Consider the following 141,603-nt stretch of genomic DNA (forward strand, 5'->3'; position numbering starts at 1 on the left):
CAGAATTCACAGAATCACTGGGTTGGAAAAGACCTTTGAGACCATCGAGTCCAGCCCAGCCCCAGCACCTCAGCTGAACCCTGGCCCCCAGTGCCACATCCAGGCTTTGTTAAACACACCCAGGGATGGGGACTCCACCACCTCCCCGGGCAGCCATTCCAGAACTTTATCACCCTTTCTGTAAAAACCTTCTTCCTAATATCCAGCCCATATTTCCCTTGGCACAGCTGGAGGCTGTGTGCTCTGGTTGTGTCAGTGCTGCTGCAGAAAGAGCCCAGCCCCAGCTGAGCACAGGCACCTTTCAGGAGCTGTGCAGAGTGAGGAGGGCACCCCTGAGTCTCCTTTTCTCCAGACTGAGCACCCCCAGCTCCAGTGAGTAGCTGCAGCTATCACTGGGTAGATGCAGTATAGAACTGCATATAGAACAAGTTGGTTAATTAATCATTAATTTAATCATTCATCTTAGGTTTTGTATACTTTGCTGAGTATTAATACCCCGCAGATACATTAGCAGATGTTTCCAACCTCCAAGACGTGTAGCCAAACGTGTTGTTCCTATTGTTTGATTTCTTCTCTGACCGAGTTCCCTCCGTGCCCAGGGCTACAACAAGAGCATTTCAGCAGCAGAGGTGATCATCCGCTTCGCCTTCCAGGCCTCCATCACGGTGCTGTGCATCGCCTGTCCCTGCTCCCTGGGCCTGGCCACCCCCACCGCCGTCATGGTGGGCACCGGCGTGGGCGCCCAGAACGGCATCCTCATCAAGGGCGGGGAGCCCCTGGAGATGGCACACAAGGTGAGCACTGGGCTGCCCGAGGCTGCCCAGCCTGGGGGTGATGGTGTGTTCTCTTTGGAGAAGATGATGGAATGTCCTGGTGGGACCTGTCCAGCCCGGGGTGTTCCGTGTTGGGTCGTGGCTCCGTGTTTGGAGTTAGTGGGTGCTTTTCCAAGGAATCTGCACCTCCATGCTCAGTTCATTGAGTGAAATCTTTCTGCTTTCCTGCAGGTGAAGGTGGTGGTGTTTGACAAAACAGGGACCATCACCCACGGCACTCCAGAGGTGATGCAGGTGAAGTTCCTGGTGGAGGGGAACCTCCTCCCTCGTCACAAAATGCTGGCGATCGTGGGGACAGCGGAGAGCAGCAGCGAGCACCCCCTGGGAGCAGCCATCACAAAGTACTGCAAGAAGGTGAGGGGCTCCCACACACAGCCTGCTCTCCCTGTGCAAGAACCTCTGGCAGGACATCCTCCATGCCACAAGATTGTTCATGCAAATTGAGTAGTTGCTGTGTTTAATTGAGGAGCCACATAACCATATTAGAGGCACCATTCAGATCTAGATTTTGATGATTATTGCACCCCTCCTCTTTGTTCAACTGCACTTCAATTTTGTGGGCTTTATAATTGCATTGTGCTTTTATATATTTTAAAATTTCATCAGTTTCCATCCTCTTTTTCTAGGAGCTGAACTCAGAAACTCTTGGGACATGTACAGATTTTCAGGTAGTTCCTGGCTGTGGCATTAGTTGCAAAGTCACCAATATTGAAGCATTGCTCTACAGGAAAAACAGAATGGTTGAAGAAAACAATGTTAAAAATGTGACACTTGTGAAAATTGAGGAGAATGCAGACGAATCAGTGCAGCCTGCTTTGATCATTGATGCTGAACTGCCAAGTAAGTTAATTCTGGGCTTGAGAATAAAATGGACAATTTTTGCTTCTGTGTCTTTAGGATCCTTAGGAATGAGGTCACTTAATTCCACCTTGGAGATGGAAGTGTATTTAATGTGTATTTAATGTGTGCCCACACATTAAATAGTTGCTCATTAGTTTATTTCATGCTCACACATCGCTCAGAACATTTAAGTTAAATACAATTTCAAGTTGCATGTTAAATATGGGACTGGAAAATCAGACAGGAGTTGTCTGTCAGCTCTCTCTGACTTTACTGTGCTTCATGCCAAGTTACTATTTGCTAGCCAAAATTATGTGTATTTGCATAACTGGTTAGTTTTCACTCAAGAGCAGCTCGCTGTTAGGTCTTTCAAGTGCATTGGGCCGTTCGTAGAAATCAGAAGCACTGAAAAGGTGTCTTGGTCCTTTACTGTCCTTTGACTTGTGGTTTTTGGTCCTCTGACATGGGGTGACTCCCCAGGACTGAAGAAATGTTGGTGTCTCTCTTGTGAAGGTCACATGAAGAGATGGCAGGGCAGAAAGTGTTGAGGAATTCTTTATTTCTGCAGTGCTGTTCCAGTGCATACTGGAGAGCCTGGCTGGGATGAGCTGCAGGGAGGCTCCCTGGTTATCCACATTGTGTTTTCTTCCTTCAGCTACTGTGACCTCTCAGAAATACTCAGTTCTCATCGGGAACAGGGAATGGATGACAAGGAATGGCCTGGTGGTGAGAAATGAGGTGGACAAAGCCATGATGGAACATGAGCGGAGAGGCCGCACGGCTGTCCTGGCAGCTGTGGATGGTGAGCTCAGGGCTGCTGCTGTATTCAGTTTGATTGCCACTAAATATCACATGAAACGTCACATAAATAGAGATGAATAAGTAGTGATGTCATAGCAGCTACAGCTGAAGCAGAGTAATGGGATGAAAAGAGATAATTAATCAGTTTTACAGCACTTTCTTGTGGGAAAGGCTCTTCCTGCACTTCTCAGCTGACAGGACAGTTGGGCATAATAATACAGTGCAAGGACTTCAAAGAAAGCAAAAGGGGAAAAAGGAGAGAAAAAAGGAATTTTTATTTTATTGTGGTTGGACTGTCCATGTTCTGTCTTGCTGCCTTAATACCTCTTATCATCCCACCTTTTACTGTCAGTATGAACTGGTTCTGGAACCGAACTTACTGGGGGAAGTTAGTTTTTCTAAATTGAAAAAGATCTTCATTACAAACACTTTCTTTCTGTTTCCAGGAGTGCTCTGTGGCTTGATAGCTATTGCAGATACTGTGAAGCCAGAGGCTGAGCTGGCAGTGTACACTTTGAAGAGCATGGGGTTAGAAGTTGTCCTCATGACTGGTGACAACAGCAAAACAGCCCGGTCCATCGCCTCCCAGGTGGGCTGGTGGCCTGGGGCTGGGGCTGGTTTCAGCAGGAAGGGTGGTGTGGCATGTTCGTATTGCTGGTGGCTACTCTGCTGTGAAAGATGGTAGTTTTAAAAAAATTGGAATAAAGAATCAAGAAGTTGTTGAATGTTTTGAAGTAACATCAGCTTCAAATTCAGAGCTGTTTTCATATCGCCGGCTGGGTTTGCTCTTTAGCTCATGAGTGTTAAAATGGGTTTCACTCTTCCTGGCCACATCATTCCAGGCAGGAGCTTTGACAGCTGCTGGAAAAGCTGTGTCCTCTCTCTCTCTGTTCAGGTTGGCATCACCAAAGTGTTTGCAGAGGTCCTCCCCTCGCACAAAGTGGCCAAAGTGAAGCAGCTCCAGGACGAGGGGAAGCGTGTGGCCATGGTTGGAGATGGGATCAATGATTCCCCAGCCCTGGCCATGGCCAGCGTGGGGATTGCCATTGGCACGGGCACGGATGTGGCCATCGAGGCAGCTGATGTGGTTCTCATCAGGGTAAGAAATCAGATTTAAAGGGAGCTGGTAGGAGGGGTCAGAAGGCCCAGGATGGTTTGGGTGATGCAGGGGTGCCCAGTCTCCATCAGCTGGAGAGCTGGAGCAGAGATTGTCTTCACTGTGTTCAGGCAGTGATTATCCCATGAAGGAAACTTCCACGTTTTCTGGGTAATGCACATTTTGGGGTAATTAAAGTTTGAGAGTGGCAAAGGAAGCAAAGTGACCTGTCCTTTGGCAAACATCAGTTACATTTGGGTAACTTCCCATGTCACCTCCAGGGTGCACAGGCACTTCTTCCTACACATCAGCTACTCCCTGGCAGACTGTGGTCAGTGTTTGGAGCTGTCCTGGGAGGGGCTGTGGACATTACTTGGATTGTGATGGATTGGCCTGAGCAGAGCAGCCTCCAGAGGGCTCACTGTGATTAGCCTGTTACATCCAGTGCTCTGTAGTGAGCTGTAACACAGGACTGTGAAGACACCACCTGTGTGCCTTCTGTCTCTCTGAGTGCTCCAATAAACATTTTCACTTGCAGGATGACCTGATGGATGTGGTAGCAAGCATAGATTTGTCCAGAAAAACTGTGAAGAGGATCCGGATCAACTTTGTCTTTGCTCTAATTTATAATCTCATTGGAGTTCCCATAGCTGCAGGTGTGTGAGTGCTGCCTGCACTAATTGGATTGGGCTCAGTGAGTAGAAGATTGCAGTGATTTACTGTTGAGTGGGAGAATTTCCATTGTCTTTATTTCTGGCTGTCAGTAAGGGCAGAGTTCTCTGCCTGGGGACGTTGCAGTGGAATATCTGTGATGATGCCTTAAGTATTAGCTTTTATATTTTTCAGATTCTGTGCTGTTTTAGTGTGGAGTTCTGAGCTTCATGTTAAGTGTTGGTAAGCTCTCTTCACAGAGCAGGGAGACAAAACAATTCCTTCTCTAGCTGGGGACCAAGGACAACCAGTCCCCAGCTAACAAATTTCCAGCTAACAAATTAACCGTGGTGAATTGAAGAGAGAAAAACAAGCAGGATGAGACTTCATAACCTAAAGCTATAATTGGACAATTAATTCCAATATGCAAATGGAGCAGAACTTATAAAAGTGAGAGACCCTCTGACCAGTCATGCATTTTGTGCCCATGTTGGTTCATCTTGGGTGCAGCCCTGGCTGGGCTCTTGTGCTGCCCAACGTGGATCCATTGAGGCCTTTGAATAAATCCCTGCTTTATTCTTTAGCTCTGTTCTAGGCCAGCCTGCACAAGGCATCAGTGAGCTGCACTATGGCCACTATGGATGTGCTCAGCACATCAGAACAGCTTCAAGATAAAAGGTTTATTGAAAGAGGCTGATCCTGCGAGCAAGCAGTTTTATTGCAGGGTGGGCAGGACATGCCACCTCTGAGTTTCAGACTGAGGTTCTAGTTGAGATAAACCACAAATCCTTATGTATTAAATATTGGTCATTTAAACTAAATCCCATTTACTAACAAATTAAAAAACAATTGTAACTGGACAGTCTGTGTGAAATTGTATTTATTAATATATGCATAATGCATATATTAATAGTGTTCCTGCAGTGTTCCTGCTCTGAACTTACTGCTGATGTCATTTTCTAGGTGTCTTCCTGCCCATTGGTTTGGTTCTGCAGCCCTGGATGGGATCTGCAGCCATGGCTGCCTCCTCAGTCTCTGTTGTGCTTTCTTCTTTGCTCTTAAAGATGTGAGTAGGAACAGTCTTGTGGTTTGTAATGTGGATTTGAAGCTCAGGTCTTCTACTTTGAGTGGCAGAAAATAAATGTGGGACTGTGAGGGCTTTTGAATAACAGTTCACAAGTCTGTGTTAAGCAGACCAGCAGTGTTTAGAAATGTAATTTCTAATGGGAAGAGATGTACAAACCAGAAGTGTTCAGAATGGGAATTTCCTTAATGGCCTTTGTGTGTTTGTGAGAAATCTTGTTGGCCAAATTATAAATGCCTCTGACTTGTGCATAATCCGTTCATATTTCAGTGTATTTCAGCTTCAGAGGTATTGATAGATTTTGGTTTTTCCTTCCTTAGGTACCAGAAGCCGAGTTCTGAGAAGCTGGAGTTCCGTGCCCGTGGCCAGCTGAGGCACAAGAGCCCGTCGGAGATCAGTGTCCACGTGGGGCTGGATGAGAGCGGGGCTGGCTCCCCCAAGCTGAGCCTGATGGATCGAATCATCACCTACAGCAGAGCCTCCATCAACTCCCTGCTCTCAGACAAGCGCTCCGTGAACAGCATCGTGCTCAGTGAGCCAGACAAGCACTCACTGCTGGTGGGGGGCTTTGGGGAAGATGATGACACAGCCTTATGAAAGACTTACTTCTCCCACCCCACTAAGGCAAAACAAAAATATCCTGAAGCAAAAAAGGCAACCAAAACAGCTGTCGTGAGGTCTGTGCATGTCCTGATCCTTGTGGAGGTCTTCTGGATGCATTTCTTCTTCAGTGTAGAGGTAGTTTTTGCAGTGACTTTCCAGGGTCTCTTGTGGTTTTTAATCTAGACTTACCAAAAATATCTGGTGCAGGGCTGTTGATGCTCACAAACAGGGCTGTGTTCCCATTCCATGGAGCTTGCAGTATAGCATTTATTTTGGCAAATTGTCAAAATACAATTAAGGAAACTAAGGAAGCAGAAACTGATTTCCCAGCCTTATACCAGGCTCTTATAGTGGAGTTTGGTACTGTGTTAAAAAATTGTGGCTTTGCATCTGCAAAATCCTGAAGGTTCTGTTTGCAGAGAGATGTGCCTTACTTCAGGACCCTCTCACTCCCACAGCCTGCCTTCTGCCAGAAATGGGTCCTCTCAAATGCCTTTTCTTGTTGTCAACATCTGGTTCCAGCTTTTCACACTCCAGGCTTCAGATCATCTCCACGGGATCCAGATTCCTGCGTGGCAGCAGACAGGGAGGTTTGGGGCCATACCCACACTGAGCTCTGCACATCCTGCCCGGAGACTGTCTGCCTTCATGGAGGTTGTCTGGGTTGGGAGGTTTGCTCATTCCCAACCTCTCCTAAGCCAAAAACTCCTGCAACACCTGAATGCAATATCAGTGTGAGGTGGTTTTAGCCAAAGTGTCCAGCTTTAGGAAGGAGCAGTGCTCACCACCAGGATCTGCTTGCACTACTCCAATGAACCAGGGGAGTTTGTCACAGACTGCCTGTGAAGTCTTTACAGTTCAGGCTTTGCTTGTGAAGTGTCTGTATTCTAGGAATGGCCCAGCATTGGTTGATTCAAACCCCCTCTGCTTGTTGTGTGCAGATCCAGGCATCATGAATTCAGACAGTTGTCATTTGTTGTTGAACTGCAATGTCAAAATGCAGCTCTTGATCATGACATCATTAATATCAAAAATATCCTCAGTGAGAAAGAGATGCTCATCAGCAATAGCTGGTTACCTGTTTGTTACTCACTGAGCCTTGCTCTCCCCATCCCCTGCTGAGGCAGTTGTTGGTAGGAATTGTTGGGTTCAATAATGTTGAATTTCATTATAAAGTGCAGTCCACGATGTAAACGTGTACCAGTTGTGCTTGTAGAGGAGAAATACTCAGTTTGGTGAAGACAAAGAGATTCTCTTCAATGTTCTGCTTTTTAACTCAAAGCCTGATGTCAGGGCATAGATTGTGTATGTAAAAAGTCCTGAGTAAACAGCTCTTGCATTTTATCTGAGAACCACCAGAAAAATCCCGTTGTGTGAGAGCAGAAGAGCTGTGCTGGGGGATGTGTTGTTAGGAAATCAGGGTGCCTGTATTGCAGTGAGGGGAGCAGTATCATGTGCTGCTGCTTCAGGAAACAAAATAGTTCTGGAGCAGGATTTGGCTTCTTAATATCTCTACATGAATATAGAGTATTTTTATAAACTAGATTACACCTGTGTGTGATATGTGGTGTTGTTACATGCTGAGATCTCTCACTGCACAGCCATTCCATGAGGTTTTGTTCTCAGTTTGCAGCAGCAGAGCTGTTCTTACAAAGCAGATTGTTACCCAGAGCTGTTTGATCTGAGGATGGATTTTAGTGCTTCACAATCATGCAAAGGTTTCAGCTGTCTTGTTTATCCACCCTCCTTCTCTGTGTTCCTGGCATGGTTGTGCAGGTGTAAGGGAGGTATTTACATATTTCTGTCAGTGCTGTGGGTGGTCTCAGCCACTCCTTCAGGTGGGAGTTTCAGTGCTGGCTGGGGAGTGGATGGCTTGGAAATGCCACATCACCCTCCCACTGCAGGAGACAGGGAGGTAATTCAGGGTTGAATTCCTGGTTAGTAAATAAAGCAGCATTAAGAACTTGTTCAACAATTTCCAGATATATTTTTAGAGCACTTTGTCTTCAACCTTTTGTTGTCCAAATGCTGTGTAGGTTGAATGTTTACAGCTTTACCTCCAACTTTTTCCCAACGCAGGTGTTTTTTCTAGGCTTTATAATTTTCTGTGAAACTCTGTGTTTGATCCAGGTACAGCAAAATAAGGCTCTTTCTCCAAACCAGGATACTTAAAGAGGTGCAGGATGATTATCAGGGAGTAAGGAACAGCAGCTGCTGGCTGGGAGGGATGTGGGAGCAGCTTGTAGGGACAGCCAGAGGATCAGACTCTGGGGAGAGGAAATAACTGAGCCCAAGGCGGGGTGGGGGCAAGGTGGTTGTGATAAACTCAGATTTTTTGAAAGCAGGTTCTGTGTCCAGCACTCCCCAAGGGTGAGGTGATGACTTCTGGGATGTTTATCTTGTGATTAAAATATTACAAAAGGTGCTTTGCTTTGAAGAACCAAAATCCCTTTCCGTTTGAATGTACAGCGCAAGTGGAATCGTGTGGGAGCTCAGTGTTTTCCCAAATGTAAACGTTTTAATATGTAAATAGGTTGCTTCTGTTGGAGACAGTTTGGATTCAGAAATTTGAACTATCACTTGGAAACACTCAGTTACAAACAATATTGTATTAGTCCTTTGTCTATTTTATTGTTTTCTGTGTCTAGCTATTTATACACCTGTGCTCTATTTAATAAAAAAGTACATATGCTCCAGGCTTTAAAAGTTACTCTTTGAATCTTACCAAACTTACTTTTAAAAGAGTTTAAAACACTTGAAATTTTATACAAAAGAAAAAAGTGAAGTTGCCAGAACACAATGGAAGCAAGAAAATACTTTTATTTATTAAAAACTATGCTTATTTTTTGCTTAGAACTTCCAACAAAATGTTTTAAACTGGAGAACTATTGTTATTCAGTTTTAGGGATGAAGAATGGAGAAGTGAATGCTGGTTGGAATGTAGGGCTGTTACAGTTCTTTGCATCTCAGAACATGTTGTCTCACGTTTCCTATTCTTTTAAGACTGTGCCTCCATCATTCTAATGGCAATTATAAGCTCTGTAATAAAAAAGTAGCGTCCAAAGGCTGTTTTAAAGCATGTTCTTTCATCTCCTTTAAGTATTTGTAGCTGTCTCAGCAAAAGGCTAAGGATTGGGGTTTAGGTGTAGTTCCAGCTCTGCTAAACACAACCTTGAGCAAACACTGAACCTGTAGAGCTTGGGGGCAAGTGGGGCTGGTGAAAGTTGGGAAATTGTGGAATAATCTCCTGTAGGAGCATCCCTGTGTTAGCAAATGGGAGAAGAGCAGAGGCTGCTGGAGCTCACACGCTCAGAACCTGTCCCAGCAGAGCCCAGCACTGAGGTTTGTAACATCTCCACACCCTTTGGGCAGGTGTTTCCAGGGGTCACTCACCCTTACAGTAAAAAAGGGGTTTCTTGTGTTAGGATTAAATTTCCCCTGTTTTGTTTTGTGCCAATTAACCCTTGTTCTGTCACTGCTTTTAGTGAGCAAGTCCGGTTCAAGTTGTATCCATGTGTTTCCAGGATGAAGAATTTTGCTTTTCCTTAAGATCTAATCCTGTAATTTCATCCTCTAAGACTGTATCAGCATAGTATGCCCCATCAGGTGTGGAAACCCACAATTTTAGCAGTGGTTTGGAAAATGCAGGTTTGTTGCACAAAAATAGTGACCAAAAATATTTGGAACTATGTAATTTAGGCCTTGAGTTATTTCAAGTTAAGGCAGTGTGTGAACCTTCTTGTTTCAAATGGAACTGTTTTGTTTTAGCCCTCATCAAATTAAAAATAAATAAATTTTTAAAAACCTCATTAAGTAGCCAGGAGGCCCCACATCCTATGGACTAAGCTGTTACACAAAAATCTTTGCCTTTGTCTGGCCAACACCCTTCATTGTGTTCAAAAAACACCAACTTTAATAGAGAATTAAAAACTAAGATTCTCCTGGAATTTAAAATGTCTCTCCATTCCTGAAACCTGACAAGTTAATGATGTTTCCTAAGTGAAACCATGAGCTGTCCCAGAGTAAATGCTGTTCCAAGCCTCTGATTTCAGTTTAGTAGGGCCTCACCTCCTTGGTGGCAGAGCTCTCACATTCCATAGCACTGCTTTGTTAGGGGAAAAATGGGTAAATTATGTCATCAAATTGAGGTTCATTCTACATTGTAAAAATCAGTGGAACAAATAACACCTGTAAGGGCTCTGACAGAAAATGATACTGTAGATAATGGTAGGATTCATGGTAATTTAAAACTGTCTTGGGCACTAAGAGACAGAGCAATGCTGTGCTCCTGCAGCTGCCACAGCCAGGGCTAACACTGGAGCCTCTGCAGCTGCTGCCTCAGACATCACCTTTGCAGGCTTGATGGAATCCATTTTACCACTTCCTGCATGGATTTTTGAACCACTCCCTAGATGCTTTCAGTTCAGGGTGGCTACAGCATCTTTTAAGATGCTCTTTCTTTTTTTTTTTTTTTTTTTTCCCCTTCCCTTTTTGAGTAATGTTTTTAGACCATATCTCTGCAGAGCAGTATGACAAGCCCTTCAGGTCAGACTCTGATTCCAAATTCAGCATCTGCCTTGACAGCAGAGCTGTGCTATGGGCAATGTGAGGGTTTTTTTTTTCCTTCCAGTTGACTGGACAATTTAAGTAGTAGCTGTGAATTTGTACCATGTCTGCTTGGTCATGAAGGAAAACTGCTGACCAGGTAAGATTTGCTTGTCTGTATCCCATTAAACACATCTGTAAAATAATTTTTTTAAGGAGAGCTGTACACACACACACGAACTTAGGTGCAGAAAAAAAAGACACAGAGAATTCTTCAGCATTTTTAAATTAACCCCTCATTCAATTTCATGCATGGACAGCCTGAAGCCCTTTGTCCCTGCAGGTGTTGGGAATGGTATTTGCAGGCAGTGGCCAAGTGAGGGAGCAGCCGGGAGATGTTTGCCTTTATTCTCTGGGCACTGTGCCCGTTTTTCAGGCAGCTTTTCCCACAGTTCCAGATTGGGTGCTCTTTATCTTTCCTACACGATGCCTGTGCTTGGATATTGACCATCTCCCACTGCAAGGAGAACGGAGCACTCAGACCCTGTGCTGAGCCTGTTTTTAAGGGGAGGTTTAAACTGCAGCGGGTGGTTGTAAAAGCAGGAAGTTTCTGCAGCCTGGGTCACGCGACACGGATGGAGATGCAGATTATTGGTCTCACAAACACACCCCAGTGCCCCAAAGCCTTTGGTCTGCCTAAACTTGCACAGTCCTGTTCCTGTTGGATAAATGAAGCAGGATCACGCAGGAGAGGGATGTGCAAGTCTAAAGTACAGCTGCTGCTTCATATTCCTAGGAATGACTCCCTAGGATGGTCACAGGTCTAACCCCAGCTCCTTGGGTTTGTCATTACCAGCCCTTTGCCCTCCTGGCTTTGCTGAACTGGTTAATTTAAAAGTGCAGGGGTTGAACTGTTTGCATGGGCTTTTTTTTCTTTAAATATTTGCAGTATATTCTAAATATTTCACAATAGGAGGGAAGGACAGAGAGGTGACTCAAGCGTGGAAGTGAGCTTTGAATGTGTGTCTGTATGTTTTCCCCATTATATGTAACTCCTTTTATCAGATACAAATTCTCATGCCTGGGCCATTTCCCATCTGTAACTGTGTTCTGCCATCTCAAGTTCTCATGTGACATCCTCCCTATTCCTCTATCTCACGTTCTTCACACAAAACAAAACAAAACAAAAAAAATAGCAAACAAGGATAAAACCAGACAACACTGAGTGAGCTGCACTTCTGCCAGAACAATGATCTTTATAAATGCACCAAGATTGCTCCAGACTTCTTATCCAATACTCTCCTAATCTATGGGATATAGTGGAATTGGTCCTATTCAGTAGAAGCCTCTTGGTCATTTTTATTTATGGCTTGCTTGGTCCTTTCTTGCTCAATGTCCTGTCTCTGCCTGGGGATCCACCAGTGTCCTGCTGTCCCTTTTCCCTCAGCTGGCACACAGCTGTCCCAAATCACAGTGAGTGCCCAAGATACTGTGTTCATGTCACCACACGATGTGACATTCCTGCTTCACACTTTTTTACCCCTAGGAGGTGACAGGAGAGCTTTTGAAATGAAAGCCTTGTCCTAATGAATGAACCCATTTCCCAGGGAAGGCAGGGTTGTGGGCTGCAGCTGGGAAGAGCTTTCCTTTCTGAGTCAGCACCGAGGAATTTAACCTTTGCCTTCAGAGAAAGCAGCACAGCATGAAGTAGTACAGGAAGAAGAAAAGGGATTAATTTCAGAACAGTTAAATAGTTACAGCTCCTGTGGATCCAGAGAAGCCCTCCCTTATCTCCTCACTGGAGTCCCTCTGAGGTTTGCTCACCTGCTCTCACTTGTGCTTCTGGCTTGGCTTAGAACGGCTCTGGCCAGCTGTGCTGCGAGCACGGACCCCAGCTGCTGAGGGCGGGCTGGATTCAGCACCACTTCAGGATTTGACTCTCAGCCCTTGGTGAAGGCTGGATTCACACTGACACTTCCAGATGTCCCTGCCCACAGGGGACACTGTGAGCACTGTCCAGGGCTCTGGGTTACAAGGACCCACGTGGCCACTGCAAGGTTGGGTCTGATTTGCTACGTCACAGGAGGGACCCCTGGGTACCCCCCAGGTTTACTCTGCAGTCAACATTGACACCATTACTGCACCTAATTTAATTTGAACCTTGATTGTAGATTTACAGCAATATGAGATCAACTACAGTGGCACACACTGACAAACTAAAGGGATGTTCCTGGTCTCCTCCATCCTGACTGGTGACCACCTCACAGGAGATTTCAAGTCACGTGTCAGTTTGTTCCCACTTGTGTATTTCATGGTTTATTGTTGTTGGGACCGACACCTTTAACATGTCTTGGAGACCCATCCAGGCTTTCCTGAGCTTTCTGACAAGTCTTGCAGCCAGAGACTCCCACCCTTCTGCCTCAGGCTGGGTGTTTTCACCCACGTGTGAGCAGTGCATTAGTCTGGCTCTCTAGGTACCTTTGTGTTTCATTTCTTGTCAGTGCATGCTCATTTGAATCAGAGAGTCTTTTAGGTTGGAAAAGACCTCTGACACCACTGGATCTGATCTTTGACCAATCACCACCTTATCAATGAGGCCAGAGCACTGAGTGCCACATCCAGTCCTTCCTCGAACACCTCCAGGGATGGTGACTCTACACCTCCTTGGGCAGCCCATTGCAGTGTTTAACAACCTTTTCCATGAGAAATTCTTCCTGATGTCCAACCTGACCCTCCCATGGTACAACTGGAGGCCGTTCCCTCTCCTCCTGTCCCTGTTCCCTGGGAGCAGAGCCAGACACCCTATCTGTCCCCTCCTGTCAGGAGCTGTGCAGAGCCACAAGGTCCCCTCTGACCCCCCTGTTCTCCAGGCTGAGCCCCTTCCCAGCTCCCTCAGCTGCTCCTCATAGGACTGACTCTGCAGACCCTTCCCCAGCTCTGCTGCCCTTCTCTTGACTCTCTCCAGCACCATTCTGTCAGCAGAGAACTGATTTTGTCACCACGACTTTCTCAGCGGTATCTGTACATTTTTGTGAGCGTGGCAAAAAAAATAACCCTGTCAGCAACAGAAAGGCCTATCCTATGGGCAAAAGACAAAAGACCATGAGCTCCTTTTTCACCCAGTACAGTGCCACATTGCACTGTGCTATTGTCACCCAATGCACAGCCCAGCGCACTGCGTTAGAGGCTGCACGTATGTTGGGACAGGGGATTTTTGGCTGCACCCAGCAACTTGCTACAAAGACATGGAGTGACACAACAGGGAATGGCTGTGACCTGACAGAGGGCAGGGTTAGGAGTGCCTCCAGCTCTGGGGTCCCCTGCACAGGAAGGACAGGGAGCAAGTCCAGAGGAGGCACCAAGATGATCAGAGGGATGGAATACTGCTCCTATGAGGAAGTGTTGAGAGAACCGGGATTGTTCAGCCTGGAAAAAAGGTTTTGTGGCCTTCCAGTACCTGAAGGGAACCTACTAGAAAGAGGAGAAAGACGATTTACAAGGGCCTGGAGTGACAGGACAAGGGGGAATGGATTAAAACTGAAAGAGAGTAGGTTGAGATTAGATATTAGGAAGAAAATCTTCCCTGTGAGGGTGGTGAAGCCCTGGCACAGGGTGCCCAAGAAGCTGTGGCTGTCCCTGGATCCCTGGCAGTGCCCAAGGCCAGGTTGGACACCGGGGCTGGAGCAGCCTGGGATGGCGGAAGGTGTCCCTGCCCACGGCAGGGGGTGGAACGAAATTGTATTTAAGGTCCCTCCCAACCCAAGCCACTCCATGATTCTACTAAACCATGCTGCTGCAAGGTGCATCCCTTCAAACAGTTGTTTTGTCCCCACTTGTCTTGAGAAGTATTTATGTAGGTCACTTAAAAATATCCGGGGTTTTGTCTCATCCTTTAGAGAGCACGCGTGGCCTGCCCCAGGCCTATGGCTCAGCCGTGAAGTGCCTGCCCTTCATCTGAAGGATTCCCACCAGCCGACACACGTTTAGACACCATTTATGGGTGATTTTCCCCCAGACAAGGTGCGGAACCGCTAATTTGGCGCTCAGGGACAGGACCCCGCGCTCTCCCAGCGCCCTCAGGGAGCGGCGGCTGCGTGTGGGACGTGACCGGGGCCGGCGCTGCAGCCCCGCCCCTGAGAGGCGGGATGTCAGCTGACGGACAGGAGGCTTGACCAATAGAAATGCAGAAAGGACAGCAAGGACCAATCGCTGACGGAAGGGGCGGGGCCAGGCGATCTGGGTGGCGGCGGCGCGGGCGGCGCTGCGGCAGAACGCGGAGGCGGCGAAGCGGGACGGGTTGAGCTGAGCGGTGTGATTGCGAGCGGCAGCAAACATGTCTCTCTCCAACAAACTCACCCTGGACAAGGTGGACGTGAAGGGAAAGCGCGTCGTCATGAGGTGAGGCCTTACGGGGGGAACGTGCGTCGCCTGAGGGCCGCCCTGCTCCAATGCTAGGGCCGGGCCGGTGCCCCCCGGTAGCAGCCCCTTGCCCGAGCCTGGCGCGTGTCGATTTGTGCGGTTTTAGTTCCATTTTTTTCGCTCACTGGGTGTTGGAGAGGCTCGTGTATCATCATCGAGCCGGCCCGGCTCCGCTGCGGGGGACGAGGCGGCCGGGCAGGGTGTAAATCCCGGCCCGGCTCCGCCGCCCTGGATCACCCCGCTCGCACGTGTGTCGGCCACAGGAGGCTGGGGGCGAAATCCAGCCAGCCTGCCGTGCTTTTATTCCAGAGAGCTACCCCAAAAAATGCTTATTTCCCAGTGGTTTTTTTTCCTTAATGCAAATTCAAAAAGCATTGTAATAAAAAAAGTGAAGTTACGGCTCTGCTCAGCTGTCCAATTACCAATAATAATTAATTTCTTAGCAGGAATTGAATCATAGAATCACGAATGGCCTGGATTGGGAGGGACCTTAAAGCCCATCTCTTTCCATCCCCATGCCAAGGGCACGAACGCCTCTTGCTAGACCGGGTTGCTCCAAACCTCTTCTAGCCCGGCCTTGGACACTTCCAGGGGTGGGGCGTCACCGCAGGTTTTCAGCACATCCCGGTCTGAAACCCTAAAATAGGCATTCATTGCTTCTTTATGAAGCATCAGTGCCTGAAAGCCTCACGTTAAAATTGTTGCCAAATCCTGGGAGATAAGGGCACGAAGGTACATCGTGATATGTCCTGCTCGAAATGCTTTAATTATGGGGTAGTTTGTTCAAGGTCACTATAACGTGGTTACCGTGTGTGTGTTATCTGCTCTGTGAGTAGGCAGGGATAGCAAAAGTATAGCTCCTCTTATTCGCAGTCTGACAGACAACTTGCTTTTTTTACCCCTTGTCTCCTCAGCCTTGTTTTGAACTAGTTCCCTAATTTGATTAGCAGAAACCAGCCCATGTAGCAAGTACTGAAGAAGTTTGCTCAGGATTTCCGTGCACTTTCTAAGTCTGGTACAACAAAAGATCTCTCTGTAGAAGTCTGTACCTGACTTTTTTTTTTGGCCATCTGACTTGTTTTTTTCCATTTCTGAGTCATGTTACAGAGAGCAGCCGTGCATTGGCAGGAGATGGGCTGGGTTTGCCCGCTCAAAATCTCCGTTAATTAATGCTAATGAATTAATTTTGCTGTTCTGTGAGGGGCTATCCAAGCAGAGCAGGTGAGCTGCCGAGCTCCGTGTCTCCTGCCTGCATCTCACCCCTCTGAAACGAGTCACCACGTGCTCTCAGTAGTACTAAAATCGATACCTCTTCTTTTTCTCCTCATGTTCATCTAATTTTGGCGTACTCACATCCTGCTTAGCTCCGGATCCTAGTGCCGAAGCTTCAGGAAAAGTTGAGAGTGGGGAGGAGAGAGGGCTCAGGGGAGCTCAGGTTTCAATGGTCTGCAGGGGGGACGAAGGCTGAGCTGGACCTTTCTTTTGTAGTTCTGATGGCTCTGTAAAGCAAACTGTCCTTTTATTCTCTCCTTTCAGGATAATGGTGCTTTTCTTTGCCCCTTCCAGAACTCCGACCACTGTGCTGTGGGGCTGCCAGTTCAATTTCTGTCTGCTCAGCTACTCCTGTTTTGCTGGCAGCTTTTGTCTTTTTTCTTCTTTTGTCTTTTCTTCCCATTTGTTTCACGTGCTGAGTGGGCTGCAGGGGGATTCATTCACGCAGCTTGCTGAACTCGGATGTTTTTAATGTATAGAAGGATGAAGGATGCACACTCTGCTCTCTGCCGTTCGCTGCTCCAGCCATGGGTGTTCCCTCCGAAGCTCAGTGAGCAATTTCTGCCTCCGCGGTTATGCAACGCAGCTTCCTGCACATGGGCACAAGGGATGCCAGGAGAACGGGCTGGTGAAACTCCTCCCTGCCAGCCCTCCAGCTGGCACGGGTCAGGAAGTTACCTCAAGATCCAAGTCAGGTCTTCCAGGGAGAATGTGATAAGCCACAGCAGGAAGATTAGAGCTGCAGAGGACAGAAATTAAAGCTTCCTTGAACTGCCTGCTGGCCTGCAGTCCAGCCAAGTATTTCTGAAACCTCATTTGAGGACACAAGGTCACTAGTCGTTGTTCATTTCCTTTCCTTTGGATGTTCCTCATTGGGGATCCAGAACAATATTGTTTAAACATGAAAAGTTCCGTCTGGGTTTATTTCCTGCTCAGCATTACTGCTGCTCTGGTCCTGAGCATTAGGATGTGTTGGTGGCCCAGTGCTATCACAAACAGAAATGGCTGATGATACATTGATTTTAGACCAGAACTTGTCAACAGGGCAGAGGTGAACATCTAACTCTAGTTGTAACACTGCTTTTCTAGCCAGCACCTTTACTGGCAGGTTCTCTCACTCATTTGTTGAATATTTAAAATTAATAAGTAATAAAATAAATTTGTTGAATATTTAATTTTGCTTCTGATTTTTTTTAGGGTTGACTTCAATGTTCCAATGAAGGATCACAAAATAACCAACAATCAGAGGTGAGCTGTAATTTCCATCCCAAATGGAGGCCCCAAAGTCTGCTGTGTCTCTGACTTCACCTCAGGACCTGGAACGTTACCCGTGATTAAACTGTCACTGCTCATACCAGAATATTAAAGGTCTCAGAGAAAGTCCAACAATTTTTAATTAAACCTTCTGCAGTTGCTAGCAAACTACACTTAACTACAAGGCTGATACTGTGGCTGCTGTGGAAAGCATATGGAAAAAAATTGTGTTATTTTAGAGATCCTAAACTTCCTAAGCTGGCCATGACCATTTCACAGCCACATCCCTTAGGCTGTGTGTGAACGTTGTCTCTCTTACTACGCAGAAGTCTCTGTGCCTCCTGCTTACCCTGGGTCTGGGGTACCTTCTTGTCTTTGTTAGAATAATTGTTGCAGTGCAGCACACAAAACCCTGGAGTTTAGAAACAGTGATGCCAGATGTCTTGCCCTGCTGGTCTGCCACTTGCAGGAGATGCCAGCTTTGCTCACCACAGTGTTCTTCTCACTGCTCATCATTTCTCTACTGGTGCAGGATCCCAGAGTAACCCAGGCAGTGTTCAGGTGTGTCCTGGCATTTCTTAGCTGGGCAATCAGAATTTAGATTACAAAATGCATTTTAATTCCATGTCTTACATGGCTGGGAAGATAACAATGAAATGTATGAAAACAGGCTGGGATGGAGAATTGTTCTGTCCCGCTCTTGTGCTCTGTTTCTTTTGTCATTTTTGAGGGACAGCTCCCAGGGCTCATGTGTAAGTGGTACTAATCTGCTTGCCTGGTAAACTCTAATTGAGTCCTTATTAATTAGTTCTTCTGTGCTGTTACAGAATCAAGGCAGCTGTTCCTACCATCAAGCACTGCTTGGACCATGGGGCCAAGTCCGTGGTTCTCATGAGTCACCTGGGTCGCCCCGACGGTGTCCCCATGCCTGACAAGTTCTCCCTGGCCCCAGTAGCTGTGGAGCTGAAGGCACTCCTGGGCAGGTAAAGTGGAAAAGCAGCCTGCTGTGCACCAGACCCTCCCTGCCAGGGGACCTGGGTGTTTTTCTTTCCACCAGGAAGCCACTGGTGAGGTTACAGTGTGTGTCTTGTGTTTGCAGGGAGGTCTTGTTCCTGAAGGATTGTGTTGGTCCTGAGGTGGAGAACGCCTGTGCCAATCCTGCTGCTGGCTCAGTCATCCTGCTGGAGAACCTCCGATTCCACGTTGAAGAGGAAGGCAAAGGCAAGGATGCGTCAGGGAACAAGGTGAAACTTCAAGTCTGGCTTTCATGTGTGCCTGCTGTGGTCTTCTCTGCTCTTTGCTGCAGACTGACAAGGAGCCAGCAGCCTCTCTAACACACTGATTGTGAATCTGCCCTTAACAGGATGTCACAGATCTTTAGTTCAGTATGTCCCACTGTTGTGCAAAAGCTTTGAGTGGAATGTAGTGAATTTCCAAGATGAAACAGCTCAAGTGAAAGGCTATAGATGACTGTCAAAAAAGGAGAAAGAAACAAAATAGAGCTGTGCAAGAAACTGCTGCTTGTTAGGCTTCAGTATTGGATGTCTAAAATGAAAACCATTTTGGAGACAGTTTGTTGCCACCAGGCCCATAAGAATGATGCTGCTTTTCTGGGTTGTATGGCTAATATTTCTGCAGCACAGGGATTATCAAACCCTCCTCTAAGCCTGAGCAGTTCTCTAGAACCAGGCTGCCTTGCACCTCTGACATTTTGCTGAAGGTCAGCAGAGTGCTTGCTCCAGACAGCTGCTTTTCTTAGCGATGGTGACCCCGCTGGCTTACAGAGGCATTGGCTCTGTTCACATCCAGTGCTTGGAGGGAATGCTGACATGGAGTGCTGCCCTTTATGGGCTGACACAGGACTCCTGCAGCTTAGGAGAACAGCACAGAGTTGGTGAGCCTGTGCAGATGCCAGGGGGAAATTGAGCAAATCTGGAATTAATCACTGCTAGAACTCTGTGCCACTGCAGGTATACTGGCAGGGAGAAGAGTGGGGCAATAATTTAATTTTCTCTGGGAGACAATCCCTTGGTTTTGTGTGTTTCTGCAATTCCCAGGTGATTTGGCTGGGTGTGTGCATATGGAAGCCACTGCACTGAGCACAACAGGGCAGGTGCCAGTGTCAGAGCTGCCTCTTGTAAAAGCGGTGAAAGTCAGTGCTATGGAAACAATGATGGATTGCAACAGGATTGCAGCTTGCTGACTGGTACTTTAACTGTGCTTTTCCAAAGTAGATGCAGTGGTAGTGGTTCCTTCTGTCAGAGCCTCTTGTGTTCTGCTCACAGATGGTACTGGTTCTAACTGGAGCACTTAGTCTCTGTGCAGCCAGGCAGTTTGCTGAGTGAAGGAGCAGTTGGCAGTGTTGCTGTAGAATCTCTGTGATCCCTTGCACTTGTCTCCTGCTCAGGCTCTGCTAAAAAGGGCCCCCAAAGCTCTGCTGCCATCTCTTGGAGTGCCTTCCTGCCATTGTCCCTGTGGTGTCACATCTGGGTGCTGGCAGAGGCCTCCCGTGGGGTGCTGAGCTGACTGAGCAGGAGAGCCCTTGGAGAGGGGCTGGCCTGACTGCAGTCTGGGCTGTTCCCTACAGCAAGTGGCTGCCAGCCACCTCTGAGCAGGCACCTGCTGCCCTAGTGCGCTCTGCTGTCACTGCATGCTTTGAAGGAGAACTGAACTGCATAAACCATCCTGTGAGGATGTAGTAGGATGCTTGGAGGAGTCTTTTAACAGAAATACACTTGTTCTTACCCTCTACTTACTGCTCTTACCTGCATTTCCAGCACTGGCTGCTTTCACTGTGGCCTGTTGTAGTGTGCAGGCCTTTTATCAGACTGTTCATTGGTTAATCCTCAATGCAGTTGCTAAATCAGTCCTTCAGGAGCTCAACCTTTAACTTGTGTCTCTTGGAGATTGTGCTTGCTTGGTTCAGTGAGTGAGCATGAATTTGTTTAGCCTGATCTCAGCATTGCCTTGTCTCTCCACACCTTCGTGTGCTTCCTGTGTTCTCCACACAACACTGGAAGTCTGTTGGAGAGAGACTGAAAGGTTTGTGGTGCTGCAGTTCAGAAGTGTGAACAGTCTTCAGCAATAGCAGTCATGGGGAGTTTAAAGTGGAATTTAAACCATTTAAGCTTTTTTGTTGCTCCTGCTGGACTGGGAAGAAGCAAATGAAGACCATTACCCACTGGATGAACTGATGAGTTCTTCAAACTTACCTTTGCTTTGGGTTTGAGTCAAATAGCTGACTTCGAGCTCAGATTCAGAGTCAAAGTCTCAGAGTACAAACTTGTCCTTCTTTCTCTTTTTAGATCAAGGCTGAGCCTGCAAAAGTGGAGGCATTCAGAGCCTCTCTTTCCAAACTGGGAGATGTCTATGTCAATGATGCTTTCGGCACTGCGCACCGAGCTCACAGGTGGGTACCTGTTTCCCTTCCACAGGCAGAACTGCAGAACAGTATCTGCTATGGAAACACATCAAATACTGCCCCCAAGGAGTTTTAACTTCCTTTTGGGCTTATCCCAATTTCATTGTGCTGTGTTTGTTTCTCAGTAGTGGATTTACTAGAGGTAGTTGTCATCAGTGTATGCTCTTTCAGGTTTGTCTCTTGAAACAAGATCTTAAGACTTGCATTGACTTTTAGATTTTTTTTGAAGATGTAACAATTACTTGCTTAGGGCTTGTATAAATTGTCCTGCAATCACAACAGCCCTCTTTTCCAAAAGATTAATCGCTCCAGAGTTGTTATTTTCACGGAGTGTGTTTGGATATGTGTACTTGCAGACTGCAGTGGTCATCTTGGAAGAAGAAATCCCTGCTCTTGGCTATTCTTACTTGTCCTCTGGTGTCTTGGATCACTAGTTGAGATGATAAATGTACTGCAAATCAATATTTCTTTGCCAAACCAATGTCAGAAATGAAGCATGTACAGCTGTCTTATCAAACTAAGAAAACAAAGCCCCTGTGTGTGTCTTCATGCAGGTGGTAGCTGTTCTCATTGCTGCAGCTGACTAAAGGGTTGGCTTTGTAATGCTGTGAGACATGGGCATGTTTCTACACTCCCGTGTCTCACAGGAAAAGGAAATTTTCCCTTTCCTCACTTTTTACTATAATTCTGCAGCTCCATGGTAGGTGTCAATCTGCCTCAGAAGGCTGCTGGCTTCCTGATGAAGAAAGAACTGGATTATTTTGCCAAGGCCCTAGAGAGTCCAGAGAGACCCTTCTTGGCAATTCTTGGAGGGTAAGACTCGAGAACATTGTGACTGTATTTCTTTAACTGCCCTAACAAATGAACTGTTGTTTAAGCAAGTGCTTTCAAGTGTACCTGCAGTTCAGATTTGTAGCTGACTCCTGAGATGTGAGATGTGCATTAGAGAGGAGCTAACTGATATATCTGCTCCTGTGATGATGCAATGTGGCTGCTCATTGTCATTCCCCAAATTGAGACAGTCCCCAGCAATTTTTTGCCCAGATGAGCCAGGACAGCAGTTGGAGCCATGTGATGGCCCAGACATTGTCAGTGACCTTTTTCCCCCAGTTCAGGGTACAGGAGTGCTCAGGCTCAGCACTCTGTAAATTGACATGACCTCATTATGCAACAGGCCCTACTGGGGCTGCATGGGCTCTGCTGGGCAGTCAGGGGAAATCAGGCTCTAAAAGGCCAAATGAAGTTTATATTTAAATAGAAAAGAAGAAATGAAGGACTGAATAATGCTCTAGTAAGTTGAATTTTAATGCTGGCGTGCTAACTTGCAAAATTCTCTTTTTGCCCATTCCCAGCAATTTTTTTGTTGGATCATTCTCTAGAACAGCCTTGACATACCATGGTCACAATATTCATTATTCATTGTTTTTCCTTTTCTCTTTTACCAGAGCCAAAGTTCAGGATAAGATCCAGCTGATCAATAACATGCTGGATAAGGTCAATGAGATGATCATTGGTGGTGGAATGGCATTCACCTTCCTCAAAGTGCTCAACAACATGGAGGTACAAGGAGAACAATTCTGTGTCTGCTCCTAATGGTGAATGTGGTCTGAATGCCCCTTACATGTTCTGGGATTGAGCACTGGCTCTCTGCAAGAGTAGCAAGCACTGAGAAATTACTTGACAGTCCCTTTGCAAAACTCAGACTGCTGCTATGTCTCTCCATGTGCTTTAAGAAAACAATCTTTCCAGAATTGCTGTCTGAGCAGTTTTGGTGCTGATGTTCTCTTCTGTCATGACCAGGAGCTAAACAAATGCCTCTCTTATTTTCCCAAATGTTTCCTTTAGATTGGCAACTCTCTGTTTGATGAAGAGGGATCAAAAATTGTCAAGGACCTGATGGCCAAGGCAGAGAAGAATGGTGTGAAGATCACTCTGCCTGTTGACTTCATCACTGCTGACAAATTTGATGAGAATGCACAGACTGGGGAGGCCACAGTGGCTTCAGGCATTCCTGCTGGCTGGATGGTAGGTTTGAATGGGAAAGGGACTGACAGGAGGAGAGGAATAGGGTGGGTAGGACGCCTCTTAAAGGAGTAGAAAGAGTTATTGTGAGCCTTGGCAAATGTTTCTGAAGGCAGTCAAGCTGTGTAGAGTTTGTTGGTTTAATGAAGTTGAAGCCCTGTTGTTTGTTCTGAATTTCTAAGTGTAAAGTAGCTTCTGTGAGATTTGGATTAAAACAGCAAAATTCCTCTCCCAACATGCAGATCTGAATGCAGTAGAAATCCCATTTATTTGACTAGATTTTAAGTAGGGTTGGCTAATTCTTTCTAATTTAGAAAGGCAAAGCCTTTCTAAGTAAGGCTTCAAGAATCTGACATTGATTTAAAACTGACTTACTGGAAGATTAAGAAGTGTTAGGAAGATAAATACCCCCCCAGACTCCACCCTCCTGCAGCAGCAAATCTGCAAATCTGTTTGTGAATAGAGAGAAATTTTTGTTTTATGTCTGGGGTGAGGGGGAAGCTTCTGGCTGGGCATGGGTGATTTGAGCTGGGGATCAGCAGTGAGTGACTTCTCTCACTTCCCTTAGGGCCTGGACTGTGGCCCTGAGAGTGTGAAGAAGTTTGTTGAAGTTGTGGGAAGGGCCAAGCAAATCGTGTGGAACGGTCCAGTTGGGGTCTTTGAGTGGGACAAGTTTGCCAAAGGAACCAAAGCCCTGATGGACAAAGTGGTAGAAGTAACTGGAAAAGGCTGCATCACCATTATTGGTAAGTGGTTGTGTTCTTCTATTTCTAAATGCATGGAGGAAACTTGTGATGGCCAGCACTGTGATAAAAATATTGGTCAAATTATTTTCCTCAGATTCTCCTCTGTCCTTCAGCTTGGGCCTTCAGTTGGACAAAATCTGAATTTCTTGTGTCTCATGGATTCTGTTTGTGCTACAGGTGGTGGAGATACAGCTACTTGCTGTGCTAAGTGGAACACTGAGGATAAAGTCAGCCATGTCAGCACAGGAGGTGGTGCCAGTCTGGAGCTGCTAGAGGGTAAATCCTCTTTTATCTTCTTTTGTTTGAGTAAAAGTGGAGTTCTGAGTGCTTTACCATTATCATTTATCAATAAAGCACAACAACAGAGGAATGTCTTTTCTGTGCCACCATGTGGAGTTAGTCACATTTAACTTTAGAGCTACAAGCTCCTCTTGTTCTGTAGCCTTCACAGAGGAATAGGGGAAGGAAAATGGAATATTCCTGCAAACAGCACAGCGTGCTTCTCCCAGAAAGCAAAAATACTGGGATAGAAAACAAGAGTGGGCTGGATTTTGTCACGGATCCCTCACGACATGCCACCCAACCTGTTGAAAATGCTCGGTTTCTGATAGGGAAGCCTCATCAGAACAGTCTGGAATTCTTTCCAGAAGTCTCCTCTTCCTGTTTGGAATTCCCTTGGTTTTGGGGGGCCCTCTAGTGCTCACCGACAAACCTGCACGAGGGTACTTGGAATTCAGAATGGTGAGGATTGAAGGGATTCTTGTAACCAGTTCCATTGTTCTCTAAACGACTTTTCATTTCCTCTGGTAATTTGCCATTTCCCAGTGTGTGTAAATTATCCAATGTTGTCAACTCCTCTGGAGAGGAGAAACTTCAATAAACTGCCTTGCAGCTGCTGTTTGCAGGAGTAAGATGGGAGACAGAGCTTTTGTTTCTGTTGCCTAGGGAGTGATGGGGAAGGGAAAGAATGCAGATGGCTCGAAGGAAACGCTGTGTATTCAAAAGCACAAACTTGTCTAAGTTTTGGCCCAAAATATGGGTTTGTGTGTGTGATCTTTTAAATGTAACGGAAGTCTGGCTAATTAGAAAAGCTTCTGAAGATGAAGAAAGGGGGAAAAATCCCTGAAAACTCAGCAAACTAGTGAGTTGTGAACAGAGTTACAGTTCAGTCCTGCTGCACAGCTTGAGCATTAGAAGGTTGTTTTCCTAAGGAAAGGCAAAACCATAGTGGTGTCTGTTCATTATTAAAGTAGGACAAAAAGCTAAAAATGCTTTAGAAAATGTTGCACTGTATTAATCTAGGCCCTTGTACTCAAAGATGAGAATATTCTTTGATTCCGTCAGTTGCAAAGAGATATGTAAATGTCTCAACCTGAGTGTTTTAGTTATTTAAAGAGCTGGGACTCATAGGAGGCCTTTTCTCTTAATTAATTCTTAAAATTTCCACCACACTTCCCAGAATTCTATTTATGTGCTACTAAGGATTTAAGAAAGTATGCAGCAACTCCCTAAATCAATCAAAAGTCTGTTTGCCATCAAACTTAATGGAAAAGGGTGTTTGGATCTGGCCCTAGCAGAGACTCGGAGAGAAATGTGCCATTACTGCTAATTGAGGGTTGATGGCTGGGCTGTGTTAGGAATCTCTCTGCTGACATCTGAGTGCAGCTGTGCTCTGGGTGCATTCACTGTGTGGAGCAGGTCCATGGAACCACCATGGTCAGCCTGGAGCCAGACTCTTCCGTTTTCAACCTATAATTCCTGATTCACTTTTTAAAATTACCTCTCTTTGAATGTTGCAAAGTTGTTTGAGCACAGAGAGGTCTTAACCGTGCTGCTGTGTTTTATCTGCCCCCAGGTAAGGTTCTCCCTGGTGTGGATGCCTTGAGCAACGTGTAGAGAGCAGAGCCCCACGCCCTGGTCCCGTGCACAGCCCCTGAGATCCAGCACTTCAGCGCTTCCGTATTCCAGCTCTGCCAGAGGCAGATCCCAGAGTGTAAACCGGAACGGGACCTTGGAGCAGGAGAGAGCAGAGATTTTCCTGACTGCAGTTTACATGATGTGGGTTTGTCCACTGTTACCCCACTTGAATTAACGTAGTGAGTTGAAGCTGTTGTTGTGAATTTAGAGTGTATATATTTATATTTTGCCTTTTCAAAGAGATTAATCCCTGTTAGATGTATATCTCAGAAAGGAGTGCACTGTCCAGCTTAAAGGCATTTTCATCACTTGATGTCCTAAAGGCATTTTCATCACTTGACACGGTTCAGAAAACAAAGGGGACTCCAGTTTTTTGGAGGTTTTGGAGATTGTAATAGCTGCTGAATAAACATATTTCAAGTGCTCCCAGTTGTATGTTGTCCTTATTTCAGATTTTTAGAATGGTCTGCATTAAAATACCTTCTAGCATCTGGAATCTGAGCTATTTTTCCTGTTTGCTGTAATGATAATATTTCTAAATCTCCTTTTGTGTTTGTTCAGTGGTTCTATAAGCACCCAGTCATCATCAAAGTGAACTTGGTTGGAAAGGAAGTAAATTGCCACAGATGTGCTGTAATGTTAAAACTTCAATGCCCCTCATAATAAAGTAAGATGAAATTTTGAATGTGCAAGTCAAGTAAGAAAAATGCAAGTTCAGCTCCTTGTCATCTAGAGAACTTGCCTCATAATGGGGAACTAATTTATTTAATGTCAATAGAGGGAGAATATTGAAGACTGAGACAGGTAAAATGAAGTCCCTGGCAAACAGAATTGCCATGTGTCTCTGTTCCAGTTTTGGTCTTAAAAGCACTGAAAGTAGCACGGTAAAACTGCACAGTTGGACACTGAGGTTTGTGTGTGGCTTCAGTGCGTGGCAGAATGGCAGGTACTGTCAGTGAAGGCCCAGCAAGGGGGTTCCAGTTCCTGGAGCTGGATTTCCACATGCCCTGCCCTGTGCTGGCTCCTGTGCTCACTGCAGGGCCCAAATGTGGGCACAAAACCCAACCTGGGACTTCTGCAGCCTCAGCCTGGCCTCGGCTTTGGTTTATGGTAGCAGGCACAGCTCTGCTCTGAGGAGAGGCACTGCTCCAGCTGAACTGCTGCTGGATCTTCCTGCTGGATCCAGGAAAAGTGAGTGGTGTGGGGCAGCCAGAGCCTGGCCTGATTCCCAGTGAAATCCCAGCAGTGGTGCTCCCCGGAGGTCCTGCACAGCACAAAGCATTAAGGATGAACCATGGAGGGAACCCCTGAGGTAAGCAACAGGTCACAACACAGATTCTGCTTTTCAGTTAATTTCTATATATGAAATACTACAAAACAAAATGAAAGTATGTGTTAGAACAGAGACACTCTGCCACATTTTACCTGGTCGTGAGGGGGTGTGAATTAAAACCCAATAATGCTGAAGTGTAGTAAGGCTGCTATGAAATAGATAGCTGCTACAGTTTAAAGCTAAAAGTGACTACTGCAAAGAAAGCAGAAATACTGAAAAATTACTGCAGCACTGTGGTCTCCTTCTCATCTTCCTCCCCTCCTTTGTAACTCTCCCAAGCATTGTCTGATGGCCCATGAATGATGCACATTTTTGCTGTGCTGTGCTCATGTTTTCCAGGCAGGGGTGCAGACCTCCGACAGCTGCAGGAACGAGGCAAAGAAAGGAGGGGGCTTGTCAGCCACAAAAAGACCGTGGATTTTGGAAATCCAGTACTACAAAAACAAACATTCCACCGTGTCTTGTAACAGATCCTCGTTGTCTGGCTCTGGCAAACAAGGCCTCGTGACAGCACAGCCCATTTTTGTGTCACTCTCGTGCCCCTGTGCTGCTGGACTCCCATGGAGCAATAACAGCCTTTCCCCCAGCCCTCCTTTCTGGGTGTTTACAGTGGAAGGCTGGTGTGTGGCCACTACCACTGTTGGCTTTTTCCTCTCTCCATCAAAAGCAACAAAACAAAGCTATTTGTAATTAAATACAGCAAGCAGTAATAATGCTCTGTACACACAGATGTCTCTGCTTAAAACCATTTTTTCACCTGATTTTGGATGCTTCCTACTCACATCTCTCAAATATCCTTTTGTTTCCACATGGCTTGTTTTGTGTACTGTTCTGTGTTTAACACAGGAACCATGGCACAGCAGGGCCAGAGAGATACTCAGCTTTAAATAAAAATAAATTGTAAATAAAAATGAAGCACATAAACATGAGACCATATGAGCTGAACACTTGATGGCCAGCAGCTGAGTTTCCAGGGCCTTTCTTTAAGTTTTGCCTGCTAATACTTTGACAGCTTGGCTTTTACATTTTATTGTTTTTGTTTAGAGTTTCTGGGGCAAGGACTTGTCCCTGTCGGAAACATTGTGGAAGAAAGATTAGAAACAAAGCTGTTGCAGAAAGCTCGTGATGTGATGGAGGTAACAGATACAGCAGGTTTAGGGGGCTGATACTAAGAGCCAGGTGAAATAAAAAGAACTTAAATCCTTCAGCTACACCTACCCTGTGGAAAATTCCAGGCTAGGGCAGAGGGGCTGGAAAGTGCCTGGTGGGAAAGGCCCTGGGGTGCTGGTCAGCAGCAGCTCAACAGGAGCCAGGAGTGCCCAGGTGGGCAAGAGGCCACTGGCACCTGGCCTGTCCCAGCCATGGGGTGGCCAGCAGGACCAGGACAGTGACTGGCCCCTGATGGGCACTGCTGAGGCCACTCCTCAAGTGGTGTGTTCAGCTCTGGGCCTTTCACTTCAGAAAGGACATGGAGGGGCTGGAGCGTGTCCAGAGCAGGGAATGGAGGTGGGAAGGGGCTGGAGACCCAGGAGCAGCTGAGGGAGCTGGGAAGGGGCTCAGCCTGGAGAAAAGGAGGCTCAGGGGGGACCTTGTGGCTCTGCACAACTCCTGACAGGAGGGGACAGCTGAGGTCTGCTCCCAGGCAACTAGTGATAGCACAGGGAGGTTCAGGTTGGGTATTAGGAAGAATTTTGTCACGGAAAAGGTTGTTAAACATTGGAAGGCGCTGCCCAGGGAGGTGGTGGACTCCCATCCCTGGAGGTGTCCAGGGAACGAGTGGAGGCCACGTCCCACAGCCAGCGCTCTGGGCTGGCTGACAAGGTGGGGATCACTCACAGGCTGGGCTCGCCGCTCTCAGAAGTCTTTTCCAGCCCCGCTGGTGCCGAGATTCCCCTCGGCCGAGGCGCGCTGCCCGCAGGCGCCCGGCGGCTCCCCCGCCCGTGCGGAACTACAGCTCCCGGCCGGCACCGCTCGCCGGCCCGCCGGGGGATGCCGGGCGCCGTAGTTACAGCCGCCTGCTGAAAGTTCCCCACGGCATCGGCGGGGGGCCCTTGCCGGAGCTCCCCGGCGTGGCCCAGCGCCGTGCCGGCCGGCGCGGGGTGAGGGCGCGGCCGCGGGGCGAGGCCGGCGGCCGGCGCGGGGAAAGGCCGGCGCTGTCCCCTCAAGCACCGCCCGGGACGGGCCCCCCGAGGCGGGGCAGGGCAGCCGGGTGTTCGCGCTGCCCTCACGGCCATCTCCTCCTCCTTCACCGGGCGGTGTGGGGCGGTCCTGGGGCTCAGCCCGCGCGGTTCGTGGCTCTGGGGAAGGCTGGGCGTGGGGAGGCGGCGAGGCTCGGGGGCTGCTGGGGGGTGTGGGAGCCGTCCCTGCTCCTCTGTCCGGCCCCTCCCCGGCTCCATTGTCAGGTCCAGGTGCTGCCGGGGATGTTTTGTTACCCGCAGCCTCTGCCCCAGCCGCCAGGGATGGTCCCTGCTCTGCCCTTCTCCTCCCGCCGGAGCTCACCCGCACCTGCCCCAGCTCTGAATTTTACAAAAACATCTCCAAATCCTCCTGCTTTGATCTCTGAGAGAGCAAATTTGGAGGGTGATCATTCCCAAAGGGTTAAAAGCTTTGCATCCGTGCCTTGGTTCGGCCGTCCCCGGTGCGGTCATTGTGGATTTCATTCACAGACTGAGTCAGGCAAGGCCATAAATATTCACCGTGACTTCTACCACATGGTGTAAGCAGCTCAAACCCCACCTGCCTCAATTCCCGGACACTTTTTGGGGAAGGTGAGGGCTGGAAAGCCAAATCTTCAGTGTGGAGGAGCTGTGGTGGACACAGGGGTGGTGTTGAACACTCACTGCTTTTCTTGGTGCTGGCACCAGCCAAGGGCTGGCTGCACAAGGTGGGATAGCCCAGCACTTCCATATTTCAGGCTCCTGGGGTTCTCACAACATCCACGCCCTGACTCTGGCATCCTCACCTGCACTCTCCCATCATAGCATGAATAAAGAAGATCTCCACTCAATTTTCAGGTTAAAATTTTCAGCATCGCCCCTGATAAATGATTTTTAACTTAACCCCAATGCAGTATAAAATAGAAAATTCTGTTTTAGTTCATTTTTCATTTTTATTCCACTTTCTAATGATATTTTTTCATTAAGCATCTAATCACATCCTAGCATTTCTCATCAGTAAGGCTCAAGGTGCTTTACAAAAGAGGGAAAAATATAATTATTCAAATTATCCTTATTAAGGCTTAGGTTTTGGGCAGCTTCTGCAGATAATACAGGTCATAAATAATTAAAAGTACAATCTAATTAGGAGAAATCCCCAGTTGTAAACTAAAGTGCCACACTGAAGAAGGCAGTGTGTTACAAAGCATGGCCTTGTAACCTAATCTCCCTGATCAGAACAGTATCCCATTAACCCACAAATCTCCCCTCTCCTGACCTGCGTGCCCCTAGGACAGGTAATTCCATGTGCAGGATCCAAGGGAGGGAATCTCAGTGACCAAAAGCAGCGTGGAGAGTGTTCTATTGAATTCCTTGGCGTTTGAATAAATGTCTTGTGTTTACCAAAATATCCAGCCTGAGCTGAGCAGGGTTGGGGATAGAACTGATGGAGTATTTTAGCAGAAATTTGGTTCAGAAATAAGAAGCATTGCTCAAACTGTAGTCCAGAAGATATGAAAAAAAGGTTGTGGCCTGGATCCAGTTCATCCACGTCCTGAATAAAATTCTGACCTGAAATTTGCTCTGAGCTCTTTGTCAAATTTCAAAAGTTGGACATGGGCTTTCCTGTTTGGGAATTTAGTTTGTTTGTGCTAAAGTGGGTCTGTGTATCCCGACACCTGCGTGTCCTGCTGGGGGCTGGCTCCATCAGGATCACTGTTTATCCACATAACTCAGCAGCAGGACTACATGGATGAAATCCTTGTTCTCATTCCAAGTACCTGCTGTCACATCTGAGTTATTCTGTGGGAATGTTTTTGCTCTGATCTGTGCTTACCCAGCGCTCAGCAATGACCTAATTGCAACCTTCTTGTTAGGCAGAGAAATTTCTGAGTTTGGCTTTGCAGTTCACCTTCTCAGCAAATAAATCTCTGCTCTATAACACCACCTACCATCACTTGAGCCCAGTGTTCATGAGGGATCGTGAGGCTGATGGGGGCAGTGAGTGTCTCTGCAACAGCTTCTCCCACTGTAGCATTGCCATGTCTAACCCGGAGCAGGTGTAGGCTGTGTTGTCAATGAAAATTCCTGAGTCTGGTGATCTCTAGCAGCTTTCTTACCACTAAAGGAACTGCACCTGTGTTAGTCTGGTGTTGTGTAATTGCTTTGTAAGGTGGTGATATAAGAGCAGCTACAAATAAAGCTGAAAAAGTCCAGACTGCCTTTCTGCCTAAGCCTGATGTGGCTTAATCTTGGCCAAGTTGGTGTAATTTTCAAATATAACTCAAAGGGATGCTGATTGCAAGTCACATTGAAATGAGTCCCAAAGTTCCTCAGGGTCTTGGACAGACCTGTATCTTGATATGTCTGTGCTGTAATTTCTTCATTTGTGTTGTGTTGTCATTCTCATTGCTGGAAGCTCTGGGTGGTGAGGCACGGCTGGAGCTCCCAGTAATGCTGGTGGTACTGGGATGTGCTGCAGGGGAGGATCTGCAGAAATGAGGAAGCTGCAAGTGCAGACATTTTGAGCAGCAGAATGAGGGAGGGTGAGAGGGAAAAACAGAAAAGTCAGTAATAAAAACTAAGCCATGACCAGGGTTGTAGGTGATGATGGGTTCCCTGAGAACATTCTCATGTGCTGCTTAGGAGAGGGAGAAGAGAAGAGCTTTCCTGGAGAAGTGCATTTCCACACAATGAAGCCTTTGGTTTCTTCCCTTGCACATTTCTGGAGCAGTCACATCTTTCTTTCCCTAACCCCAGGAGGCATTCCCATTTCCTTTCATTTACCAGTGTTTGGAAGGAGATGAGGCACTGTTGGGCTCCCTTATTAACTTAACCTGTGGAAAGCTCCACGTAAATCCTTGGATTTCCCAGTCCTGACACCCAGGAGGTGTTTGTGGAGTTGAACACAAGGTGGAGGTTCCTGCACAGGGAGGGTTTGATGCTGTCCCAGTCCTGAGCCTGTGACTCTTAATCCTGCCTTGCTTTGAAGTCTGAAGCTCAGGAGTCTGCATTAATGATCAAGGGGCAGAGCTGAATACAGAATTCCTATGGTACAAAGGTAAAGGTGTGGGTAGGAATGTGGGAAGAAAATATTTAAGAGCAGCCTGGCATGTATAGTTAATAATATTAAAAAAGTAATCATGTTAATGTCCTATAGGTGCTCAAGTTCTCAAGGCTCTGAGCATCTCATCCCTGTAGATCACTGGTCTCTGCCTGGATCCTGTCATGTGCACAATATTAAATTCCTCAAAGAACAGAAAACTTCAGGTTTGAAAACTCTTGTCCTTCTCTGCAGTGGGAACTTGCTGTGCCCTCTTAGGCAGGAATGTCTGTTCCTCATGCAGTGTTTCAGAGCTGTGCTTGGCATTTGGCTGTCACTCTGTCCCACTCTGCCAAGTGTCAGTGATCCCTGAATGCTTAAAAGTTCCTTGGGACTCTTAGCAAATGTGAAGCTCTTCTAAATTTGAGATCTGTCAGGAGCAGAATGCATTAGAACAATTATTCCTGACTTCAACTTACGACTATGTTAAAACTCACTTATTTTTACCACAGAGCGTGTTCTTTTTAGGGCTCTGAGCTGTTTCTCTAATTCAGGAGCTGTTCTTCCCAATTTTTACTTCATAAAGGAAGATAGTCAAAAGGGCTGTGTATCTCACTACACATAATATACAGATATATACAGCATTATGAAGTCCCATGTATTTTTTTTTTTGTTAACACAGGATTTCTTTATGTATTTAATACCATAGTGTAAATGAATATTTATAGAGGTGTCTGAGCTTTTTGGGTCAGCTGTGTCCGGTAAAAATTTGACCCAAATCTGAGGAGAAAAACCCCACCTCTGACATTGCATTCCCTTCTTGTCCCCAGGGAATTAAAAAGACAAAATATTTTAAGCCATTGAACGTGCACTGAGCTTTAGTTCGTTAGCTAAGAAGGAGTAGGATGTCTTTCCACAGCTACATTCAAAACTGAAGAACAAAAAGCTACCTTGAAAAATGGCCTTTGGGAAGCAGATGGCAGAAGCCAAGAAACTCGAGCCCTTTGCTAATGAATACTCTGTCCTTAACATTGTCTCTTTTGTTTCCCACACTTCCATGAGCTGCACATGGATTCAATTTGCCAGTTTTTAACCCTTCTTCCTGGTGCCTGATCCGAGCACAGTTTGGGAGCTGGGACAGCTGGCACTGAGGTGCTTGGCTTGGGGTTTCTTTTTGCTGCCTCTTTGTCCCTGTGCAAGCTCTGGCTCAGGTGTGTAAGACAACCCAGGAGACACGGCTTGGGTGCATCCTGGGGAGAGGGAATCAAAGCTTTTCCAGCTTCCTGGCGAGGGTGGAACAGAGACAGGGCTGGGAGCAGGTTTGCTTTGATGAAAACAGCAGCATTCCCACTGTGGCTCCCGTTGGGGAAGGTGCTGGAGCCGGGCTAGGACTTTTTTAAGGAGAGCTGTTTTTCTTGACACAGCCCAAAAATTGATGGAAAGTCAGGGTGGAGCCGAGGGATTTGGCATCATGGGAATTTCTCACACCAGCTTGTCTTTGTGTGGCAGCACCACAGAAGTGCTTTCTGCTGAGAGAAGCATTTACATCAGATGTTTATTTGAGACAGTGAAATTTATTCCAGTGAGTGATGATTGCCCAGAGTAAATGCAGTTCTTAGTAATGACTGCGTTGTTTCCAAAAGCATAGCTAGCTCCTAGAGCTGCTGTTTTCTAAATTGTTAGGGACCTAATTAATCATAAATTTATAACTGAAATGGCATTTCATATCAAGATGAATATAATGCACTTTCATCCCTCATTTTTCTCTTGATAACTGTTGAACAAAGATCACCAGCAGAGAGTGCTGGTGCTCTTCCAGAATGTGGCAGCAGCTTTTGAAAATGATTGTAAAATCTAATCAGACTTTTTTCCATAATTCTATTTTTAGTTTTTAATTTACATGAAAATGAAATGTTAATCAATTACCTGTAACTTGATATCTTGCTCTCTCTAATTATCAGTCTTTTGGTAGCTTACTACAGGGAAAAGACTGCTTTTAGGAGCACATCTATGAATTCATAAAAATTCTAATTGGCACTTTTTGAAGAAGTTATTTAAGAGAAATTAATCTATTTTGTTTCAATATGTTTTTTGTACCTAACATTTTTTCCCTTGTCATTTCTCTTCTTTAATTTCATGTTCAGAACAAGCTGGTTACAGTACAGCTTCCCTGTAGCAAGGGAAGATGGTTCTGCTTCTGCAATTCGCAGAGCTCTGGCATGCACATGGCACTCAGTGTTTCACTGAGACCGTGCCTTTACCCTTCCCAGGCAGTGCAAGGTTGCTCCCAGCCAGAGATTGCTGTTGGTTGGGCCTCTTTCATTTCTCACTTTTGAGTCTGCTTCTGACATTAGCATTAAAAATGAGTTGCAAGAGCTTTAAATCAAAGAGCACCCCCTGTCTCCCGTCCCTGTAGTATTTATCAGTACAGCTGCACCATTTTAAGGCCTGGAGACTTTGAAGAGGTTGAGTTTTTTGATATCAAACCAGCCCTGGTTGTCCCCTCTTAGGCTTTGGGGTCATTGAAATATCAGGATTAGCAAGTCTGGTTTTTGCTGCAGATCCTGCTGTACATCTTGTTCACTTGTAATTTCACACAATCTTTAGTCCTTGACAGCAAACAAATACTGTGCTGAGGTTTAGTGCCTCCATGCCTTACTCTTACTGTTCACTCTGGTCCAAATCCCTTGGAAGCTGAGGGAATCTTTCAATTAATTCCAGCAGATTTTAAAGACATATCTCTTTTTAAGGAGACTTGAGAGGTGAGAGTGCAGAGAAGCAAGGGACTGGTCAACTTTCCTACATTAAAGTTGTTAACATATAATAGGCATCAGCTAAAGGCTTACAGGTCCATCTCTGGGAGAAGAACAGTGTTTTGTAAGTAAATCACTTTGTCCAGACTAACCTTATTTTGCCCAAACTCCATTTAACTGCAGGGCACTGAAGTGTGAATGTGTTTGGGGCAAAGCTGAAACATTTGTTTTTCCATAGTTGGCAGTTGTTTACCACTCTCCTGGATACACAGCTCTCTTCTGCAGTTCTGCACAGAGAGGGGCCAAGGTTCAGCAGTTAGAATCATTCTCCTTACAGGTGGTACCTGATCAATCACCTCACGGGTGACATGTCACTGCTGACCTCTATATTGCATTTCACCGTGGTAAGCTGTTCCTTTTCTCCCCCTTCCTTGCAGGCCTTTTCTTCACCCCAGGAGCTACGCTGCACTTGAGTTACAATCCATTAGAGGCACCTCCCAGACTGACAGACTTTTAAAACTCTTCACACGCAGCAGCATGAAAAATCTTAGAGGAGTTGGGGCAGTGTAAATCACAGTAGAGACAGGACGTGAAGTTGGCTTTGCAGAGGTTTCTGTATCAGTTACTTCGCTCACAGCAGTTATGTGGTCATCAAAGTTTTATTGTGTAGAATTGGTAAAATAATACACTTGTATAGAAAGACACAGCAGTTACTTAGTGAAGGCCAGAGGAATAAGTAGTGTGAACTGTTCCTGCTCGTGTGTTTTGAGAATAGAATTTTTCTAGCAATTCCACGCATGTCAAGTTTGATGGTGGTAATTTCTGGTGCTCTTGATCTGTGAATAGCTGTTCTTGCTATCTTGGTGAATAATAACTCATGTAGTTCATGCCTCAATCTCTCATTTGTCTGATTCCCTTTCCCTTCAGAAACTGTAGTTGCTCTCCAGCCGTACACAACACAGGACCCAAGGGCGCCTTCCAGGCCTTGTTACAGCTCAGGACTGGATGTGGCAGCAACACCAAATCCTCTGCATTTGATTTAAAGATGGCCATGGCCAGCCTGAAGGTGCTGGGTGCTAAAACCAGGTGGTGAAACAGCAGCAAAAGCTGCAGTACTGCATGTCTGAGCTCACTGTACATGTGGGCAGCAAGGCAGGGGCCTCTGCAAGTGCAGACTGAATTCCCAGCCTGACTTTGGACCAACCACTCAACCTTCTGGTACCTTGGTGCTTTCTCCACACATTTCTTGTGACTTTTACAAGGCTTTAAAATCTTTTAGTCTTGTTTTGTTCTGTATTCCCAAACATGTGATGTTGGTTCGCTTACTTCCTTTTATTCAATGAGTATTTGTCAAACTCACCTGGAAGTGTCCAAGGCCAGCTTGGATGGAGCTTGGAGCAACCTGGGATGGTGGAAGGTGTCCCTGCCCAAGGCAGGGGGTGGAATGAGATGAGCTTTAAGTCCCTTCCAACCCAAACCATTCTGGGATTCTGACTTTGTCTTCTATGACAAGAAATACACTCTCCCTTTTCAGAAATTCCTGTTCCTTGCTCCTGCTCACATTCCTGGCAAACATCCTCAGTTCCTCTTCTTAGTTTTTTTTTCCCCTGTTTCTTTGTATTACTGTCTGTTTACTGTAGGGTCATTATTTTGCCCAATAATGTATTTTATAGACAAAGAACCCCTCACTTTGGTGGGGACGTTCTGTCTGGCCTCAAGAGCTAAACGCCACTTCTGAGCCCTGCTAACACTTTATTTTTATGTGCAAGAAGAAAAGCTCTGTTAAACTGGCCCGAGATCAGAGATGCACGGAAATGAATTCAGGGCCCTGTGCAGTGTGCTGAGTGGATGCTGAGCTGAGCTGTGCTGTGTCTGTACAGGAGGGATAATATCAGCAGCTTCCTGAGCTCCAGCTGCTGCGGACAAAGGGCGCCAGAGTTACAGCCATTCCTGGAGGGAGGAACTTTAAGATGGAGGAATTTTAAAGAATGTGAAGGACAGCCTCTTAAAAAATTGTAGGTGGAGCAACACCAGGTTTTCCTAAGCCCGAGATTTATTCTTCTACTTTGAATTAGTTGCCGTTGTAGCGCTTATCTTTTGTGCTTTTTAGCACAACCACCGTGACCTTTGTGTGATTGCATAAATTGGCCCGAGCACGCTGGAACAGTTATTAGGAACCCCTTTCTTGTGTTGTTTCCTGAATTCCCACATTGTGGCGTGATGTGTGTATGGAAACTGCTCGCTTCCTCCGCTGGCAGCCGTTCAGATGTGTGCTGGAGCTCCTGAGCACCGGCCTGGGCGGGGAGCTGGGTGAAGGGAGGATACAGGGGGAGAGTGTTTTAAGGAAGAGAGTTTGGATTTCATGCAGCTTTGTTCTTTTGCAGTCCCGATAAGGCTGGTATCTCCAGTTGTGTGGGTTGAACACGAGCAGTGCTCCTGGAATAGGCAGCAGAGGAGTCGAGGTTAACACGCCTCGGGCAAGGCTCGCTGCTCCCCAGTGCCTGCATGAAGCAACGCTTGTGCTTTCCTGATGACTCTGCCTCCTCTCTTTACTCCCATATTTTCTTTGAGCATGTGGGAGGGAGACAGGATGTGTGACTGAAGCACAGTTTATAACTCTTTCCCTTGCTCTAGCTGTGCTAATTTCCCTTACAACGCTGCCCCACAGCATCCAGCAAATGTTGCCTTCAGTAGCTGCTTCTCTGCTGCCTGTTCTTTTTCCTTTGGCGTTTCAAACTGTAAGGTTATGGGATGTTAATGAGCTGTTTACATGTGTTTCTGCATTTCTGCCATTAAAACATTCCAGTGAGTGAATGTTGGTTATGAGGGGGGAAAAAATAGATATTTATAGAATGCTGCATTTGGGACTTCTGTAATTTGACTTCCTGAATTTTTGGCCAAGTCTTTCTTTCAATGCTAACATTTGGGGATGTTGGAAAGGATTTATTTGCTCAGAGTGATTAAAAGGTAAATGGCTGAATCATGCCATCTCTCCTCACATGAAGGCCAAATTTCACAGTGTAAGGATTTGACATGTGGCCAGTTTTTGCACTTTCAGGGGTTTTTTGGAAACTGGTGGCATCTTAGCTTCAAACCTTACCAAATTAGTACTGCTTAGTGGGCTTCATATTTGCATGATCAGGCCTTTATGTATTAAATCAGCTGTGGACACACCGTGACAGCTGCATTCAGTTTTTTGTTTCTCTCTTTTTTTTTGAAATTACAAGGTAATGACCAGGAGCCAAGTGGAAGCTGTCACTGGGAGGTTGTCCTCCTCTGGAGTTCAGGACAGGAATGGTCTCACTGGGGGAGGATTCCAGTGCTCCCTATGCAAAAGCTGAAGGAGGAGGTGGATTGTGAGAAAGGCAGGGTAGATTGTTTGTACACAAATAAGTCCCTACTGAAGGACCAGTTTGTTATCTGTCAGCCTTGTTTAGACTGGGGATTTGCCCTGATTACAGGGACTGGGTGAGGAGAAGTTGGTGTTGCTTAGCCCATTTCAGAACAAGAGCTTTGCCTCTCTGGTGCAAAGACTGGTTCCACTGCAGAGCTGTGTTACTGCCATTACTAATCCTCTATTAGATCTTCCAAAACAAGACTGCCTGAAGTATTTCTTTTTAGCAGCATTTTTGGATCCTTTTATAGGCTTTTGAATGGGGTCACGTGCACAAAGGTGGTGTGTCCATGCTTTGCTGTAAAGGTTGTGGAATGTTTAAAGATAAACTGTTTTAGGAGTTGAAATTCCACACTCTGATTCCAGGCACTAAAGCCTTCAGCAAAAGCCACCTCTGAATGTGGCCACCATCTTTTATCCTGTGATAAAATGCTGAAAATCAGAGTTGTATTTGAGAAGTGTCTTCAGTCTCATCTTTTCACACTGACCATTATTTCCAGCTGTGGCAGAGTAGTAGAGGTCTGTGGATATTTCCTGTTAGGATAGCCTAAGCTTTGGAAGACCGTGCAGTGTACATTTTGGTTTTAAGTAGAACATGATATACAGGGATCTCCTTTAATACCCTGCCTATATGCAGTTAGTCATGACCAGTTCTTGCCTTGCTTTCATTTATTTTCAGCATTTGGCCAGCAAAAAGGGGGGTGAGTCCTGGGCTGGTGTACTTTGCTATAAACCCATTTCAGTCCAGTGTCTTGGCAGGCTGGTTTTGGTGGGGCTGACTCCTGTTGGTGTTTCCACAGCCGCCCAGGTAGCTCCTCCTGCAGAGGGACCAGGGCTGTCCTGGGGGGCACTGGGCACAGCATCACCAGCCAGGCCAGGGATGGGATTGTCCTCCTGTGCTGTGCTCTGCAGTGAGGTGTTCTCACCTCAAATGTTTTGAGCCATTTTGGGCGCCACAATATAAAAAAGATATTAAGCTTTTAGCAGAGTGTACAAAGGAGGCCACGAGGATGGGGAAAGGTCTAGATGGAAACTCTCATGAGTGGCTGAGGTCACTTGGTGTGTTCAGCCTGGAGGACCACAAGCCTCGTTGTGGTCTTCAGCATCCTCCCAGGGGCCGTGGAGGGGCAGCTCCGATCTCTCTCTCTGTGGGCACGGACAGGAGCCAAGGGAACGGCTGGAGCTGTGTCAGGGGAGGCTTAGGTTGGGTATTCGGAAAGGTTCTCGCTCCGGTGGGCGCTGGGGCACTGCCCAGGCTCCCCAGAGAAAGGGCACAGCCCCAAGAGCTCCAGGAGCGTTTGGACGCCGCTCCGGGCACAGGGTGGGGTTGTCGGGGTGCGTGTGCTGGGCCAGGATCCGCAGCGCTGCGCCCCGCGGCTCGGGCCGCCCCGTGTGCCCGTGTGTCCGTGTGTCCGCACACAATAGCGGCGGCGGGCGGAGCGGAGCGGAGCGGAGCGGGGGCGGTGCCGCGGGCGGGGCGGGCCCGGGGGCGGCGGCGCTTCCTGCCCGCCCCGGCCCGGCGCGTCCCGCGGGCCGCCCGCGCCCACAGCAGCGGAAGGAGGCGGAGGAGGGAGCCCAGCCGCCCGTGCCGCCCGCTCCGCTGCGCTCCGTGCCGCCAGCCTGCCCGGTGCCGCTCCGCCGCCGCGCACAGGTAACCGCGGAGAAGCAGCGAGCGCAGCCGAGCCCGCCCGGGCGCGATGCCGCGGGCCGCCCTTCGCTGCCGGGGCCGCGGGCGCTGCGACTGCCCCGGGCGGCGCTGCCACTGACAGCCGAGCTGCCACCGCCGGGACGCGGACTTTCCCCTCTTTGTGTTTATTCTGCCGCTCTCGAGGTACCGCTATCCTCCTCCCAGCGACCGCGGGCAGGTCCTGGCTGACTCTGGGATTTTTTTCTACCCCCCCCCTTCCAGCTCGATTGCCTGTTCTGAAAGTATATTTATTAAATAAAAGAAAAAGCCGAGCCACAAATCCAGTTCGTATCACATTCCCCGTATTGTGGAGTCCGGTTTATTTGTGCGTTGAAAAAAGTTTACTCCCCCTCCTCCAGTTTTATTGACACTGAGGATGAAGAAGGATTTGCAAATGAAAGCGCCTTGAAATACAGCATCTTTTGGAGAGAGCTCTGCAGTTCTCCAGCCCGTTAAATCTCGAATTCCACCCTTTGCCCCTGCTGAATCCACTGTTGTGCCCTTTACTCTCTGGGGTAAAAAACCAAACAACAACAACAAAAACCCGAGGGGAAAAAGAATACCTTTGGCAGCAGGGAAGCTTTGTGTGACTGACCCAACGAGCTACAAGTGTCCAGTTTCTGAAAAGAAGAAAACCCTTTTGTCTTCAGCGGATCGGTAGGTAAGAGATGTGCTCATGCTGGAAGGGACTCTGCATTCTTTCTCCAGCCTTAACCTGGGAGCTAGACTGGCTCTCTTCTCTGTCAGCTTTTGTCCATCACTTCTCTCTCTTGTAAAGTTTGCTTTTCATCTTGCAAAAGAAAAAAAGAACAAAATACGCTCATCCACCTCTTTCACCAGTGGTAGTAAATTGCCAAAAGGAATAGTGATGTACTTGTGTGTAATTGCATTGAGTAAAACTCGGTGGAAGTCGCTGAAGTGGGTTTGTGTCAGGCCGTGTTTGAAAGCAGCCGTTTCTTGTGGTGCTCTTTTCTTTTGAGAAAATAATTGCAGTCATTGTGCTTGTAATCCACGTGTTGAGATTGTCTTTGCTGGTCATGCTGCACAGAGGAGCATCTATGTGCATTTCTGTATCACACGTGCAAACAGGGCTGCCACCATCGGCTGATTTCTTGTTTCACACTGGAATTTGTTTTACATTAAGTGCTTTACTGCTGTGTCACAAGGTGTAAAAGTGTTGCACCCATAATTAGCACGCCTTAACAGATTATTGAACATGGTCAGGAGCACGCTTGGCACTGTGCACAGTGAATATGAGGGGATGTTTTCTTTGTTTTTAGATTTTTTTTTTTCCCAAAGTAAGACTGAAAACGCAGCAGGGACATGTGCACATAATAACTGGATGGAGGCCCAGTCTCTGTGCAGGGAAACATATTTTGCAGAATACCCCTTTCTGTAGGGGCCAAGTGCTGAGTGTGTCCTGCTTTGCAAGTGATAATACCACAGTGAATGTCTCATTTTCCTTCTCCCCCAGCTCTGTACCCACATTCCTCCTTCCTTCTTTGCTACCAGGCATTTCTGCAAGGGAAGGACCTGTGGAATTTTGTGTGGCTGCTAGTGGGACTCTTTGTGTCAGGGAAGATTGTATTGTTCCCTGTGGAATCACACAGCATCCCCCAGCAGGAGGAACTGCCTGTTCATGTGGTGAAACCAGCCTTGACATTGAGCTCTTCCCCGCTGCGTGGGTTTTTCCTGTGGATGATACAGGAAATGCTACATATTGGTCTGTCCTGCTCCCTGTTCCTCTTTCTTTTTTAAGGTTTTTTTTTTTTTTTTTTTCCCCTTCCTCTTCCCTGGAAGGATTTGTATGGGAAAAGAAAGTGGAATAGGTGGGGCGGCAAGTCAGTGTGCTGAGCTGCTGGGCCCTCAGAGACCTGGGGGTGCCTCAGTCTCTGCTGAGGTGCAGCAGCCAGTGGGGCACCTTGCAAGGGGACTGGGGCAAGTGACTGACCAGGATCCATCCTGGGGCAGAGGACAGGGTCTTGGTTTTGGCTCCTGTCTCACATTTTTCTGCTTGACTATTCCAGGGCACTGAGCCTTGTCTGCCACGTCAGGGTGGGAACACAAGAGCTGTGTTCTCGAGCTTTCCCTACGCCCTCGTGCTGCTCCCGTGTGAGCGATGGGCAGCATCACTCAGGTTTTTCAGGGCTGCTGTGAAAACATGAACCCTACCATCAGGCCCATGACCCTGTTAAATCTCTGGGTCACTTTCACCGGGGTTACCTCAGTTATTGCTCCTCGAGGGAGCAGGGTCACGAGCTGACCCTGGAAAAATTTGTGCTGTAGTTGAAGTTGCAGGTTCATCTGGGACACCTGGTCTCCCTCTCTTTTACTGCCAGGACACTTATTTGCAACATAACCCCATCCCTCAAAGATTCCTGGGAACCAGAAAGACAACGTAGAATGATTTATTTTTCTTGAGGAAAGGGTGGGCTTTCCAGGTGGAGGGAACGGGGTCCCTGCTCATGCCACAAGTGCTTTGCCTTTTGGATTCTGGAGGTTTTTTGCAGCAGCACTGGCTGCCCTGGGGATGGGGGCTGGAGGCAGAAGGGAGCTGGACAGAGTGGCCGTGTGGTGGGACGTGGGCTTGGAGTTTGGCATGACACTTGGATTTAAATAGTGCTGACTGGTTAATGTGCTGATAGCGTGGTTCATCATCCTGCCTGCTCCTGGTGACACAAGACATCAGATTGTGCCATAAACGTGGGACAGGCAAAGCATTCCCCTTGCCCGGAGTACACTTTGGAGTAATGCTTTGTAGCAGAGAACGCCACAGCTGGGCCACAAGGTTTTCGTATGCCTGTGATACAAATGTATAAAAATTCTCTGTGGCCTCTAATACAGCTCAAAGGGCAGCTGATTTAGACGTGCCTGAGTGTTGAGGTCAGGAGATCACATTCCATAGGTTACTAGATGAAAGTGCTTCAAGAGGGTATAGCATAAATATTTGATTCATGTAGAAGGGATTGGTGCAAATCCTTTTGTTCCTTCCCCAAAGATGTTCTGGAGGAAAAGCGCTGTTAGGAGGGAAAAAACCAAACCCACCGAACAACAGAAAACTTGTAACTTCTTTGTGCTAGAGGAAGTTGGATGGTAACATAGTGTATTATTGCTGAATTCCACTAAAATTCTTCTCGTGGGATACACGGTCTTGGAGAACTCTGAAGGGAACTAATGTTTTTAAGTGTAAAATGACTCATAATGCATGGGCTCTTGAGGTTGGGTTTAACATTGTATGCAAACATTGCCAGCTGGTGGGGATCTTTTGGGATAAATAAGAACTGTATTTGCACAAGAAGGCTTGAATGATGCATTTCAGATGCATCCTGATTAGCATAAGCCATTCACTTTGCAAAAGAATAGCCAGAATCCCAGAAGTGGAGATAATTTAATAGTTCTCTTGTTCTCTTTAGTCTGTCTTGCATCAGCAGACTGATCAATCTTTTTGTTTATTTAGAAATAAGGTTGCATTGCTTTGCTGCCACATTTTCCTAACCATGACAGTGAAATTGAGAATTTGCATCCCCCAGGTTCTCAGAGCATAAATGCTTCTCCCACTTCTAGCCCTTCCTTTTGTTTCCAGTTGAGTGTAATGTGATTTATATATCTTTTTTTTTTTTTTTTGGTGGTTATTTTGATAGAACAACTTGCACCGTTTAATTCTTCCTAGGGCTCAGCACAATGATGCCTTACTCCATGGCTGGGGCTCAGTCACTGCAATGAGCAAACAGCTCAAGGAAAATTTGAGCTCATTAAAGCTTAATTTTCTTAATGTGGAGTAAAATATGAGCTTGGTTTAGATTGTTGTATTAATGTATACACAGGAATAGGTCTTCAATTTTAGAATTGTCAACAGTCCAAGAGTGTGTTAATGTATAAATTCTTCTGGCAGTGAAAGAATTTGTCTGTTTATACCCCCCTTGTGGGGCAGAACTCCTTGTGCACTTTTTGTTTCATTCTTACTATTGGCTTTTAAAGAGCTGCAGAGCTCTGGCCTGCAGGGAAGACAAAACCCAGTATAATAAAGTTCTTACAAGTTCAGAGTATGCATTAAACTAAAACCTGGTTCCAAACACTTGTAAATGATGAGATTCTCTGTTTGGTGCAGAACATGTTGTGTGCTGGGTTCTGTTGTGAATTAAAAAGAAAATGATGACCTTGTTCTTGGCAAAAGGTTCTTGGATTAATGGATGTTCCTACTTTGGGCTGAAGTGTAAATGCTTTCAGAATAAAGTAAGATGCCTGTTTTTCCCTATCTGGCTGTTGTTGCACATTCCCACATTTCAAGGTATTTTCAGACACTCACTTTTGAAGAAGTCCTCTCAAAGGGTTCCTAATCAAAGTAGCCTTATGGATTTTTCCCCCCTCCTTGCTATTTTGGACGATATAGTGGGAGTGGAATGTCCTTGGTTGCCAATGTTTGCTGCTAGGTATCCCCCTTCCATGGAGACCAAGTGTTTATAAAAGTGTGAGAACAGCCATTCTTGGGGATTGGCAATAAGGTCCAGGCTCTCTTTCTCCTCTTCTATCCACTGAAATACAAGAGAGGACTTGGTTCCTCATAGAAGTGTTCCAAACTGCCTGTTGCTGGGGTTATACACTTGCAGGAAGCACTAGAGGATTTGTCAAAGTGATTTAGTCCATTGTGTTGAATCTGGGCCACAACCCATTTCTCTAAGCTCATTCCTTTCAGGAATTCTCTGCTTTTCTTACTTTCTGATGAGTAGGTACTTTCTAGGTTAGGCTTCCACATACCCTGGTGCCTGATCTTCTCTCTGCATGTGCTCTATATGTGGCAGCAGCATCATAATGTAGAGTTAAATAATTGTCTTTTATGAAAGAGCAGGCACCTACCTGCCCTGTGAGTCCAGTTTGGCTGCAGGAGTTGTTAAACCCTCTTATACAGGAGTGTGTATTCCCAAGCACCTCTGGAATGCAGTGCTGGCCACAGGAAGAACTTCATGCTGCAGCCTCCATGGCCATACCTTCAGCCTTTCCAAAAGCATTTGATCCATGCTTTGGACAGACCTGATACTGGAACTGTGTCCATGTGAAAGTAATGGGCTGTATGGTGAACTCTAAAGTCAGCAAATATCCAAATCCTGCATATTACCTGGTCTCCAGAGTAGCCTTGAAATGTTGTCTTCAGGACAGGAAAAAGATCCAACAACTTTGGGGAAAAATAGTGTGAAGTTGTTCCTAGGAGCAATGAATTTTTAAACATACAATATAATCTTTCTTACTTGCCTACTATGCTGTAAGTGAAAGGAGTTTTTTGTGGTTGATGGACACTTGTGTTTACACGGACACTTGGATGTAGTTTTTAAAATAAGAATAGATTTAAAACTTACTTGTGTATAAATGGCCATTCAGGGCAAACCAGACATTTGATGTCAGCAGTAGCTCAGTGCATGAGGGGTGAATAGGAATAGAAAATGAAATGTTAATTAAAAAAGAAACCCTGAGAACAGAATTCAAAGGCCTGTGGAAACAAACGCCTCAAAGCTTTAAAATCCTGCCTTAGCAGAGTGGAGAGGTTTGTGTGAGGAGCTCAGTTTAGGTGCAGGAGGAGCCTGTGTTGGAGTCTCGCTGGGATGGAGCTGAGGCCGTCCCTGGTGGTGGTGGTTGGATGTGTCATCCCTTGTCCTGGGCAGTCCCACAGGGCTTGGCTGGCCCTGGAGAAGTGGGGGCTCCCTCCTGTTCCCCACAGCAGAGTGTCTCCTGGTCCTGGCAGGCACTCTGCATTCTTGGTCCTGCAGAAGGGCTTCAGAGATAAATGCTGCCATTCAGACTTGCTGCTTTTTTACTTTCTCGTCCTCTCTGAGAATGACTCTTGTCTAGTTTGGTTGTGTTTCAGCTTAAAATAACCTTTTTTTTTTTTTTAATACTAAATATTTTAAATTCCTTGGGAGTTTAGAGAGGTCTTTGGTCATTTTCCTTGGTAACCACTGTTGGGCTAAAGCTCATCAGTATTGGTCACAGTACAGAACCAGACTTTGTGTAAATAACAAAAAAGTTCGCTGATCCAATAAAATTGGTTTTTAAAGGCTTATTTGTATTAGCAAAGCACTTACAGTGTCCAATTGTAGACCAAAATGTTGTTGAACAGTTCTCTTATATGAATGTTTATGAATTAAGCCAGTTTAGGATTTTGCTTAATGAATTAATTAGCATTTGTAAGACCTTGTCTAAGAGTTGTGTCGCGGTAATATTTTCTTCAAAATGTTTTGTGTCTCTACACAACTTGTTTTTTGAAAGAATTACTTAATATATTAGGATTATTTACTGTAACCCTCAAGGAAAGTAATTCCACATTTCAGTGACTTTGTTCCCATCAGGGTTTGGTGGACTTTTCCTGCTGTTCTAATTTGGGTGGTTCTGTGTTCAGCTGAAACAAATTTGATTGCTTCAGACTGGGGCTAGCCTGTCTTGTTGTGGGGCTTGGGAAAATATATCTTCCTTATTTTCCCATTGTCTTTTTGAAAAGCAACAAAGCTGAAACCTCCTCTGTATTTTTGGAGAGCCAGAACTTAAAACCAGTGTGAGATGGCATCCCTGCCTGTGCTGAGGGGTTGGAACGAGATGGGTTTTAATGTTCCTTCCAACCCAAACCAGTCTGGGATCCTGGGATAGCCTGTGGAAGTGCACAAGGAGGTGGTAATCTGGAATTTTCTGGAGTCATCACAGCTGAGTGCTGATATTTCTGTTGGGTAAAAACAAATTTGGAACACTTTTTACTGTAAATGATGAAGGTTGAAGAGACCAAGAGCCATTATGTAGCCTGTTCCACCCTTCCTTTGGGTAAGATCAGGGATCTGTGGAGAGCAGGCAGGAAAGAGCACTCCAAAGTTACATGAGAAAGAGCAGCTTTTGCTCTCATCGAGTTGGGATTGGGTGTGGAGCACTTGGATCTTCTTTAAAAAAGAAAAAGTTATTAAAAAAACTTAGCACCGCTGGGGGGAAGAGTGGATTTAGCATGTGCTGAAAGCCCAGTGGATTTCTGATTTGGGGGAGCAGGGATGGTAATAGGAACTGTGTGTGGGACACTGCTGGCCCATCCCCTGCTGCTCGGGGGGTTTGGAGAGAGCTTCCATGGAGCAGTCTCAAAAGGCTGGGATGGAGCTGGGGGAGGCAAACTGCAGGGTGTGTTCCCTTGGGAGACCCAGGACAGCTTTTCCTGCCTGGAGAGGCTCTGGCACTGCATTCCTCAGGCAGGGGAGAGCTGAGTGCATTTCCTGCACAAGCCCTGCTGGCATTGACTGAGCTCTCGGGGGAGCAGGGAAGGTTAATCACCTTGGATTTGTGCTCCAGGAGCCGTGTGTTACCTCTGGTTTCTGTGCACTCAGTGAAGTTCATTTTGTTCATTAGGGCTCTAAGTCTTTAAACTGTTTTTCTGCAGCTGCTGAGGATCCTTTGCAGAAATATCTTCTCCAGCTGTAGAAAACCCTCAGAGGGTTCCTCTGCCTTCTGCTTGCACGAGTCTTGGGGTGCCAACATCCCCAATCCATTTAGGCAGGATCTGTGCTCGCTACAGAAAATCTTCCTAGCAGTGATGAAGTTTCTATTAGCAAGGCAGAAGTCGTGCTGGTGTGGTTTATATGAGGTTTCCTAAGCCATACACCTAAACCCAATTATTTCCTACTGTAACTGCATCTGTTTTAGAGTGGTTGCTGGAATACTCACATTGAAAGAAATCAATTCCCTGAGTGACATAGTTGTGGCAACAAAAAACATCAGTATAGGCCAAGACTTAGCCAGTCACCACTTTGCTAAAAGGAATGGAGTAATATCTTCCTCCCAGTGTGGTGGTGAGGCTCAATTAATCATCTTATAGGTAATTAAAGGTTTTTTACAAGGTGCACATGAAAAGCCCAGGTGGTTGTGATAAAAGAACAACACCAAAACCACTTTTATAACATCCTTGCTGTCTAAAAATGCAGTGGGCTGGATCTTCTGTAGGGTTTTAGTTTTAATTCATATTTTTAACCCATGGTACCCACTGAGATCTCTCAGTGGTGTTGGGCTGTCCCAGTACTGCACTGGGTTTGTGCCCTTCCTTGGGTCACAGCATCTCTGGCTCATAACTGGCAATTTACCTGTGTTTTAGCTGTTTCTTTTTCTACAGGAAACAAAAACCAGATCTGAGACCAAGGGAGGGGGCATTCCTGCCTGCTTTCTGGATTCTGTGGTTAGTCCCTTTAAATTCTGTGAAACAGCTTTCTGAAATAAGAAGAGCTCCTCCATATGGGGGCTTAAAATAGTTTAAATTGTGGTATTGCTAGAAAAAGCCAGAAAATTCCATGCTAAAGTTAGGCCATAGTGGTTGTTTTCTTCTCTGCGTCCTCCTCCACCTACGTTTTTTTATTTGTGTCAACTTATGATATAAATTTTCAGGATGTCACAACTGACATATGAGGAAAAACTACTTTAAGGTGGCACAAAATGGATATTATCTCTTTGAGGATCATATTTCCATTGTTTTCAGGACTGGTTAAGCTTTTCGCTTTGAATTTTGACTTTATTTTTAACGTAGATGGTGATTCCAATCTTTTTTTTTTTTAATCTCAGCAGCAATTAAAAGAGTCTGATGCTATCTGTAGGGACAAATGATGCACTGTCAACATTTTGCTCCCTTCTGATAATGCACATGAAACTGGTTTGCGTGTTTGAAGATTACATTTTACTCTCACATGGTTTTCATTATCTGAGAGCCCCGAGGAGAGGCCTGGACTAAATCAGGGAAGGAATGGAGAAACCACACAATGCAATGAAACTGGTGCTGAGGCATAGTTGGGATAGTTGTGGGACAGGGGCTGCTGACGACAGAAGCAGGGCGCTGCCTGAGTGCCAGCAGCAGCCAGAAGTGGAGCATTCTCAAAACACAAAACAAAGCTTGATGCTGAATTAAAACTGCAGCTTGGGCTTGCAGCAATTCCCCAGTTCTGCAGGGATAATGACTGGAAATCGCTGAAGTTTGAGGCAGATGAATCTTGCTTGCTCTGTGCTGGGAGGCAGCCCTCTGGAATGAGACCTGGTGTGGTTGAAGCTGCGTGAGCTTGAGCTGATTCTAGCAAGGAGACATCTAAAAGGTGAGATCTTGCCTTTCTGGAGTTGGTAGCAGAGCTTCCATTGCCTGTGCTGGAATTTGTGTTTCATTAATTATGCAGAAATGGCAGTACCTGCCCCTAAAGGGTTGTGGCTATGCAGATGTGTGAGCAGTGTTAGGTAGTGCTGCATAACAGTTTAAGTAATTGAGTGGTGTGATGTCTTCATGTAGAAATATTCTCAATACAAACAGCTGGTTTTCCTATTAGACTGGTATATTTGGAATAAATTGTCCTGCTCCTGTCACTTTTAAAATTTTAGGGGAGGAATTTGAAATCCCAAAGCATTCTTTTCAAAGTGCTTAAAAGACACTACACATTCCTATTTATACTGGGCTTTGTAAGTGTTTATTCTTTTTTTCCTTTGTAATATAAAGCCTAAATTATGTTGGTGAAGATTATAGGAACTTCCCTGTGAAGAAATTGATACTTTTTAGTGAGGGGAGCAGTAATTCAAAGGTCAAGTAAGGTCTTGTCAGTTTTTTTCCTTTGAGATGTAATTTAGAGGAGATCTTCCCATGCTGATGTCTTGACTTACTTATCTCCAGCCAGGCCAAGCACCTTGCTGCCTTTTCTTCAGGCCTGCCAGGCTTCCCTGTGCCTGGTGCCAGTGGCACAAGTGTTTGAGGGGCAGGATTAGGGACAGTCTAATCCTTGCTCAGGTGGACTCAGTTTGGCAGGGAGAGTTGTTAAAACCGGGACCAGTCTTTGGTTGTTCTCCTGGCCTTTCATTGCTGTAGCACGATGATCTAATACAATGGGTATGCATCTTATTTGCCCCCCTGCGGGTGACATTGTTCTTGTTTTTCGTTAAAAGAAGGAAGTTTTTCTTGTTTGCCCGGTGACTCTGCCCTTCTGGAATGAAGATGAGTAATGCTGGCAGCACTCCATGCACCTGCTCGGTGCCACCCTCCGGGATCACCTGAGCCACGGGCAGCAGATGGAGGCAGGCAGGGCCGGGAGGGTTGCGTTGGAGCTGGGGAGGTGTTTATGGTTGGAGTCTGGAACCTCCTCCTGGTTAGGAGCAGGTGCTAAAGCGCTCTCACAACGCTGGGGCTTGTTGAGTGCTGCCTTGCAGGTCTGGGTGTTGGCGCCAGACGTTGGGAACCTTTATTCTCCAGGACTAGCCTGGTGTGTATTCTCTCCCTTCTCCTCCTCCTCGGCAAGGACTGGAAGGAAGCAAAGAGCATTCAGTGATAACCTCCACTATTCATTAAATAATTTGGGACCTTGCATCTGAGCCTCTGATGCTCCCAGCCACTCCAAAGTGAGCCTTGGTGCAGAACAGCCATGGTTCCAATGACACAGGTTGAGTGAATTCTGCAGGATCAGGGATCAGCCTGCTGGGGTTTGCGTGGGCCATGGAGCAGCAGAGTGTTTCCATTACCCAGGGGTGACTCAGCATGGGAGTATTGCCCAGGGACCTCACAGCTGGTCCTTTCCACACTGTTTCCTGTCCCCTCCTCTATTACAGAGTGCAGGTCTGTCTGAAGAAAGCCCAGCACCTAAAAACCAGCTGAAAACTTAATCTACCTGGTAGCATCCCATCCCCTGCTGCCAGCCAGGATGGGCAGTATCACGAGCACATCCTTTAATAAACCACAGAATGGCTTTACAGAATTTGCTGCTGGAGTTGGAAGTCTGACACTGGGTTGTTTCAGGTGTGAGTGACACAAAACTTAGGGGTAAAACTGAAAGTGCTTAACTGTAGTGCAGCCCTGATGAGATGGTGAACCTGTTCCCATCCCACCTGATGTGTAAGCTAATTATCTCCTTGGCTAAGCAGTAATTCTGGACAAGTATGCACAGGCTGTCCTCACAGGGACTCTTGCATTCCTCTTTGTTTCACAAGCTAAAGAAAGATGCTTCTCTTTGCTTGTGAGGTTATTATTGCTCCATGCAGGTTAATTGAGCTATAGCATTAGAGCCACTCATCAAACAGTGGTGAGTTGCTCACTTGTCTAAGCTTGTTTATTTTTATAATGCTGGAAAATATTTGCATGCTGTACAGAAATGTGCTGCTTTGGTTCCCTACAGCCTGGCAGTATTATCATTTTAAATTCTTCATTAATCTTCCTTCCTCACGAGGGACTGGCAAGGTTCCTGTGCATAATTACATGATGTTTAAGTCAGAAGCCTCAGCTACTGAGGTTTTTACACAATGCCCTGCAAACATGAGGCTTTTCTTCCTTAAATAGTACCTACACTACCCCCATTTTGTGCCCATTCTTGATCTCAGCATGGTGAAGCATTATTTGCAATTCCTGTGTTCTACCAGTTCTAGGTTCTGATGTTTCCTCCAGAGCTTTTCCCTCAAATTACCAGCAGTAATTTCAGAGCAGAGTTTAGAATGAGGTGTAAGATGATAGAGCTGCAATGCTTGGGAGCAAATTGCAAAATTGATTCAGCCTGGGAAATCTCACTGTGGTTGCTTGGATGAGACTTGATCTAAACCTGAATTTTCCACTGGAAAAGGTGTTTCTAGGCTTTGTGGCTATGGAGAGTGCACCGTTCAATCTGTACAATTTGGCAGAGTTGTTGGCAGTCTGATTTGAACCCTATCAGTCCTAACAGATGTAGGCTAAACCCCTAAATATGTCTGTTTAAAGTATCTAAAGAACCTTCCTAATTTCCTTCCAGCTCTATCATGACAACTTTTCCAGTGCATTTCACTAATTTCCATCTTTGGCACAGTGAAAACCGAAATTGCTGGAAGAGCCTGACAAAAAATAGAGTTTGGTGTCCAAATAAATAACACATGGGCTTCAGCACCGATTGTACTGTTCATTTTTGTGTTTTGTTAATAGAAAAGTTAACTCACTGGTTCTGCCAGGAGTTTTCAGCCTGCTCAGAAAGCAGATTCCAGGAATGCTGCCACCCAAGTTAGTTGCACAAGATTTTCTTTGTTAATTAAAAATAATGGGATAAAACTGGAAAAAATAGGCTACCAGTTGGTATTTAAAGAAAGCAGATTTGTTGGCCAGAATATCTTCATATTGTATCTCAGCCCACCTTTTGCTTTGGGTTTCCAGGTTGATTTCTAGTTTACACCCACACTAAAATTAGTAGTATTCAGTTCCAGCAAATGTTTTCAATGTGAACTGTGCCCTCCCTCCATCAGCTCAGCAGAATGAGCTGGTAGTGCTGAGGAGTGAAACTCTGTGTGTGAAATGGTTCCTGGAGCATTTGAAGGAGTTAAACATGCACAGATTGGATTTGTCTGTTGAAAAAAAATCTTTAAGGCAGAGAGGCAGTATCTCAAGCTGGATTGTATCTTTGTATTAAAAAAATAAACAATCCCCCCCCACCTCCTTAGATTTTTCCAGTTGAGACAAAAGAAATCTTCGGGTGGAAAGGCAGCATCACATTGCATAATAAAAGCCTTTTTATACTCTAATAAAAAGGGTTGCTCAGGGCAGCTTGGTTTAAAAAAATTATAAAAAGAAGAGTCAGTGATGATTCTGGTGAGGGGGATGAGGAATCCTTAACTTCTGTTGTGCAACACTGAGAAAAGAGGTTAGAAATTGCTCTGGTTATCTGCTATCTTTAATGGCTGGTTTAAAGGTTCTTTACTGCATATTTGCTGGCAGCTGTTTTCAATATATCCCTCTCGAGCTAAGTCACCAGTTAAGAATTTGACATTAGCTGCTTTTTTCAACCACCATCTTGAAGTACCACACCACACAACACTGCCTTGTTCTCTCCTTAGATATTGTTCATGTGCCTTGAAATTGCTGTTGACACCTCAAGTATTTAACTTGCAGATCTGAGATAGTTTTTGTTGGGTGTGGATTTGTGCCGTAATAAGTCAGAGACAGAAGTATCCATGTCTGCATTCCTTCACTACATCTGTTCACTTTATTTTTTGCAACATTCCAGGAAATTAAGTTAAATTATACGTATCAATGAATATTTTTAGTTTTGCTAGTTCTGTTTTCATTGCCTTTCCTTAAAGTATGAACACACTGAGTGCACAAATATGTTCCACATCTTTTGCATTGCTTGCCTTTTTCTTTAGGACACTTTCAGTAACTGCTTCTTGTAACATGCTTCTTGTAACATTCTTCTAAATACACATTGTTCTGTATTCTCCTGCTTCTCCTCTCAATGGTTAAAGTTTCTTTACTGCTTCATATTCTGAAGGAAAAAAGTAACGTAATTAAAGAGTGTTTTGGGAATTAGAGCTGTGCTCTGCAATGTATTTCTGGCATAAGCTTTTGTCAGTGTCCTTTTCTTCCCTGACTTTCCCAGTCTGTAAAATAAAGCTAATATTCACAAACTGATCATTCTCACAGTCATTTCTGAGGCACAGTGTGTTGAAGTTTATCAAGCATTTCACTGTGTCACCATCCAGCAGAGGATTTCTGCTGACACAGTTTGAAATACTCAGCACCACTGGCAAAGGAGCCATAAGCACAGGGCATCCTCATCTGTGCTGCAGCTTTCATTCTGAGCAAAAAATAAAACAATGGAGTTAAAGAATTAGCGGGTTTTAATCACTGTTTCACTTGGAGGCACAGATGGGACAAAGCATTACTTGGCAACATTTAATCTTGGAGCAGAAATAGTCATGATTACAGCAGCAGCTGGAGTAGATTGCTGGGGACACGGGGGTTCATTCATCCTAAAGGGATCAAAATTGTTGGGCTCTGGGAGAAAACAAGAAGTTACAAAAGGAAAATCTGAAGTATGGGCCAAGGTTTATTATTTTGAGGGTCTCTTCTGCTGATTAAATGATGTTTTCAATGCTTTCCTCAGAGTTATTTTGGGAGCGAGGAGAGTATCAAGTGATCTGGCCTGCTGAAGAGGAGCTGAAGCCATCTCTGAGCGGAGATCTTGGGTTTGCAGGAGGAAGGCTGAGCGTGTCCCCCCATGTGGCAGAACTGCTCCTCCTTACCAGGGAACTCCAAGTGAAGGACAAAGGTATGTGCCACTTCAAACAGCATTTCAAAGGAGGCACATTCCAGGTCAGCTAACAGGGCCTGAATTCCTGCCCTGGTGGGCAGCCTGGAATGAGGTGGATTTTAACTTTCTCTTCATTAAGATTTGCAGAAGGCTTTTGTGTGCCCAGTGGGAGTCCTTGTGTTGCAGGGTTGGCTGGTCTGAGGGAGCAAACGGGGAGGTTGTGGAGATGCAGCACAAAGCAGACCCTTCAGGCCTCCTGGTTCTGCTACAGAACAAACTGTTTGGGAGCACGTTACCTTCTTCTAAGGGACAGCGTAATACAGCAAAAAGGTGACAAAAGAAAATGCTAGAACACCACGTGTTCTGCTGTCAGGCAGAGCCGCAGCTTGGCCAGCGAGTGAGGCTCACTCTATATTCTGGGCTGTTCTAGCTCAAAAGTAGCTCTGCTTTCAGTTACATGTCTCAAAGGTATCATTAATTTTTGATATTTCAACTCAGGCAAGGCCAATGGGCCTGAGTTTCCATGACACACTCCTGACTCCACTGGGAGACTGAGCAAAATGTAATTGCTGTTGGTCACTGGCTTAATCTGTACTTAGGATGTGCCTGACATTGGCTCTTTGTGTTTCTCTCATTGGGACGCAGTGTTTTTTCCTGCCACTCAGAGGTCTTTTTCTGTTCCTTAGATCAGAAAACTCTTTTTCCTCCCCTTGCATTTGCATGCATTCCGCTGAGGATATTTAGATGTGTGAGGATTTGGTTGCCTTTGTGTAGCAGGAAGTTCCTGAGTCCTCACTTGCACCGTGCCTGGGGTTTTCTGCAGCAGGGAGAAGAGGTGCTGATCTCACTCTGGGCATTTCATAACTCTGAAAACCTGCTGGCTAACTAGGTATTCATGAATTGCTTTATCCGAGCCGAGAGATTTCTTTACTTCTTTTGAACCATATGCTATCTCAACGGGCCTCTTTTTTGTTTTTTGCTTTCCCTTAAAACTGACAAGTTGCTGATTTCACACTTCCATCCTTGTCTGCCTACAAATATGGGAAGTGTATTTCACTGTTGGTAACTCCAACTATAAAGCAAACAGGTTTCAGGCATTTTTACCATCATCCTGTGAATTCCACGTCTCCTTTTTGCCCGAGATGCTGTCTGAGGTATTTGGCACGCATCCCTACGGCTTGCAGTGGATTGATTTGCCTATAAACTTTCAAGTCACCTTTCATCACCTTTCTGAGGCTTTGCCCCCCGGGCATGCACGTCCTTCTTAGGTCTCCATGGGCCTTGATGACCCCCATTGTTATGGGAACCTTTGGTAATCTAACCTGCTTTTTTTCCATATTTCAAGCCCTTGCTCCTGAATATCTCTCCCTCAATCCACTCAGGCGCTAATAACCGTGTCTCCTTTCCTCAGGTCAAGGGCAGCTTTTACATTCCACCCAAAAGGCACCACAGTTTGAGATGAGGAATTCAGAAGAGCAAGCAGCTACGACAGTTTTACAGCGCCTGCTGCAGGAGCAGCTCCGATACGGGAACCCAAATGACAACCGCAACCTTCTCGCCTTACACCAGCAAGCCACAGGGAATGCCCCCCCTTTCAGCAGCACCGGCAGCCCGGCCTCTCAGAACGAAGGGCTGAGCTCCCAGGACCACCAGCTCGTGACTCATGCTGCCCGCCAGGAGCCCCAGGGCCAGGAGATACAGGTGGACAACAGCATCATGGAGAAGCAGCTCTCGCCGCGGCTCCAGAACAGCGAGGACCTCCCGACCTACGAGGAGGCCAAGGTGCAGTCGCAGTATTTCCGGGGCCAGCCGCACGCCAGCGTCGGGGCCGCCTTCTACGTCACGGGCGTCACCAACCAGAAGATGAGGACTGAGGGGCGGCCCACGGTGCAGCGGGTGAGCCCGGGGAAGGTGCACCAGGACGAAGGACTGAAGGACCTCAAGCAAGGCCACGTGCGCTCCCTGAGCGAGAGGCTGATGCAGCTGTCCCTGGCCACCAGCGGGGTCAAGGCCCACGCGCCCGTCACGAGCGCGCCGCTCTCCCCGCTGTCCCCGCTCTCTCCCCAGCAGTCCAGCGACCCTTACAAAAATTCTGGCTCCAATGAGTTCTACAAGAACTCGGTGCAGCCCCCTTCCCAGCCCAGCATGAAAGGAATGGAGCAGCGGGGGCCTCCCCCAGAGTACCCTTACAAAAACGTGTCCACCCCGTCTATGAACTGCAAACCTCAGGACTCGGGGCATTTCTATAGTGACCATCGCATGAGCCAGCAGGGAAGATCTGATGGGCCTATGATGAGGTATCAGCATCCCCCTGAGTATGGCTCAGTCAGGTAAGAGAGACCTTAAAACAAGCCCTGTGACAGCCATGTAGGGAATGACAATATAAAACAGTCCATCACCTTCACTCATGAGGCAGGTTTTCCTTCAGCAAAGACCCCATCCTCATTGTGCGAGATGACATGTTGTGTTCAGCTGCAGACTGTCTGGAAGGTCTGTTACCTGCTTCAGTAGCTGACTAGAGAGGCCTGATGCTTTTTTACAAAGAAAAAAAAGAAAGAGATCCAAGACAAGCCAACTTGATTTTATGGTATGGGGAAGTTCAATGCTGAGGCTCCAAAGCCTCACAAAAGCTTTGCTACAAAAGCCAAAGTTATGGTGTGATTCATTGTAGAAACTTGCAGTTACTTATTGCAAGACTTAAATTGTTCTTTAATTACATCTGCCAGACAAAAGATTTTTCTTAAAACTGCATCAAATAGGAAAGGAGAAAGTGAATGAAAGCGATAATGGTGCAGGTAGCAAAAATCACCTCTGAGCTTCCTGTAGAGTTTTTAGAATTTTATTTTCAGTGGACTGAAGTGTAGGAGACGAAAATGGAATATGCTTTGTGCCTCATCCCAGGCTTGCTTGTTCAGCTTTTGCTCATTTTTCTTGCATCATTTGAAATTTCAGCCTGTTCTGGTTCCCTCTAGATAAGGAGCTGGATTTGGCTTGAGCCAAACACTGATGTTCATGTGGGAGGATGAAGTTTTGTTAAGGTGGGCTAAAACCCCAGCTTCACTTTACCTGTTCCCATGCCATCTCACCTCTGCCTGACACCAGGTCGGATCTTGTGTAATGATTTTGCCCTCATTTTGAAGCTAAAAGGGTAATTCAGAGGAGCAATGGGAGGATGTAAATGGAGAGGTCTCTGTGAATTTGTGTTTGCACATTTTGAGGGGAGCATGGAGAAACCAGTCAGTATTTGGGAGCAGAGTCTGAGCTTTAGGGAGCTTGAATCTGCTCAGAACCTTCCTAACCCTATGAGGAGCTATTTTCAGAGTTTGTCCACCATTGTTTGTGATCTGAAATGACTTCAGCAGCATACAAGCCTGATGAAAAGGCCCTTTGATCTGGCTAAATAAATAATAAAGAGGCCAGGAAAAGGGGAAGTAAAGGGTTTAGGGGGGGTAATGATTGTAGAAGCTCGTTGCAAATGTTTTTGCAAATTCAAACGCCTCAAACCTCTGTGCACACGGGACAGGGAAACAGCTCCTCGCTGGTTCTGCTGCATCAGAAATACTCCTTATATTATATGCAGTGAGATGTAGCCTGCTTGCTGTTCAAGGGAGAGGTATTTGAAAACACGCCAACAGTCAGCTCCTCTAGACAGGGTGATTTTTGTCTGTATTGGATGGATCCTGGCTGCTTTGAAAGAACATGGTGGGGGGAAGGAGGGGGAGGAGAAAGGTTCAGCTGGCAAGGTTTCCAGTAGGGGAAGCAACTGAAATTTGTCTTCAAAGCATTGGGAATCTAATGAGGTTACTTTTTAACCTAAATAGCTGCATAGAGGAGAGGTTTCCTTTGCAGGCAAATGCTGGAGCAGTAGAACAATTGCAAGACTAATCCATAAATTACAGAGCAGCGTAGCAAAGGAAGGGAGCGAGTCCTCTATTCCCCTCCCTCTCCCACATGCTGTAAGAGAAACTGTCATTTAGACAAGAAACCTTCTGTGTTGCTAAAGGTGCAGCTGGGTGATGGTGTGGGGATTTTAAAGGCAAACAGCTCCAGGGAGAGCTTTTGCCTCGCATCGGGAGCGTCCTTGCAGTCTCCAGCTTTCCTGCACGTCGGCTCGGCCTTTATCGGGATTCATTTGGATTGGTAAATTGTGTGCATTTTTTGAATTGTGCGTCAAGGAAACAAAGCCCCTTCTCTCTGCTCCCGAAGCCACACCCTTTTCTGCGGGTTTTTCCCCTCATTGTTCGGGGGAATTTGAGGGTGACCTAATGATGCGGTTAAATAAAACTCGTTGAGCAAGATAAACATTGGGGAATTCACAGCATTCTCATGCTTCACCCTCCCCAGTCTGGGAAAGGAATGGGCTGTGTGGTAAGTTTAAACCAGTCTGCAAACAGTTTGCCTCACCTGCTCCTGGGCGGTGTAAGTTTGGGAACAGTGTATGTTGGTAATGATGTTGGTTTAATGTAAATACCGGGCATGCCGGAGGCATCTCTGCTGTTATTTGGAAATTATAAAGAAAGTTTAGAAGAGCGCTGGTCACATGTGAAGCTCCAGAGTTGGGTTCTCTCCCTGATACTTCAACTGCACTTTAGCATTGGTTGTGAAAACAACTCTCCAGTCTAAGAGCAGAGCACGGGTGCTCTGTGTCCTGGGGCTGCAAGGGCTCCTGTGGCAGCACAGCGAGGGCTGGGGCAGGTTTGGATGCAGAGGAGGCTCCTGCCTGATGCATTTTTAGATGCAGAGGAAACCCCTGTCTGATGCATTTTTGGGTGCAGAGGAAGCTCCTGCCTGATGCAGGTTTGGGTGCAGAGGAGGCTCCTGCCTGATGCAGGTTTGGATGCAGATGAAACCCCTGTCTGTTGCATTTTTAGGTGCAGGGGAAGCTCCTGTCTGTTGCATTTTTAGGTGCAGAGGAAGCTCCTGTCTGTTGCATTTTTGGGTGCAGAGGAAGCTCCTTGTCTCTCTGATTCAAGCGCCATCCTCTGTGTGAAGCCCAAGTGACTGAGCTCCTGCTGTGGTGATTAATCCCATCGACTTCACAGAAAGTTTTTGAGAGGGAGGTCTGCAGAATTTGTCCCATAATTAGTAAATCACTCTGTGCACTGCGTTCCCCTCAGCAGCATCAAAGTGGGGGCTAATCAGGTGTGACTGGGCAGCAGAACAAAAATTCCTGGGTTTGATTTCGGCTGTGTAATGGAGTGGAGCCTGCTCCCTCCCGCGGGCAGCATTTCCTGGTTTGTGCGGGAGCGGAACTGGAGCTTCTTGAACATGAAACAGGCAGGAGAAGCTGGGAAGGCATTAGAAAAAACCTTAACGAGCCAGAGACCTTTCCTGGTCCCTTTCCTGGTCCCTTTCCTGGTCCCTTTCCTGGTCCCTTTCCTGGTCCCTTTCCTGGTCCCTGCTGCCGTCCCCACTGTGCTGCTCTGGCACAAGCCTTGTGTGTGACCTCTGTCCTGGCAGCTGAGCGCCCATGGCTGCAGAGCTGCCCTCGCTCCCTGCCTCTGCCTTCCTGCCCCAAAAGCTGAGCTGACCCTGGTGCTTGCAGAGCCATAAATCCACGTTTGTACTTGGCCTGTGTGGAGTATTCCTCTGGTCCATGCCACACAGCAAAAATTCCTGCATGCTGCACAGAGAAGTGGCCCTTAAAGTTAGCTTTCAAACCCAAACACTTGTGGGGGTAATTGCTCTGAATTTTGTTTTCCTCCTGCATTTGGTTTATTCAGGTCTCTGTGACACTGAGGCAAATGGAAGGAGATTGTGTAATTTTGTTGTATATGTGTTTTGAGAGTCTGCATTTTTTCTGAAGTGGTTGGTTCAGATAAAATTGTGATTACTATTGCAGGGTTACCTGAGGACTCATTCTCTCATGGAGGGAATTTTCTGCTACCATTTTATCAGCAATACTGTTAAGTGACACAAATAGTCATTTTTACCTTTACATTTTGCAGTATAGCATAAAAATCTTGAAAAATCCAAATTGTGTTCATTTACCTTTCCGACTCTCAACCCAAAATTGCTTTACCAGAGAAATAAATTCTTCTTTTCTCTTGCTAATATAAAGAAATCCTAGAGCCAGGTATTTTTTACCCACAAAATGTATGTAAGTATTTTAGAAGACAAAATTGTAGGTAGTGGGAATGCCAAAAAGTTATTTGAATGTGTATGCAAAAGTTTGTATGCAAGATCTTAAAAAGTCTGGTGTGACTGTGAGGTTCCTAGGATTTTTAAATATAGTTTTTTAAAAGATGATATTTTTAAAATATCATTTTTAGGATGTATTAACCCAGCTGTGCTGTCTCGTTCTGCTGGGAATATAAATGCATTTGTGACATTTTGGAAGCCCTAATGGTGTTGGTAATGCCACAGAACTAGAGGCTCCAAGCTCTCATGTTCTAGCTTGAGCCCACAAGATTGGTATAATTTCAAGATTGAGAGGCTTTGGATGTGAGTGCCAAGATACTGGAATTCTTGGAAATGTATCCTGTTTAGAAATACTCAGCCATGATTTCCTAGAGTTGTTCTTTACAATAGGTTTAAAAAAAAAAAGGATCATTACAAGGCATGTCACTTCCACTGGCCCTTCAGAATTAAAGTGCTGCTGTTGTGTTTCTTTGGCCATCATTTTGTTCATCTCATTGGTGCTTAGGATGGCAGGGTTCTGCCACTGGGTCTCTGTTGATAGAATAACAAGATGGTTTTAGTCAAATAGCTCACATTGTTAACATTGGCATCTAAATTATCCTCATGAGGCTTTTAAGATTAAACTCGCTGACACCAGTCTCCCTGAGTAACTGCTCCAGGTTGTTTTCAGGCTGGAAAAGAGTGTTTTGTAGCTTGAAAATTGGTTTTTTGCACCCATGAGGCAGACTGGCAATGCATTTCTTTTTGATCTAACTCTGTAGGTCATCACAGATGAAATGTCACAGCAAGGTTATTCCCTAATTGATTACAACATCAAAGCAGAGCTGTGGTGATAGGTAAAGAATAAACTCAAGGAGATGAGTGTTTTGTGAGGATGCAAAGTTTTAACTCTGCACACAACTGTGTGAGCTAAGAAAGCAGCTGGAAACCACCTGAGAAACCAGGTGACCTTGAGCATGGCCTGTGATGGTTTTGCCTCATTCTTCATTATGAGAACTGGCAAATTAAGTTAATGAAATCAGTGCAACAATAAGTAGAGCTGCCCCCCTGGGAGGAGAAGAACCACGTTGCTGCTACTAAACGGAACATTCCTGAGGAAATTAATTGCACATCACTCTTCTGCATGACCCCTGAAATCCTCGTGCTGCAAATGATAATTTCTGGGGAAATACAGCTCCTGAAATGATGCTGTTGGCAGGAACCACAGTCACCTGAATGTGAGAAGGAGAGAAGCAGTAGCTAGAGCAATGATTCTTTGTTTTTTCTTAGTTAACAAAGGCTAGATTTGTTTCCCCATTAAGGAATTTGAGCGGGAGCTTGGAGGTTTCTCTGCAGGGAAGCAGAGCAATGAGACATGAAGGGCATGATGCTGAAATAGTGAACTCTGTGCTGGGCTGAGAGCTGAACTCCCCTGCGCTGCTGCCAGATGTGAGTAATGCCCAGATGTGAGTGGTGGGTACCAGGAGTGATTCCTTCTTTCTTGGAGAGCAGGAAGGATGGTGCTGAGTGTTTGCACTTGGGCTCAGAGGCATTTTATGTAACCCTTTAACTCCCAGCTCAGCTTCCTTCTCACTGCTGTGAGTTCCTCCAAGGCTCCTTGTGCTGTGGGAATGCTGTGAGCTGCCTTGTCCATCCTCTGCAGGGCAGGAGTCCCTCCTGGGAGCACAGGCAGCCAGGGGGGTGTTCTGTAGCAGCTCTGGCCAGGTGGAACAAGTGTGTGCTTTTCCAGCTGCAGGCTGAAGTGCATCCCAGAGGGTGGGAATTTTGTCAGAGCAGCAGGAGTGTTTCAGAGCACGAGGAGCTGCCAGGCTGGGTCTGCTCTGGCCTGAGCTCCACGCTCATGAAGAGACTGGCTGCAGCATGGAGAGGGAGGGACTTCAACTGTTAGAATAAAGAACATTCAGAGAAGTTAAAGGTTGAATGTTTTTGGAGGAGAAAGCAAATCCTGCCTCCTGAGGTCATCCAAGCATGATAAATCCACACAGTCTTCTCAGGGAGATTTCTTAGTTGGCTAATGCAGCAGGAGTTGAGCTGGGGATCTCCAGAGTCTGGGAAATGTGAGAGCGTGTAGCTTGAATTCAGTTCTGTGGTGGGCTCAGGCATGTTATTGATTGTTAGATGTGTCTCTGATAGCCTGCAGAGATTATTGTCAGGAGCAGTAAACACACCTACTGCATAGGACAGGGCAGGTTGGAATGAAATGCTGCTTCTGATTCTTAGGTTGGTTTTCATATCCTTTATTTGTTGCGTTTAACCAGGCTGCAGTTTATTGATTGATATTTCAGAAAGCTCAGATCAGTGGTGCTGGAATACTAGCATCAAGCTTACACAATGCTTTTAACTATCCTGGCTTGCAGAAGAAAATTAATTGTTTTCTCAATGACAGGTGGCACATTTAAGGCCAGAACAAAAGAGCCTGTTCGTAGCAGTCCTTAGTTGAGCAGTTTTATTCACAAAGTGTGGAGAAAAGTTAGGAAAATAATTTTGGCCAGTAGTTGTTGATGCACTTTCTCGTAGTGCTTCTGTAAAAAAAATAGTCTCAAGAGGAAACACCTTTGTGGCCTTAGAATAAATTTTCTGCTAAAGATTTGATTTTGAAATGCTTTTTAAAAGCAGACTTCTAAAATGGAAGAAAGCCTCACTTGAGTTTTTTGTATGGGAAAACCTCTGCACAGGAGCTACACCCCTTGTCCCTGGGTTTGTGCACCTTCCTCTGCATGACTGTGATGGAGCCTGTGCTCTCTGTTTTCCAGGCAGAACCCAGATGTGCAGCTGCAGTTACAACAGAGACCACCTCACCACCACAGCCCAACTTCTTCCTTGACATCCCTGGGATCTTTGACTTTGCTCCAGTCTCCACCGCCCTCTAGGCTGTCCCCTTCCCAGCACCAGCAACCTCTGACTCCCAGCCAGGCAGATCCTGGCATTCTGCCACGGACCCAGCAGCCTTTCTTGTCCAACCCAGTCCATCAGGGAGATCTGTACCGACTATGCCAGCCCTTCCTGGGCCCACAGCAGCAGCAGGGCGACTCCTACTCCATGATGCCCCGGGCCCAGCAGATCCCTTCCCCCTACCAGCAGATGCAAGTGGATCCATTTGCCATCGTGTCCAGGGCCCAGCAAATGGTGGAAATCTTGTCGGAGGAGAACCGGTCCCTCCGGCAGGAGCTGGATGGGTGCTATGAGAAAGTGGCCCGGCTGCAGAAGGTGGGTGGTTGTGGAATTCAGGCATTCTCCTGTCTCTGGTCTAGCCCCTAATTGAATCATTTGACCTGAAAGTGTTGGATTCCTTTGCTGAAGGGATTGATGATGTACTTTAGAGTCTTTCGTATGCAGATTGATTAGTCTGTGTCCTGTGCCTTTGGGCATTAGCTTAACTTTGGCAGAAGATGGAATCAAAGCCTTCAATTTTCTGCTAACAGTTCATTGACCATGCTCAGAAGCACATCCTCCTCAGCTGCTGGAGAGGCTGACTGCTTGGCTTGCATGGCTGAGTTAAGGCTTGTCCAGGATAGCAGCAAGTTTCATTTTCCCAAAAAGACTTCAGAGATGCAGGAAGGGCCTGCTTGGGGTGGCATAAGGCCACAGCCGGTCAAGGAGGAGCAGGGGACATTGCTACAAAACTGGTTGGCACCACAGTGTACAGGGCAAGTAGTGCTGCTATGGCTACACTAAAGACATTTGGACTGCAGGACTGGGAATAACACTCCTTTTGTCCTTCTCTCAACACCACACAATTTCCATGAAAACTTAATGTCTTGATTTGGACCCAGCTATTTGCCACCTTTGGCTTTATGGAACAATCAGAATAAATGATGCTAAGACGTTTAAAAGGAAATACCCCAGTGAGACCCATCATTAATGTGCATGTGTGGAGGTATTTTCATGCTGCCTCATGGAAATAGCTTCTTGATGACCAGTGGTTTAAAGCTGGGCAGCAGGTCAGCTTTGCTTTTGCCTTGCAGCTGTGGAAAGGTTGATGCTGCTTAGCAATTTAGGACTTTGTGGGCCTTGCTGTGCTTTTTGCACTGAGCAGTGTTTGGGGCCAGAGAAATGTGTGGCTGCTTGTCTTTGAGTTCAAGTGACCAGTGTGGCTTTCCACACCCATTATTTCCCATGTTACCTCTTACCAGGGATATGTGTTTGTTTGGTTGTATTTTTTTGGAATTTTTCTGGCCAGGAAATACTTGAGAGGATTTTTTGACAGCTTCCTGATAATGACAGAAAGATACAAATGCACTTCCCTCCACCTCCCTGTTGATCACTTGCTATAGACAGTGCTGATGGGGTTTGGTGTGGTGTGGATCCACACTTCCATAGCAAATTATGCCCAGCAAGGAGAGTTAGGAGAGAACCTCCTGTTCTGGATGATCAGAGAAGCTTTACACTGAAGGATAAAGCATATCCTAAAAGGAAGGATAAAGCATATTTTATTGCAAAATTATTCAGCCACTGGTATTCTTTCCATAGAGGGATGCATCATGGACCTGAGACTTTCTTTTACTTAATGTATAAGTGTAGGTTTCCCTCAATAAAGAACACTTGAGACAAAGTAATCTCCTGTCTGAGACAATGAAATTTGTTAGTGAAAAATAGTAAGTGCTTGTTTTCACTTCCACTGCAGCTGGAAACAGAAATTCAGCAAGTTTCAGAGGCCTACAAAAACCTGGAGAAATCATCCTCTAAGCGGGATGCCCTGGAAAAAGCCATGAGAAACAAACTGGAAGGAGAAATTCGTAGGCTTCATGATTTCAACAGGGATCTAAGAGGTAAATGAAGTAAAACTTCTGTTCTTCAGTGCTGGGGATTTTTATTGTTACGCTTACTTGCAGAGTTTTGCTGCAGAATTCGGTGTCTGACACGACTGGAATATGACAGGATACTCAGGTGCATTCAGTAGTCAGAGATTTTAAGCACTTGCTGGAGGAATGGAAAAGACAGGTTTAGGGGAGGGCTGTAGTCTTTCATTTCCAGCCTGTTTCTCATTGACAAGAAACATGTGATAAGCCAAATACCATAAACCAGATGCAAGCCTGGAATTCTCTCATGTCTTATATCCTAGAGACAATTTGTACAATTTGTTCAGTTTACATGAATGGAAAGAGGTTTTGCTGACTGCCTAATCCCACACCAGGCACGTTCACTTTATTTCCTGTCCAGTGACCCTTTTTGCACTGACATACAAACTGCAGAGTGTCTGTTCTTCCTGAAGGTCTTGTCATTCCTTATCAATGTAGGCATCTGGTTTTTTGGATCTCCCTTCCTTTTGCAGAGTGAGATGTTATTGATGTCTGGTTCTTGCTAAGAGGCTGAGGCAGCCCCACGGCTGGCAGCAGAGTGGTGTTGAGTGGTATTTGACCTCACTGGGGGGAAAAGTTTAAGCATTAGTTTGAAAGGTGGAAATCATCTGCAATTTGAGATTTTTGAAGGTGCACAAACAGTTGTTTAAACTGGAAGTTTAATTTTTTTAAGGAAGCCTTCTGATTGTCCTGCATGCTCTCACTGCCTCATGTCTTTTACTAAGACTCCCAGAAATTGTTTTGCATCCAGGGAGTAAAGCCATACATTTCCCAGTACTGTACACAAAGGCCTGCATTAAATAATCTTATTCATAATAAAATACAGCATAAACATTTCATTCTAATTTTCACAGACTGACAGAGTTTTCTAGCAGCTTGGAGCAGCAGAGCCGTTAAGCTGTTTTTAGGGTTTTACACTATTCCCTCAAGTCAGGTAATTGGACAACAGTAATTTAATCTCCTGTTAAGATTTAGTGGAGAGTTATAAGAGATCTTTTAATTGCATGGTGGGATTTATTTGTGTGGAAAAAATAAAGGTATAAATTGAAAAAATAAACTTCTGTGTTATAAATGTTTAAAATAATTTCTTTGGAACTTTAACCTGTTTTGTCTCATTGAGTGTACTTCCTTAAGGACATAATTAAAAACATTTCAAAAGTGAGAGCCAGCTTATGATATGCTGTAGAATTAGCAGATCCATTCCCCCAACGTGAGGAATGCCCTGAGAAAATGTAACTTAATGCTTGAAAGTTGTTAATTATTTCTTTTGCTTTTACTGAATTTTTTTGCAGAACGCATGGAGACAGCCAACAAGCAGCTGGCAGAGAAGGAGTTTGAGGGGTCTGAAGACAACCGGAAAACCATCTCCCAGCTCTTTGCACAAAGTGAGTTTCACAGCCATTGTGGGTCAGTGGAAAGCTCCAGTCACCTGGGAGGGAGGACAGTGCAGCAGGTTAATGATCAGCACAGAAACCAGGGCAGTGGCAGCCCAAAGCTGGCAGTGCAGAAAGGAGGAGGGATCCAAGAATTCCTTTTCTTTCAGTATCTAAAGTCCATCTGATGGGATTTATTAGAGATACTGGAGCATAGGTAATTTTCAGTTAAACCATAAAATTAGTGTTTACCCCATAATTTACATATTTTATCCATCTGTTTTATTCCTTGAAAGCTTTGAAATGAATTCTTCCCCAGGCCTACAGGAGTCCTGGCATGAGTTAAGGCCAGTAGGAGAGGAGCCTGGTAGGTCTCCTATCTCGTTCCTCTTTAATTTGCCACTGCCCTATCCTGTTCAGTAAAAATAAAGGGGATGAACACTCCTGCAGTCTGCTGGGCTGGGTGAGGGTCAGGAATTCTGTCCACAGCAGTGGATTTATCACAAGGCAAACCAAAATGACGGGTGTGAAATGCTGCTTTTCCTTTGTTCTGAAATGTCTTGAGGCCGACGGCGTCGGGCCAACTTTTCTCTCATCCCACTTTGTGCTCCACCCTTCTGACAATGCTCACTTTTCTCCAATTGTTATATAAAAAGGTAGTGCAATAAAATTGCAAAACAGTGTTTTTCTGTGGTGTAATAGACACTGCAGCTACCCTGTAACCAGATTCTGGTGTCCCTCTCTTGTGTCATCTTTAGCTTATTCCTTGTGGTTTGCCTTGCAAGCAAATGGCTGTCAGGGAGTGAATTCCAAACTCCTGGTGGTACTGGGGAAGTGTGGGAGTTTAGTCTCTCCTTCTGCTGGTGGACACTGAGCTTCACAGGAGCACACAGAAATTGGGGAGGTCAAAGCTGTGGGGATGAAGGTGGAAGCCACAGTCCTGCATTTAATCAGTCCCAGCATTTCTAGGGGTGCCGCAGGACTTGTCAAGTGAAGCAGTTCTTATTTGGAGAAAAGTGTGCAACAAAACCTCCAAAAGCCTCTCTGCAAAGCATTTCCAGATTAACAAACAGCCTGGTAGCACTGACTGATACCTGCTGGCATAATGCCACACTGTCTCAATGCAGCTCAGTCTCTGCAGTACAGTGTAATGTGCTCACACTGGCAGCAACTCATTCCTGGGTGGAGGAGAATGCTGGGAAAGATGGGCAAAAAAAACCATCATGTGATGACATTTGTCCTTATGTCCTGGGCTGGCTCTGGGTTTGCTCTGCAGAGCTCTGGGTGCTGTTGGTGGACAGGTTTGTTTTGCAACCTGTGTGTGGGCTGTGTTGATTCCCTGGCAGAAGGGAATCTTTAGCTACTCTGTGTTGCTAAAGCTTTGCTCCTGGCTCTTTGCTGGCAGAAGAAAGGGAGTAATTGTGGTCCTGTAAATATAGTTATGCACATGCTTGCACAAATGGGCCTGTGTACTCCATATGCAGTCTGTCCTAACACCCAGCACCTCGTTCCTGTTTTTCAAGCCTTCCACTCCTTGTCCTCATTCCTTTGTCGTGGGATATTGGTTTCTGGAATGCAGTTTCTCTGGTGTCATCAGTGCTGGGTGTAGATCACTCCAGGGAGTATTCTGTGGTTGTGTATGCAGCAAGTGGGTTAATGTTATCTTTGGAGCTGGTTGGCTTGAGCTGGGAATGGCAACATACACAGAGGACATCAGCTCTGTGTTGTGGCTTTGCCTTACACCCTTTGTGATAATTTCTCCAGTCTCCAATTATTTTTATCCTATCTATTTTTTTATGAATGCAGTGCCCTGTTCCTGAAACACTCGGCATTGCTGTGCCAGCTCTTCCTGGAGAGCAGCAGAAAAGGATGAGCTGCTGTGTTAGGGGTGGCAGGTCTGCTCTGAGAAGGGACAGAACAGATGTATGTGCCTCACTTCAGGCCCAGGGGATCATTTTTACAGGCAGTAGAGGAAGACTGAGGAGTTCTTACTGCTGATTTGTTTTCTGACTCCTCTGAAGGTATTGCTGGTGATTCCTCTGAGAAAGAGCAGAACCCCCTTCCAGTTTGGGGAGCCAGTGTGGAAAAAAGGAACACAAGTTTTTCAGGAACACCAGTCTGCTATCTCTCTCCCCAGCCCAAGATATTAAAATTACTCAGTTTGTTTACCACTCTGAAAGCTCAGAGGTGAAGAGGTGCCAAGTTTCACTAACCATCTGCATAATCACAGCAAATTACCTGAGTAACTGTACTGAGTGATGCACCTTCTGTTCCTTCTCACTATCTTTGTGGCACATTGTTGCTTGAAGGTACCATACTTGTTTTTCAGGATTACAGGTCCTTCTCTTCCTTGAAAGCCATGTCCTTTTCTTTTCCCTCTTAGCACTAGCTTTGCATTCTCTTTCTTGTGAGAAGTCCCAGTGCAATCTTCCCTTCACCTCTGGAGTGAAAACTGGGCAGAGACGAGTGCTGTGCATTGATAACTATCACTTTTTTATCTGTAGACAAGGAAACACAGAGGGAAAAAGAGAAACTGGAAATAGAGCTGGCTGCTGCCCGCTCCACCAACGAGGACCAGCGGAGACACATCGAGATCCGAGACCAGGCCTTGAACAACGCTCAGGCCAAGGTGGTGAAACTGGAGGAGGAGGTAAGAATGCTGAGAAAGAGGAGTCAGGGTAGTTTGCGTTCCAGCAAAAGTGGCTGTGGGAATGAGTTTGTCTTGTGGAAGTTATAAGGAAATCTGCTTTCTTCAAAGCTGTTTCTATCGGCTTAGCTTTGTGTTGACTAGCTAAACAGATAAGCCACAAATCTCTATTTTCTTGGAAATGCTTTTGTCTTAGCAGCCATATTTTGTTTTCTTTTTGTTTCAACTTGTAAAAGTGGGCTGGAAGTGGAATCTCAGCCCTGGAAACCTGCTGAACTTGGCAGAAATTCAGATCTGGATGGACTTTCAAGTAATATCAGATGAATGTGGCTTGTCCCTTTGCCAGGTGTGGGGACAGTGCAGATATGGTATGTGCCCAGCATTTGTAATGAGCTGGGCATGACCTTAGTTGTTTTCTCTCCCTTTCCTCCCAAGAGGGGATAATGCATTTGAGCTGCTTAGCTGGAGAGCTTTCACAGCAGTTTCTTTGTAGCCTTGTCCCTGCCACTCATGGCTCTCACCTTTGTCCCTTCTGCGTCACGGTGTCCGTCCTTTCCTCCTGCCTTCTGCTCTCCTTGCAAAGGCCCCATTTCCCACTCCAGCCTCTACTTCCTTTACTCCTACTCTTCCTCCATGGAGAGTCTCAGGAGGAAATCTCCTGACCGAGCACACTTCCTCACTGCAGATTTGTTCTCCAAGCCTGCCATTTCCCTGGCTACCAGCACTCAGCGTCACCCTCAGCTGGGCACTGTGCCTATGTCCACCCGAATTTTGCTGCTTTCAGAGACATTCCTCAAACCCTCCCCTTGTCTGCTTTTAGTTCTCTCTCCCTTCAGGATCCCATTGTGCCAACACAGGAGGAATATCAAATACTAAGTGAATATCCTTCTCTCCCAGGTACAGGTGTAGCTCATTTCTGAGTTTTAGCCTGCTCTTCTCTGAGCTCTGGATTTGCCTCAATAGCCCCTGCCCTGGTGTCCTTAATTTTTGCCCTTCCTTTAATCTCTTCATGGAAGCCTTCCCTCAGTCCCTCTGGATCTCCCCTGGACCTGCTCTGCTCATTCAGGATGTTCTTGTGGGTTTACTGCTGTCATAACTCTTTTAGCCTGGCGTGGCTGACTTGCCCTTACTCAGGGGAGAGGGATCATTAGGTGATAGGGTAATCTACATCTGACATGGCTCTCTTTGGCTCTCAAACTATTCTCTCGTTGATTCTGCAATGTATTGGAGCTCTTTGGCTTTCATTCAAATTTCAGCACCTTATTTAAAAGTCTGATGGCTCAGTAACTCCAAGTACATGGGACATCCTTGTGGTTTCCCTGGAAAATGCTTGGAGTCAATGTGGATGAGGTGCTCTGATCAGCTGGGCCAGCACACAGCACTTGGCTGGCTTGAACCTCTGTGTAGGCACTCTTTTTGTCTCCCTCACAGTAAGGTTGAAGCCTTGAGGGGTAATAATAACTGTATGTTTTATTTTCAAAAGACTAAAGACTGGTCTTGTTTCACTAGAAGAATTGGGTTCAGTGCTGTGGCAAAGTATTTTTGCCTAGGTAGCATAGTGAAATAGGAAGTCACTCTGGGCTGAATTGCATGGTAGCTTAAAAAGCACACATAGGCTGATCCAGAGTGAAATGATCTGCATGAGGGCTTGGTCACATGCATCCAACCTTTGCTCGAATCCCAGGGTGTGCAGGAAGTGCCACCCTTCCTGCTGTAGATAAATATGGAAGCTTCTCAGTGAGGGAGCAGGAATTAACTCTGCTTTTTCCTAGAGGTGAGAGAGAATAAGGGGAAACAAATGGTAAAGAGTCACTTCTGCAGGTTTCCCAAATCACTTTTAAATGAAATACTTAGGATTATAACACATTTGTTGCCTCATTAGTGTTGAACTGTGGAAAGTTCTCCAATCCCCAGGCTGTTTGGTTACTCTGAAAAGCAGCCAAGGAGCTGCTCAGAGCTCAGGGCACCTTTAGAAGGGGCTGGGAACACCATTCTGAGTTAGTGGCATTCAGTGGCCAAGAGATATGAACAATTAGTGGATTATTTCTTTATTCTGGCCGGGTTAATCTGAGTGACTGGTCCCTGTAAGTGTCAGGAATTTCCAAACTGGTCCTGCAGCAGAGGGTGGAGTTTCTTAGGCTCAGGTTTGGCACCTGCTCTGGCTCAGGGCCTGAGGGGGGGATGCATATTTCAGTTGTAGCCTCCTATAATGTAAGTTTTCACCTTTTCTTTTTACCCTTTCCATTTTGACTTCCTATTAAGCAGAATAACCTTGCCTTGTGTGCACTAGATCCTTTATAAAAAGAACATTTCCATTCTAGGGAGGGCTATAAGCCATATATGACTGTAGCTGAATTTAAATGTTGCATTGGAATTGGAGCTTTAGATTATTTTCAAAACCCTTGGCTTGAATTGCCAGTCTGGACAAAATCTGTAAAATGTAGACACTTGTCTACACCTGTGGAGCTTTGAGGGTTTTTATATATACTGGATTTTAGCATCCAAGTTAGAGTGAAAGGAGAGATAATGGGATGCTAAATGTGATGGAGAAAGGAGTGATCTTGGAGATACTGAAGTACAGTGTGAAGCAGTTGGATGCAAAAGTAGACATTCACAGAATGCTTCTCCTGTTAGCAGGGGTGAATTTGGCTCTTCAAATTTAGAACAAGCTGCCATTAAAGTTTTTGATAGTGTGGGGTTTATTTCTGCAAAGTGCAAAATAGGGTGAGTGATCATAAATATTTAAAGCAAACTTAAATGTGTCTATGAACAGAATTGCTAAGTATGTATATGTTTTATATATAATATTTAAACTTTACTACTTCTCTACTCTCCATAAAGATACACAGTTATTAACCCATAACCCCTATTTTCACTTCTCTATTTTTGTTCTTCCCTTTAGTAAATGTTCCACAGTTTTGCATAAATCAGCAGCTTACTAAAATTGTTTCTAGTCAAGTATTGGTCTGTGGTTTCTAAAATGAAAACTTCAGATTATTTTCATTACATGTAATACATTTGACATAAATTGAACATATTTGAGGTAAAATGTATTTTGGCTTAAAAATGTATATCACAGTCAGAAAGAGTTAGTGATAATATTTGGAGCTAAAGCAATGAAAAAATCTCATTTTGGAGCATTTGTGAGGGTCTCAAGTGGGATGGCAGCAGGGTTGTGGCTGCTCACACAGGATTTAACCCCATCTGCTCACATACACCTTGACAGCCTGGAGCAGATGGAGCAGCTGAGCTGGGCTTTGCTTTGGGCCAGGGCCAGAACTGCTGGCTTTGCAGAAAGGACCATCCTGACCCACCTGACTCTGAGTAAATGCTGACTTGCTGCCAGTCCTTACCAGACTTGGAATGTTGCAGGAGGGAGTTTGGTGCCAAATACTTTATCTAACCACAACTGCTGAGTGTGGAGGCTACAAGTGCTACTGGTTTTACTTTTTTTTTTCCCCTCAAACTTGGTCATTTCTGCTTACCCTGTTTAATTTATACCATGGAAGACCACACTTCAACTTAAGAAAAGTTTGTGGGTTTTTTATAGTAGTGTAACTTGTACTCCTTTGCTCCACTGCTTTACAAATGACTTTTTTACCAAGTTCCTCAACGAGACAGCTTTGAAGAATAATGACAACCACCAGGAAGATAAAAATATCTGCTCTTTGCCATTCTCACACACACACACACACCTTGCAGTGGGAAGAGGAGACAGACGACCTCTCTAATGGGTAGAAACTGGGGGATAAGGCAGGGAACAAGTTTGAATGAAATATCTTTTCTAAAATTGCTTTTGTTTAGAAGTTCTAAGATCCTTCAGCCATCACAATTCCACATGAAGCAGATACCAGCTGAGATAGTGTTCATTTCTCACTGTGCTGTTGTGCAGAGAAAAAAATGCTCTTTTCCTGATAACACTGAGGGTTCTGTCTGGGGGGAAATGCAAAAATACATTTCCCAATGACATCTGTTGTACTTTTTATGCTGTGCCTGAGATGCTTTCAGAACAGAGCTCTGGCTTGCAGGGAGGAGACCCAAAGAGAGCTGGCTGCTTGATGCCTGCTCTGGTTTTTTCCAGTCATTTCCCTGGGTCTATAAAAAGATATTCCTGGTCTCCACAGCTTTGTTTCACATAGACTCTGAGAGCTACCTAATACTCCTTTCAGGAAAGAGTTGCTTCTAAAAGGGACAATTTTTGGATGGCTTGTCACTCCTGGATGGATTTGGTGCCGAGGAGAGAAACCTCCCTGTTTTCCCTGTAACTGGTTCTCTCTAATGAGCTGCATTCTTGTGACAGAACTGCCTTTTTATTGCCATGTCACTGTCTCACATGTTCTGCCTGTTAGTGATTTTCCAGTGGTGGCTTTGAGAGTTAGAACTTTATTTTAACACAAACAAACGGGGCGACGACATTGTGACATTGCCATGCCACAAGCCCTGTTCCCTAGCATGGGGATAGTGTTACCAAATTGTTTCAGCAGGAATTCTTGCTGAGGCCACTGGCGCCTTGTTGGGCCTGAATTCAAACAAACTGAGGGTTCAAAGGCATCCTAGAGGAATATATTCCAACTGCAAGAGGGTGAGGTGATGTAAACGTGCTTGCTGGCTTTTTTTTTTTTTTTTTTTAAACTACATTTCTGCCATAGCAGGCAAATTCTTGTGGGGAAACACATTTTCAGCTGCATCTGAAAGGATTCAGCTTTAGGATAAACCCAGAATGTTATGAAAACACCCTGAATATATTAAACAAAGGACTTTGAAGACATCAGAAATAGTGGGTGGGAGACAAGCAGATGCTGATGAGTGTTACCAATTTGCTGAAATAGGAGCTGTCCAAGATGAAGAGGGTAATGGCTGGGTTTCACAAAATGCCTGGGAGAGTTCTGAATCAGTGCAGGAAGTCTTCTCTTCTTCCCCAGAAAAAAAAAAAAAAAAAAAAATCTTTGCTGAGTAACGCATCTGGAAGCAATGAATCTCTTTCCTGAAAGAAGATCCTTCCTCCTCACCTGCTGTGTCCAGGGCTGTGTTTGTCCTGCACAGGCAGCTCCAGTTGGAGGATGTTACAGCCTCCTTTGTGCCTTGTGTCTTGACTGAAAATTCCTCATTCCTGCATGCCCCTGCTCCCTTTCCATGAACCTCTGTGCCCTCCTCAGAGCCTTCCTTCTGCAAGGACCTGGGATCCCTGAAAGGCATTGCATGGTTTGTCAAAGCCTAAATAAATTAGGAACAGGATTTGTTTGGTCTTTAGAATGTTCTTAATTCCCTTTCTGCTGGGCAGTTGTGGTAATAATCAAATATCCCCTGTTTCTGAGAGGAAAACTTGTCTTTGGCCATTGATTTTAAGCCATGCAAATACACATATCAAGGGAGAGGGGAAATTAAATGAAGCTGGAAATACTTGATCAGGCAGCCAGAGAGGCTTTCAGGGATATTCCCTGCATTGCTTTGCTCTTTGTGCCCTGGATTTCTGCAGAGCCCAGGCCAGTCATGGTCATCTTTATTTTTCTTTATTTTTCTTGTCCTGAGTCCTGTTGCAGAATTTACATAAACTTTGTAGTAAATGGCAGCTGGAGAGTGGCTGCTCCTGTTTACATTGGTTTAGTTAGAATTATAGCCTGACCTCTGATGCTTGGTTAGGACATTTTCCAAAGCAGTCAGGGATTGACCTGGAGATGATAAGGACATTATTAAAATTGTGCTGTAGGAAATGCTGGGAGTGGATACAGTCATCCTGCTGTGCTTCCAGACATGCACTGAGGTTATTTGAGATCTTACATCATAAATAGGTGTTAAAATAAAGATATTCTCATTAGCAAAATGCTCTGCATTTTCAGAGCACCCTTGGAGGCAAAGCAGTTACGATACATTAAATGAACATGAGCTTGCTTCTTAGTTAAATGCTGTGCCATCAAAAGGAAAATTACTATCTTGTCAAATTTATTTAAAATTACATCCCAAAGGGTGTGACTGCATCCTTGTAAAGCTTCAGGAATGAACTCTTATCTAGAGCACGTGTTCTCTGCAAGGCCTGATGCAGAGGAGAGAATTCCTGTGTCCTTTGATGCCATCCCTGCCCTGGTAGATGTTGCTGTGGCCCTTGGCACTGAGCAGCCAGTTTTGGTTCTTTGCTGAGAGAGGGAGGGTGGGGAATCCATGGCAAATGACCAAGAACAAGCCTCAGCTTGCTGCCTTTTTTCCTTCTTCCCATCTTAGTTATGTCTTCAGCACCTTGGCAATACTCAGGAAATTGTTTCCAATTCCTGTCTTAGGAAAACAAGATCATACTCTTGATTTCTGGTAATGAAATCCCTCTGTGCTTGGAAGAATCATTCCTGATCCTCTTTACAATGAGAGTTAGATCTGGTCAGAGAAGTGAAAACCAAAACTGTATAAATTTAGATTTCCCTTCTACCACTTCTGGAGAATCCTGGTTCACAGAAAAGTAAATTCTTCTCACAAATACTTGTAGTAGCAGAGTGCCAGAATATGCAGTGACTTTACTGAGGGCAGCAAGTGCATGAAATGAGATTATCTTATAGAGAAAGGATAATTCTGACAAAAGACATTAGGAAAGTTGAGTTGTCTGGAGCACATCCCATGCCTTTAAAGCTTACTGAACACCTGGGTTCCAAAACACTGAAAATTATTTGAAGAATTTGTGAATTAATTCCAGTTTTAAGCTGTTGAAAAGAATACACACACCAGCCTTAAATCTTCCAACATTCCTAATTCTTCCTGATGCTGGAAGATGAAATGCATCTTGTGAAGGGAGAGAAAAAATGTTGTCTTTCTGCAAAGCCACTGAACAAGCTGTGCCTGTGCGTTGGGGCTGGTGCCCGAGTCAGGCATGTGCAGGCAGTGCTGGGAGCTTGGGCAACAGCTTGTGTTGCAACTTTTCACCTGCAGGTTTGGCTGATGGGAGAACGTTCAAAGTGGATGTTTCAGTGGAATTTCTGTGTCCTAATTCTGCTTTTTGGCTGGGCTCTTGGTATTCTTTGAATGCAGGCCAGAGTGTTAATCCACACATATGCATACTCAGGTTTGTTAATTGCGAAACTCTAAAATGTTGCTGGTTGCTGCTTTTGCAGGATTTTACCTGTGTGTTAAAAAACTGCTCAGGAATTTAAATGCTTTGTAGTAGGTAATGAGACTAAATGTCCACCACCTCATCCTTAACTTCTTTTATAAAGAAGAGAGAGGGAGGAGAGCTGGTTTTGAAGAGATTATTTTTCAGCTTGATGCACGGTATTTCACTGCTAGTGAGTTTATCAAGTTGTTTCTCACTCATGTCCAGGTCAAAACCCAGGATACTGAGTGCTCTCCATTTCTGGGTTCTGCTGCTGACCCTATGTTTATCACTTTTGGCTACTTTGAGCTGCTGTTAATCTAAGTTTAAAACTGATGCATTAATCCACATTTCAGTGAGGGCTGACAAACTTTAAATTGATGTTATCAAGTACTTTGATCCGGAATAAAAAGATTTATTAAGTATAACACATTTATTGATTTTCTGCAGAGCAGCAGTGGACTATTAAGTTACATTTAAATGTTCTCCTCCCTCCCATTCCAAACAAGCTTGAAATCTTGAGCAATCAAAGAATAAAAATACCTTTCTACTGTACATGCACTGGTGGGAAGTCCTTTGACTGGATTGCTCACTGTTTGTTGTAACTTTTATTATAAAATTCTTGTTTGGGGAAAATCCTCTAAGGCAGCAACATTCATGCTGTGAGATTAGATGCCTGCTGACTTTATGGAGAGAAGAAAAGGATACTGTGTCTGGGATTAATATTGTTTGGAGATTTTTCTGTCTCTGCTCTTTGCATTGCCTGAAGGAACAGGAGTGAGAAAAGGGAAAATTTTTTAAGAAACACATGATGAGACCTTTTTGAAGCAAAGGTGCGATGTAAGAACAGCTCGTGGTGTTCAGATCAAAGTATCCTCTGTCTGCTGAAACTGAGAGCAGATTCCTAGGGAGCACTGTCAGCATGGGGCCAGCCAGCACTGATACTTTCCCAGAACACTTTCCGCTTCCAAGAAGGACTTCCTGAGCCAAAAGTGGTGTCTTTTGTCTTTAATATCCCTCAGTGGACTTTTCTTCCATCAGGCTGTAGAGCAGCTCTTTGAACTCGCATAAGGGAGTCTGTGTTTTGCATTGTGGTGCTTGTCTAGAACTTTGGCTCTGACTGTTGGGAAAAGTTGCCTTCTTCCTGCTATTTTTGTATTTCAGGGTTTATGACAATCAGAGCTACAAAAGCAGTGCCCCAGATTTGCTGCACAGGGCCAGCTAATTGCACAATTGTTAGTCTTTTCCTAAACAGAAAATAATGCCCACAGGTGTGCAGTATTCCCTGTATTTGAATAGAACCGGGCTATGGGTATGTTTTATTTTTTTTTTTTAGGTCATATTTTAGTTCATTTTTATTCTGCATGAACTGTGGATTAACCTTGCTAAGACAGTTACTGGGGGGCTCAGTGTGGTACTTTTTCTTGCTTCTTGTGAGGCAGGGTGGCAGCTTGGTTTGCGGGATGAACAGTGGAGGAAGATGAAAGGGCAGTGGCAGGAACAGAGTAGGACCTCTCAGGCCAAGAAGAATGGCCAGACTGCTGGGATAAATCTGGATAAATCTGGCATGGGGAGAGCCTGGGCCATGGCTGGTGTGTGCTTTTATCCTATTATTTTATTTTGATTGGACTGCAGTAGGATGCTACAAATTTTGATTCAGTTTCTGCCTAATCTTGTAAAAATGCTGCCAGCAATTTTCAATATTGCACTGAGAGTGTTCCCAACTTGGGGATCAACTCTAAACACTGCTGCAGTTACCTTGGAAACGTGTATCAAGTCGCTCAAACACTGTGTCAGTCCCTGGTGCCCTTTCTAGTCCATTGCTGCTCTCAGACATTTGCCACAGATAATTTCTTCTGTTTCCCCATCGTTACCATGGGGTCACTGAGGACAAAAAGGGAAAAAACACCCAGCAGGAAAGCAGAGCTGGGACAGAGCTGTAACATCCTGAGTGGCCAGGCCAGAGCAGGAGGCCAGGGCCCACTGACAGCGTGGTATCTGGCATGAATCATGGTATGGTTTGGGCTGGAAGGCACCTTCAAGATCATCCAACTCCAACCCTCTGCCATAGGGACACCTTCCACTCTTCCAGGCTGCTCCAAGCCTTGTCCAGCCTGGCCTTGGACACTGCCAGGGATCCAGGGCATCCACAGCTTCTCTGGGCACCCTGTGCCAGGGCCTCCCCACTCTCAGAGGGGAGAATTCCTCACAACATGCCCTCTAAGCCATCCCTCTTGTCCTGTCTCTCTCCATCTTTCCTCTGGGCTCCATTCAGGTGCTGGTAGTCACCTGGACATCTTCCTCCTGGCTGGTGGCAAAGCCCGAAGTCCACTCTCATTCCCATTGTTGATATTGTTTCTCTTGCTTTGTTTCAGCTGAAGAAGAAGCAGGTCTATGTTGAGAAGGTGGAGAAGATGCAGCAGGCCTTGGTTCAGCTGCAGGCAGCGTGTGAGAAGAGGGAGCAGCTGGAGCACCGGCTGCGCACCCGGCTGGAGAGGGAGCTGGAATCTCTCCGCATGCAGCAGGTACCCCCTGGCCCTGCTGGGCTCCTGCAGGATTAGGATTGCACCCTGTCCCACACACAAGAGAAAGGCAGTGCATTTTTTATCTTGTGTTCTTAAAAAACTTCTTTTTTGTTAGTTAGATTCATGGATTTCCTGGCTATTGTATTGCTTTACCTGATTTAATTCTGTTTCAACCAGAGAATTTAGGTAAGGAGCAATAGGGGATCCATCCTGTGACAAGATCAGAAATAGCCTCATAGCTACATGCTTCTGTACCTTTAAATACCATGGTTATGTTATTTGAAATTATTTAAAAATTCTTGTTCACAGTTTGTGATTTTACATAAAATTCATTAACAACTGGCCTGAAAAGAGGCCCTTCAAAAACCTTCTGAATTCAAAAAAGCACACAAGGCTAAACTAGCAAAGCCAATGCTATAAATGCAGTTGATGGAAAAAGATGAGAGGTTCACACAGACTGTATTGCAGTATTCTTGAGAGTCTTTTTCCAGTGAAAAGAATGAATGAGAAGTAGATTGTGCAGGTCTGTTCAGAATTGCATTAACTTCAGCCTATGTTAAATACAGATGAACTGTAAGGTGTCTGAATTTTACTGGAAATAGGATGCAGGCCTGTGTTCTAAATCATATTTAGTGATTAGCTTTAGTGATTTAGCTTACTTTTATCCCCTAACTTCCATCTCTGCATAGGAATAGATATTTAAATCTTGGGGTTTTGCACTGGTTTTAGTAGGAGTTACAGTAGTTTGATAGACTTGTCTGTTCCACTTTTGGAAGATCAGTTACTCTAAACTCCACAACTTTTTACATTGAACCTGAGTCAACACAAAAAATTATTTTCCTGTCATGGTTAAAACTTCTGAGCTCAGCATAAAACAGTTAGTCTGCCCTATTCCCATTCCTTTAAACTATTTATTTAATTTTTTTAGTCAAATGTCTTGCTGATCCCATATGAGACTTCCATATAGAACTGCAAGTTTTATTCACTGAACTATCTGAGCAAATCTTCATGCTTCCCTACTTTGAAAGGGAACACTGCCTGCCTTCCAAATCTTGCTTTGGAACTGAATTATTTAAGTCCCCAGCTATACGCTGATCATATTAATTTAGTAATCAAATGCTTTAAAAATATTTTGGATGTATTTTTTGGAAGGGATGATACTAGTCAGTGCCTTGCTGAACACTTGGGAGTCAGTCTGTGTTAGATCAGGCGTTATGGAAGGGCTGTGCACATCACACCTCTACAGCACAGTCCAGCTCTGGGATGCATATTTGGGACTTTGGAAAGGCCCAAATGTACATCCTTGGAAAAAAAAAGATACTTTCCATATACTTTTGGGAAAAAGGCCTTGGGAGGAGTATTTTGCATCTCAGGTATTTTCTTGTTAGCCTGCCCTACACAGCATGAAGCCACTGCATTTCCCTCTGGGGGGGTTCTTGTGTCAAACCAGTGACAAAAAGCAAACCAGCCAACCCTGAGCCTTACAGCTGCATCCTGAGACTCCTGTTTTTGTTTGGTTTGTTCTTTTCCTCCTGGGCATCAGCGTCAGGGCACATCTCAGGCTGCCAATGTCTCTGAGTACAACGCCACAGCGCTGATGGAGCTCCTGCGTGAGAAGGAGGAGAGGATCCTTGCTCTGGAAGCTGACATGACCAAGTGGGAACAGAAATACCTGGAGGAAAGTGTGATGAGACAGTTTGCTTTGGATGCAGCTGCAACTGTGGCTGCTCAGAGGTAAATGGGACTTTTCACAGGACTGGAATTATTTTCTTTTTCCAGTTGAATGTCATATGTCCCACCCAGGAATGTTGTCATGCCATCCTCCCGTGATTGCTCACCCTGTGGTCTGAAGAGCTCCTCAGAACTCTGCAAGCAAGTGGAGCTTGGCTGCTCTTCCTGGGAGCTGTGCAATTGCCAACAATTAGAAATGTTTTTCCCGGGAAAGATTCCTCCACATACATGATCCATTTTCCAGACTAGAATTGTTCTGAGCCATTCCTAGATGCTGTTGATTCAAAGGAGAAGAGGCTCGGGGGTTTTTTATTTTTAAAACAGGAATCAGTCCTTGCTGAAGTCATGTGAGATGGGGTGAGCTTGGTGATTCACATCATTCACCCTGAATGGCTTCCTTGTTCTCCAGAATGTTTTTGCAAATTACTTTGTGGTATTGTCTGGTTACCAACCAGAAGCATCTACTAGGAAATTCTGCTCAAAACATTCTGCTGTGTATGGAAAGCACTGCTTGTGGGGGTGGGAAGGGTGTCTGAAATTTGGTAACAAGCTCCCATTCCAAGACAACTGTCCAGAAACACTTATTATGGCTGTGAATAGGCCCGAGTGCCTCAGCTGGTTGGTAAACAAGAGCTGTTATTGGAGTACAGCTCCTTAGCATTAGGCCTTGCTTGCATGTAATTTCATTGCTCACTGGTTTATGGTTCTGGACAGCAGATTTTATTGTAGATTGTTTCATGAGCCAAATCCAGATAGGGATGTTATCACAACTGGCTTCCCAGCTTGTAAGATCACACTGGAATTACAGGGGTGAAGCTGTAGATCTGCTGTGTTAGTGTTTAAAGACTTATCTTATCTTACTTCAGAAGGAAGCTGTTATTTTAGGGTATTGATGCTTCTTGTGCACTGTTTTCCACCTCCCCAGAGATTCCCTAAAGGCTCCAGCTGCTGCTTGTGCTTAGAGGCCATGTTATATTTTCAGCGTGGGCTGATAAGTTGGGGCCTGGTCTATTGTTTATCATGGACTGGGAGGGGATGTGTTAGGCCTGCTCAGGTTTCACTAAATGAACAAGAATGTTCTCCAGTCAGGAAAGAGCCTCTGCTTTTCCATTTCCATCTAGATTCCACTAATTCCATTGGCAACCTCATCGACACTGTACAGATTTCTTTCCCTTTTCTTGAACAGTGGAAGCTGGCATCCCTTGGGAAGCTGAGGTTGCAGGAAGGATGCTTTAGAGCCCAGGCAGGAACTGGGTCAGGCTGGGTTTCTTTGGTGAATGATCTCTCTTCTTCTGCCACATTCATAAGTAGAATGAAATACTCATTATTTGGTTAGTGGACTGACCAAGTATCACATTGTTTACAATAGGCCTTATATGGAACCAGTCTGAAACTCTTTTCACCTTATTCCAGATTTTTTGGACCAAGCTGTTTAAGATTGCTTAAGAAACTTCCATGCCTTGTTCCCTTTGATATTCACATCCCCTGTGATATGTATGATACTGTTGGAAGGGAAAGGGAAAAAGCTTTTAATGTGAAGTTGAAGAAAAGTGCCTGGTGTTCCTTTCCTCTCTTTGTGTCCTTGGATTTGCCTCCTTGATCAGTTTAGAGTAGTGCAGTGACTCAGTTTAGGTGAGGCACTGTCCCAAAATGGACAGGCGGTTGTTGTTGTAATGATCTGCATATTTTTGTAATCCTTTTTCACTAGAACACAAATTAAATTAGGAGTTGGATTTTTGGAAGACACTGAGCCAGCTTAAACTCAAAAAAAAAGTAGAATGTCCATGTTTGTTCCATTTAAGCAGTACTTTTGTGCTGCTGGGGGGAAAGCAGCAAACTTAGCAGGTCCTTCATCTGCTGTCCTGCTTGTTCCAGGGACACCACGGTGATCAGCCACTCGCCCAACCCCAGCTACGACACCTCCCTGGAAGCTCGCATCCAGAAGGAGGAGGAGGAGATCCTGCTGGCCAACAGGAGGTGTCTCGACATGGAGGGAAGGTAAAGTGCACTTTGGTCCTGTCTGGCTTCTTTGGGACAGAATTTGAAATGAATTGCCTGGGTAAGTGCTTCAGAACCAGAAATTCTTGTGTCTTCACCAGCAGCAGCAGCGATGTCAAATGCCAGACACTCATTTGGCCAAGGAAGTACAAACACAGCAATCCAAAACCTGTCTTGATACCGAGGGCTAATGCAAAAAAGTCGTCTTAGATTTTTTGCATCTAGCTTGTTCCTCTTCTGTCTTCAGGGCATTTTCATCAGACCCCAGTCTCCAGCCACCCTTTAACAGGCTCAGAGAGCTGTTTTCCCTGGGGTCAGGCCCCCAGTGCAGACTCCCCAAAATGTTGGTCTCATGTCCTGCCCATTACTCTCAGGTTTGTCTCAGAGCTCCTTCCATGGCTGTTTAGAGCAGTTTCCAGTAGCCAGGGGTGGGTGGGTGTATCACACTCTCTCACATGATCTGCTGTGTGGGCCAGAGAGCAGCCAGAGCCCAGGACAATCTCCTGGCATCCTCCCTCCACCTCTCCAAGTGCCTAGGGGAGCCTTAGTCACAGCCATGAGGACCCTGAGGTCTCAGTCCAGGGAGACGGGAGACACTTAAACTGTCCTTTTTCTTTGCCCCAAAGGATCAAGACCCTGCATGCTCAGATCATCGAGAAGGACGCCATGATCAAAGTGCTGCAGCAGCGCTCCCGCAAGGAGCCTGGCAAGACAGAGCAGCTCTCCTCCATGAGACCTGCCAAGTCCCTCATGTCCATCTCCAACGCTGGCTCAGGCTTGCTGTCCCACTCCTCAACCCTGAGCAGCACCCCCATCCTGGAGGAGAAGAGGGAGGACAAGAGCTGGAAGGGCAGCCTGGGTAATTTCCAAACACCAGTGGCAATTCTGATTCAGAGCCACTGCTTGGAGTGGAGGCAGGAGCAACAGAGGAGGGTGTGTTGGACAGATAGAGCAGCTGGCCTGGCCTGCAGTAAAGCTGGCTGTAAGATGGGACACATTTGAAATAGCTGCTTATTTTAATCAGTTCTGGGAATTAGTGACTTCTGATACTCATGCTCTGCCATTAAATGTGTAAGCCTTTATTCCCAATTTGCCACCTGACTTTAGGGATGTCTGGGATACAGTTTTCTGGGTTCCCAAGCACTTGCTTTCAGCTGGGTGTTACAGCTGGCTGAAGGTGTAAAGTCTCCTTGAATTGGAGCAGAGATTTTAATCAGGATTTCTATCCTGCAGTGTTGTGCCTGCACTAACATGACTCCTATCTGGAATGGCTCAACAGCATTGTTCTGAGAAATGAAATTGTAACTTTTTTTTTTCCCCTGGGAGAAGTTAGGCCCAGAACTGAGAGTAAAAACCCCTGAAATGTAAATGAGGACCTGTTGCAGGTGATTTCAGAGTGTGCAGATTAGTGCCCACCTGCAAGCAGCAGTATGGGGACACTGCTATTCCTCAGGTACTTCAGCACCCAGGGGAGGAAGGTGCTGTGCAAAGGCAAACCCACTGGGAGGGAGGGAGCACTTTCCAGATCCTGGAGCAATCAATGCAGAGCTGGTACCAGTTAGTTTTCTGTGACTGTGACATTTCCTTCCCTTTTCCCACACAGGTGTTCTGCTGGGAACAGAATATCGCTCCGAATCCATCCCCTCCACCCCCTCTCCTGTCCTGCCCTCCACGCCATTGCTGTCAGCCCACTCCAAGACAGGCAGCAGAGACTGCAGCACCCAGACAGACAGGGGCAGTGAGCAGGGCAAAGCTGCTCCTTCCCCTGCAGCTCCCACCCCAGCACGACTCCCCAGCACCAATCTGACCTACAGTGCAGAGAAAACAGGTAACAGAGCTCAGCCCCCGTGCCAGGGGGGACCCTGTCACCCACTCACCATCTCTGGGGCAGCCCTGATGTCCCTTTCTCCCTCCAGGCAAACTGGGGTTAGTTTTTGTGAGGACAGGTTGATTTCAGGGACAAGTGTGATTGTGTGGTCTCAAACACACTGAAGGAATAAAAGAAGAGCCTGAAGAGTGGCAGCATAAGTGTGGGCACACTGGGCAGGGAGGTGCAGCAGAGAATTGAGAACAGGAAGATGCAAATCCTGGGCAGTCTCTGAGTCAGTGTCTGCTCTGAAGTAAGTTTTGAGTAGGATGTGGGGTTTAAACATGAAAATGGGCTGTTCAAACTGGCTGTTGCATTGAGTGGGCATCCAAAGCCAGGTGGACTCAGAGAGGGGGAGGGAGAAGGAGGAGAGGGAACTATCACAATAAAGCTGTCTCGGTACCATCCCAGTCAACAGGAGCAACTTCAGCCTTGGACATCCCGTTGACAGTGACTGTCCCAGGAGCTGAATTTGCTTCCCACAGAGCTCCCAGCTGGCAAGAGCTGCTCATTTTCCAGCCCACTCTGCCAAATCAATGCAGATTACACAACCTTGCCTCTTTTCCTTACAGACACATTACAATGCTGTTGTTCTTCATGGCAGAGAGAGTTTGGCTGGGCTCTGCCTCCTGCCCATGCTGTGCTGTTTAATGGGTATCGAGGGAGAACAGGTCTGGTGGTGAAAATCCACCCTGACTGCACTGGTTTACATGCAGTCACTCCAGTTTTGTGTGGATTTGTGTATCAGTGGGAGGTACCCAAAGGGAATTTGATAAAATAGCTTTATTTGTCTGGCTGCATATGTGGGAATTGAATTTTTTAAAACTAAATAAGTTATTATCTGTCTTTGGCCAATGATACAAAATGACTTAAAATGTTAATGTCACATTTCTAACCTCATTGAAATGACACCTTTAATTGTCTCTTGTTTTTCCTCATCACATAGATGGGCCACTCTTCCACTCCAGCACTCTTGAAAGAAAAGCCCCTGTTCAGACTGTGGGGCAGGACCTCCCAGATGGAGAGATGGTAGAATACCTCATCTGAAAGGCTGTACCAGGATCTGAGCTGGGATAACAGTAGCAAGAAATTTTTAAAAGACGTTTTTATTGGGGAAAAAAAATGTAGTACCTGAGTAATAAAAGAACACTCAGCTGTTTGCTCTTGTATATTATGTCTCAAAAGTTTGGACAGGTTAATTTATAATTTGTTCTAAATTATAAAAAACCCGTAACGCTTGTTCTTTGAAAGTTTCCCCCTTTATTTTTTAAATACTGCATCTGGTAACATCTGGAGACAAAAACTAGACCTTAGGTGCACTACATGTGATCTTTCATTTCAGTGTTTTTCAAGTCTCTTAAGCAGAAGTACCTGCTCTCACAGGTGCTGGTTACATGTCTAGCTTGAATGTAGTAAGGTGAGCTTAATGGCCTTAAAATGATCAGAACCAGGGACATCGTTGTGAGCATCACTTCATGGTGTTGGAATACAGGTGTTCTGGGGAGCTTTGGTAAATCTGAGCTGTGATCAAGGGAGATTTCCCTTTCACTTCCTCTTTCCTCTCAGTGAAAGAACTCAGAGTAGGTGTTTCATGTTCATAGGCTGAAAAGATGTTCATTTTCAGTGTGGTAACATTTTTTTTTACTTCCCAAATTAATTTTTTAATTATTTTGTTATTAAAACAAACAACTCCGGTGATTAATGTCACATTTCCTATTTGTAGTTCCTTTTGCAAGATTTGCCACACTTTTATTCTTAAGTACTTTTTCAATAATTTTACAGTGGATAGTAAATAATATATTGCATTCATATTTTACATAAATGAATAAGGAGAATTTACAGGCCCAGCCCTGATCTGTTAGATCATATTTCTGACATCATAATTCCATTGGCTTTAGTGAAAATACTTCAAATTTACCATAGCTCAAGTGGGAAGCCCTGTTGTAGATGTAACAACTTAATCTACTGCATCTGTGGAGATCTTTCTTTGTAGTAGACTTTTCTATATTTCAAATGCCCTTCAACTTTGCGTATCCCTCCTTTCTGGAGAGACTGGATTCTTTTTCACATGGCAAAGCCTCAGAGGTAGAGCTTTAAATAGAAGCTCTGTGCAATGGTTCAGATGGCAGATTCTCTCCTTTCAATATACTTCTTTAATTCATCCAAGTGGAGAGAGCAGCTTAAAGAAATCCCAGAGGCATTACAGAAGAAAGTTACATATTTAAGTCATGAGGTTCACTTCCAGATTTTTGGGAACTAGCACAGATGCAGCAGTGCTTTGATTACAGAAACTAAAAGGAGATATTAAGACCAATAGAAGTACATGAGTGTTTTTTTTTTTGTTACTGTCTTTGCATTTTATTAAAACACTTCAATATTAATTTCTGTTAAAACCTACTCTTTTTTTGTACTTGAAAATTAAAATATTTCATTAGCCAGTGGTCACACACTGGGAACCTGGCTAGTTTCAGCTTTCTGTGCAGCATTAGAGTAGCAAAATTTTCATTTCAGATCGTTTCACCCCAGAAATAAGGAAATCCAGCAATTAATGATCACAGAGTTAGTGAATGTCTTTAATTCCTGTTTGATACTACTGCTGTGGTGTTCAAATGAAATGGCCTTACCAGACCACCAGGGATCACAGGAATTTCACAGTGGGAGGGGAGAGGAGGTGCCTCTCTCTGCACAGGTGGTGCCTAAAGCTCAGCCCCGAGCTGTCCTTCTGATAATAATCACTTACAATCCAAGGAAAACACTTCCCACCGTTTCTGGCAGCTTTGCTGCTGCTGGTTAGGGATCTCCAGGCCGTATTCCCAGTCCTGCAGAAGGCAGAGGTGGCCAGGGGTGGGCTGGGAGACGCTCTGGCCAGGCACAAACCCCTTCCATCAGCCAACTGCAGAGCTGCACTGCCTGGCTTTGCCTGTCCTGTGGGATAATGTCTTTCCAGACAGTTCCAGACCTCCCTTCCCTCTGAACCATTCCCCACTCTTTTCCAGGCACTCTGTCCACCACCACTTCATTCTCATCCCTGAGAATGTCTTGCTTTTATTTCTCTTGGTTTAATTCCATCCCAGTTTATGAAGTAATGCCCACCCTAGATGATTTGATTTCCTCCTCCACAGTTGTTGGAAATGCAGCTTTTCTCATTAGCTCAAGGTGTCCACCTTTTTGCCATTTCAGCATAAATATCTATATTATATTCTGTGGGCTTGGCTTAAAATGAGCAAGGGAAATCAAATGCCATTGAGTGGCAGTGTGAGAAGGGGGAGAACTGTTTGAATGCTTTTCTCTTCCTTTAGAGTCAGGAAAAGTAATATTCCATTTTTACAAATACATTTCAGCATCTGGAAAGAAGTTTTACAACTGTAGGGCTCTAAATAAACAGTTACAACTCTCTTGATTCACATAAATTCTAAAATATCTGGGAAAATTTGGATCTTTTACAGATAAAACCTCTTTCTGAAAACTGATTTTCCCCGATCAGTATTGGCTGTTCAGGTGAAAATAATTGGTTTATCCTCCCTGCAGCTCACCCTTTTCAAGTGGAGGGCCACTGCATTTTGTTTTTACAAATCAAAAAGGACATAACAGCTTTCTGTGAATAACATACAGCAACTATCTCCTCCAGAAATGGAAGCCAGGCTGTCTCTGACAGCCTGAACCATCAGCATTGCAGGAGCCTTGGCAGTTCCTCACCCACTGAAGTAATTTTGGAAGATGGTGTAGCTTCACACTGCTTAGGTCGGGCTCTTTGCCCTATTTTGTAATTTCAATTTCTTCCAAAACAAGCAAAAACCCAAAACTTTGCTGTGGAAGTTGAAGGTTGTTTTCCTGTGCTGACAAACGGGAGCCATCAGGAATGTATTCTTCCCCTGGAGCTTCCTCAGAGCCATCCTGGTGTGAATGTAAACGAGCTGCTTGCTTTGAGGAAGATGTGTACTATAGTCTTCAGTCTCTGTACAGATTTTTATTTTGTTTTTAAAACAGAAACTGCTTTAAGGAGACAACTGCACACCTAGTTCCTTTGCCTTCTGTAGAGCTTATTTCTAGTAGAAAGTGGTTTTTAACAATGATTGCAACGACCTTTGCAAACCAAAATTTTAGACTAAGAGTTTTTCTTAAACTCGGGTATTAGAAGCAGAATTGTAGCTTTTATAAAGAAAGCCACATATTCTTTGTAGAGCAAAACAAGAAAGTGAAGTTTAGTTATTTTTCCTCTTTCCTTTCACTGCTTACAGAAAGGCCAAACTCCCAAGTCCTTCCCTTGGGCAGTTCCTTTGTGGTCTCACTGCTTGGGGAACTGCCCGAGATCCAGAGACTTTTGTTCCACCTGGCCCAAGGTTGTTATTAAATGAAACAGCTCCCACCTGGCAGCTCCGCGATGTGGTGTCTGGGGACTCAAGGGGATGTGTGAGGAGTCTGCAGGGGGACACTGAGGTCACCACGTGTGCCGGGGCTGAAGTTCTCCCCGTGTGTTCTGTCTGGAAGCTGAGCATGGTCTTTGCTTTGCTTTTTGGGGCTGCCTGAGTCGAGGGGGGCTCACAGACTTTCAGGCCAGGCCCGTTTCCAAGGCCACCTCCTGCTCCAGGGGCCAGCGGCGTGGGGGACGCGTGGCACCCGCGGTGGCTGCGGCCGCACCGAGGCTCTGCTCCCCAGACAAACCCAAAGCGGAGTGCCCAGGGCAGGAACAGCCCGGGCCAGCTGAGCCTGCTCTCCCCAGGGCTGGCACAGCTTATCCTGGATTCACCCTGCTGCCCTGGGTGTGCTCCGTGCCAGGGGCGGGGGACGGGGGGCTGTGGAGGGGGGAGGGTCTCTTTTCATGTATTTGTATAGGAACTCTTTTGTAAAAGTTAGTGTTTTTATGTCTAGGAAGTAAAAAGACATTGTAAAATGTAATTGTACTGTATTTATGAAGAAAATACATTTCTTTTCAAAAAGATCTCCTTCTAAGTTGGTTTTAGAGTTTGGTTTCCACCAGCATCATCTTGCAGAGTTTTTGGGGGCAAATGGCTTTGAGCAGTTTCCCTCCCAGCAGGGTTGTGGTCTAACAGAGGCCCTGTCAGCTGCTTCTCTTTAGGACCAAAAATATTGAAGCGTGGATTAAAATACTAAAGTTTACCATTTCACAACCATAGACATGACAGCATGAATTAAAATACTAATGTTTACAATTTCACAACCACAGACAGTGTGTCAAGAGAATTATCTTTCCCATATAAATCTATATTTAAGTGAATCACGTGGTTCATTTTTTCCTCCTTTATTTAAACCATCCAAGTTTATTTTGTAATTTGTGACTGGGCTGTTTTATAATTCAGCTGTTGAAACAGCCCTTAAGTCTTTGAAGGTTTATGGCAGCTTTAATTCTAGAAAGAAAACAAAATAGTCAGTGTAAATATGCACTAAGAAGTCTTGTAAATGTTGTGTATTCATGTATTTTTAAAAAATGGATCCTGTGTTTTCAGCTTTTTTCCCACTGATTTGCTTGTTTTGCAGTAAATTTTTTTGGCATGAGAAGCATATGGAATACAAAACGAAAGCAATCTTCATCTTCCCTCCTCCTCACTACTGCTTGGCCTCTGCCTTTGGGTTTTCAACTCCTAATCAGAGATTTTACAGGATAACATAATTGTCATTCCAGTCTCTTCCCTTAAGCATCCCGAATTATTTTCCCCTCTGGGTGGTTCTGCAGCTGCCCACTGCTCGCACCTTTTAACAGGCAGATTAGCAGCACTTTGAGCTGCGGTGACAGCCACCTCTCCTTTGATGCCTGCTCCCTTTTCCAGACATCTGAGGGCATCAGCACACGAGCAGCCTTCAGCCCTGGGAGTATTTTCCACATCACAGCCTGCGCTAGACCCATGTGCTTTTTGTTCCTCTATTCTTGGTGCATTTTGCTGCCTCCTAATTTATCTCTCCTCCTTCATGGTGTCGGAGTGAAGGAGCAGGGATTACTGGGAAGCTGCTTGAAAGTGGCCAGCCTTGATGCAATTTCACTGTTGACTTTTGAGTTTGATCTTAACATAGCTGTCACCTCCCCTGCTGTAATAAATACCAGCCTGACAAATCCTGGGGCCAGTGGTCAGCTCAGCACATCCATCCCCTCCACTCTCAGGCCTTTTGATGTCATTTCTATAAATCTCTCTAGCGTGCCAGAGCAGAAACAAGAAGACCAAAAACCGACAAAAAACCCCCAAAACCAACAGCAACAAAAAAATCCACCAAAAAACCCCCCCAACCTGGCCAGACAAAATCCCCCAGCTCCAGGAGCTGGCTAATAGCTGCTTTATTTAATAACACAAGTGTGGCCCATCTGCATGGGGGTGTGAGAGGAGTAGTTGGGCATTTCACAAGCCCATGTGGGCAGCAAAGATCCAACCCTGCTCTGTGGGGAGCAGCCAGGAGCCATGCAGGGAGGATTTGGGATTTCATTGGGATTCCACGTGCCCTCACCTTTCCTGCTGGCCAGACCGCTTGGACTTAAACATCTCCCAGAGGCCATCCCTGTTCTGCTGCTGCATCTGCTGAACACCTGCACGGGAAAGGCACCTCCTTCAATCCCATTATCTGCTACTCAGCCTGCCAAGAGCTGGGGCTTAAAAGGGAATAAAAATGAAAAGTGGTGGTTTAGGTTTGGTTGGTTGGGGTTTCCACCCCCCCCTCAGTTGGCTCCAGCCTTTAGGTGAAAAAGCTCCTTTGCTCCAAATCCTCACTAAGTGTAGTGGTTGATTCCACGCCAGCCCCATGGGTGGGAGGAGGGAGTTGGAAGCTAAAACAGTGCATAGTGAGTACAGCACATTCCCAAGGGCTGCATTATTCTATTTATTGTAAAATTTTGCCTGTTATTGCTGTTAAACACCTCCAGAGAAAAGCAAAATTCTATAATGCCACAGGACCTTTCCCAGCGACAACTCTGTGTCTCCCCTTCCTGCTCCCCAAGGCAAAATTGGAGCATTTTATGTATTTTGGAGCATTTATCTGAATTCTGTAAGGAAAAGTAAGATAAAATGGCAGCAAAACACTGGCCCTGTAAAGGTGTTTTTTCAGTGCTATTTATATACAGTGACGTTGGAATGAGATAATCTTCACTTTGTATTGTGGAGGTAAACGGGAGAGGAAAATTGTCATTGATGCCTTGCCAGAAGGAGCACTAATCTTTTAAATATAAGGCGTTTATATATATATATACACACACATAAATATATGCAATTTATAAAAACTGGTAATTTTGAGTACCTAATTGTACCTGATGAAATTTTCTTTTCCTCCCAAGTCATTTTTTTAAAACATAAATGGGCAGATTTGGAACTTCATTGTGTCTCTACCCTTCTGTTTCCTGTTGCTGCATTTCAGAACTCAAAAATAAGCAAGAACCCCTCCTGTCTGCAGCTTTTCAGTTCTTTATTTCAGTATTTTGATTGTATTTTGGTTGCTCTTCCTTTGCTGCTCACCCCAAAGGACAGGGTGATGTCTGGGTCATGTTCATTCACAGCCACAATATCCCTGTCTGCACATCCATCCCCTTTGGCAGGAGGAAAATCCCTGTCCTGTCCTCCTGTGGGAACCACCAGGATTTCCCTGCTGGAGCACCCAGCCCTCCGGTACCTAAAAGAGACCAAAAGAGGTGGAGGGGGACTTTGGACAAGGGAATGTGGTGATAGAACAAGGGGAAATGGCATCAAAGTGACAGAGGGTAGGTTTATAGTGGATGGTGGGATCCTTTGCTGCTCACCCCAAAGGACAGGGTGATGTCTGGGTCATGTTCATTCACAGCCACAATATCCCTGTCTGCACATCCATCCCCTTTGGCAGGAGGAAAATCCCTGTCCTGTCCTCCTGTGGGAACCACCAGGATTTCCCTGCTGGAGCACCCAGCCCTCCGGTACCTAAAAGAGACCAAAAGAGGTGGAGGGGGACTTTGGACAAGGGAATGTGGTGATAGAACAAGGGGAAATGGCATCAAAGTGACAGAGGGTAGGTTTATAGTGGATGTTGGGAAGAAATTCTCCCCTGGGAGGGCAGGCAGGCCCTGGCACAGGGAGCCCAGAGCATCTGTGGCTGCCCCTGGATCCTGGCAGTGCCCAAGGCCAGGCTGGATGGGGCTGGGAGCAAACTGGGACAGTGGAAGGTGCCCCTGCCATGGCAGGGGTGGAATGAGATCCCAGCCTGTCCCGAGCCAAAACATCTGCACTTGGGCCCACCTGCAGCAGCAAACACCTCTCCTTGCCCACCCGGGGACACAAGTCAAAGGCAAGAGATGTCACTGGCACGGCTTATCCCCACACTTTAACCCTCTGCAGCCACGTTATCTGGGATGTGGACTTAGGAGAAATGAGATTTGCCAAGGGAGAAAGGCTGGAAGACTTAATGAGCTGCCTGCTGGCCCTCAGCAATTAGTGCTGGACGGTACGGCCCAATTAGGCTACTATTAACTTTAGTTCTCTGGAAATACAACCATTAATATTACTAATAATTCTCCTGACCTCAAAGTAATTGCAGAACATTAAAGGAGAAAACTGTTTCTAATTAAGCAATTCCCAATCCTTCTGTTTTCCCTTTTTTCTGAGCCTCTCAGCCATGCTGGTGTGGGACTTGCCTGGCACAGAGACGGGATGTGTAGTGGGGCAGAAATTGCTGTCCTTGCTGCTAAGAGGTGACATTCCTGGAACTCTTCAGCACTTAAAACCCCAAAGTCTGGACAAGCCATAATCCTGCACTCTCTAAACAATTTCTGATGGGAAATCTTCTTTCACTGCCAGATTAAGCTCTTGGAAGGAGAACCAGAAACTTCTACTGGTCCCCAAAGCATAAAATCACAGAATGGTTTGGGTTAGAAGGAACCTTGTTCCAAACCCCTCTGCCATGGGGACACTTTCCCCTGTCCCAGGTGCTCCCAGCCCCAATGCCCAGCCTGGCCTTGGGCACTGCCAGGGATCCAGGGGCAGCCCCAGCTGCTCTGGGCACCCTGTGCCAGGGCTGCCCGCCCTCACAGGGGAGAATTTCTTCTTAATATTAATTTAAATTAAAGTGATTGCATTAGTGGCAACTGCAAACAACTTGTGAGGAGAAAATGGAGGTTAAAGCTGAGAAAATAAGCAACAGGAGTTGGAGATGCCCAGCTGGCACAGCCATGTGCTGCAAATCAAACTCGGTTTGACCTGCAGAGTGAAGCAGTTTTGCCTGTACAGACACAGTGGGCAGGGGCTGCTCTCTCCCTCTCACAGCCCAAACCAAGGCTGCTGAGTGACACCCTGCACCACAAAAATCCAAATTTAACCCTTCCCACAGCCTGTTGTGATAATGAAACCTAGATTTCTGTTTCATTTCAAGCACCTGGAGGAGTGAGGATAAGCAGCCACTCACGGGTGGTGGTTTGGTGGTTTAACCCTGAATCTCGCTGAATTTTAAAAAAAAAAAAAAAGAAAAAAAAAAGAAAAAAAAAGAAGAAGATACCCCATGGCAAAGCTCTTTATGGAGTGGCTGAGCAAACCAGGCTTGAATCTACCATGTGTAGGAAAAGGTTTTGATGGTAACACATGTATATATTTGTTATAATTCTAAACCGGGGGCTTGGAGTGCCGGGGCCACGAGGCATCACCAACACAGTGATGCTCCCTGTACCCCTCACTGCAGCCACACAAAATGCTGCTCGTGGCCCTCCTGGGCAGGGCAGGTGTGTCCATGGGTACCACCCAGAAAAGCACATTTTCCAGAGTCCAGCCCTCAGGGAAACCTGACTGAGCCAGGCCAGGTCACCCTGAGCCCCCCAGCCACGGTGTGCCAGAGGCAGGGCTGCAGCCTGTGCCAAATGCATCTTTCTCCCTTCCTTTTTTCAGCATGAAGGAAGGCAAGAATGGGATTTTGGAAAGCAGCATTTTCCCTCGAAGGTTTCAAGCAAAATACAGAAGTTTAACAGCAGGGTTTGGGCTTTTGGGAACATTTCCACCTGCAGTTCTGCACAGCGTGGAACGTAAAGGAACTGACTCTCCCAGACATCCGTGCTTTTAAAAAAATGAGCATTTCACGCTTCAGAGAGCAGTGGAAGAACGGTGTGTCTCATTTCTCACCCAAACAGCGCCATCGGTGCCCGCGCTGCTGCTGCGGGTCCGGCCCCGCAGATAACAATCGATAAGGGATCGATAGGGGAGCGATAAGGGATCGATAAGGGAACAGCCCCGGGGCTGCAGGTGCCACGAGGCAGCCGCGGTTTCACGGACTCGCCGAGACCTTTATTAAACGACCTTTATTAAATTCATCCGTGCTCCTGAAAGCAGGCTGGGTTTCACAGCTGCAGAACGCTGTTCGGAGGGAGCAGGAGGGGCAGCGCTGCCCGGAGAGCGGGCAGGGCTCTGTGGGACACCAAGGAGCAGGGAAGCCTCAAACGTAATTAACTTCAAAAGAAAAAAAAAAAAATCAAATCAAACTCACCCCGCACCCGTCTCTTGCTGGGCACATCAAAACCTGAGGAGGGAGGCTGCACACACTGCGAGAGGACAGGTGAGTTTTGCCACGGTGCCACAAAAAAAACCCTTTACAAGTAATGCAATACTGAAATGGTGTGGGTCTGGGGGCAGCATCTCTGTGAGCTGATCCTTTTTGGAGTATTTTGCACTTCACCATCTCATGAATCAGAGCCCACACCTGGGCAGAGAGGTCAAAATTGGGCAGGTGCCCATGGCCTGGGAACTGGCACAGAACACCCCTGAGGGTGCCCAGGCTGTGCCCACATCACCGGGCTCATGCCAGCTGGTCCTTTCTCCATGCAGCCTCTTGGGCCCTATCGTCCTCTAGCGACAGGACAAGGAGGAATGGGTAAAAATTAAAAGAGGAGAAATTTAGCTTAGATATTAGGAAGAAATTCTTCCTGTGAGGGCGGGCAGGCCCTGGCACAGCGTGCCCAGAGCAGCTGTGGCTGCCCCTGGATCCCTGGCAGTGCCCAAGGACAGGCTGGACAGGGCTTGGAGCACCCTGGGATGGTGGAAGGTGTCCCCATGGCCAAGGGCAGGGGCTTGGGACTAGATGATCTTTAAGGTCCCCTTCCACCCTTTAACATTCCATGACTCTATCCCAGCCACAGTCAGCTTTTCTTCCGTGGTCCGGCCCGACAGAGCCATCCCAGCGCCACCGCGCAGGGCCGGGGGCTCCGGGGACATCTCGGCCACCTCCAGTCCTGGAGGAGCCCCCGTGTCACCGGGGCTGTGCTGCCGGCTCGGGCGGTGTTTGTAACAGGGTGGAGGGCACTGCTTTCCCCAAAACCTCTAGATGGCAATCGCTCGCAGCTCTTCCCGCAGCTCCTGGATAAACTGGCCGCGGAGCCTGCCCGGCTCCTGCAGCCTGCAGGACTGATGCTCTGAGCCCGGTGTCATTTGTCAGCATCCCTCGTGTCCTGCTCCCTGCTGGTTCCCGATGCTCTGTCCCTTCTCCCGACCTCCCTGCTCCCGACACGGGGCTTTGGGAGCGACAAGCAGCACCAGCCCTGACATCAGCTCCTGTGTCTCACAGGGGACAAACACACCTGGAGAAAAATAATCAAGTCACCCAGTTTATTCCCAGCTGGCTAGAAAGGATTCTGTCATTGTAACCAAACTTTAATGTGTATTTTTAAGTGCAGAGTGACTGGCCAGGCAAGGAGGACTTTGCAGGCTGCCTCGCTGCCGTGGGTGCCAAAGAGGGCTGAGCCCAGGGCACCCCAGATTTGGGCAACCCCAATTGCTGGGTGTGGGGGACAGGGACCTGCTGTGGAAGCTGAGACTGGAGCAGCTTCCAGCCGGGAAACTGCAAATCTCGTCTGTCCCTGGCTGTCCCCGGCGATGGGTGCAGTAAATGGCATTTGTTGTGCTCAAAGGAGAGCTCCCAGCCCCGGGGCCGCTCACTGCAGCTGCCGGGCAGGTAACAGGGCAAATATTGCTGCTTTCTCTGGTAAAACGTAACCACAGACTTCAGCCTCAGTGATGGGAGGTGGGGAAAAACAAGAGTCACTTTCCAGCTGTGTTTCCTCACGCTCACGCTTAGGCACTGCTGCTCCTTAATTTCCATCTGCGGGTTCCTGGGGGAGCTGGCAGGGGCACCAAGACCCTCGGTTTGCTCCGTCTGCTGCCTCCTGCCTCCAGCCAGGGACCAGGCTGGGCTCATCCCGCAGCCCCAGGTCATCCCACAGCCCCATCCCATCCCACAGCTTACCTCTTGGTTTTCTTAGCTTTTACAGAGATGGGGCAACTGAGAGGTGTTTGAAAAGATTTTATTCTATTATCAGTCTTGATGAATAGTGAGACACAAGAGATGTATTATTATATTAATTATTATTATAATTTTTAATATTAATTATATATTTTTTCTTTATGTGGTTTTGTTATAATGTATTTTTATAGTTTTAATTTTCAAAAATATTTAGTTTTTTTTGCAAGGTTATATTTTGAAATTTGGTTTTATTTTAATTTTTAAAAATAATGTTATTTTTATGGGGTTTTTTTTAAGCTAGTATCTTTTATTTTAGTATTCGTATATAGATGTATAAGATTTGTGAGCTTTTTGTTAGGTTTTGAGAATTAAAATAATATCTTTTAAAACTCCTCTCAGTCTCTGTAAGAGCTAAGAAAACCAACACCCACCATTCTCGTTCAGTTTCAACAACTGTTCCACAAATTCAGACGTTGTGAGGAAGGTGCCTGGGCTCTTTCTGCCCCCAGGGGCAGCCCCTCTTCCACCCCCACGAGAGCCATGGGCAGGGGAGGGTGCAGCACCTCCAGCCCTGCGCATCCCCCTCCAATAAAGGGGGCTGCTCTTTTTCCCTGCCTCAGGAACAGGATGAGCTGCAGGCAGGCTGGACACCAAGCAGCTTTCCCAGCAGCTCTCCAGGGCTGCTTTTCCCTGGTGAGACATTTGCCCAGGGCTGGAGTTGACTCAGAACCAGGGATGAGGAGCTGCAGAAGGGAGCAAGCAGAAAATAATGAATCATGATAGAAAATGAGAAATCCCTGCAATAATAAATAATGCAGTAAGAGGTAATTAATTATCTCCATTTATGCTGGGCTGCCTGGTTATTGATTTAGGTGTGTTCCCAGCCTAGGCAGCGCTGACTCCGTCAGGATTTCAGGATCTGTGTTCTGCACCTTCCCTCTGTCGAAGCCGCGGTGCTGCAGGTCCGGCAGGGCTCGCCTCCCTGGGCCAGGAGCTGCTCCTGCATTCCCTGGCACGGGCTGTCCTGTGCCTGTGCTGTCACCCAGGTGTCCTCCAGCACCGATGTGGGCCCGTGTGTGGGGATCAGGCCGCAGGGACAGGACAACAACCCCTGGGTGACCCCGGGAAGAGCGGCGGACGTGGCCGCATCCCAGCCCCGGCTGCAGCAGTGATGTCAGAGGCACCAGATGGCTCCTTTCTGCCCGGTTTAATGGTGCCTAATGAGGTCACTTCCATAAAAGAGTTAATTATTTCCTGGGAGCCATTTGCTAATGTAATTAAGTCTGTTTCATGCCTGGTTTTAGCGAGTGGCTGAGAGCAGGGCTGGTGTGAAAGGCAAAGCAAGGGGTGACGGCTCCAGCAGTGCCCACTGCCTTGTGCTGGGCACCCAAACCAGGAGCTTTTCTGTTCCTCTTTCCCAGAAACGGGGCAGCAGCTCCTGGGCTGATTTTTCACCCTCTTTCCCCCCAGAAGCACTAGGAAGGCCATTCCAGGGCTGCACAGTGTGTAATGTCATTTGTAAGTGCAAAGGATGGGTTTTAATGACTTGTTGTGTCTGGTATCTTGGAGGTGATGGAGCCTGGAGGAGTTTCTTCAGTTCTTCTTTCTTAGGAAGCACAGATGGCATTCTGAGCATTTTTATTGAAATAACCAGGAAAGGGCTGTGCCCCCAGAGGCCACCCTGCCCCTTCTCCCAAACCTGTGGGTGAAACACAACCACGAGCATCTGCCAGGGCAGCGCAGCCACAGGAGCAACAGCTTCAGCTATTCCCACACGGGCACAGCTTTAATTAAAAAATAAACTGTCAGACACCATAAAAAATTAAAACTTAAATGCCTTTAATATCCATCTGCAAGTCTGCTGTTAAGGCTGAGGAGGCAGAGTGGCTGCCACTCCCCACTGGGCCTTGAGAGGCTCCATGTCCCTACACAGGATCCTGGATCCTGCTGCTGGCACCTGATATTGTCCCCCAGTGGGATGGCATTTGGGGAGCACACCCTACAGGGGGTGCAAGGAAGAGAGGTGCCTGCAAGCTCCCAGGAATGCTTTAAGTGCTTTCATTGAATTTTATTAGGATTTTTCTGCTCCCTAGTGGGTGTTGCAGGTGTCAGGCAGGTGAGGAGGAGTTTTGTGACCACACAGCAGGGCTGGTGCAGTGGGAGGTGTCACCGTGCTGCAGAGCCAGTGGGACAGGAGGAAACAGTGCCAGGTGTGGCCCTGCTCCCTCTCAGGGGTCTCAGTGATGAGGACCAGAAATCCCACAGGGGAACTCTTCCTCTCCCTTATCTTGCTCATCAGGAGCGGGGGCAGTTGATCCCTGGTCTGCAAGATGAAAGACTCAGAACATGATGGTGCTGCTTCCCTGCCAGGCCACCACTGAATTATTTAATATCTTCTGAAAAATCTGCCCAGTGCCTGGAGTGGAGGGAAACTCCCCAGGCTCTGCCTGGAACCTCCTTTTCTCTCCTTTTCCAGGTTTTTTTTGCATTAATTATTATTTTTTTGCATTTGCTGTGCTGCCCCTGGAGAAGGTGGTACCATCCCCCTGTCCAGCATCAGCTGGTGATGATGAACCCTGCTCCCCTCCCGGGCGGGCTGCTGTTCCTGGGTGATTATTCCTGTTAATTACTTCCCTCAGAGCAGAAGCCAGATGCAGAGCTGTCAGCTCTGAGTGCTGCTTGGCTTTTGCCCTCTCATCTGCAGCCACTGGCCTTGGAGAATCCTCCTGGAGGCTCTTGGTGCTGCTGGCAGGAGGACAAACAGCAGTGCTGCAGGGGCACCGTGCCACCAGCGCTCCCAGCCGGGGCTCTGGCCCAAAATATTTTCTTCCCTTGTGTTTTTCTGGATGTTTAGGCACAGGGATCTGCTGGTCAGAGCAGAGGATGCAGGAGCAGAGGCTGTGGGTACCACAGCCCTGTCTGAGAGGGGCTGCTCTGCCCAGCTCTGCTGGCTCTGGGTGCTGCAGGGGGTTCTCAGGTGGGCAGCGAGGGGAGCAGCTCCCCTGGGGCCAGAACAGCCCCAGCACAGCTGTGAGAACAGGGCTGTTCAAGCACAGACCGAAGGGAGCTTCCTCTCCTCTGGATCAATGCACCAAGCGTTTACCAATGGTGTGGATCACCAGGAGGGACAGGCTGTCCCGGGCACATCAGCTGTTTCTGCTTCCCCTCCCTTCATCCCAGGCTTGCTGATTGCTCTGGCCCAGTTTCCACAAGGGAAAAGCCCAGCTGGGGGTGATGGACAGGAAGGTGCTGCTCACCGGGAGCACACGGAGTTATCGACTCCCGCTCGGCCCTGGGAGCGCACACACCGCAGCCTGCACCCCGGGGCTGTCCCAGGGCAAAGCGGGTCAATGAGCTTCCCGGCAGGGCTGTGAATGAAGATGGGGGTTCACTCCACAGCTTGCACCTTGCCCTGTGCTGAGCTCAGCTGTAAAGCAGCAGAACCCAGCCCAAGTCTGCTCCTGGGGCATTGGAGCGTCCTTCAAGGGGTTGGTGCTCTCTGCCTCTCATGCCTCCTCTGAAAAGAGGCTGCAGGAAGGAAACCAGAGCAGGCATTGCTGGCAGAGCAGTGTTTGGAGGCTCTCTCTATCCATTTTCCATTACAGTGCTTTACAGCACCATTTCTGGAAGCAGCAGAGAGGAGCATCTGCTGACAAGAACCTCCCGTGGCCACCAGAGCTGGCAAGAAGCACTGGGGCCCAGGGCAGCAGCCGAGCAGAGGCACTGCACAGAGCTGGGTGGCTTTCAGTGCTCCATCCTTCCTCACTGAAGGGGGAGAAGAGAGTGGCTGTGTCTCTGCAAATCCCTGGGCACCCCAGAGCAGCAAAGGCACCACCAGCCAGGGCCCCGAGAGCCTGCTGCTGAATCCCCATCTTTACAGTGCTGGAAAGAATTCAAAATACACCCCTCTCTGCTAGTGTTTGGCACGTCCTTTTGCAATCCTTAATGCTCACCTCTCCCTGCTGAATGAGCTTCTTGGATTTCAGGAGGCCTGGAGGGAGAAGAAATCACCCTGACTCATGGCAGTGACCTTCAGGAGAAGCACGAGTGCCCCAGGTGAGCTGTGTGTGTGAGGACTTGGTGCCAAAGGCTCAAACTGAGTGCCACCAGGGTGCTGATGAGCTGCAGAGCCACGATGGACAAAGCTGAGGGGCAAGTGCTGTTCCAGGAGGTGATGATGCTCACACTCATCATCATCAGTCCAATGTCACACCCCAGGGCTGGTCATGCCAAGGCAGAGCCACAGCCAGATGGACACCACTGTTTATCACCTGTGTTATCACCTGTGTGTCTGCAGCACTGTCAAAGAGCAATAATCCTTTAATAATCTGTAAAAGTGCCAATTTTTCTTGCAGGGAGAATGACTGTCAAAGTGTTCTTGCAAATTACTCTGGAAGGTGGGACAGAAAAAAAGAAAGCAAAGCCTATCTGCTCCTCAGCCACCTGCCCCAAGTTATTTTTTGCTTTCTCATACCTGGTTTTGCTCCAGGGGTGAAATACTCAGCACACAGCCTTTTGTCCCTCTTTTCTCCTTTATCCCTGCAGGATCCCACCGGGGGCTGGCAGAACCCCAGTGCCAGAGGGGCTTGAGTGGGTCAGGAAGCAGCTGGAGCTGCTGGGCAGCAGGCACAGGAACACCTGAGCCACTCCCAAACCTCCAGCCCTTCCCAAACTGGGCTGAACCCCCCCACCCCTTGGACTGAGGGAATTTACCTGAGTGCATTTCAGCTGGAGGCTCTTTCCTCACAGCTGCATCTCTGCTGGCTGCTCTGCTGGCTCTAAAACGTGGCTTCTGCTGCTGAGGTTTGCTTCCTGGCACACCTTGATTTTGCATCCAGGTTTTGCCTTGCACAGACATGGGTTATGACAGTGGTGAACCCCCTCAGCTGTTTTGGTGGCCAAGCCAATGTCTTCATGCTCCTCCCTGGCTGATTTGTCCCTGTCATGGGCTGGCAGCAGGGTTTGGCCCTTTACTTTGGGGCTCCCTGGCTGATTTGTCCCTGTCATGGGCTGGCAGCAGGGTTTGGCCCTTTACTTTGGGGCTTCCTGGCTGAAACAGCTCCTCCACAGCCAGGTGGGACAGAGGAGAGAGCAGCAGGGTGGGAGCTGGGGTGGACGGGGGGCTGTAAATCCCACCAGCACAGGAGAAAAGCAGCAGTTTGGAAGTTGAATTGAAGTAAAAAAATTGAAGTGGAAGTCCAAGTGCCTGCTCCTTCCCCACATCTTCCATGCCCAAGTCCCCCACAGCACCACCCTTGCCCTGTGCCCAGCCCTGCAGCCCATTCTGCTCCCAGGCCCATCCCCTGGGGATGCTCCCTCTGCAGCGGTGCTCCCAAAGCAAATTGCCATGGAAACAGAGCCAAGGCACACAAAATCTGCCTCTGAGCTTGGACTGAGGGGGTCCTGCCAGGGGAGGGGCTTTGTTCATCCCTGCTGCCTTCACCTTCATCCTGGGGTTGAGAGCTCCACAAGCAGCAGGGACAGGGCAAGGAAACCTCATCCCAGAGCTCCTTGGGCATGTGCCAGCTTTCCCTGGGACACTGGGGGCTAATGGTTCCCTATTTCTGTGACCTGGCAGGAGTTTGCAGTGGTTGTTAATAAAAATGTACACGTTGAACTGGTGCTGGTGGGGACCAGCTGCAGGCCAGAGCTGAGGGGAAAAAACTCATTAAAGTGCAAGGTCCTGACTGCTCGAGCATCCTCAGAAACAAATTAGTCCCTGCTAATTGGCTCAGACTGTTGCATGGGCATGACTGTATTTAGAGCTGGTTCCCGGTCCCAGTTTCCTTTCCCAGTGGCACTGGTGGCTGGCTGGGGTCCTCTGTCCCTGCTGTCCCCCTCTCTGCCCTACCCCTCCCTGCTGGGGCAGCCTGTGGATGGCCCAGCCCTGCCCTTGCTTGCTCCAGGCTAGTGGCCAGAAAGCAAGGACAACTGGCTACTGAGTGGGGAACAAAGGCTCTAAATTATTCCCAAAATAAAGCCCAAAACCTCAGCAGGGTCAGACCCACCCCACAGAGGAGCTGCAGTGGGAGCAGCGGAAAGGCAGAGCCAGGTCTCTCTTTCCCTCCACTGTAAGCTGCCCAGAAGAGGAGGTTTTCCCAAAAAGTTCCTGTTGCTTCAGGAACTTTGCCTCTCCCTGGGTTTCCAGCCTCCAGCCACTTTCAGGCGTGCTTGTTCAGCTGGGTCCATTGCTGAGCAGAGCTAACTTTGCCTTCTACTCACTTAGGTATAAATAATCTTTTACTATATTAATTACTTTGCACAGAAGGATAAGACATAAATTATAACCCAATGGTTATAATTGCATGTTCTTAGCACGTGTGCTTCGTTACTAATTATCCCCCTTCTCCCAGGCAGATTAAAAAGGAGAATCATTGGATCGTGGCTGCCAGGGAATGAGGCTGCTGAGGGAGGAGAGGGAGCCCCTTCTTGCCACCAAAGGGGTGTGAAATACTGCCACAAACACAAATAGCCCCTTCCCTCCCCAAATTAAATTAGTTGGAGGTGGTGCCTGCAGCATTCCTGTGGGACAGTGATGCCCATGGCAGCCTTGAGACCTTCCTCCCCTTCCACTCACAGTGGAGCTTCTCTTGGGCTTATACCAAAAAGAAAACGGTGTTGAAAGCTTTTTTACTTATTCCTGCTAGGCCTGTGGCTTTCCAGCAAGAGCCCTTTGGGGCAGGGTGAGTGGTCACTGATTCTGCAGGGCCTGAAAAAAAGAAAGAGGCAAAAACCATCATTGTTGTGGCTGTGAGTGATCCCCAGCGCGACCTGCCATCTACACTTGGGTCACTGCAGGAACTGAGTAATAAAATGTTCTTCACATCCTCAGCCTGGGTACAGCACTGGACATCACCTCTGGTTTTGTGTTCACTGTCAGCCCCGTGGCACCTTGGGGTACCCCAGGGCTGGCCTTGGGTTGTGTATTCAGCTAACAATCCAGAGCTTCCAGGTCCTGCCTGCTGTTTCTGCTTAGGGAGAGGGTCTGCCATGTCCTGAGAGGACACACTTGTACCTGCAGTGGGCAGCACGTCCTGGCTGGGACCTGGAATAAAGCTGGAGAGCTCCCTGAAGCTACACTGGGTTCAACTCTGCTACAAAATAAACCAGCATCTCATCCTTGGGATAATTTTTCCTCGCGTCCCTCAGCAATCCTGCACACGATCTCCTCCTGCTCCCAAACTCCCTGCCAGGAGAGCTCAGCTCTGCACAGCCCAAAGCCTTCCCCCAGCCCAGCTTGCAGCAGAGCCCTCAGGATCCAGCCCCTTCCTTCTAGGCTGGCTGCCTTGCAGCCCAAATAACACTGGAAGCTTTTTTTGGACAACCTCTGGATGTCCCAGGCTCTGTTTGGTGATGGCGTTCCAGGGCAGCAGCGCTTGGCCGTGCTCTCAGCAGGGAGTGAGGACCACACCGAGCCCTGGTTTAGGGCCCCCAGCAGGGTCCCCCTAAGGGTTAGGCTGAGATCAGAGGTTTCCAGCGTTCTCCCAGGGCTCCACTGTGGGGATGGAAGGCAGGAGCAGCCTGCGGGGTCAGGGTGATGCTCCTCCCGCAGCAGCGCACGCCTGAGCCTCTCTCCGGGGGCTCTCCAACACCCAGCCCAGATCCCGCTGTAAAAATAGTTGCAAGTGTTAATTGCAGGCACTGATGGTTCAGCAAGCTCCTGCTGAAACCTCAGCTGAACCTGGGAAGGAGCAGATAAAGCACGATCCTCTTCACAGCTTGTGGAAAAGCTCGGATTCTTTGGAATGGGCGGGAGAGCAGGGAGCGTGTCGGTTCTGTTCTTTCTGTGGCAGGAATACAGAGTATTTGCAAGGTTATCTCTCTCTGAATGGCAAATTTCCTCTCCTCTCAGAACTCCTTTATTGCTATCAGCTTTCCTTGACAGAGTTTATTTTTGAGGATGTATTCCATCATTTATCAAACTCATCACAGAGATGCTTGGACTTTCTGCGTGAGGTGTGAGAGGCTTTGCCAGCCTCGCTGAGGAGCTGCCCTTGTCGGGTGGGTGCTCGTCCATCCCTCCTCACTGCAGTCCCTGCTCTTATTAGAGCCCAGAGAAACCAGCATTTATTATTTGTCAGTCCAAGAAAACATCCCAGCAGCTCACAGGATCGCTCCTCTGTGTTAACAGCACATCCCTGCTTTGCCTGAGCCCGGGCTAGAAAGCTGCAGGATTTTTCTCCCCTCTTTTATCTGAATTTCTGCAGGGAGGAGGAGCAGGGGAGCAGCCCCAGCCCCAGCTCTTTGTCCTGCATGAGAGAAACGTTGCTGCAAGTGGGCTTAAAAATGATTATACTTTACATTGCAGACTTTGGAACGCCCACATAAAAATTTTTTTTTTTTTTTTTTTTTTTTTTTCTGTTGTGCCGTGGTGATTTCGCAGGCAAAATGCTGCAGGTGAAGCTGTGATGAAATGAGTTCCTCCACCCTGGAGGCAGCTTCCCCGGGGAGAACACTGGTTTAGCAGTGGGACGAAGGTGTGCAGAGCCAGGAGCAGGGATGTTCATCCTCCTCCTTCAGGCACAAGGGGAACAAAACTCCCCCAGCCACCAGGGTGGTCACGAACGCCACAGGTGCCACCCAGGGTGCTCAGGGACCCCTCAGACACGACCTGGGAGGTGTCTCTGAGCTTCACCAAGCACATAATTGCTCTTTCAAGTGATTATGCCTTGAATTAAAACAGTTCCTGAGCAGCCTGAAACCTTCATCTTCAGTGCCTCAGCTTCTCAGCAGGGAGAAGCTGTGCAGGCTGGAGCCAAGACAGGGCCAGGAGACGAAGATCCCATGGGCAGGGGCTGCCTGGCTCCCAGCCCTGAGGGATTGTTCTGCCACTGCTATCGCAGATATAAACTGTCTGTGACCAGATTGGGGAATTTATAAGTTTTCTGGAGATTTACAATATTTTAATCATATTTTGGTTCTGACAACCCCATCCACCCCTCCCTCCTGTGCTGCTCCCAGAGGCCATACCCGGCATCCCATCCCTTTTGTGTCGTAAATGGAAGAGCATCAGCAAATGCCTAATTTGCTGTTTTGCATATGCATCAAAAAATGGCATGATTTGTCATGGTTGACAAAATTCTCTTTCCTTTTTTCCCTTTTTTTTTCAATTTGCTGGTATTTGAGGAGAAAACAAGGTAAACAGCGAGTGGTGTCCTGTGCAATGACAAACAGCTCCCAGGCAGGAATGCTGCTGTGCTGCCTGGGCTCTGTAATAATAACAATAATAAAAAAGAAAGACATTAGTATACCTGGATTCATTACAAGTTCAGTAAAAGCCTTCAGGAGGAGAGGAAGCTTTGTCATTTAACTTGCAGAATTGCCTAAGAAGAGGAGTTAATCAACCTATGAGTGATTTACACTCACTGAAGGTATCTTGTCAAAACGAGCCCAAATTTTATGTGTCTCTCTCCTCTCGAGAGGAACAGGATATACATTTTCCACAGGCTGGTAATTTAATAAAGCAACTTTTTTCCTTGGAAATTGCAGGGGAGGTGATTTTTGCTGGCCTCAAGGCTGGCTTTGGTGATGTCCCACCCCCACGGACGCCCCGGGGGCAGCCCTTGTGTCTCACTGCCCTTGGGCTGGGAGCTCCCAGCTCGGGGTGGCTCAGGGGCTCTGTGTGCTCCACTTTGGAATATTTCTGCACCAATCCCCATCTCCACCCCTGCTGTGCCTCTGGCCATATCCCTCCCTCCCTTCTGCGCGTGGTTTTGGGTCTCACGGTTGCGCCAAGCACCATCCCTGGTGTCTGCTTCCCGTTCCTGGCTGCCAGGGCTTGGTCCTGTGCCAGTGCCAGGGTGGGCAACACAGAGCTCCTACCCACAGCAAGGCTCCCCTCCACTCCTGTCTGCTTTGGGGTGCTGAAGGACAGCAAATAATTATTCCCTGCTGCTCCAGCCTAATGTGCGTCTCCATTTCCTATAATTATGTGGCCATTGTGATTTATTTATTTATTTATTTTAACATTGCAGCAGCAGAAGCAAGCAAGGAGGCACGGCCAGGATTGATGCCCAGGCTGCTGTAGGAAGGTCTGGGCATTTAATAATCCCTTTCATAATGAAGATCTGATAAATAAGGGCCTTTTAAGCCCCATGCAGTCCCGAGTGAGTGGCAATGGGAGCTCCTGCCAATCTGCCTCCCATTGTAGGGAGCTCTAGAGAAGGGCTCTGGAGGTGGGACCAGAGCTTTCCTCTGCCAGGCTTCATCGTCCCAAGTATTATCAGAGAATCACAGAGAAGTCTGGGCTGGAAAGAACCTTGAAACTCATCTCATTCCATCCCTCTGTGGGACACTTTCCACTATCCCAGGTTGGTCCAAGCCCTGTCCAACCTCATCCATCCACATACTGGACGTGCTGGCCTCTCTTCATCCCTCAGTGCCTTTCTGGCAGGACTCTGGTGTCAGCTGGATTCATGAGGAGCACTGGCTGTGCTTTCAGGAGCAGTGGGACGAGGCTGATGCTGGGGAGCAGCTCCCCCTCACCCACAGCCTCCCACTGCACCAGCCTCACCTTCAGCCCCCTCCCTCTCTGGAGCTGGGGGCTTTTGCCCTGACCCCTGCTCAGGGTAACTCCCTGAGCACCACCAGGTGTTCTGGAGCCTTTGGAAGCTCCTTGGTTTGGTCTGGAGCTTTAGCAGCTCCTTGGTTTGGTCTGGAGCTCCGAGAGGCTCCGTCAGCATTGCAGAGCTGCCGCACCAGAGCTGAGCGTGCAAACCCAGCGCCTTTCCACGGGCTCTGCTCCTCACAGAGCCCCTGGCAGCTCCCCCCTTGTGCGGGCAGGCTTTCTCAGGAGTGAGTTCCATTAAGCTGCGTGCGAGGGTTAATTAATTTTTAATGTTAACAACCTTTCCTTTGTGTCACATGGAGGTTCACAGGGCCTGCAGGGGAGGCGGCCCCGCTCCCCGCGGCTCTGCGCCGGGGACGCCTTTCAGCAATTATACATGTGAACAGAGTTTTCTCTGCTTCATACTCTACCCTGTAATCTAGAGAAAGTGACATTTTCCGTGGCACAATGTGGGTTAGGCTCTCATTCTGATGATGCTGCCTTTGCCAATGGATTTTTTTCCCAGTGGCATATGGCACGCACTGTTACATCTGCTCCCATTTCCAAGTGATCCTTTACCCTTTGTTGAATTTTTACAAATGCTATCAGTCTAAATAATCCAGAAGGCTGCTATGGCAACAAAACGAGAATGCTGCTGCTCTCTCTTCTCTTTTCCCCCCACCCTTTTTTTAACCCTGGAGTACAAGGGAAGAGGATGTTGGCTGTGTTCTTCAGCAGTGTGGATGTCCTGGGATGGGGTTTGGGTCCCAATCAAACCCCACCACCCTCCCATGTCTGCTAGCATTGTCCTGCCTGCAGGAAAGAGCAGAGAAAAAACACTCAGGTGATCTCTACAAGGGCTGTGTCATGTGTGGGGATGAAGGTCTCCAAGGAAAACACCATAAATCCCACAGCTGTTCCTGGTGGGGAAGCTCCCCAAGGCCATTCCCCATCCCATGGCCGTGGTGGGGCTGCAAAGTCTTGCACAATAGTGTCAGAATCAGCACTCAGAGATTCACCTGAATTAACTTAATGAGGCAGGCACAAAGGGCTGGTGGATCACTCACAAAGGGGAGCTGGGCCCAGTCCTAGAGAAGATACAAATCATTTGGATAATCAGTAGCAGATGAACAATTCATGAACCAACTGGGATGAGGAAGGGCTGCACACTGGGACCTGTTGCTCTCACCTGGATTTTGCTCCTTGGAGGGAGGGGCTGGGATGGGCAGGGCAAACAGAGCTGATTTTGGGGTGTCCCCAAGGGCCCCCCAGCCGTGGCTGCCATGGTCAGATCCCACACCCATCCTCATGAATTCTCCAGCAGGGATATCCCTCCCTCTGTCACAACCACAGAGCCAGGACCCATCCCCACATTTCTGGGTACCCCTCTCCGATGTGAGGTGTGGGGTGGGACACAGGGAGGCCATGGATGGGTGATTGAGCACTGCTGATTGTGGCTCGGAATGAGATTTGTTAGCAAACCATTCCTAATTCCTGGTGCTCCCAGGCACCAGCTGTCCCTGAGTGCTGCCAGCCCTGGCTGCCAGCCGGGGTGGCTCCAGGCCAGAGGCTCCTCCAGAGCAGCTGGGGCTGCCCCACTCCTGGCAGTGCCCAAGGCCAGGCTGGACAGGGCTTGGAGCAGCCTGGGACGGTGGAAGGTGTCCCTGCCCATGGCAGGGGTAGAACAGGGTGTTCTTGAGGGCTCCTCCCAACCCAAACCATTCCATAATTCTGTGATTCCCCCTCTCCTGCAGCCCCATCCCAGCCCTGACCCACCTAAGGAGGATGGATTTCCAAGGAGGGTGGGCTTGTGATCTCCTGCTATTGGGTATTAAATGTTTCTGATTTTCTGCTGCTGAGGAGAGCTCTCAGCCATAAGAAACCTGTCAGACCTCTCTGGTACAAAGGTACTAAGTTAATAAAATTTGTCCATAAAATCAGACAAAAGGCATCAGAATTTTATTAAGATCTAAACTGTGCAGTCTGTTTTATTACCATCCTTTATAAATTATCCACCCAAACCTCTGTCTTATGCAGACAGCCCCTATCCAGATTTACTGCCTTCCAAAGACTGTGAATTTCCTGGTGTACTGCAGGGAATGGCTGTCCCATCCCTGGCAGTGCCCAAGGCCAGGCTGGACGGGGCTTGGAGCAGCCTGGGACAGTGGGAGGTGTCCCTGCCTGTGGCAGGGGGTAGACCAAGGTGATCTTTAAGGCCCCTCCAAGCACAAACCATTCTAGGATGCTGTTCAGAGAAGGAGGTTCTTCCACAAGTGGGGCTGCAATGTGCCCCCAGGAGATGTTCCTGATCACTTCTGTCCAAGGGATCAAAGACAGGCTTAAAAAACCCCAAAATCTCCAGGCAACACTTAAAGCCATTGTAAAGATGTTTAGAAACCTGACTTTTGGCCCTGACAGCAGATCTTAGCAGGCTCAGAGTGTTTTAAATGCTGTTTTTTTCCTCTGTTTGGGGAAAAGCTGGTGTTGTGTCAGATCCCAGGCTTGCAGGTGCTGTAAGTATTTTACAACCTGTTGCAGTGATGCTGGAGAAGATTTTGCATATCCTGACCCTTCCCACACGGCAGCCTGACCAGCCTGGCATGACAGACAGTGTGGCCAGAGCCACTCCTGGACTTGCCATGATAAATGAGGAGCAGCACTAAACCCTGCTAATCCAGGCTTTAGCAGATGCCAGAGCAGCAGCTTTTCCTCCCAGGCCAGGGGAGCAGCTCCACAGGCCAGGGGCAGAGGAGGAATGATCTCCCCTGCTTCCTCCCCAGCCTCCCTCCAAGCACTTTTCATCTGGTGGCTTGGGAATAAAAGAGTCACCTTGGAAATAGCAAAGTGAGCTGGGTTTATCTTTAAAAGCAGATGCCTTTTAATAGATTGGCAATTTCTACTACATTAATGTCTCAAGCTGCCTGGGGAAGGAGTTGTGTGTTTTATACCTGCTTTTGTGAAACCATACAATTATGGAATGATAGAATCACAGAATCATAAGGGGCCTTAAAGTCCTGTTGTTCCAAGCCCCTGCCATGGGCACATTCCACCAGACCAGGTTGCTCCAAGCCCTGTCCAGCCTAGACCAGTCACAGTCTGGGAAAAAATGTGACACTGAGATAAACAGTTTATTAATGAAGCCTCATTTTATGGAGCATCATTAACTTCCCTCCTTAACCTCATAACATCCAGTCCTGGGTGCAAACAAAGGTGTGAGCAGGAGGGGTGAAACCTTGGGTTGTTTAATGGAAAACAGCTGCTCTTTGGGCAGCAGAAAATGGGTTTCAGGCTCAAGATACCCATGTGTGGAGGTATGTGTGTATATATATATATATATAAAATAGAGATTTCTTCCTCCCTTGGATGAGTTCCAGGCCCCACTCTACTGATTCATCACCCTCAGCCTCAGAGCACTGAGCGGCTCTGACTGCCACACACCGATATGATCTTCCCAGAACAGACAGCAATTCATCACTTTTGTCATCAAAAAGCAGTTTTTCTTGAAGATTGCAGTGCAATCTAATCTCAGGCCTTCTCCCCTCCTACAAGGTGCATCTGATGGATGTAGAGATGACAGCAGAGCTCCTGGCTGGACTGAGGTTTTGCAATCATTTTCTGCAGGGGTGTTTTGTTGGTGGGATTTGGGGTGACCTCACACTTGGTGTGAGCTGGGAGGGACAGGGTGGGGTCCCTGGTGTCCCTCCAGGTGGGGGCACTTGGTGTCCCTTCCCAGCGACATGTTAGAGGGGGATTTGGAAAAAATATGGCTCTCCCAAAAGCCTCCTAAGTATTGTTTTCATGGATGTCTCCTTTGGGGCTTCAGTCCCAAAGCTCTGCTGTGTGCAAAGAAAACAGTGCTCAAACCCAAAATTCCCTAAGCTGGAGAGACGTGGGGTGGAGCCCTGTCTGATTTCCTCCATCCAAATCCTGCCTCCTTCTGCCAAACTTTCACTCATTGCCATATCCAAAAATAAAATGTCCTACTGTGAACTTCTGCATGAAGTGATGCAGAGCTGCTCCTCACGAGCCGCAGCCGGGCTGAGAGCGCTGGGTCCCTGCAAGGACAGAAGCAATTGAACTCTCAGAGCCTGGGGCCAGCACTGAGTCATCCTGCAGCTCTGGAGCAGCTGGGGAGCCCAGTTAACCACTTGCCTGGTCCCCCAGCAGCATTCCCTGATTCCCCCAGGGAATTCCTGTGCAGCCCCTGGAGCACTCCAGTAAACAGGGATTGGAGCTGCCACGCCACGGCGGGGACACGGGATGTCATCCTGTGTCACTGCCAACAACAAGGGAAAAAAGGCCAAAAATGCCATCCCAGAGATGCAGCACAGCTCAGGAGACAGGCTGAAACACAGGAACACACTAGGAAAACAGTGATCACTATAAATAATATTTGTTTTTCGGAACCATTCCATTTCTGTCAATGAGGCTCAGAGGTTTGCCATTTATTGCCTCCAATTTTTCCATTTCTTAAAAAGCAGAAAGGGCAGGGAAGTGATTTCTGTCAGAGCAGTTCAGAGGAGGAAATTTACTGGAGGAATTTTTCAAAGGGGAAAATACAAAAGGATTGATTTTCTTAAAAAAAAAAAAAAAAGCCCAGCAGTAAAAAGTAACTATAAATCAAGCAGCCTTCTAAGAAGATTATTTTAACAACATTTGACATCAGTATGGGTGAGCTGTTCTGTAAAAATGGGTGTCTGTGTTGTCACCACAGCTCGAGGAGGGGAGGATGGGGCTGAGGGCAGCCTGGGTATTTTGGGGAAATAGGGACACTTTGCCTACCAGAGAGGACAAAACATTTCTTGGGAAAATGCTAATAAGAACAAAGAAGTTTTTCAATGTTATATTCTCTGAGTCTTGAGGACTTTCCTGTATTTGAGCCACATTTCTGAGTCTGTACAAAACCCAGCTGGTGGAAGAGAGCAGAAGTAAAACCCCAGTGGATTTATGTTGGGAAAATGAGGGCAATGGGTTGGGATGGCCCAGAGGGAGCTGTGCAAGCTCCTGTGCTGGGTCACTGCTGACCAGAGGCACACGAGCCATGGTCACCTTAAAAGCAAATTTCCAACCCTGCCAGGTGTGATGTGCCAGGATTACCTGGGCAGGGCACAGGGGTGTGGCATTCACATTCTCTGAAAAATCTCTTCACCACGATTTTTCTCCTGGGAAGCTGAGAAGCCTCAGAGAAAAGGAAAACAATTCTTATCTCATTTGCTTCTCCTGTGTTTTGCTCCTTTGGAATGTGTTTGGAGATTGTTTACCCACAGGTGATTGTTCAATTGGTTTCTGGTGTGAGTTGTTTTCACTCAATGGCCAGTCAATGCCAAGCTGTGTTGGGACCCTGGAGAGAGTCACGAGTTTTCATTATTATCTTTTTTTTATTATCTTTTTTCATTATTATCCTTTTATTATTTAAAAGATAATACTGTAAGTATTAAGGAATATTGTAAGTATTAAGGACACTGTAAGTATCCTTTCTGTATTCTTTACTATAGTTTAGTATTCTTTAATACAATATAATATCATAAAATAATAAATCAGCCTTCTGAGAACGTGGAGTCAGATCCATCATTCCTTCCTTCACGGGGGCACCCCACAAATACAAGCCAGGGGAAGGAGAGGCTTTGCCCAGGCTGGGCTGGGGCTCTGGGAGCAGCAGCAGAGATGCCCCCACAGCACCACCCTGCTGCTCTCTCCCTGCAGACATCTCATCTCCGGGAGCTGCCTGGCTCCAGGGCATTTTTAAAGTGTCATTTATTTAAATTTTGCAGTTTAATCTAACGCCCCTGCTGCGGGGCTGATGTGCCTGTAGAGCGAAAATGCAATTCTGGCTTAAAAATAGCATCGTGGTGAAGAACTTCATTTTAGGTCCATTTTTCACCCCCGTTTCTGGGCGAGGTCTCGTTTAATCCCTTCGGAGGTGGAAGCAGGGTTGTATCTCTGTAAACAGCCGTGTGTACAATTAATAACACCTTGTAGCTGGCTGTGCCGGCGTGCACAGGCTCCTTGTCAGAGTAAAGATCTGCTTGTAGATAAGATGGAGAGTTTATAAAGCAGCATAATTAATAATCTGCTACATTATTGCCTACCCATCCTGGCTGCCAAGCCGCCACAGGCCCAAACAAGTGACAATTACCAGGGAAGACGACACAGAAATACAGCTCCAGCTCTGCTCCAGGAAGCACTCAAGTCCTTTTTAGAAGCCTTTTGGCTGTTAGGAGTGATGGGAAGGGTTCCATGCCCTGTGGAGCAGCGCTGCTTGTCCTCCAGACCTGCCTCGCTGCCAGGTGCCCGGGCTGGTGTGTGCTGTGCTCCTCGGGTCAGGCAGTGACAGCCACGTCAGTTGTCCCTAATTTTGAGCCCCCTTCAGCAGCTTGTTTCACTTAATTGCCCTTCAGTTTCAAGCAGGAAACAAAATTTTTTTTTTTTTATTTTTGGTGTTTTTCTTAAATTATGCCTTACTCCCTTCAGTTTCAAGCAGGAAACAAAATTTTTTTTTTTTTATTTTTGGTGTTTTTCTTAAATTATGCCTTAATTTTGGGCTACTGTTAAAAAAAAAAAGGACGCCACATTTCAATTCAAGGTAATTAAGCCCCTAATGAAGCACCTGAGCAGTTCCTCGGGGATGTGCAGGGGGGCACTTACAAACAGCTTGAGGGGGAAAAGCCATGACACAGAACAACAACATTCCCCCAGGAAGGAAATTAAACACCTACAACTTGTATTTTGTTTACTTAATGGTATTAATAAATATATTAATTATTGAGGAACTGAGAGAGAAGCTGGGGAATGTTAACCCGGTTGGCTGAGAGGATTTCAGGTGTGAGAGGAAGGTGGAAAGGGGCTGTGTCACCCTTGGCTATGTCCCCCAGGGGAGAGGGACACCCAGAGGAGCCAGTGGCACCTCCCACCTCTTGGGGAGATGAACCCATCTTTACCATAAATGATGGAGGGTGGATTTTGTTTTGCCACATCCATCACTGCTCCCTTCCCTGTAGGTTGCATTCCTTGGGGGAGACCCCACTGTCGTTGTGTTGGTGGGGCCCAGGACAAGGGAAGAGATTAATCTGACTCCATATTTCTTAGAAGGATGATTTATTGTATTATGATAGAATATAATTTGGAAGAGATTATATTTAAAATGCTATACTAAAGCTATACTAAAAGAATAGAAGAAAGGAATACATCAGAAGGCTAGGAAAGGAATGAATAATAAAAACTCGTGACTGCTCGGAGTCTTGACACAACTGGACCATGATTGGTCATCAAGTAAAACCAATCCACATGAGACCAATCAAAGATGCACCTGTTGGTAAACCATCTCCAGACCACATTCCACAGCCATCAGATAGTTATTGTTTACATTTCTTTTCTGAGGAGAAAAAATCCTAACGAGAGGATTTTCATAAAATATCAGGGTGACACCCCACACAGCTGCCAGTGCCTTACCTGTCCCTGTGGGGACTCAGAGGTGACATGTGAGGTTTTTGAGGTGGCTGCACACAGCCTTTCACCCCAGTAAACCCAGGGGCCCTGGGGATGCTGGTGTGGCCATGAGTGGCACTGGGGAGGGGGGATTTCTCCTAAAGGATCAGTTTCCTGTGTTTGGTAAGCAGGCATGGTAGTTTCATACATCTGCTGATAATACTTAGGCTTTTAGACACTATAGAAGTTGTTTTCAGAGAAAACAGTCCATGGAGCCCAAAAATGAGCTTTCCCAGACCCCAGAAATCAGTGCTGAGAGTAACTCACCCAGTTTAACCTCATCCTTGGCATTTCCTCATTAACTACATACAGCTCTGTGGGGCTGGGCTCACAATCTCCTCCCCACTCCTGCCGAGGATGTCAAAAGCTTTTCCAGGGCTCTAATTTGGGAATCATGTTGGTCAAGAGACTAAAGAGCAACGGGATCAAATTGGTGCTGTTCTCAAGGCAGGCAGGGCTGCTGGAAAGGATGGATGGGGGGTGAGGTGTGCCAGCCACTCCTGTGAGAGCTGCAGCTAAAATATTTTGCCCTGCAAGAGGGTTTTTTGGGGTGGTTTGTAATGCCTCCAGCACAGGGCACCCCATGGCCCCTCCAGGCAGGAGAGAGAGGCTGGAGGCTCTTGCCTGCTCCACCACACCTTATCCTGACCCAAAATTGTGCCTGACAAGATTTATGTGACACAAAGGAGAGCTGAGCTGCCTCTGTCGTGCTGATCTCCAGCTCATCTTCAACAGCCTGGTATCTCAAGTAGAAAATTCCCACAGGAATAGCTTTGTGCTGCATTTCTGTTGCAAATGCCAGGAAAATGGATCAAAGAGCTTTACTCCCCAACAGATTGAGCCCTGGCATTGAAAAAGGCACTTTCAGCAGCTCCAGCAGAGGGCTTGGTCCCCATCCAGCACTGCGCAGCCCCAGTGAGGGCTGAAGGCTGAGGGAGAGTGGCCATGGTCCATCAGGAGAGCTTCCACATCCTCTGCTTCTATCATGGTGCCATGGACAGCTCTGGGAAAAAAAATAAAAGTGTTTTTTGTCCAAAGAAGCATTTTATTTCAGCTGCAGGTCTGAGTAAGAGCACTGGTGGGACTGCCTGCAATGCAGGACAGCACACAAGGAGTGCAGTGAGACCTTGGTGAGGAGCAAAATTTGATTTGGAGGGATGAGGCTCCAAGGAATATTGAGCTTTCTGGTATAAACCACTTGCCTGTACCTAGAAATAAAGCCTGAACCTCTGCAGCCCTGCCTGCTGGGGAAGAGAGGCTGAATGAAGGGAAATGAATGAATGGAATGAAGCCCTGCTCTGACTTCATTAGGGAAGGAATAAGAAGAGGGGAGAGAGCTCTGCCCCCTGACCCAGCTGCCCCAGGCAGGGCAGGGGTGCAGCCACTGGGGCTTCATCTTCAGGAGCAGAAAACCATCAATTTATTCACCCCACAGGTATCAAACTCACTCCTGGTTACAGGCCAAAGGTGTTTCCCTTTATCACCCAATTTTCACGGCTCAGATTTTGGAAGAAGCACTGAACTTGGGAGTTGTGTACTTTGGTGATCCTTGTGGGTCCCTCCAGCTCGGGCATTCTATGATTCTGTGAACTTTGTGCATCTCCCAGCCCAGGCATGGCCAGACACCCAGCCCTGAGGCATCCCAGCACCCTGAGTGTGTCAGAGGCACGGGGGGATGCAAACCCCACAGTCCAGTGCTGATTCCATGTGCTGTGGGAGGAGTGGAGTGACCAGGAGAGAGGGCAGCAGCCCCAGGGATGGATGGGTGCCTCAGAACTCACTGGGGAGAAGTGGCCGGTTGAATTCTGAGCACTGGGACATGAACATCCCATTTCTGGGCTAACCATCCACAGGGCTGGCAGGGTGGCACCAGGCTCATCTCAGAGCAAGCAAACCCCAAGTCATGGAATCCTTTAATGTGGCAAAAACCTATTTGGGAAGAGAGCCTGGGTGTCCATCTCCCTTGGCAGTGCCAGACAGGAGTCACAGCTCTGCTCCTCAGTGCAGAGGAACAGCAAGGGAGAAGTGCTGCTCTGTGCTTAAATACAGGGGAGGGAGAGATGGAAACATCCAAGAGGAGAAAACACAACACACTTATCACTCAGCAATTATTGGCAAGACTAATTTGCCCCTGAATGCTGCAATAAAATGATTCCCAGAATAGTGCAGCTGCATGAGTACCAGGAAAAAATGATTAAATCTTATGTATGTGTGTGTGTGAGTGCAATGTTAAACATTGCTGAAATAGGAAGGTCAGACACTTGGAAAAGCACCTTTGGGCCCCAGCTTTGCTGCTGTCCTCAGGGGAAACAGGGCCCAGCTCCAAACAACACGCTGGCACTGCTGCTGGATCTCTGAGGGCTTTGCAGACATCACCACATCAGAAATTCTCAGAAATTCTCTCTCAAAGCCAGGTGGGTATTTCCCAGCACGGGCAAGGTGATGAGCATATCACTTGTTACAAGCCCCTGGCCTCATTTTGTACAACTTGTCAAGTGGCCACAGGATTGAGGTTTCCACAGGAAAATCTGTCATTTCATACATGTTTACCAGTAAAAGAAAGAAACTGGTGAGAGATGCCTTGCAGACATTTCTCATACCAAACTGATTAAAATAGTACTGGGGGAAAACAACAAAAAAGACAAGGAAAGCTTTTGCTGTTCTTCTCTGAACAGTTTAATCTCAGCAGCTGTCACACAATGCAAGCCATGCCTGAGCTCTTCTGCTTCCCTCCTGACCTCGTGGGTTTGATAGCTCTCCTCAGATCCCTCTTCTTTGTTAGTGCTGCTGCTAAGGCAGGGGCTGTGCCAGATATTAGTACCAAAGGACTGTTCATTCCTGGAAAAAAATACATCTCCTCCAGCAGGAGAATCCACAGCAGGGCTGGGATGGACAGGGCTGGATGGGCTGGAAACCTGAATCAAAGCCTGAGCTGGTTTAATGATTTGACAGCTTAGTTTGGTCCCTTCAGAGCAGAGGCAGTTCGGGCTGCCAATCACCAAAGGCAGATAAGAAACTTTTCTTTGGGGGTCCTGAGCTGTGTTTAGAGCTCAGGGTTCATTTGAGTGTTACATGATCTTGAAGGTCCCTTCCAACCCAAACCATTCCATGATTCCATTAGTAAAGGAGGAGTTCCAGGATGAGCTGTGGGCACAGTGTGGCTCAGGGATCAACTCAGCACCTTCAAATGCCAAGGGGAATTTTATCTTCATTTTTAATGTATTCAAACCTGAGGCCCTTTTGAAGCTTTTTCATGGCAAGATTAGGTTCTGAATTTGCCCTGGCAGCCCTGTGAGGGGAGGCTTCCAGCACGTGGCACGCTCAGAGAAGCAAGAAGTCTCGCAGTGATGGATGGAAATACAGAAATATTTGCAAACATGAACTGCAGGGGCAGACAGCAATGGAAGCTCCTCTGAGCACGGGTCCAACTCAGTCACTTAAGTGGCACCAGCTTATCAGGAGGTTCTAAATTAAAACTGGGCTGGTAACACTGCCCTGAACCCCCACTTCTCAACAAAAGTTGGGTTTTTCAATAGGATTTCTGGCAGAGTTTCTCTCTGTGTGTCAAACAAACCATCACAGAAATCTGGGACTGGCAGTGCCCGGGCTTGGCTTGGAGCCAGAGGACTTGGGGTGGCCCTGCTGCCTTCTCAGTGTCACTCTAAAGAGGTCCTGAAGGAAATCAAACCAGCCAGAGGTCTCTGTAACCCTGTCCTGCCATTCCAGCAGAGAAACTCCTCCTTCAGTTCCGGAGCAGGAGCACAGGAGCTGCAGGCAGGTGAACCTGCCCGTCCCTGGAGCACAGGACAGAGCTGAGGCACTGCCAGATTTGGGCAGGGCAAAATCCCCTGTGGGCCTGAGGAAGATATTCCCTCCCTGCTTCCCTGCAGGAGCCAGGCTGCCATGTGCCAGCTGGCATGGAATAAAATCCAGACTGGAAAGATGGAGAGGTTATGGAGACTGAGAGAAGAGAGGAAGCTGAGCTCTGCCCCTCTGACCCCTGCTGGGGTCCAGCCCAGTTTGCACCTGGGGAGCAGGGAACAAGAAGCCTAAAAACCAGACCTTGTATTAATATTAGATTTAATATTTTCAAAGGTGAAGGAAAAAAGGTTCAGCTTAAACCTGTTGGACAGTTCTAGCTGGACAGATCTGCCCTTCACAGCAGGGACAGACAATCCATCACCTCTGGGATCCGAGCTGGGCGCCTGCAGGAAGGCACAAGGGATGGCCATGAGGTTTAAATCCAGAAGACAAAAATCAGAAGGCTGATTTTATTTTAAAATAAAGGTTCCTAAGTTACATTTCCCAAGCAGTTTGACAGCAGCTGGATTTAGAGCTGGTTTGGGTTGGCTTTTCTTCATCATTTATTTCAGGATCTTTATGAAGATGCCTTTGAAATGAGATCTGGGGCCATGCAGGTGACTCACCCTGCCTTTTCCACTGAGTTTGAAGGTGCAGATGGGACATTCCTCTCCTCTGGCTCTGCTCCAGGGGCTTCCAAGGTGCCTTGGGTCCCATCTGGGTCACCAGAAACTGATGCCTTAAGAAGGCTGACCTAGAGCAGAGGCTGGACTGAGCTAAAGAATGAAGTGGGGATTTATTCAAAGGATCTCCTCAATGGATGCACCTTGGGCAGCACAAAAGCCCAGCCAGGGCTGCGCCCAAGATGAACCAAAATGGGCACAAAAATCCCCAGTTGGTCATGGGGTCTCTCACTTTGATAAGTTCTGCTCCATTTGCAGATTGGAGTTAATTGTCCAATTCCAGCTCCAGCCCATGCAGTCCCATCCTTCTTGTTTTTCTCTCTTCAGCCCATGTTGTTTGTGCTCTTGGGGCTGAGATTTGGATCATTTGTCCTTGGTCCCCAGCTGGAGCAGGAATTGTTTTGTCTCCCTGCTCTGTGCACAGAGCTCACCATCCCCTGATGTGAAGCCCAGACCCACACACTAAAGCAGCACAGAATCTGAAAAATAGAAATGCTAAAGCCTGAGGCATCAATAGAAGTTAATTTCATACACAAGGTGGCCTCTAAAAGAGGCTGAGTGTAAAGACGGGGCAGGAAATATACATAAATATACATTTTATGCTAAATGTGCTGCAGATGAAAATCTCCCCCTTGCAGGGGGACGTGGACTCCTCAGGCTCCCTGGGCCTGTGCAGGGGGTGCTGCTTCCTGTACCACAGGCACGGCCTCTAAATCACTGTGGTTATTTAGTGGCTGAGGAGACATTAATAACTATTCCCCTCATGATGAAATCAATCTGAGTGGCTCGAGTCAATCAGCAATAACAGTGTGCTCCATCTCTCTCTGGGCACTTTTCAGCCTCTCTACAGTAGCTGTAAAATCAGGTTTTATGATCTCCCCTTGATGAAATAATGCAATTAAATCCCTGGAGGACGGTATACCAGGCACTACAATTCATGGGTGGAACAAGAATCTGTGTTTGGGGGACAGCTCAGGACAGCAGGCAGGGTTTATTTTGGTGGTGGTTTTTTTTTTTTTTTGGTTTTTTTTTGCTACTGTGCTTTATTTCATTCCACAACCTTCACATTATATCCAGCATTAATTCATGGGCCATCATTTGAAGCTTAGAATGCAAAACCAGCAGAGTGTGCAGGGGGTGAGTGTTTTATGTGTGTGCACAATTACTTTGCTGAATGTTTTATTCACTTTCAAGTGCCTCTTTTTCACATATCCTAATGTTTTAAATAACATTTTTATCAGAGTGTTTAGGATTTAAGTAGGTGTCCTCCTCTGAAAGATGCTTTCTGGGGAGCTTTGGCATTTAAAAAATTAAAGCAGAGTAGCTGAAGCTGGCTTAACTCTCCAAGCTCTTTAACATGTGTTATGTGACTTGGATACTAAATTTGAGGCTCACTATGCCCTTTTTGATCCTATAACTGGAGTAGCTGGAAGAATTTGGATGAATTGGGGCAGTAATAGATTGTGGGATCTCTCAAGCTGACATTTCCCCACAGCAGAGCAGCGTGGTTGATGGAAGGCAGGGCACAACAGAGGCAGTACAAGAGCAGTTGGCACCAAGATAACATTTCAAGCAAGAAAAATGAAGTTGTTTCAGTTCTAAAGGCAGCAAATAACCTGGCTGAGTTGCTGTGTGTGACAAGCAGCATCTGAAACACCATCATGCAGCAGGAGTTTTGGCTGCTGCCTTTACTTTTTCAAAGTGCTCGTTGCTTGTTCAACCATTTGTACATTCTTCTCCTTTTTCACAGAGATACTTCCATTATTTGCTCATCACAGAGTGTTCATGTTTACACACACTCCTATAAACCTGCCCTGATCAGAGAGAACTTGCAGAAGCCACAAATCCTCCAATCCTTGTGCTGGGGCAGAGGGAGCTGCAGGATGAGCTCTGTGCTGGTCCCTTGGGGCTGTGGGCGCTGTCTGGCTCCTGCTCCTTCTTTTTTGGGGCAGATTTTGCCTTCTTTGTGCCACGAGACATCACAGTGGGGCTCTGCACATCCCACCTGGGCTCTGCTCATTCCACCTGGGGTTCTGCACATCCCACCTGGGCTCTGCCATCACTCTGGAGCTCTGGGCATCCCATCCTGGGCTGGGATTCTGTCATTTCTGGGGGACTCAGCACATCCCACCCAGAGCTGCCTTTGCTTCAGAGTTCTTCATGTCCCACCTGTGGCTGCCATCGCCCTGGGGCTCTGCACATCCCACCTCACATCCCAGCTGGGGCTCTGTTGATCCCACCTGAGGTTCTGCCATCACTGTTCTGGGCATCCCTCCCGGGGTTGTCATTTCTTTGGGGCTCTGCACACCTCTCCTGGGGCTGCTACAGCTCCCACCTGAGATTCTGCACATCCCACCTGGGTTCTACTCATCCCTCCTGGGTTCTGCACATCCCACCTGGGTTCTACTCATCCCACTCGGGTTCTGCTCGTCCCACCCGGGTTCTGTCCCCGCTCTGGGGCTCTGCTAATCCCACCTGCGGCTCTGCCATCCCTCCCACACCCGGGGCAATCCCATCCAGGGCTGTCCCGGCTCTGGGGCTCTGCTCATCCCACCCGGGGCTGCCCCAGCTGTGATTTCCCCACTAGTGAGGCCAAGCAGAGCAGTGACACTGCCGGGCACATTAAATTAACCCTTAAAGCGCCGGTCCCTTGAAGCGCCCGGGAGCCGCAGCCGCGGGCCGAGGCAGCGCGGAGCCCCTGCTCGCTCCATTAAACACTAACCCGCGGTATTGGAGTGTGATGGCAGGGATAAATCCTGCCATTGGCGCCTGCCTTCGGGACATCAGCGCTGCTGGGGCCCTCTGCCATGGCAGAACACAGCGACCCTTCCCCAGGAGCTGAGCGGTGACCGAGCCGTGCGAGGGATGCGCTCCGCGCTTCTCCGCAGCCTCTCCGTGCGCCATTCCTTCTTCTCCAGATGCTGCTGGATTTTGCATCAGCCTCCTTCAACTCGGAAAAAGCTGTCTGGAGTACGGTTTTCTCCTCCTTTACATGTTATTAGATTGTTCTGCCGCTTTACAGCATCTGCCATAATATGTGTTTGCTTTTATTGCTTTGGAAATTACTGTATGTTAATTAAGGTTCTTTGGATTTTCTGCATCCTCGTCCATACAGGGATTACAGACACTGCAGTTCAGTGGTGATGGAGTAATTTTGAAGACAAAAAAAAGGAGAGGAAAAAAAAAAGAAGAAAAAAAAGGAAAAAAAAGAGAGGGAGATGAGAAATCAGTGCAGGAGTTTTAATCTGGAATTATTTTTATGGTATATATTCTTTTATCTCCATGAGCTAGATAAACCAGCTTTCTAATGGAGGGAAGTTGGACAAATTGTGCCCTTGGACTGGGACACTGCAGCCCAGGGAAGCCAAAGCAGTGAATGGATTCAAGTGGAAATCACTGTCCGAGGCAGGTGTCAGCCTGCTCTGTCTGATGGGGTAAATGTGGCTGTTGGAGACAGCAAGGTGACAGCAGGGTGTCAATGTGTTCACAGGTCCCAGGACAAGGGAAGAGATTAATCTGACTCCATATTTCTTACAAGGCTGATTTATTATATTATTATATTATATTATGTTAAAAATGTTATACTAAACTATAGAAAGATATATCAGAAGGTAGGAAAGGAATTAATAATAAAAACTTGTGACTGCACAAAAGGATTTTTCATAAAAATATCAGGGTGACAGGGTGCTCAGCCTCCTCTACACAAACACACCTTGAAACTCAAGCCTGTTTGAAGAGCCAGTCCACCCCTGCTCATGGAGTCCTGAAGCCACCTTGGAGGTGTTTTGTTTTATCTCTAAGCACAGGCAGGAATCCCGCAGGGTGCAGGGATGGGATTCGTGTTCCTGCAGCTGAGCACATGCTCCAGTGCCTTGCTGAACAGGGCCCTCAGTAGCCTGAACAGATGATGCATCCCTGATGCTACAAGCACAACCAGACCCTCCATTTATATTGACTAATCTGACTTTAAACTGTGGCAGAACCACTACTGGTATTAAACCTGCAGCCCTCCTACATCCATCAGATTTCTCAGCTGTAACAACAGCTCTAAAGGATGTTTGGAGTGTGCAGGCTGAATGTTTGCCTATAAAATATACATGTCTACAAGGAAAGCTCATTTGTAGGTTCTGTGGCTCAGGGCAGGAGGAATGAGTGCCCATTCCCAGGATTTTCACTGACAGAGCTCAGTGCCCTGGGCACAAAAAGGAGTCCCTGCCTTGGGGTCAGGAGTTGTGGCACTGACCCCACCAGATGTAACCCAGTGCCTGAAAATATGAGGCAGAATCTGGTCTGGCATGTAAAAAGGGATTTTCCTTTTCCTTTTCCTTTTCCTTTTCCTTTTCCTTTTCCTTTTCCTTTTCCTTTTCCTTTTCCTTTTCTTTCCTTGACAGGGAGGGAACAAAGTGATGGATGCCTGTGGTTGCAGAGGCCAGATGTTGGACTGGGAAGTTTTGATAGATACTGAAGGCCCATCCCTGTTTTCAGCCAAATTTAAATTAATTTTGCAGCACACAGGTCATTAGAGGATGATATGGGAACAAAACCACTCAAACCTATTTAGTGTTGCAGATGGGGGAATTTTTCACATTTTTGGGAACTCCTGGGTATGGCACAGGACATTTCACATGATCACTCAGATTTCCAGCACGTGAAATGTGGGGAATGTGTGTTTCCCACAGCAAACACATCCAGCTTGGCAGCTAAGCCCCATCAATCCTTATTTAACCTGCTAACCATACCATCAAATCTTATTCCAGTACTAATAGCTGTTACAGTTTTGCTTTGCACTGGGCCCTTCCTGTGCTCTGGGGGCACTGGAGCTGTGTTCATCATTGTGCCAGCCGAGCTGAAGGGAAAGCTGTGTTCTGGCAGTGCCAAGGAGCTGCTAAGGATGCTCCTCAGAGTGCTCATCCCTCTGCAGGCCCTGCACACCAGCAGGATCAGCTGGATGCCAGGGGAAGGCAGAAGTGATGGTTGAGGCCATGAACATTGGTTCACCCCCTTTTCTCACAGATTTTGGCAGGTGCTGCATGCCTCTGAAACAGGAATAGCCCTTCAGATTGTGATAGATGAGTAGTGCCATGGCTGACTCTCACAAATAAAAGGTAAATATCATGTGTAATATATGTTAAGAGAAGTTTTATAGACTTATGTTTTACCCCCCTTGCATTGTTATTATAGGGTGGCCTGGGTTTGGGACACTTGGGAGGGCTGGCTTGTTACTGTGGCAGCACCTGAGCTCCAACCAAGGTGTCAGGAAGTGATCTCCACCACTGGACAGTGAAGGAGGATGGACAGAACTTTGGGGAAGATAAAGGGTTAAAAGGCAAGACCTCCATTGTGTGGATGAGCACATGGTGGGGAAAATCCTCTGCTCCTGGCTCTGTAATATTTTCTCTATTCAGTCTTCTGTTGTATTTTTATAATGATTTAATAAACTTTTACAATTTCTTGGAAGTGAGCAGTGTTTCTCACAAGATGCACAGATTCCACTCCCTCTTCCCAAAGCCATGAGCTGCTGCCGACTAAAGGGCTCAGTCCCACTCTTCCAGCAGCCTGCTTTCATCTTTCTGAGTTTGGAGAAGAAAAATATCTTCACCTGAGAGGGTGCTCAGGCACTGGAACAGGATGCTCAGGGAGGTTGTTGAGTCGCTGTCCTGGAAGTGTCCAAGCAGTCCATGCTCCTGGATGTGGTGCTCAGGAACATGCTTTAGTGCTGGGCTGGCTGTGGTTGGACTCGGTGACCACAGAGGGCTTTTCCAACCTCTGAAGTATGATAGAAATCGTATTTCTATGGTTCTGTGATCAGCAATGCCTTTAAAATATTCACTGCCACACAAATGTACCACCCAAGGCAGATGTAGCATTGAGTCTACTCTGAATCCATGGTGTCTCAATTGGAAACCAAGGGTACAGCACCTGTCCTCCCCTTGTTAATTATTTCTATCTTGTCTTCAACCATATATCTTGTTTAGGGCACACCAAGTCACAGCTAGATTAGATTACAGCAAGGAAACAGGATTATTTTAAGTAGATAATATAAAACATGTCTATGGAAACTCTAAGCTAATTGCATTATCTATGGTACATTGTGAGAGAATGATCTATATGGTATTAGGGGGTGGAAACCTGCCAAAATGCTCTTTAAAATGGGAGTGGGTTGTAACAACGAGTCACTCATTGGGCACAAATCAATTAAAAGGCAGAAGGCTTTGGGGCTGATCATTTCTGACTCTCATTTTGTCTCCCTGCAAGCACACATTGAAGGTTAAACCACAGAATAATGGAATGGTTTGGGTTGGCAGGGACTCTAAAGCTCTTCTTGTTCCACCCCTGCCACGGCAGGGACACCTTCCCCTGTCCCAGGCTGCTCCAAGCCCTGTCCAGCCTGGCCTTGGGCACTTCAAGGATCCAGGGGCAGCCACAATTCCTGCCACAGCTGTCCCAGGGCCTCTCCACCCTCACAGGGAACAAATCCTTCCCCATCTAAATCTCTTTTCTTGTGGTTTAAATCCAGTCTCTCATAGGAACCCTCCAGGGCCTCCCCACCCTCACAGGGAACAAATCCTTCCCCATCTAAATCTCCTGTGGTTTAAATCCAGTCTCTCACAGGAACCCCCCAGCCAGGTGAAGGGTGATCATGTTTGCCAGCAGACAGCCCTTCCAACTCCAGCCCTTGCTGCTCAGAAACAACTCAGAGATGGATCCAAAGAGCACAGAGAGGGAAAGCCAGCAAATGCCACTTACAGTCAATGGCTCTGTTTTCATGAGACATTAAAGTTTCCATCATAGTTGGTCCAATCTGGACCAAATGAAAGTGACAAAATTTGTAATGATTTTTCTCCTCCTGCTGACAACTGGCTGGGAATAAGAGTCAGCCACCAGCAGTGTTGTGGTTTGCTTGGAGCTGGAGCTCAACCAAGTGTCATCAGCAAGATCAGAGATAATTTATCTGACAGGCTACTAATGAACCTAAATATGACAACAAAAATGACTTTCTAATCTACCCGAGAATTTAGGAACTGAAAAACCTACTTAGACTCTGGCTCTGGGGATCACAATGCCCTTAGCCCCACAGCTCACAACTGCTGGAGGTTCAGAAGGAAATGGAAAAAAATTACTGAGTCACCAGCAATTTGGCTGGGAGAAACCACAGTCTGGCTGAGGACCTGGCAGCCCATGGCCCTCATCTGCTGCTGTCCCTGTCACTGTGTGACCCTGCACAACTGACCTCTGTTTTCTCCTGAAGGTGAGAGCAGCTATTTCCTCCTTTAAAAAGGTTCTTTGAACACAGAATCATACCACTGCTACAGCAGGAGGCTGCACACTGCACTGGGAGTGGTGGGGAGGGAAGAGCCCACCTGGGTTTTGCAGGTAAAACTTCTTGCTCAAAAATTGCATTTTTTTGGCTCTGGTGTGAGCAACTTTGCTGTTATAATTTCCCAGTTCTCTAGACAAGAATCCTCAAATAGTCAGGCCTACTCAGGGTTGTGATGCCCATCTCACACAGAATTCACAGAATCACTGGGTTGGAAGAGACCTTTGAGACCATCGAGTCCAGCCCAGCCCCAGCACCTCAGCTGAACCCTGGCCCCCAGTGCCACATCCAGGCTTTGTTAAACACACCCAGGGATGGGGACTCCACCACCTCCCCGGGCAGCCATTCCAGAACTTTATCACCCTTTCTGTAAAAACCTTCTTCCTAATATCCAGCCCATATTTCCCTTGGCACAGCTGGAGGCTGTGTGCTCTGGCTGTGTCAGTGCTGCTGCAGAAAGAGCCCAGCCCCAGCTGAGCACAGGCACCTTTCAGGAGCTGTGCAGAGTGAGGAGGGCACTCTCTCTGAAGCAGGGCATGCTTCACAAAGTTGGGAAAAACTGGTGCCACCCAGGAACATTTGTCACAGTCAGTTACTGAGCTCAGGCAGCACAGAGAAACTTGGAACCATGTCCCCAGAGAAACCACTGATGTAATTTCCTCCCTGGATCATGCCTCTGCCTCCAGGTTGCCAGCACTGTTGGTGCTCTCTGTTCTGGTCTTCCCCTCCCAGGATGAGTTTTGGAGCCTGAGCCAAGTGCCAGCAGGGCCCTGGGGATGCCCTGGCTGGGAATTCCTTGGTGCCAGTTCCTGTGATGCCTGCGGAGCAGGCAGTGCTGGGGCTGGTGCAGCAGGGAAGATCCAGCACTAGGAGATGAGTGTCAGCTCTGCCCTGTGCTCCTGGAATGTCTCCACACTGAGATTCCTCATTATCCAGGCGTTAATTAAAGACTTGGGGGGGAGCTTCTGCTTCTCCTGTGGGATGAGAGGGAAGTGCAGCTCCTGCAGTGCCTCCTGCCAGCGCTCACACAGCCCTGGAGCTGCTCACACACAGCCACTGCTTCACCCTGAGTTAGAGCTGCAACCCTGCACTGCGCCCTTAAAAGCTGCTCTGCTACTGGAACAGGCTCTTGCCAGGAAATTTGGGACCATTTACTCTTAAAATGTCTTCGGGGAGCCGATTTCTGTTCCAGCAGAGAGCTGCAGAGAGTTTATGAAACACAAGGATTGGAGGGGGAGCAAAACTGCCTTCCTTGGCATCTGAGGAAAATGGTGCAAAGAAAAGCAATATTCTCTGAGCAGCACAACAAGCTCCTGGCCTCCTTCTTCTCTTTCATGATTTAAAAGCTCCAGAGACTTGCAGAATTTGCAGGGCAAATGCAGGGTGGCAGGGCAAAGTGAGATCCCTTCCTAAGGGCTCTGACAAGGTCTGGAAAGGGACTATTGGGGCAGGTGGAGGGCAATCTGTAGTTATGGCAGCTCATAATTTTAATGAAATATCATGTAAATGATGGCATAATCATCAGAAGGCAAAAATCTCTCACTTGTTTGCTTCCTACAGTTTTGCCTAGAGCCAGGAGAGTTTTGAAGATGAGTTTATTCTTTATAAAATACAGATTAGAGGACTGATATTGGTGAATCTCATTTTAGTGCATCTAGTAACTTTGGCTTGCAAAAAGGGAGAAGGGCAATTTTGTATTTTTTTGAAGGAGCTCAGAACCTCCTAGATTTTAATCAACGAAAAAAACCCCACTGCTCTACAGAAAAAAAAAAAAACCCAACAAAAAAAACCCCCCAACCAAACAAAAACTGTTTAGTTTTCAAAAAGTCTGAAGAGAGCAACACCAGCTTTGTCCCCTAAGCCTGTGGCAAGGCCTTGGCTCCTGATTTCCTTTGTGCTTTAAAGCCCTCTGCTGCTCTGGGTCCAGGCCCCATGGATGCTTCCCCAGCATCTCATCCCAGTTTTCATCTCAGACACTGAGGCAGAGAAGTTGGAGCTCTCTGTGGCAGAGAAAAATCCATCAATTAAATCAGAGATCAGCAAGAAATCCCTCCCTGGGAGGGTGGGCAGCCCTGGCACAGGGTGCCCAGAGCAGCTGGGGCTGCCCCTGGATCCCTGGCAGTGCCAAGGCCAGGCTGGATGGGGCTGGGAGCAGCCTGGGATGGTGGAAGGTGTCCCTGCCAAGGGCAGAGGGTAGATTGAGATGATCTTCAAGGTTCCTTCAACCCAAACCATCCTGTGATTGTATGAAATGGCCTCCAGGGCAGCCTGAGCAAGCCCAGAACATCAAAGCTGCTCAGCAAAGGGTCCCCTTTTCCCTGCAAAGCACTCGGTGTGGCAGCACTTTGCTGGAAGGGAGCTGGCAGCCACAATTAAACCTGGCTTTCAATGAAAATTTTGCAGTTGCTACCCAGGCTGCTCTCAGGCCTCATGTATTAATTATTCCTCTTCCCAAGCTGTTCAGTGGGCCTGTTACAAATAGAGAGAAAAAAACCAAATTAAAAGCACATTGCCCTGATTAAATCTCTGCTCTGGTCCTTCTGGCTGCAATCACCTCGGTGTGGCTGAAATCCTCATTTTACTGAATTCTGCCTCCCTCCCCAGGGAGGGAAAGGATGGGCTGGGGGGGTTTGGGCTTCCATCATCCCTGAGAAGAAGTTGCTCAAGCAGCATGTCCAGCAAGCCAGGATGGTCCAGCAAGAGAAAATCTGAAAGAGAAACATTTTAATAAATCAGTATCACCTGGAAATGTATTTTAAGCAAAAAAAAAAAAAAAACCAAAAAAACAAAACCAAACCAAACCAATACAAACAAAAACAAACAGAAAAACAAACAAACAAACAAAACCCCCCACCAAAACTAACAATCAAACAAAACATGAAAACAAAACACACCCCCACCCCCCCCCAAAAAAAAAAAAAAATCCTGGCAATTTTCTGTTATTTTCCCATTCTGCTCACATGGAAGTTCACCTTCCTCTGTTTAACTGGACAGGACACTGCTGTTGTGGCTGGACTGAGAGCCTGTGAGGCTTTTCCTGAGTTTGCAGGCTCATTTCCCCAGGGCAGGAGCCAGCAGGGATGGGCAGGAGCCTGTGTAGGTTGCTCCAGGGAGGGAGCCAATAAAACGTTCACAGCACATGAGGCACTTGCAGGAGGATATGGGAATTCAGCTGTGGAGAAGGGATTTGAGAGAGGTTCCTGCCAATTTCAAACTTTTTTGGCAAGTGAGGGTTTTGGACTCTGCCACCTTTGAAAGAGGCATCTGGGGAGGGGTGGGTTGCAGGGGATGGGCTCTGTGGGAGACACAAATCACAGCTGGGCTGTTTGCATTCCCAGATCCTCTATATTGTTATTTATGCAGTCAATTAAAGAGCCATGTGCTCAGCTGTGTGCCTGATGCACCTCTGACCACCAGAGCAGCACGTAGCAGCACTCCCAGCTCCCTCCCCAGCTTTGCAAAGTCACTTCTCGCAGAAATGTGCCCTTCTTCCCACCTAAAAAGCAACATTTCTATCAAAATTCGGTGTTGTTGAAATGCAGCTTGGGCCATGTTCTGCCTGGGGCCATTGGCAGGTTTCAGGGCTCATTAGGTGTGGGAATAGGAACCTCCCATTTGATACAGAAATGTTGTCAGGGAGGGCCATAAAGATTTCATCTCGGTTTTGGTGACAATAAAATGTGAGATTTGATAATAAGAACGTGCTGTGACAGCTGCTTGTAGACGTTTTCTGGGCTGTAATGTCAATCTGCATCTCTTGTCAACGCTCTATTCAGCAGAATTTGCTGAGATGCCCTTGCCTCCTTGGAGAAAAGAAGGAAATAGCCCTTAGCTCAGCAAAACCTTTCTGAGCAAGAGATTTTTGGTAGGATAACTGGCTGCAAACTAACCAATATTTTCTTTTCTTGTATGAAATGCCTGTTGTTCCAAGATCAACTTTCAAATAAAATTTTCCATTAAAAACCTGCATGAAAAATGCTTCCATTTTGCTTGTCGTTATTAATAACACTGCTCTATGAACAGGGGAACTAAGACATTTATCAAAACCCCTAATATCTATATATTAAATATCCAGCTTCAAATCTGATGTGGAAATGAATTTTTTAAAACATTGGTTTTCAATATGAAGGTATCATTCTTGGTAAATGAGAATGAAGCCCATTATTTCACTTAAGCAGTACATGTGACATAAAACATTAAAGAATTTTCAAAACCTTATCGATTTTCTCATAAATGTGACAATTCCAGCAAATTACACCTTCAGAATATACATTATAATATAAATACCCTCACAGCCATTCTGGGTAGTGACCCTATTAAAAAACCTGTTGCCAGCATGTATAAAAACCACTTCCAAAGCCCATATTCCCCCAAAACATTTTATGGGCCAGGAATGTGCATCCACTCAGCCAGAAAGCCTCTGGCCTCCTTCCATGGCACTCTGTGGGCTGGGATGATGCAGGTTTTGTCCTGCCAAGCTGCACTTTCAGCCACCTGGACAAAGGGCAGGGTTTTTAAGGGTGCCCTGAGCCTGCCAGAGCATCCACCCTGACCTTGCCAGGCTTTCCCTGGGCTCCTCCAGCTCCCAAATGAGTTCCCTGCTTCCAGCCCCCTGCCCTGGCTGAAAGTGCTGTAGCAAGTTGTGAGTAAAAGAAAGCAATCTCTGTCTTTATGAAGATCTCTTGTTTTCCAGTGAGGAGGAAGGAGCTCCTGGCCTGCTCTGCCCTGCTCCCTTTGGAACCCCAACATCTGCTGCCTCAAACGCTGCTCTGCAGCCCCCAGACACGCCGGGCACCCACCAACACCCTCACCTCAGTGTCAGCCACTGCCCTCTGAGGCAAACTGCTGCACACAAACCACACAGCAGGGTTGGACTGGATATTAGGAAGAGATTTTTCCCTGGGAGGGAGGGCAGGCCCTGGCTCAGGTTCAGCGGTGGCTGCCCCTGGATCCTGGCAGTGCCCAAGGCCAGGCTGGATGGGCTGGGAGCAGCCTGGGACAGCGGGAGGTGTCCCTGCCCATGGGGTGAAACTAGATGATCTTGAAGATCCCTTCCAGCCCAAACCATTCTGTAATTCTGTAATTCTGTGCCCTTAAATGACAGGCACATTAAAAATTGCAGCCTGGCTGCAGTCAAGCCGTGCTGCAAAACCCTTCCAGTTGTGTGCAGCAGCTCCTTATGTTTGCCTGCCTCAGCAGCACACAGCTCCCCCAGCCATCCCCAGGCTTTCTGTCGGTGATTAATGCACAGCAGGAGCAGCTGGAAAGCCTCAGATGAAGCAGGCTGCAGTAAACGGATTGCTTTGGTAAATGACAGTGAAAATGCAGTTTTTTCCCCTTGTGAACACCCCAGCAGGCTCTGGAGCCATCCCAGCACAGTGGGGCAACTTTTATTTGAAGGATACACAACTTTTAATTGAGGTCCCCGCATTCACTGGGGATGTTTGGGGCTTTCAGCTGCACCCAGCAGCCAGGGTACCCCGTGACTGACTCCTCAGACCGAGCCAGGAGATCCCTGGACATGTGACATGGACATCCTCTTTCCTCTGCCTTGCTCCACTTGCAGTGTTTCATTGCTATTCCTTGGACTGCAGCTGGACTCATCTACAGAGAGCAGGTGGCTCGGAGAGCACAGATAAAGGATGTGCTTTACAGTCAGCTTTAAAGCAAGAGTGATAACTGTTCAAAGCAGTCTACCAAAAGTTGGGCTGCTATGCTTGTTTAATTAACTTGAAAAATGGGCTTTTGCTTTCCTATTCTTCTTATTTTTTAATACAATTTTGCCTTTCCCCAGCTAAATATATGTCCAAAGCTGCAGTTATTTTGCTTGGAGCAAAAAATCACTGCTCCTTCCCTGTTTTTGTTGTTGTCCTCTATATAATACCGAGAACATAAGACAACACAAAACCATGGCTCTGTAACAGCCTTTACTTTTTGCATTTTAACAGGCCCAAGTGCACATAACTACCTCTCTGTGTGTGTATACATCTAAACTGTTGTACCATTGAGGTTGGCTGGGTTTTTACCACCCACACCTCACAGACCCTCTGTGATCCCAACACCTTCAGGGTGAAGCTTCCCAATCCCTGTCCTTGGGAGAGAGCAATCTCCAGGCAGAGCGAGGTAGTAAGAGAGAAACAGCTAATAATGGGATTTATCTCCCCCAGAGCAGAGCCTAGCTGGTGTTACTCCAAGCTGTGCACAGGAGACAGGATGCACAGCAGGCAGGAAAGGGCTCTCCTGCAGGCAGGAAAGTGTTCTGCTGCCAGTCCTGGGCAGTTTGCAGCCCCTCTGGGCACCACCCCTGCCTCCTGCCAGCCTTTTGGCTCCAGAGCACACATCCTCTCCCCAGCTTCACAGCACCCCATGCCTCACTCACACTGACATCTCTTGCCATCCTTTGCACTTCCTCGTTCTTCTTAAAATCATGACGGTTTCATTTAGGGAGCTGCTCTCCCCTAAAGAGTGAGAAACCCTGATTCAGGGGAAGTTCCTGTTCTCCCTGGTGCCATTTGCATTTTGCCTTCACTGACACTATCCACAATGTAATGAGAAGGAAATAGGAAATAAATCCTTTCTTTTTAGCAGTGAACCAATGTTTTCCTTCTTTCACTTTACAACTCCACAGCCTTTATGCTTTTCATTCCTCTGAGTATTTTAGGTTGTAGCTTGCATTCCATGTGCTGTACAAGCAAGAGCCCAGCTGTAGCAGAAAATTCCTAAAGGCACAAAGCCTCTGTTGTTGGATGCTGCCAGGATGAAATGAGCACTTGAACACTTCCCCATCCCTGGAAGTGTTAAAAGCCAGGCTGGATGGAGTTCTGAGCAACCTGGTCTAGTGGAAGGCAGGGGGTTTGGAAGTAGAGATCTTTCAGGTCTCTTCTAACCCAAACCATTTTATGAAAACCAGGTTTTTGCCCTCTATCTAAATTTGGGCTAGAGGGACATTGTGCTCTAGATTCATACTAGGGATGAATATACACATATGAATATATATATTTTTATATATATCTGTGGAAACAGACATACATGAGTAGAGAACCACTGAGATATTTTTTTAATCTCATCAAATGTCTGAAATGCAACTGCAGAGGAGAGATCCTGCACTTAGGAAATGCAGGTAATATCAGCACCCTCTGCTCTGCCAAGCCAGAGCCTCGGGGATATATCAGCTTCAGTGAAATTCAGAGATGGGATCTAAATTCAGAATCTTTCCTGCTTCTATCTGTTCCAAGTTTACTGCTTGGGAAAAAGTTTTCCAGCTTGCAGTAAAACTCATTGGTGTGACTTCCAAGACCTTCCACCTGGTCTAGTGGAAGGGGAGCCTGACCATGGCAGGGGGTTGGAATGGGGTGAGATTTAAGGTCCCTTCCAACCCAAACCATTCTGGGATTCTCTGGCTTTGTCCCAGTGTGTGTCACCACCCTCTCCCCGGAGCCCAGGGGTGTCACTGGTATGATAATGATGCCTTTACACCCCAGCTGATGCCGTGTGACAACGACTGATGACTCCTGTATCATTAGGGATTTCCTTTCCCTCCCCCTTTGGGAACATCAGGAGATCTGTTTGCTAAACAAGAAGTAGTGCCCTGCCTTCTTCCTCGATAAAAAACTCCCCCCCAAAAGAGGGAGGATCTAAATTTGCAATTCATATGTAAAGAGCTGGTGCCACATGGGTGGTGCTGTAACTGTGCACCCCTCAAGGCAAGGAACCTGCCAGGAGAACGTGCCAGAACCAAACACCCACCACTTGTCACTCTCCTGCTGCACACAAAGCTCTGCAAGCACCACGCTCCTCTCCCATTTCCTCCAGGGTTACGCTGACATGTTTTATGTCCTTTAATAGCACCTGCTGTTAGGTACCAAAGACAGCCATAGATTGTGGAGTTTATAAAAGCTCATGGAGGCCTTTCAGATCAGGAGGCAGCTCTGAAGCTGCCTGTGAGTTTTACACACATGGGAAATGCATATGAGGACAACCTTATCTATTTTTTTTTAAACTGAACTTTGTTATTAAGACACACTCAAAAAAGTGGAAAAAAGAGTCTTGAATTCCAACAGCTAATGCAGAATCAAAGATGTGATGAACAATCACATCATTATATGTCAGAAGTGAAGTTAATTTTAAAGTAGTGAAATTTCACATTAAAAGCTAAAAATATATAGGGATGACATCCATTTAAAGTGTGCTCTTATGAAAAAAGTTAAACTGTGTGTGTCTGCTTGTCTTCTGACTTGGCACTGCTGCATCCAGAGCCAAAATGTTCACCCAGGCTGATCTCTGTGACTTTTTTGATAATCTGTATTCATTATGGATTGTTCTCAATGTACTGTAAGGTCAATGGGCATAAGGCTCCTCTGAGGGGTTGGGGACTTTTCTGTGCCACTTTGGAAGAGGAGGTGAACCTTGGAAATTCAAAGAGCACTTGATTTGTGAGTGAGAAAGAACACTTCTTTGCAGGGAATATTCAAGTTCCAGATGTCTTTTCTCTCTGCTTCTCCCCCAGTGCACATCCTGAGTGCTCAGTAACCTCTGGACTAGTAAACAACGGCTGAATGAAAGATCTGATCAGCTCAGAGCAGCACAGCAGAAACACTTCCAAAATTAAAAGCAGGCAGGTTCTGTGGGCAATAACACTGACAGTGCCTTTTGGGACTATTCTTATTCTCACACCCAGTTTTACAGAGTTGTCCCCACCACATCTGATGACAAGGGACACCACAGTCCCTCCCCAGGATGAGGCACACTGAGGGCTCACCATGCACCCAAGACATTCTCACTGGCTTCTTGGCCACAAACCAGAGAATGCTGTGTGTGAAGCCAAATGATGCTCCAAGAGGAGAAGCTGCCTGCCTCACACCAAAGTGTCACACCAAAGTGTCCAACAAAGTTGAATAATTTCCCCAGTCGGTGGCAAGTGACTTGGGCTTGGGAAGAATGATAGTCAGTGGAGAGTGGAGCTGTCACAGCACTGTTTGGGTCTTAAATTAAAGCCACTTTCACTGCCATGGCAGGCTGGCAAGGGAGGGTCACCAGAGGGAAGGTTGTTAGGTCACTGGTGGCAACCCTGGTCAACCTATCAGGGTGACCTCCAGTCTGTAAAGGGACTTGGAGAGCTGAAAACTGACATGTCAGTGCTGAAATACCAGTTTGTATGTGATGCTCCTTCACCAGAGCCTTCCTGGCTCAATGTGAAGTGCCTCTGCAGCAGAGAAGACCTTGGCAAAGCTCAGCAGGACCTTGCATTTTGCCCAGCTTCATTGTCGGAACCCAGGGAATTCCTCTGACTGCCCTGCATGATTCAAGACCCTGGCAAGGGCCTCAGAGACCTTGGCACTGAGTCAAGAACACCTGTGCCTTTGATTTGAGCCCACGGAAAAAACTACCAACTTTGTGTGAAGATTGACAAGCCACAAGAGTCTGAGTAGAAAGATAGTTAATTTGTCACAGGGTGAAAGAGTAGAATTTTGGGGTTTTAGAATGGGGGTTCAAGAGGCAAGATGGAGGAATCTGGGCAGGTCCTGTCCTTCTCCTTCTTCTTGTCCTCCATCTTCTGCTGTGATGGTGACACTTTTGGATTGTTTTAGAGTAGAGACAGACTGTGTAACATAGGTGAGAGGTATTGGAAAATGATTGTAAATAAAGTACACGTAGTTCTTAGTATAAAAAGTTAACACCATCCCAAGGGCAGGCAGTGTGCCACAACCCGACCTGCAGGACAGATCTCAGCTGGTCAGGGAAAGCATGTTATAGATAAGGAAAAATAAACGACCTTGAAAAGCAGAACCAATGAATCCTGACTTCTTTGGTTGTGGGGCTGGGAAAAAGAGACTTTCTAACACCTCGGGGTCATCTCAACCCCAGAACCCCAACAGTTCATCCCAGGGCACGGCCCACTTTGGCATCAGCAAAGTTTCACATGCTGCCCGAGATGCTGGGACTGGAATAAGGAATAAAATCCAACATTCAGCTCTTCCCTGGCTGCAGGGAGCAGAACCTGCCAGGGCAGAGCAGCAGCTGCTCTTCCCACCGCTCCCAAGGAGCAGGGAATGTGAGCACTACAATTACTGAGCACAATTAATTCATTCTTGATTCAGTCTTTCATTTCAATGTTCTCCAAGGGGAATCTTTCTGAGACTCAAGACTCGAAAGCACAGTGCAAGCAAAGCAGAACATGTTCAATATAACTAACAGTGCAGACGTCTCCCTCCCACAGAAATTATATTGTGTATGGGAGATTATTCTATCTCTCACTCTGCATTTTTACATTCTGTTTACTAGAGCAGCCTGAGACAAAACCCTTGTGTTTCCTAACATGGAGAAACCTGGCAGATCCCTCACATTTTTCACAGCTCTTCTTCACCAGCTCACTTTCCTGTGTGGTTTTGGTAGTACCACAGTGAGAGCAAGCAGAGTAAGAAGTGCTGGACTCCAGGAAGTCCCATTATAAACTCCCCTCAGCGGGAAAAAATCATCATCTAACCTGATTTTATTTCCTATACAGAACTAAATGAATCATATAAGAGGAATCACAGGCTGAAGGAGGCAGTGATTTGCAGGAAGATTTGTTTCCACTGCTTTTGAGCAGCATGGAAAAAATGGATCAGATCAGAAACAAGAGCCCAGAAAGGAACAGGACAGATTTGACTCTTTAGGATTAATTTTCTTTTAAGATGCCTATTGTAAGAAATGCGATTATGTAAAAGATGACACAGTTACAGATTAGAAATGATGGGCTGAGGAAATAGCAGATAAAAGAAAAAAGAATAAAAGCAAAAGCTGAAATGGGTCAATTAATTATCTTTAAAAACTATATATATTTTTGGAGGAAATAGTGTCTTTCTGAAATGGTGCCAACCTTTGATCACAGCTCCCTGGCTGTACTGAAAGCATCCTCTAAGGAAATTTGAGTGGGAATGTGTGTGTGTCTGATACTCCTCTCCCCAAATTCATCTCCCACCCCTGCACTGGCTTAGCTGCTTCCATGGAGAGAGTGACAAAAATCCTCCCTACAGGTTAACTTTGACCTGAGCTGGGGGAAGGCTTGAAAAGACAGAAGGGTTTTGCTTTCTCTTGGGTGGATGGTGACTGACAGACTGGAGTAAGTTCTGTGTTCAAAGGCTGAGCTACAGCTGAGTGTGGCTCATGGATTTAGGTGAGAGCAGCCCCCCTGAAGCTCTCCCTGCAGCTCCCAGCATGGCTGGAAACACTTCCCAGGCAGCAGGGCTGGTCCTGGTTCCCTGAGGGGCTCTGGGGCCACCAAGCACTTCTGGTATTCTAGGACAGAGGAGGTTTGATGTGCTCAGGATGGTTAAAAGCTGTCTTCCTTCTCTTTTCCTTCTTCACCAAGAATTTGCCCTCAAAAGCAATAAAACCAGCAAAAGCATCCCAATCAGACTCATTACTTTGTTTGACACAGGGAAACTGGCTCAAGCTGAGGGTCTCGGGGATTGGTGAGAGCCCTGAGCATGTTCCCCACCTTTGGCAGGAATAAAAATCCAAAATGTCCCTGAGAGGGGCCTTAGGAGCCTCACTCAGCCTTTTTTAAGGACCATCCACTTGGATGCTACATTGAGTTTTTTTCCTGGGTACAGAATTGTCTGGAAGGTATTTAAAACATTGGCATTCTGAAGAATTACTGCTTCTAATTGTATTTTCAACTTAAATTAGTTTCATCCCACAGGAGGTGTGAGAGTCTGTGCTGGCAGGGAGAGCTGGTGCTGATCTGCAGGAAGGGTCTCATCCCCACGTGTTCCTCATGTTCATCTTTCAGACAAGTGGCTACAGGGCAAGACCCCACAGAGAACACATCTGCAGAGAAAAATGGTTACAGCAGCAGCTCCCTGAAAGCTCTCTGCATGGACTGAGGCAAATGGAGGCCAATAAATCATGGGAGATGGGGAAGTGCACTCTCTCCAGGGCTCACAAGCAGCAGGATTTCATCCAACTTGTTTTTATAACATTATTTTCACTTGGCTTGACAGAACTGGTTGTGCTGTACACACGAGATGTGTTTGCTGTGGCAGGAGGCACTGCTGGTGCTCCCCCAGAATGTGTTTTGTCCTTACAGGTGCCCTGGGACCCTCTCCATCCTGAGCCCAGGCTGGGGCTGCAGAAGACAGACCTGAACTGCTCTGTGCATGTAAACATCATGTGATTTCTAAACACACACGGATGGAGAGACACATCTGATCCAGTGGAAAGGCTGGGATGGGAAAAGAGGGTGTCTTCACGAGGTTTGCTCAGGTCCCATCCCATCTGTGCACTCCCAAAGTCCTTTAGATTTGGGAAGGCACTGCGAGAATAGGAAAGAGTTGGTAATGTCTGTTGAACCAAATGTAGAAACATTTTAGAAGATTTAAGGATTTGTGCTCCTCAGGAGCTCTCTGCAGACAGCCAGGGTCACACCATCTTCTGGGTTATTAGAGCAGCTCTGTCAATACTGGCCAAACTAGGCTAAACTGTCTCCTTGTTTCCATAGTGACATTTCTGCCTGTGTGAGTAATTTTGGGCTCTTCCTCGTTGCACTCAAAAACACAAAGCAAAACAGAGGCTTAGCAGGCAATGTGACTGTTGTGCATCAAGGGGATGTCCCAATGGAGCTGCATCCACAGGGACAGCACAGTACAGATGTGCCTTCCCATGGCAGGGCAACCACACAGATTTCTCTCCCCCATTTTCTGATGTATATATACTCGAAAAATCAAATTGTCTTCACCTTTTTCATCCAGTTGGAAATGGTGTCTGTGCAAGGACTGGCTGTGCTCTATTTTGAGAGCATCACATATCCAAAACAACCTCAGAGAGCAGCGCCTGGCACCAGCATGAGGGCAGTGATGGTGCTCTGCTGTTCATTCAGATGTGACTGAACCTCAATTCCCAGTCCTTTAAATGGGAAAATCTACCCTGCAGAGAGAACCACTGTGACTCTTCTATCTCTGCTGGTTAGCTAGGACCTAACCCTAAATTAAACCCTGCTAATGAACCTAATTTGGAGTATCCAGTGGGGATGGTTCAGTCTCCAGCAGTGGCCTTTGTGGTGTCCAGTATCCCCAGCGTGGTCAGTGCCGTGCTCCAACACTCCTCCCAGTTCCGTGGGTGTGGAAGAGGTTTCACAGCAACTTCTGTGATCCAGAGAGAAGTTTGAGAAGAGGACCCGTGTTCACCCCTGAAAGAATTTTCTGCCAAGGTTGTTGACGTGGAAACCAAGAAAGAAATATGGGTTAAAGATCTGATTACTGGAAGGTGGACTGGCTTCCATGAAGGAAGGGATGTGTGTGCTCTGACAGAGAATGGCCCTTGTGAGGTTTTTGCTCGTTGTGCTGAGTCTTATCTGGAGTATATAGGAAGGAACAGGATGAGTGGTTCCACAGCTGAAGGAGGATGAGTGGGTGACACTGGCCACCAGGTGGATTGAAGCATGGACCCTCAAAGAACATGCTGTGAAGATGATAATTCAGAAAGATAAACAAGAGAAACCTGCAACTGCCTGTTCCAGTGAGCACTTTGTCTCTCGTGACCAATGAGTAAGGTGTAAACTGACGAGTTTTTTAAGAATGTATAAAAAGCATGCAGGCTATAAAAAACCAGTTTGAAGCCTTCTGAAAATGGAGAGTGTTGCTTTGTATTGTGACCATCTCAGCTACAACAAGTGGGAGTTGAAGCCACGTCATTCCTCCAACCTTGTGCAAGCTAGTGAACAAAACAACCCCTGTTTCCATGTGTTTTACCAAACTCACATTCTCTAATTGCAAAAGAGACGCCCCAGTCTGGAGAACAAATGGCCAGGGTCTGGTGATCAACATGATGAATTTGGCCATGTGTGCTGTGTTTGTTCAGTGAAGTACAGTTGTCAAATAATATGCTTCCAGGCTCTGTGAAGCAAATTAATTTTGTATCCTTTAATCAAAAAACCCTTATATTTTTCAAAACAATACCCTCTTTGCCTCCCCTGAGGGCCCTACAGAGCATAAAGCAATGCACAGAAAGGAGAGAAATAGATGGAGAAAATAAACGCAGTGACAACATGACAAATCTTTATAAGCTGGGAGAAATTTCTGTCGTTTTTTATTGCTGTGTGGATCTGAGCCCGGAGTTCTGTTATCTGCTGTGGTAAATAAGGATGAATTAATGTGAAAAAAAAAAAAAAAGTGTATTTATAGCATGAATATACTGCTGAGTAATATAGTGGGGTTTTGCTGCTTGGGAACACAGAGACCAAGCCTTATTCCAATGGAGCTCTTCTGAAACCCTGACAAGCACGTCCTGCTGACACATCCTAAAGCCAGGAACATCCAGGGTCATGGGATGGCTGTGGGGAGTCAATCAAAACTCCAGGAATGGAAAACAACAAGCAGAAAATCAGTTAAAGAAAGAGTTTTTATGAGAATGTGTGAATTAGTATTGGAACTCCTTGTCACAAGATGCTGTGGGAGCTAGGAGATTACAAAGCTCAAAAACCAGCAGGGGAAAATTACAGCAGAAAACATCATTGAGGGATCTCAAATACCAGGACAGAATCTCTGGGCTGGGAAGTGCCAGGGCTGCATGCCAGGGTCTGGGACATTTCCTGCATGCCAGGGTCTGGGACATTTCCTAGGAAAGTGCTGCTGTCTGCTTGCCCCTTTGCAGTCTCTCCTGGCTGCTAGAGTGACCTCCAGCACGATCCAGCATGGACATTGCCAACTGCTGAGGGAAGGGGTTATCCACAGCCTCCCTCACTCTGCTGCACATAACCAATATGGACCTAAACCAGCAGGAAATTATGGGATTTAGGGTCTCTAAGTGCTGATTCAGGGACAAAAAGAACAAGGCAATTTGGGTTAAACTGATAAGACCCCTGACGTAGATAAGGCACTGATATCCTGAGAGTGATGCCATGGAAACCATGTGGGAGCAGGACTGAGGCCTTGGAGGTGCCCCCTTGAGTGGTGACTCATGAGTGATCTTTGGAAAGGTACAGACCCAGCACCTCAGTGTTCCTTAACAGAGATGAGCTCAGTTTTTAACCAAAAAACCTTCCCCCACACCAGTTTGCCACACAAGCTGTACTGTGTCTTTATATTCATTGTTTGTGATGAAGCTTTGCTAGGGCTCAGCCAGGTAAAATTGTTGGGTTTTATGGCCCTGCTGTCTCAGCAATCTCATCTGGACGAATAAGAAAACTGAACATATGTCTTCTCTTGTTTTATTCTGGAGTGTCAGAAGAGAATGCAAATGGGCTGAATGGCCTCTCTACCTGTTCCAAGCAAATTCCTGTTCTCTCGGGTGCATGTGGTTGAAAGAAGCTGCTGTTCAGACTAGTGCTACCCCAGAGAACAAGCTAACAGGTAGGGTTAAGAGGGGGAAAATGGTTACATTTCCAAATCACCAGTTTTGTGTGTTGCAAATTCATCACTAAAGCTGGGAAATCTCCCCTTTCCCCAGTGGGAGCAGAGTCATCATTGCTGTCTGTGTCATTAGCCTTCCCAGCCACTTTTATCTCATGGCACAAACAGAGTTCACATCCTCAAGGGACACCCAGAGCAGCATTTTGGCTTTTTTGCTCCCTCAGACCTGATCCCTACT

The 141,603-nt window shown here is 46.8% G+C and overlaps 3 protein-coding genes across 11 annotated transcripts in view; all 3 read left to right on the forward strand.

Moving 5' to 3' along the window:
• ATP7A (ATPase copper transporting alpha) overlaps positions 1-8,599 on the forward strand; it is a 26,932-nt gene extending 18,333 nt beyond the window's left edge. For 4 of the 8 annotated variants that reach the window (XM_041484599.1, XM_041484600.1, XM_041484597.1 and 1 more), the window contains 9 exons: positions 600-794; positions 1,005-1,187; positions 1,460-1,673; positions 2,242-2,475; positions 2,921-3,063; positions 3,370-3,573; positions 4,109-4,226; positions 5,185-5,287; positions 5,626-8,599. In XM_041484599.1, coding sequence (XP_041340533.1) covers positions 600-794; positions 1,005-1,187; positions 1,460-1,673; positions 2,242-2,475; positions 2,921-3,063; positions 3,370-3,573; positions 4,109-4,226; positions 5,185-5,287; positions 5,626-5,902 — 1,671 coding nt within the window. In that variant the 3' untranslated portion in view covers positions 5,903-8,599. Of the gene's footprint in view, positions 1-599; positions 795-1,004; positions 1,188-1,459; positions 1,674-2,241; positions 2,476-2,920; positions 3,064-3,369; positions 3,574-4,108; positions 4,265-5,184; positions 5,288-5,625 lie in introns of all 8 variants that reach the window. The other 4 variants (XR_005956578.1, XR_005956579.1, XM_041484601.1 and 1 more) reach the window with 4 other exon arrangements.
• Positions 8,600-14,687: 6,088 nt separating this feature from the next.
• Positions 14,688-25,929, forward strand: PGK1 (phosphoglycerate kinase 1). The gene is made up of 11 exons (XM_041484675.1): positions 14,688-14,851; positions 17,342-17,392; positions 18,226-18,381; positions 18,498-18,642; positions 20,704-20,807; positions 21,513-21,632; positions 22,265-22,379; positions 22,665-22,844; positions 23,410-23,587; positions 23,765-23,863; positions 25,443-25,929. The coding sequence occupies exons 1-11, from the start codon at positions 14,787-14,789 to the stop codon at positions 25,481-25,483; spliced, it is 1,254 nt and encodes a 417-aa protein (XP_041340609.1). The 5' UTR covers positions 14,688-14,786; the 3' UTR covers positions 25,484-25,929.
• A 13,776-nt stretch (positions 25,930-39,705) lies between these two features.
• AMOT (angiomotin) lies at positions 39,706-86,486 on the forward strand. Of its 2 annotated transcripts, none has more exons than XM_041484637.1 (13): positions 39,706-40,528; positions 53,730-53,894; positions 55,288-56,206; positions 62,771-63,224; positions 64,642-64,786; positions 66,109-66,201; positions 68,694-68,839; positions 78,281-78,430; positions 79,974-80,164; positions 82,037-82,159; positions 82,786-83,018; positions 83,763-83,987; positions 84,973-86,486. In XM_041484637.1, exons 3-13 carry the CDS (start codon positions 55,335-55,337, stop codon positions 85,071-85,073), a joined length of 2,733 nt encoding a protein of 910 aa, XP_041340571.1. In that variant the 5' UTR covers positions 39,706-40,528; positions 53,730-53,894; positions 55,288-55,334; the 3' UTR covers positions 85,074-86,486. The 2 variants fall into 2 exon arrangements, with proteins under 2 accessions (XP_041340571.1, XP_041340572.1); XM_041484638.1 differs by having other exon boundaries at positions 39,706-40,524.
• Positions 86,487-141,603: the final 55,117 nt, after the last annotated feature.

The sequence above is a fragment of the Pyrgilauda ruficollis genome, unplaced genomic scaffold, assembly GCF_017590135.1.
Source record: "Pyrgilauda ruficollis isolate IOZ18807 unplaced genomic scaffold, ASM1759013v1 scaffold67, whole genome shotgun sequence".
NCBI classification, from domain to species: domain Eukaryota; kingdom Metazoa; phylum Chordata; class Aves; order Passeriformes; family Passeridae; genus Pyrgilauda; species Pyrgilauda ruficollis.

Coding starts and splice junctions, on each gene's coding strand:
- PGK1 (XM_041484675.1), top strand. CDS start 14,787: ATGTCTCTCTCCAACAAACTCACCCTGGACAAGGTGGACGTGAAGGGA. Junction 22,845..23,409: donor GCATTCCTGCTGGCTGGATG/GTAGGTTTGAAT, acceptor CACTTCCCTTAG/GGCCTGGACTGTGGCCCTGA. Junction 23,864..25,442: donor CAGTCTGGAGCTGCTAGAGG/GTAAATCCTCTT, acceptor ATCTGCCCCCAG/GTAAGGTTCTCCCTGGTGTG.
- AMOT (XM_041484637.1), top strand. CDS start 55,335: ATGAGGAATTCAGAAGAGCAAGCAGCTACGACAGTTTTACAGCGCCTG. Junction 66,202..68,693: donor CTCCCAGCTCTTTGCACAAA/GTGAGTTTCACA, acceptor TTTTATCTGTAG/ACAAGGAAACACAGAGGGAA. Junction 82,160..82,785: donor TGTCTCGACATGGAGGGAAG/GTAAAGTGCACT, acceptor TTTGCCCCAAAG/GATCAAGACCCTGCATGCTC.